The 144,179-nt window shown below is 40.1% G+C and overlaps 1 long non-coding RNA gene across 3 annotated transcripts; it reads left to right on the top strand.

Moving 5' to 3' along the window:
- Nucleotides 1-51,856: 51,856 nt before the first annotated feature.
- LOC136875831 (uncharacterized) lies at nucleotides 51,857-114,695 on the top strand. Of its 3 annotated transcripts, none has more exons than XR_010860524.2 (5): nucleotides 51,857-51,938; nucleotides 52,084-52,221; nucleotides 104,619-104,716; nucleotides 105,831-106,034; nucleotides 113,935-114,695. It is a non-coding gene; the product is annotated as an uncharacterized lncRNA (long non-coding RNA). The 3 variants fall into 3 exon arrangements; XR_010860525.2 differs by lacking the exon at nucleotides 104,619-104,716 and adding an exon at nucleotides 88,679-88,735; XR_010860523.2 differs by lacking the exon at nucleotides 104,619-104,716.
- Nucleotides 114,696-144,179: the final 29,484 nt, after the last annotated feature.

The raw sequence follows: 144,179 nt of genomic DNA, 5'->3' as shown, positions 1-144,179 counted from the left end.
CCTATGTGCGCGAACTTAAAGCACAAAGAATAGCCAAGTTCAAAGCGTGTACACATCACCTATCGATTTTGCATGCACCGTCTTTCGTATTAAACTTTTTCCACTAGAGCGTGCGTCAACCTTATAACTATGCCGCTAACTTAGTATAACATATACGCATGAACTTAAAGCATAAAGAATAGCGATGTATAAAATTCTTGTGAACATAGCAGCAGCAGTAAGAATAGCAATGTTTTAAAAGCGTGTACGCATTGCCTATCGATTATACATGCATCAACTAGAGTACTAAACTTCTCCCGCTAGAGTGTGCTGCTATCTTAGCGTAACCTATGTGCATGGATTTAAAGCACGAAGAATAGTTAAGTTTCAAAGCGTGTACACAACACCTATCGATTTTGCATGCATCAGCTATTATACCAAACACATTCCGCTAGAATGTACAACGTTCACATGTGTTTGCACTGCTACTTTAGCATGACCTATGCGCACGAACTTAAAGCATAAAGAATAACGATGTCTAAAAATCTTGCGAACATAGTAGCAGTAAGAATAGTAAGGTTTAAAAGCGTGCACATATCACCTTTTGATAATGCATACATCAACTATCGTACTAAACAACTTCTACGCGAGCGTTCGACCATCGCTTGTACGTGTGCTGCTATCTTAACATAGCCTATGTGCATGAACTTAAAGCATAAAGAATAGTTATGTGTAAAAAATCTTGTGAACATAGCAGAGTGTTAACTACGTAGGTGTAGACATTGAACTTTACATGCTGAGGCTGCATACTACGTGAGCATGACGTCACGACTACGTGCTCTTGTTTGGTAAACATAGCCACGTGCTTTTTTGACAGCTGTCTTCTTGACGAACCCTAACCTCACTTTGAAGGACAATAGAGCGTCGCTAACCTCACTGCTGCCATCTTTACGGCGGTAAACCTCAAGGCTGCCACCTTATGCATGTTATAGCGCGGAATTTAAAATCCAACAACAGAACATTGTTAACCTCACTCTTGCCATCTTTACGGCGGTAAACCTCAAGGCTACCACCTTATGCATGTTGTAGCGCGGAATTTAAAATCCAACAACAGAACATTGCTAAACTCTCTGCTATCATCTTGAAAAGTTCAGTGTTCCAAACACTAGTTCGAAAAACGTAACTCATCGCACCTCGGGGATTTTATTACGTAAGACGTAACCCCTAGGTTCCATTCCTTGTTCTGAACATGAAACCATTTACAAATAAAGATTAATTTTCTACAAAGTACAAGCGTTCTTGCTGATAGCGATCGACGAGGTTGTTGCACCTTTAGCCCTTTAGCCCTTTAGCCCATTAGCCCTTTAGCCCATTAGCCCTTTAGCCCATTAGCCCTTTAGCCCATTAGCCCTTTAGCCCATTAGCCCTTTAGCCAAGGAATGTGCGGTAAGGAGGAGGAAGAGTCCTTTCATCCTTTTTGCTCTTCTGACAAGATGTAACCCCTGGGTTCCATACCCTATCACGATTTTTTTTCAGCTATGTTTATGCGATAACTTGTTCGACTGATTTTTACACACAAGACGAATGATGGAAGGTAAATAATTTGAAGTTATACTTTGGCTATATCGTTTACCGAGCGAGTTAGCTGCGCAGTATGGGTACAGTGTGTTTTTGATGTTTACACTATGCAAATCATTGAAGTTGTAGTTTTGCAATATTGCTTACTGAGCGAGTTAGCTACGCGATATGTGCACAGTGTGTTTCCATAGTTTTTGATTTTACACTAAGCAAATCATCAAAATTGTACTTTTGCTCTGAACACATCAAACAATGTTCTAATCATATGTTGAGGTTAACAACATCGATTACAGTGTTCGATTCTAGTCTTGTTATGTTTCATTCTGATCTTCTTAGAACAAGGGTACCCCCTAACATGTTCTAAACACATGTTGTATTGAGTACAGTGTTCGATTCTAGTCTTGATCACTTATTTCGTGTTCTGAACACATCGATCAATGTTCTGATCACATGTTGTATGGAGTACAGTGTTCGATTCTAGTCATGATCACTTATTTTGTGTTCTGAACACATCAATCAATGTTCTGATCACATGTTGAAGTTAACAACATCGATTACAGTGTTCTATTCTAGTCTTGTTATGTTTCAATCTGATCTTCTTAGAACAAGCGTATCCCCTGACATATTCTAAACACATGATGTATTGAGTACATTGTTCGATTGTAGTCTTGATCACTTATTTTGTTTTCTGAACGCATCAATCAATGTTCTGATCACATGTCGTATCGAGTACAGCGTTTGATTCTACTCTTCTTATGTTTCGAAAGTCTAAACATGCACAATAATGTTATCGCTGCACACGCTTGCCTTCGCGATGCAGGTTTAAACTTGTTCGATATAAAGCTATGCCTTGACATAAGAGGCGGAGGAAGAGGTAGAGAAGGAGGTAGAGGAGGGGGAGGAGGAGGAGGAGGAGGAGGAGGAGGAGAATGTTAAGGCCTTAATAGCCTATGTATAGTCGCCATTGTTTTTAAAGATGATAGCTGTCAAAAGAATTTTTCAAATTATCCACCACCACATTTCAGCTAAAGAGGGCGGCAGGGTGCTCTGCTGATTAAGCACATAGAATTTCAAATTGCCCTCCACCACATGCATAACGGCAGCTGTTATCTTGCGCAGTAGCCTCTAAGCTAGCTTTCTTCATAAGAGTAGCCGCCATCTTGTGCGAGCACCCCTAGGCCGTCTCATAAGGAGCTATGTATAGTCACCATTTTGTGTCTGCCATCTTGCGTAAGCATCCCTAGGACATCTCAAGGCATCTTGTTTCTCATAAGAGCAGCCACCATCTTGTAGAAATAGATAGCTGCGAATGCCAAAGGACTTAAGTAGGAATCGAACCGTTGATCTCATCATTAGACTATGTTTTTTCTTGTTCCTGATACTACGAACCTACGTATTAGGCGGAAAAATTTTGTCCGTTTTGCTCTACGATGCATCGTTTTCGAGATATTTAACATTTTGCATTTAAGCCTCCAAATTTAATGAATCTAACCGGCACGGTACGTTATACTCTCTACCATAGCTAGACCTGATCATGTTACGAAGACTCGCTTCAATACAAGCTAAAACAGAGCAAATGCCAAAGGGCCTAAGTAGGAACCGAACCGTTGATCCCATCATTAGACTATGTTTTACTTGTTCCCCATACTGCGAACCGAGGTATTGGGTAGAAAAATTTTGTCCGTTTTGTTCTACGATGCATCATTTTCGAGATATTTAACATTATGCATTTAAGCCCCAAATTTAATGAATCGAACTAGCACGACACGTTAGCCTCTAAGCTAAGAGCAGCAGCCATCTTGCGTAAGCACCCTTAAGGAGTCATGTATAGCCGCCATCTTATGCAATTAGCGTCGAGAGAGGGCTGCTGTAGAATTTTTCTTTTTAAATTATCCGCCACCACTTTTCAAAGGTATCTAGCTAAAGATGGCAGCACTGCGGATGACAGGTGACGAATTTACATCTACTACGATAAAGAGGGCAGCACGGTGCTCTCTGTATTAAAGATGGCGGATGACAGCTGTCAAAAAAGCACATGACTATGTTTACCAAACAAGAGCACGTGGAATTTGCCGCCATCACATTTCAAACTAAAGAGGGCAGCACTATGCTCTGTTGATTAAAGATGGCGGATGGTAGCTGTCGAAAAAGCACGTGAGTTTGTTTCCAAACAAGAGCACGTGGAATTTTTCAATTTGCCGCCACCACATTTCAAAGGTATCTAGCTAAAGATGGCAGCACGGTGCTCTCTTGATTAAAGATGGCGGATGATAGCTAACAGAACTTTTCAAATTGCCCGCTACTACGTGCTTAAGGTAGTAGCCATAAAGAGGGCAGCACGGTGTTCTGTGGATTAAAGATGGCGGATGACAGGTGATGAAATTGCCCGCATGATAGTAGCACAGTGCTCTGTTGATTAAAGATGGCGGATGACAGCTGCACGTGGCTTTGTTTCCAAACAAGAGCACGTGGAATTTACCACCACCACATTTCAAACTAAAGAGGGCAGCACTGTGCTCTATAGATTAAAGATGGCAGATGACAGCTGTCAAAAAAGCACGTGAGTTTGTTTTCAAACAAGAGCACGTGGAATTTTTCAATTTGCCGCCACCACATAGAGGGCAGCACTGTTCTCTCTGGATTAAAGATGGCTGCTTGTCGAAAAGCATTTTTCAAATTATCCGCCACCACATTTCAAAGGTAAGTAGCTAAAGAGGGCAGCACTGTGCTCTATAGATTAAAGATGGCGGATGACAGCTATCAAAAAAGCACGTAGCTGTCAAAAAGCACGTGGATTTGTTTATCTCGAGCTAGTGAGGTTAAGTTGGTAGCACTAAGGTTTAGGCCCGTCAAGATGGCAGCACTGCCGATGACAGGTGACGAAAGAGGGCAGCACGGTGCTCTGTAGTTTAAAGATGGCGGATGACAGCTGTCAAAAAAGCACGTGGCTGTCAAAAAGCACGTGGCTTTGTTTATCTCGCGCTAGTGAGGTTAAGTTGGTACTACTGAGGTTTAGGCCCGTCAAGATGGCAGTACTGGGGTTAGCGATGCGTTGTTGTCTGTCAAAAGCACGTGGCTTTGTTTACAAATCTGTCGAAAAGCATGTGGCTGTCAAAAAAACACGTGGCTTTGTTTACCTCATGCTAGTTAGGTTAAGTTGGTACCACTAAGGTTTAGGCCCGTCAAGATGGTAGTACTGAGGTTTGCGATGCGTTGTTGTTGATGAGAGCTGTCAAAAAGCACGTGGCTTTGTTTACAAATCTGTCAAAAAGCACGTGGCTGTCAAAAAAAACACGTGGCTTTGTTTACCTCATGCTAGTTAGGTTAAGTTGGTACCACTAAGGTTTAGGCCCGTCAAGATGGTAGTACTGAGGTTTGCGATGCGTTGTTGTTGATGAGAGCTGTCAAAAAGCACGTGGCTTTGTTTACAAATCTGTCAAAAAGCACGTGGCTGTCAAAAAGCACGTGGCTTTGTTTACCTCGCGCTAGTTAGGTTAAGTTGGCACTACTGAGGTTTAGGCCCGTCAAGATGGCAGTACTGAGGTTAGCGATGCGTTGTTGTTGATGACAGCTGTCAAAAAGCACGTGGCTTTGTTTACAAATTCAAATTTCCCGCGGGAGGTGGAGGAGACCTCTGGGAGGCCTCTGGCTGAGGTGGAGGTGGAGGTGGCCACTGGGAGCCTGAGGTGGAGGTGGCGGCTGAATCCCTGTATTATACTACTAGAGTGGTTTCCAATTTCATCCCCAGTGAAAGCATGGTGGCTTTATAATAATCTGCTAATACATTATGACTGTTTCCTTCCTGCTAGTTAACTGCAAATACCAAACCACTTCAGCAGAAGTCATCAGACTGATGGCCATAATTGTAACATAATATTCATAATTTCATATTTTACAGCTGTGTTTATTGTAGGGACATGAGCAGTCCCTGTTGGCTCAGTTTTGACATAAGTTTTTTACCCACCTTTGCAGCTGCCATTCAAATCTTGATCCAGTAACATTCAAGATTTTCAATGAAACTGTAGCTTGATGAGATTTAGAGTCTTGTGTTCTTACAACTGACACATCTCGGTATAAATATTACCCAACCCAGGATCTTCAAACTTTTTTGCGGCAAGGGATGTGATAGGTGATCTTAACTAATTCTGGGTCGCTGAACACGAATCACGTCACGTTTTCTCGCAATAGGTATATCAAAATAAGAGATAGACCTGAATATTGCATATAAAAAGTACTTAAAAGTTGATAATTTTGGAAATAATTATAATTTTTTTATTATTATAAATATTTTGAAATAGTTGAATATTGTCTTGAATTATTATATACAACGAATAATTACAGAGTATAAAATTACAATGAAATATTTAGCATTTATTGTAATATAATACTGATTTACACGAAAACACATAAACAAACAACTCTGAGGCAATGAAAGCAATTTATTTTGACAAATAAACGTGATTTACAAGCAAACAATGTAACTTTTATTCAGTATCTTTATGAATTTATAAATGTGAACAAAATAAACTTTAACAGTCCTAGATGTCCCCTTGGAATGAACGCTTGACTGCCCAGCGTCTGACCGCATTAAGTTTGTCTTCTCTTTTCAAACACGAACAGTAGTAGGCCATCATTGGTTCATCCCACCTCCCCTGGTATCTTCTCTCTGTCTCTCTGATGTCCTGGTGGAACCTCTCTCCCATCTCTTCAATAACAGCCCTAAGATTTTCCGGAAAGTGGTCGAGGTGAGAATGAAGGAAGTGAAGTGTCAGACCCATTCTGCACCCCAACTCTTTCATATCATCCAACATAGTTTTCACTATTGTTTCGTATTGTTCATCCTTTACATTTCCTAGGAACTTCGTTATGACGTCTCTTATTGAATTCCATGTAGCAGTTTCCACAGCATTCATCGTCTGTTCAAAGTTTCTGTCTTTCAGAAGCTTTCTAATTTGTGGTCCATTAAAAGTGCCTTCCTTGATTTTTGCATCATATAAATGTGGAAATTTGCTTGCAATGTACCTGAAACAGGGGCTACTTTTGTCCAAGGCCTCAGCTAACTTCTTCATGATTCCCAGTTTGATGTGTAGCGGTGGCAGAACTTTTTTTGTGTGTCAACTAAGGCAGCATTTGTAACATTTTTCACACCAGGTGTCAAAACTTGTCTCTTGGGCCAGGAAGGTGTAGACCACTGTATGTCCCTAGCTCTGCTCTTCCTTTCACATAAATAACAAGCGAATTCAGTGTAGCCTGCTTGTTGTCCTAATAGAATACCACACACCTTCAAGTCACTACGCACTTCCCTCCGGTGCTCATGATATTTGATTTTATCTAAAACAGTTTGCATTTTGATATAATTTTCTTTTAATGAAACGGAATGTGCCACAGTAATCGAAGCTAGAATGTTTCAGTTATGAAGTAGCCTGCAAGCAAACCACGGCCACTCTAACAACAGCCGATTCGCTGTTATCCCAAAGCAGCACTGTACCGCAATGACATATTTTCAGACGGTAAATGGCAAATAACACGAAAACTAGATGTGATACAATAGAACCAATGACAGTTCTGAAATCAGGAGACCTTATTTAGTTAAAATCGCGTATCAGATGCTTTGCCTTAAAAACCATGCTGGGTAGTGTTATTAATAAAGAGATGCAGTTTTATTTGGTATACCTATCTAGTACTTCAACAAGATATTGCTAGTTTTACATAGAGAATGTCACAGAGACAGTCAATGTCCAAGCAAAAAGTACTTTTCAGAAAGAGGAAGAAGATATTTGCTTGCTTCATATACAGATATTCATATTGCAAAATATTCCAAGACAGGTGTTAGTTGGCCCGTGAAATTATTTCAAAGTAAAATGTGAATTACAACAGTGGTAAAATGACTGGAATCTACTTAACGAAGGTTATCAATTTTAATCCTGATTCTGACACTGTGAAACAGTTGACAACCTACCCACACGCACAGGCTCATCAGTATTTTAATGGCCTAAACCAAATGGGTGTGGTGATGAATCATGGATACAAGGTGCAGGAGAAATGAACAGTACACAATTGTCTTCATTATGAAATCACTAACGTTTCTAACATATTTTTAGAAAGGCAGTAACAATACAAAATTGCTTATTAGATGAAGAAAAAATCATAATATACTCATCAAAAATGTTAAGGATATTTGCAGTTTAGCTACCAATGAAACATTTATGCTGTATTTATGGTTAGATTCTAAAATGCACTGTGAAGAAGATTCAGTAAAAATTGTGACTGGCAATGGATTTAAATATTTATAAAGTACATTGTCCATCTTCACGACTAAATAGTTAGCATGGTCCAAAGGGTCCGGGTTTGATTCCCAGATTGGCCGGAGTGTTAACCCTTATTCGGGGATGGGTATGTGTGTGCCGTCTCCAGCAAAAAGGCCCCATTCCCGCAGACACGTGAATTGCCTAGCAGGCAACAAGTTAAAAGACCTGCATCAGGCCTCTTCGGAGGCCACAAACATAGTTATTATTACGTACATTGTTTAAACCAATTCATGGCAGCCCTTCCTGTTTTAATTTTTACACTGGATCCTAAGTTATTGAGTATTTTTTCATTGTACTTATTATTCTAAGTTTCACATGAAAAAATATTACAACGGCTCTACTTGAAAGCAACAGAAACTGGTATACACTGAACATTTTTTGACTGGGGTGTATTTTTACACGGACATTAACAATATATATATAATACTCAGAATTGTAAACAAATCCAGTAATTACACTAGAACTGAAGTAGCGTACAAGAGAACTTGTCAGTGTGACTCGCTTCTATAACCTGAAATACCTCATCCTACACTGTCTACGGCAGATCGTATCACACTGGATAAGCTGACGATAACATTGTTGACATGAATCGAACTGGTGGTTCCAAGTTGTGGGAAAAGTTCCAAGACCCCCATTCAGTAACAGATGGGCATTGTGCAGGCCATTCACGCAAAACACCACCACCTCAAGAGCAATATGTATTAATTTAAGCATGGAAACACCCTATACACACAGTTGGTACCCTGTGGCACGAGCTTTGAGACAATAGAAGAGTTATTGTAAGTACCCAAACTGTGCACAAGAGACTCCATGGTGGGGAACTAATCAAGATAACCTCCCAGGACTCCTCCACATCGTGGATTGCATTCAATGGGCTAGAGCACATTAGATTTGGGCACGAGATCAATGATCCAGAACATGGTTGACTGATGAAGTGAGAATTGCTTTACACCCTTATGATACCAATCAATCACTAAAGATCTGCATTTAGGGCAGTCGCCCAGGTGGCAGATTCCCTATCTGTTGTTTTCCTTGCCTTTTCTTAAATGATTGCAAAGAAATTGGAAATTCATTAATCGTCTCCCTTGGAGATAGTGATAAACCATGGGCACTTAGCCATTTCTGTACTTCAAGCATTACTTTAGTAATAGTATTACGGGCACTATGAATATCTCTCTCTGTTATGTAAATGACCACATCATCCGCATAGAGTAAGATACGGGCATATTGTAGTACAAGTTGTTCTACGTTTGAGAGATACAAGGCAAATAAAATGCTACTAAAAATATCGCCCTGTGGAATTCCATCCGTAGCCTGACGTGAAATAGGTGGAGAATCAGGGTGTTTTATTATAAGCGTTCTATATGTAAGGAGGTTTCGGAGTAATGTGATGAACGAAGTAGGAATGCGTTTGGATGATAATGAGGCCCATAACATATGTAATGGGACAGAATCAAACGCCCCCCCGTCTATCCACAAAGATTGCAATTGTGTGGTATTTCCGAAACTCCATGTACTGTATGAAAGATACAATTCATATAATAAAGAGATTAAAAAATCCTGCTCTAATAAGCGTATTCCAACATGTATCGACATTTAAAACCAATATCATAATGTGACCGTTCATCACATCATCAAGACTATATTATGGCATTCTATCGCTCATATATGCCGTTCTCCGCGCTTTCATACGTTAGTTAGCGCCCAAGTTAGCGCACGTTTATCCTCCCCGGGATACGAGTCGCGCGCCGTTCATTCCATGGGTCAAGCTCTCATTATGTGTAATTGCTACACCGAGACATATTTTCGCCTCCGGGCAGAAGCGATCTCACTCAGGTGCGACAGAGAAAGAAACACTCCAACAGTAAGTAGGTCACAGACGCCGTGCCCAACGTTGGCAAATATCACTTTTTCGCTCCTTTTCCCGCGGAAACACCACTACCAGTGACCTGTCTTCAATTGCTTTCAGGAGAGAAATTAACAAAACTTGCATACTACAAGGCAGATTTTCATGACTCAAGGTTCATTAAAAGCGCGAATTTTATAGTAAATTTTGACACCAAGAAGTCCTTTACATGATTCTAATGGGATAATCTACGCAGTTTACGGACATCCTACAGGTGTTCACCATCTGGAGAAAGCTGTCAGGGAGACCGAAGCCACAGAACCGCCAAATCACAAGCCTCTCCCTCACTGGAATATCAAAGGACGCTTTCAAGATTAAAGCAAAACGCGTGAAGCGATCAAAATGATAAGTGATCAGTGGAAACTCGGGTATATGAGCTTTAATTTGTTGCATTGATCGATGCTGGTAATTACGTGCGACCGGAGCGATTTCTGCAGGTAGGAGGAGTCTCACCCTCTCTCCCGAGTCTGACACGTTTTCATGATAAAAGGGGGTGCGAACTGAGGCAAGCATCTTGTTCTATTCTGCCAGTGCATGGTGAGGTGGTACATAATGTGAGTGACTCTTCAGTATTCTTTGCTTCAGTGCTACAAAGTGTGACCAGTCAATAATCGTTTGAATAGTATTTATATAGCTGAAGTTCTATCAGTGATATGATTATGTAACAGTGGAGTGAAGGTTTACTGATACTAACAGAGCGCGGTATTTAACCCTAACCATGACGGTCATATGATATGCGGAGTGCGTAAGTGTACAAATATATGAGTAAAGAGAACGTAAAATCAAACGCTAGAAGGCTGTGAAATCGTGTAAGTAAATTCACGAGTGTATTAACTGCCGAGGAAATAACATGGGAGATCAAATAACCGTATAATGATGATCAGTTGTAGGAGAAAGTGCGGCTCAGTGGCGACGCGTAAACTCAGGGCGATATCGGTTAAAAATCCCAGACGCAGTAGCTAATCTGTACTCCCATATAAACTAGTGCTGAAAGGTCAAACCACGTTCGTGAAGGTAGCTTTGGGACTTCTAATAAGAGTGAAAGTGCGAACGTGATAATTAGGGCCTAAACTGCCGACAGTGGAATAGACAGCCAATAGGCAAAGCAACGGGTTACAAACATTACCGGTGCTTGGTTGGAGGACTCGAGTCTATGAGTCTCTCTGATCGTAGAAATTATAATGTATTGCCAATTATCACAATTGTAATTAAGTCGGATTCCCTCATTGTGTTGTGTGCCAGTGACATCAGTCTCCGAGGAAGAAGAGAATCGACGGGAGGCCCGTACTTAATCAAGAAGCCGTGGACCTCAAGAACTTTCTACAGTGTACGGGGAGCCAAGACATCATGCCATCGACCCAGCGGCAGCCGAACACAGGACTCCGGGTTGCTGATGCAGTCGTAATGGGCAACTAAACGACTAGATGTGCCTTCTTGGGTGAGCTGTGGGTGATCCAGGCAGATGAGTATAGTGAAAATATTTGAAAGTCTAATTCCAGTAAAAATGTAAATATTTAATGCATGCAAATTCTTTAGAATTGTAGGGTAGGATTTCGTTGTTCTCAAAGAGATGGTAATAGTTATTGATGGAGCTAGTACTTATGTTTCTTCACGGTCGGCGACCGTATTTCTTTGTTAAATATGGGAATTCATGCATGATAATTTAAGACCCTAGATTTGATGTACCATGGAGCACTGTGGGAATTAAAAGGATTTTTTAATATTCTTGAAAAATCACTCCATGTATCATCGATAATAAATACGAGTAATAAAAGTCATCTAGAAATTTCAAGGTTTTCTGTAGTAGATGCTTCACGTAATGTGTTAGGTCATCCCCTTGTGTAAATTAAGTCTGGTGAAGAAGAGACCTCGATGTGACAAGCGAAGTGTGATAGTGTGTGAATTTATTTAGAACGCGAGTGTTAGCATACTTTGTTCCGAATGCTAGGGCCTTTCTTTCTTCCATAATATGCGTGTATTGGTTATGCCGAGAAGTGGAACCGAGCTACTCTAGCTGATAAGGAATAGATCGAATGCGGTGTTGCTGATATATAAGCCTCTCCTCCACATGAGTAAATGGTATGCGAGAGATTGTTTGTCCCGCGCCAATGGTATAAACTAGGCTAGATACAAGCCGATGTGTTTAATTGATGCGTGTGGCATCCAAGCAATAATGATATTTTAAAGCGAAATGCCGAGGTGGCTAGATAACGGGACCGAGTTCCCTTGTGTTGAAAGTGAAAGCGCAGGGTGAGGACAGTGTAAACAGCTGGCCGGTGAGATTTAATGTCCGGCCAGGTAAGGAGGGATGTGAAATACTATCGCCGCTGTGAGAGGAACTTAATGTTAGAGGGCTCGTTCTCCTTCTCTCCGGCATCGATATTACATGCAACCAGTCAGAAATAAACACCGTTGGTTAGACCTACTACTCCAATAAATGAGAGAATTCCCCCATTTCTTTATGTTAATTAAAGCTACTAGGGGTTTCAGAAGCGTAAATCACACTTCACAATTGTCACGGGACATGAGTTCATGTCTCATCAGCACCAGAGGCAATTATGCTGCCGCCACCAGCTACGGGCGGACGCCCCCGTCTATGGTTTATATTGTGAATATCGAGTGTATTTATTGTCTTCTATCCACAGGAGTGATATGTATTTGAATACTGTGTTGTTTTCTGTTTCACTAAATATGATTCGTTTAGGGACCATCGTTGTACAAATGTCCAATTCGTGTATATATTTAAGTGACATCCCATTGGAACATACGATGTGTATTATTTGCTTATTTTATGAGATAGCGAGATAGGTATTTTTCTTTCTAATAAGTGAGACGACTTTCAGATATTTTAAACAAGCTCATATATCAAAATACGTCTCACCTGTTTCATTCGATAGCTAATGTTAATTCTCGCCGATATTTTAATAGTGTAAATAAGGCGAGTAATACAAGATACGCCGTCATCCAATTATTTCTGTGTACAACGGTACTAGTGCATAATGTGTTTTGAATATCTTCAGAGTGAATTGCAATTCTAGAGAAAGGGCTAGAGAGGACAGTCACACACTCAAGAAAATTTACAGTGTCTAATTTGTAGGTTTAATATGAAGGCATATCCATATATAAATTATCCATGTGTTTTCTGAGGCATTAAAAATTTTAAGGAAAAAACATAATTCATTCTTCTCATTGCATGGTTTGATAGTATTCCTCTCATTATTAAGTTTCCCCTACTGTAAATTATTAAATTATTAAATTACTGCCCAGTAAGGACAGACTGCGAGCCGTATGTCTCTACCGACACAGCTAGTGCCTTGTAACGCTAGTAAGGGGGTCTTCGGCGCCGCGCCCGGTCGAAGGCCTCATCCAAGGCGTTCCATTTTAACGTCATGTTGCGGGACTATTATGATCAATTGATGTTCTGATACCACGAAAGGTTACATCAAGTGTGGCGCGCGACACGTGGTGCAGTGTTATTTATGGGCAGATTTACACCTAGGTTGCGATATCGCACGTGTTGTATTTTTGTTTGTGGCAAATCCTGTAAACGCCCTTATGGCGATATAAAATATGACGCAGCCAAATATTAGGCACAAGTTCGAACACCGCTACTATTGAAGGAGAACCTAGTAAAGTAGTATTGCCAAACTGGCACGGTCAGAACTGAACGAATGGAACACTGAATTTATTCCGTATATTCGATTTGTTAGAACAGAGGAATACATGCTATTTAAATGAGTGATAAGGTAAATTAAATTTAAATAATAACTATAGGGAGAAGAATGAAAAATAGTGCATCCAGGTTAAATGGAAATATGCCCGGGAATCACTCAGATTATAGCAGACCCTATAATATTATGGTGTTATGAATCTTCAGGGGAACAGTGAAATGATTTTCCCAACAGTGAGGATAAAATGATTAGACGGAATTCTTCAAATTCCACTGGTCATGGGTCTAGGCTGAAGGTACTGCATGTGCAGCAGGCCTTGGCAGTTTAGGGGTACGTCCCACGTAAAGTGATTGGATATCGCGAATGAAAGGGGATGTCTCATCCCACGACTCTTGTTTTCCAAATGACCAGTGCGATGTTGTCAGTTTGAGACGGGGAGTTGTCTCCAAACGCATCTTGTCTATCTTGAAGCTGAGAGCATTCAATGTTTATCGATCGTACCATGTTTCAGGTACAGGTAAATTCTCGAGCCCCTGTAGTCGCGAATCTTATTATTATTATTTCATGAAGGGCTAAAATAGATTGTATTCGTTACATATCGGAATGATATTCATGAATTACGTATAGTATACTGAGAAAGCACAGTAATTATTAGGAGGTGTTACGCTGCTGTTGTGAAGTCTGCCTTTTTTCGTTAGGGAATGAATCGAATGAACCAAGGTTTCACGAAGCAGCTCAAATTCTCAAGAATACAGTTTAACATGGATTTGGAGGCAGTGAAGGCAATGTTCTCCCAATTATTGGCCGAACAGAACGAGAAATTTGAGCAGGCAAACACACGGCTTAGTGAACGTTTTGATAAACTGGAACAGATAAACACGGAAAACCAGGAAAGTTTCAGTAAGATGAACACGGAAAACCGGGAACGTTTCAGTAAGATGAACGCGGAAAACCAGGAACAATTCAGCAAAATAAATGCAATTTTAGATCAGCACACTAGTAAAATGGGACAGATTAATGCACGATTAGAGGGGTATGAAGCATCATGGAGAGCCCAGGCCGCGGAACTTAAGGTCCTTTTTACCTCTAGTATTAGCGATGTCACACACCGTATAGTACCTCTCACATTAAAATTGGATCTGACAAACGTCCGTTTAGACGAAAGAACAAGCGAAGCTAATAATAAATTAATCGCTCAGCAGACTAAGGTGGAAGAGTTAGAGGTTAAATTAAATACTGAAGTGGAGAAAATGATTCATCTACGAACTAAGTTCGAAGACTTATCTCTGAGGTCCCAAGAGATCGAAGAAAATTTGACACAGGTGGCGGACCAAACGGAAACTAAATGCAAGGAATACATCGACCAACAAATGGGTCAGGCAAGGGTCTAACATAACACTTCCGCCGAGGGAAAACAACGGGAAACTAAAGGCAAAGTAAAAGACCTGAGAGAGAAGGTAGAGAATTTCGAGCTGAAGGCTCAAAAGGCAGCCATTAAAATTGATGTGCACGAAAAGTTATTATGGAGCTACAGGACGAGGTCGAAAACTTAAAGGCACAAGAGTCTCGAAGAAACGACGGCCTCAAGTCAGTCTTGAAGAAGCCGGAAAAAGGTAGCCAGGAAATATTAGGGAATCATGTAGAGTCGGACCTGATGGGAGAGTCACCCCATATTAACGAGACACATCCAACTCGCCTTCCGCTAGGCCAGACTCCCATGCCGCAGGACCTTGGTTCGATCCCATTATATAACTTCCTACGATTAAATCACGATGAACCGAAGAAGTTTGGGTCAAACGTGCACATGACCCCAAGGGCTTTCTAAGTGAGATGGACCAGTACTTCACAGATCACCACATCCCAGTCGACAAGCGCTTGCGTGTAGTCGAGCGAGATCTCGCGGACCAACCGCTCATAAGGTTCAAGGCTTTGATAGTTATGATCAGTTCAGACGCCGGTTCCTTGAGAAATATTGGGGAATCGATGCGCAGCAGGGATTGCGCTTAGAATTATACTCAAGGCGGTATTCCGCAACAGGCCAGATGCGTTTCTATGTATATTTTGTAAATCAGTTATTACGAATGGAGGAACTCGATAGTCCGCCGTCCGAATTAGAACACATCTCGGCCATAGGAAAACAACTGCCGCCTGAGGTTCAGAAGATATTAATTTCCGCAAACGTTCCAACGGCCATAGAAGCGGAACACATCCCACGGCAGCTCGATCAAGCAACTAACGGGGGACACGTTAGGCAGAGGCACCATGAAACGGTCATACTATAAATGCGAAGCCAGAAGGAGTATCTTTGAAGCGAAGAACCCAGGGCACGGGCCAGAAGAATCTAGAGAGATGTACTCATCACCGAGGACGGAGGACCGGGACCTTTCCAGATGGAACAGGCCGCGAGAACGATATCACGAAGCTTGGAATTCTAGAAATTACTAATACAGGAGACGACCAGAGAGAAAAAATAGCCCTCGGTATGGTTATACTGAGCGTTTCCGAAGGCCCTATAATAGGTGGAAAGGTGATGGCGGACGGTCTTGGGTAAGACCCCGCGGAAATGAAAGCCAGATTCGAGAACGACAAGCTGAATCCAGGAGATACGTAGAACAACTGCGCAACCAACCAATTGGAAATGACAAGTGGCAGGAACCTATCCAAGAGATGGCCTCTTCAGAAGAAATGAGAGGGGCGGAAAGTCTCGAACTCAGGCCCATCGAGAGCAAAACCGCGAAAATAGGCTCAACCCTCAACGCAGCCGTATATTCTACAGGGGTTGAGCGATAAAAAAACATAATTAAGAAACGAGGAGATAGTTTTTTCCCAGACTAGCGATCATCGAAACGAACTAGAATGGACCATAATCACAATAGATACTTGGGTAGTCCAGCCGGAAGACCTGTTAGAAGATCCTAATCCGAGCTGTAAAAGGATGATACGAGAATTACTTGTAATTTATATCCGAGTTCACGGGATACGCGTACGCTGTTTAGTTGACACTGGAGCCAGCGTAAGTGTAGTCTCGAAGGTTTTCTTGAGAGAAGTCCAGTCAAAATTTAATGTTCCAACTCTCCCTGTATCAAGGGTAAATGTGCGGGGAATTACTCCCGACCTCACCACAATATGCGACACACAAGTATTTCTAGACCTAGAGATAGGTAATGGCATTCTCGCGCATCCATTCCTGGTTATGGATAAAATGGAGTACAATATCATCCTAGAAGCCGATCTTCTGCGAGAGTACAAAGCGGTTATCCATATGGACCAGAACCATGTAAAATTCTTCGTAAATATGAATTAGGAAAATATACGGTTGAACGAGATGCCATAAGTCATGGAAGAGGAGAAAATCTGGACAGCTCACGCATTTCGGAACGAAGAAGATGACCAGGATAAGTCCCCGAATTGGGACCAGGAGAAAACTGAAGAAGAAAGAGAAAAGTTCGAAGCGATGATTGCTAGTTTGGAGAAAGATGAGGAAGAAGGAGAACCCAAGTTCGGGGACGTATTACAAGTTAAACTAAGTGAGGCTAAAATTAATGACGAGAAAAAATTGAAATTTTAAGGAAATTCTAGAAGCACACCGGAATGTTTTCGGGTCGCACCCAGGGAAAATATTAAACTTCAAATACAATATGGTGGTCACCAGCTGGGAACCGGTTAAGAAAAACACATATCCAATACCGGAGAAATATCACGCGAAGGTGCGCACGATCATCAAAGAAATGGAAGACGACGGCATTATTTCAAAGGAACCCACACCTTTCCTAAACCCCTTGGTTATTGTGGCAAAACCAAATGGCTCCCTGAGGGTGTGCCTCGATGCGAGGTCCATAAATGAGAGCCTAGTCCCCGAGTACAATGGAGCCCCGAATATCAAAGACCTATTAATGAGGTTTCAGCACATGCAATTCTTCTCTAGCGTACATCATACCATCATGTGGAACTGTCTAGCGTATCTAAGGTCTTAACGGGATTTTTATTTGACCAACAGACGTATGATTACAAGGGGCTTCCGTTCAGGGTCAAAAATGCTGGATCGGCTTTGATTAGAGCGCTGGACCGAAACCTGAGCGAAAAGGTGAAGGAGATCACTGTCCAATATGTGGATGACATATTGATAGCGACGGAAACAATGGAAGAGCATTTTGAACACCTGCGACTTGTGTTAGAGGACTTGGGCCGGAATAATTTCAAAATTAATCTTGAAAAGTCGCATTTCTGCCAACGTAGCATTCTGTTTTTGGGCCATTTTATTGACGCAGAAGTCATTTCACATAACCCAGTCAAAATTAAAGCCATTCAAAATTTCCCAAAGCCTACCGGAGTGAAATATGTTAGGCAATTCCTTGGTTTATGTGGCTTCTTTTCGGACCATTGTCCGTCTTACACTACCACGGTTGCTCCATTACAAAAGCTTCTAAAGAAAAACAACCGGTGGAAGTGGGACGCCGCCTGTGAAGAAGCGTTTAATAGGACTAAAGAATAATGAGTAATAGCGTCAAGTTGGGATATCCAGATTATACTCAACGTTTTATAATTCAGACAGACGCTTCAGTGATTGGAGTTCGCGCAATACTGTACCAAGAGAGGAAGGATGCCGAACCTCGCATAAATTACCAAGCCTTCATGAGTAGTAGTATATGCGCGTATTCAGGACAATCTGGAATTCCGTCGAATGCCGATTCACAAATACATAATTTTTTCCTATTGTCCTAACTGGGTCCTGACGAAAAAACTGTTTAAATACCTATAATTTAACCTAAGTTTGGTCCTCGGAAAATATAAAATACCCATAATTTTTTTCCTATTTGTCCTAACACATAATTTTTTTACTATTGATTCAGAGGCATGCCGATTTACAACGTTTTCCTATTGTCCTCAATAAGCCCACGAAAAAACACTATTTTTATTATTTTTTCTTTTTGTCCCAAACGCGCCCCAACGAAAAAAATTGTGTAAATACCTAAAATGGTGAAAAAACTGTTTAAATACCTATAACTTGTCCTAAGTGAGTCCTCGGAAAAAATATAAAATAACAATCATTTAAGACTATTATTATTATCCCGATTTGTCTTGAGGGACAAATATATTAACATTATTATTATTTTCGTATTTGTTATTAAACCCCCACAAATGAAAATATAAAAATATAAAAGAAAGACTTTGAATTAATTATTCTCCTTCTCGCGTTTTCTCAGAAACTTAACTAAGGATGAAAAACATACAGCAATCAACTCTATATGCTTTCTAGTTTTTTATTCGTTTATATAGCTTAAAATTTTTCTGTAATTAGTCTATGCTGAGCATCGAAGATTAGATTCTTCTTTCCATACATGATTACATACATCGATGTATTACCAGGAACAGGTGCATTAAATGCTGCACACAACTTCATGCTTGTTTTTGTAGCAGTTATAACATTTCTACGTTTACTCATATTAATAATATAAACAGGATATAATTTAATATACTGACGAGGACTAATACCAACATCTGTGCTTAACTGAGTTATTCTCTTGAAATCTGTAAATGCGTCGTAAGCTTTTAAGAATTTTCCTGGAGGGTCAAGATTCCAAGATTCTTCTGGAAATATTTCATCTCGAGTATTTTTACGTATATGTTCTGAAGCTGTACGTGGTCAAAGAGAGACGAATCTAGCAACTGATTTCCTTTTCTGTTTGTCTGGAATACTACAAAAATAAACAAATGTTGATCAAACTCCATAGACTGATAGTAATTGATAATATCTATCTCAAAGTTCCTTTTACCAACAGTATCTGAAAATTCATGTGCTTGTAGGTCAAAAAATGAGATGAGACTTTTTGGATTTTTATATATTTGTTCTCTGCACTCAACTTCATAATGTGGTTCGTACTTGACAACGGGAGTGCGTATCTCTAAATGTTTAATAGTTACTTTTCCTTCCTCAGGCCGAGTTCCAGCGATATCACCTCCTGTTTCATCTTTACTGAACCATCTATATAGCACATCTCCTGCGTTTGGGCTCCAAGTGAAACTAATTGTATAATTACCTTCCCACTCAATATCTTGATAATCTTTGAGAATCCACCTAACTTTTCTAACGGATACAGTACTTCGACTGATTTTGATTGCAACTTTCCATTGTTGACAATGTTAGATTCAAGTCTAACTTCCTCACTTAAAGACGAAATGAGTTGATGCAATACAGAGGCAACGATACCTGGATTCTCTGTTCTAGAAACAACATTGTAACCTTTCTTAACAGTTACTGCAGAGAACAAGAATGCTGGATAATTATCTATGAGTCTCACGTCCGAATTTCCTTCGTAATGTGTATAGTCTGTGCCATTAGCATGAGTAACATTTAAATTCATGAATAGTTGGAATTTATCTTTTATTCATACATCACCAACTTTGACTTCTATTTCAGTGTCTTTGTTTGGAACCATGACATTTTTTAGTTCTTTCATTCACTGGGAATGAATACCACTGATAGCTTTCGATTTTCTCTATTTATATAAAAGAAAATATCGTGTCTTCGCTTTATCGTCTAAGGCTATTTACGATATCTAAAATTTCACTCGGATTACTATGTCCTTCCGAAAACAGTTTCAAAACAAATAGACACAAGTGACCATAGATATATTCGTCATAGTTTTGTATTCTTTCAGCATTAAAGAATAAATTTTCGGGTTTAAGATAATCAACCAATTCTTTCGGAACATTACCACCGTAGGAATCGAATACAAATTTTTCATCACCTTTCTTGTAGTAGCAAATCCAGTGCGTACCAACATGATCAGAAGTATCTAGATTTACAATCCCTGATTCAATTTTTTATTAGGGTTAGTTGGTAGTTCATCAATCATAAATACACCTCTAAAATTTTAATCTTTAATTTTTTAACTAATTTCTCTATGTCAAAATTAGTCAGTGCCTGTGGGTATTGTTTAATCAATGAATTTAATATACCATCGTCTATTTCTCTAAAAAAATCCCTCGACCAGATTTCTTCTTTAGTGTCTCAATATTTTTTTCTTAACCATACTTGACTAAAAGTGATCCGAGAATTGTTGGTAAACCAGAACCTTTTTTCTCTACAGCTAGATTATGTCTCTTTTATTCTTCTAGTTCAGCGTCATTCTTTTGTTTATTGTGTACAGAACTTGTTATTGCTGCCGCACCTCCAGCTAATGCACCAAGAGCACCCAGAGCAGCAAATATAAGTGGTAAAATTCCTCCTTCATGTTTTGATAGACCTGAACCCTCTTTCTGTTTTATTAAATGTTCGTATATTTTTTCAGTACAGGTATAGTAAATGTTAAGAGTAAATTACCACCTTTCTTTATTTGATTTTGTTTTCTCGTCTTCTGTGTGGCACTCAAATAATCATCGATGCTATTGAGTTCTTTTACCTTGTCTTTTGGAAATTTGATAGAAACAGATTTGGGTTTGCGTTTACCATTTGGACAAGTTGTATAGTTAATACTAATTGGACTCATTTATATAGATAAAAATATATTACAATCCTAATCCGTTCTCATCAACTTCTATACCCATACCTAATTTTCTTTTAGAGTATATTATTCCTCTAACAGCTGCAGCAGCCAATCTTTCTTTAATATCAGCATCTTTACTATACATTCTCTCTTTTGCTACTTGTTGTAATTCTTTATCACCTACATGTCTATGTTCTAAATCTTTATAATCTCTGTATGCTATATCGTGAGATTTACAAGCTTCATCGAGAGGGTTTATTCCTTTATCACCTCTTGCTAATCGTTCTTCTAACTTCGTGATAGGGCCGCAATAATTAAATCCAGGTATATGCATTTCTGGAAGAGGTAAATTATTTAAAGCCAAGTTACTATTCCTTTTCCATGTTTTTCAGATTTCCAAAAAGTATGAGGAAGATTACTCAAGAATCGAATAAGATAAGGAATACCTTTAAGATGATTCACAATGAAGCCATTAAACTTACTCGTTAACATTTGTGTGATTCCAACCTTCTCATTTAAAAAATGATTAACACCAGCATTCTCTTCACCGTGAATGACAGCAAGTCTATCAATGAAATCTCGAACATCATTCATCCAAACATATTCTACAGGCTTTTCTGTGTATTTTTTCACAAACCCTGTACCAGTTTTTACAGGGGACATTGCAGATTTTGGAGGAGTAGTTAAAGATGCTGATCTTGATAATTTTCCTATTCCTCTCTTTACCTTAATGTCTTTCCATAGATCACTAAAAATATCTGTCCATTTTTCTCCTCTTGATGATCGTACTTTTCCTGTATCTGGATTATAGTCCTCGAAATTCAAATTCGTGCGTTCAGCTATCTCTTTGTAGTTATTTAAATCGTCTTCCGTATACTCTTTGTTGGATATCTCCTTCCTTGTTAGAAGTGTTAGAAGACCTTTTGTCCCTGTATATTTTTTACCTGTTTTCTGAACGATAAAATCATCGTGATCGAATGTAACTTTCGAATCACCTATATATCTCTCTTTTCCTTCAGGTCTAAATCCAAATATAAAATCGTCAGAATTGTCAATTGCTTCTAGTAATTCAGGCCCTACGTTTATGAGGCTAGGACTATCTTTTAACATACGTTTTCTAGCAATTCTATTCTTTTCTTTCTCTTCAACTTGCTGCAAGAGTGGTTCTAAATTTCTCCTTGCTGGAGAAGAGATTGATTCATCGTCACTTAGGAATAACTTTCTCTCAAATGATGTTTCTTCAGGTGTTGGTGGTATCGGAAATAAATCACTAAAGTCATCGTGTTTGTATGGTACTAATCTTTTTTCAACCTCTCTGTTTTCTTCTATAGCTTTTACAACACTATCTTCTAATGCCTCTAATTTATTAGTAACCATACTAATGCCATCTATAACAGGTTGGTCTTCTATCTTGTACTTTTCATATTCTGTAATTGGTTGTCTCTTCCAAGCTTTGAAAGTTTCTTTCAATTCTTCTGTTTTTCTAATATTTAATTTTGCTTGTTTGACAGCTTCAGATTCCTCCGAGTCCTTCGAAGTCTCTCGTTCTCTCTGATTGGTTGTCTTCTTTTTCTTTGGCTTAGCCGTCATAGACTCGTAATATGCTAACATTTAAATAACAAAAAAACAGTGTGTCTGTCTGTTGTGTCTGTTTACAAGAATGTTTGAATTTTATTTCTGTACTTTCCGTCATGTATCTTACGTGTCAAATCTATAGTTAAAATCCGAAAGTATCTTGATTCCAACAATGACCACACATGTTTTTAAATTTATCGAATTTCATATCTCCGCCTACTTTTTCGTGGTAAATGTGATTTAAGTTAGTGTCATCTTGTCTGAATATATTTAAAAAGTTCAAGTTATCTCTAACCAACTGTTTAGGAATTCTAGAGTAAGTTTGACCTAAATAAAAACAATCATATTCTTGTGTCTTCCTCTCGTAAAGTTTTCCCTAACAATATCTTGATTTTCTAGAATAAAGTCGTCAAATAGAACTATAGAACAATCTTCACACTCGTCTAAAGGTATAGCATCTTCATTATTGTCTATAAACGTAGCTATCGAAAGACCATTTTTATCTTCAATTTTCTTACATCTGCTGATGAGATCCTGATACTTTGATTGATCTAAGCTCTTTGAATAAACGTACAAGTGGTTGATTTTCTTCCAATTAAGGAATCCTGGAGCTAAGATGTAATTATCTATCATAAGTGTAGTTTTTCCAGATCCACTCGAACCAACGATAGCACAACGAATAGAATTCGGTAAAAGCTCTCCGTGTTTAGTTTTTATCTCCTTTTCTGGTAATCGTATTTTTGGATCCCAATCAATCTTCATTTATTTAGCTATAATAAATGAGTAGATTATTAAAGTTGAGCGGAGAGTCATCTACCCTAGAAAAGAGACTAACAGTATATTTGAATAGCGAGTTTAGAAAAGTTAGGCTCGCTGGATTTTATTCTAGATTTTGACACCAAATGTAACTTCAAAAAACAATAAACTACATTATAAAAAGTTGTTCCTGGTTCATCGGATGATGGAACACATGTAATATCTATGATGATTATTCCTCCAGGACAAAATACATTAGAGAGTTCAGAAAAAAGTATTCAGAGACAACCTCCTTTCAAAGCTACCAATATAAGTATTGAAGCAAATAAACAGTTAAATAGAGTTGAAATTAAAAGTGATTTTAAATTGTACTTTGATAAAGAACAGAGCATCGGTTCAGTGCTGGGATTTAATGATCAAATCGTATATCCAAAAACAAAAATCTCTTGCGCTTGACTCACCAAAAATAATACCCTTCGAAATGATCAAAGTTCACTTTAATTTAGCCGATGGAATGTTTGAAAAAGATGGACATCACTATCACCGAGAAACAAACGTAATTGCTTGTTATATGCCAGATGTTGAATTTGGAGGAGCAATAATCTACGAACCACAATACCCTCTAATTGTTCCGATTTATGACAGAATTCAAAATATACACTGACTGACAGAGCAAATGCAACACCAAGAAGGAGTGGTCAGAACTTTATGCAAATTGCAGGGCAGACTGACGTCACTGAGGTATGCTCATGATGTGAAATGCGCCGCTGTGCTGCGCACGTAGCGAACGATAAATGGGACAGGGCGTTGGCGAATGGCCCACTTCGTACCGTGATTTGTCAGCCGACAGTCATTGTAGAACGTGTTGTCGTGTGCCACAGGACACGTGTATAGCTAAGAATGCCAGGCCGCCGTCAACGGAGGCATTTCCAGCAGACAGACGACTTTACGAGGGGTATGGTGATCGATCTGAGAAGGGCAGGTTGGTCGCTTCGTCAAATCGCAGCCGATACCCATAGGGATGTGTCCACGGTGCAGCGCCTGTGGCGAAGATGGTTGGCGCAGGGACATGTGGCACGTGCGAGGGGTCCAGGCGCAGCCCGAGTGACGTCAGCACGCGAGGATCGGCGCATCCGCCGCCAAGCGGTGGCAGCCCCGCACGCCACGTCAAACGCCATTCCTCAGCATGTGCAAGACACCCTGGCTGTTCCAATATCGACCAGAACAATTTCCCGTCGATTGGTTGAAGGAGGCCTGCACTCCCGGCGTCCGCTCAGAAGACTACCATTGACTCCACAGCATAGACGTGCACGCCTGGCATGGTGCCGTTCTAGATATATAAATGATATGAGTAAAGGAGTGGAATCAGAGGTAAGGCTTTTTGCGGATGATGTTATTCTCTATAGAGTGATAAATAAGTTACAAGATTGTGAGCAACTGCAACGTGACCTCGAAAATGTTGTGAGATGGACAGCAGACAATGGTATGTTGATAAACGGGGCTAAAAGTCAGGTTGTGAGTTTCACAAATAGGAAAAGTCCTCTCAGTTTTAATTACTGCATTGATGGGGTGAAAGTTCCTTTTGGGGATCATTCTAAGTATCTAGGTGTTAATATAAGGAAAGATCTTCACTGGGGTAATCACATAAATGGGATTGTAAATAAAGGGTACAGATATCTGCACATGGTTATGAGGGTATTTAGGGGTTGTAGTAAGGATGTAAGGGAGAGAGATTATTTGTCTCTGGTAAGAGCCCAACTAGAGTATGGTTCCAGTGTATGGGACCCTCACCAGGATTACCTGATTCAAGAACTGGAAAAAATCCAAAGAAAAGCAGCTCGATTTGTTCTGGGTGATTTCCGACAAAAGAGTAGCGTTACAAAAATGTTGCAATGTTTGGGTTGGGAAGAAATGAGAGAAAGAAGAAGAGCTGCTCGACTAAGTGGTATGTTCCGAGCTGTCAGCGGAGAGATGGCGTGGAATGACATTAGTAGACGAATAAGTTTGAATGGCGTTTATAAAAGTAGGAAAGATCACAATATGAAGATAAAGTTGGAATTCAAGAGGACAAACTGGGGCAAATATTCATTTATAGGAAGGGGAGTTAGGGATTGGAATAACTTACCAAGGGAGATGTTCAATAAATTTCCAATTTCTTTGAAATCATTTCGGAAAGGGCTAGGAAAGCAACAGATAGGGAATCTGCCACCTGGGCGACTGCCCTAAATGCAGATCAGTATTGATTGATTGATTGATTGATAGAGCGACTTGGATGAGGGAATGGCGGAACGTCGTGTTCTCCGATGAGTCACGCTTCTGTTCTGTCAGTGATAGTCACCGCAGACGAGTGTGGCGTGGGCGTGGAGAAAGGTCAAATCCGGCAGTAACTGTGGAGCGCCCTACCGCTAGACAACGCGGCATCATGGTTTGGGGCGCTATTGCGTATGATTCCACGTCACCTCTAGTGCGTATTCAAGGCACGTTAAATGCCCACCGCTACGTGCAGCATGTGCTGCGGCCGGTGGCACTCCCGTACCTTCAGGGGCTGCCCAATGCTCTATTTCAGCAGGATAATGCCCGCCCACACACTGCTCGCATCTCCCAACAGGCTCTACGAGGTGTACAGATGCTTCCGTGGCCAGCGTACTCTCCGGATCACTCACCAATCGAACACGTGTGGGATCTCATTGGACGCCGTTTGCAAACTCTGCCCCAGCCTCGTACGGACAACCAACTGTGGCAAATGGTTGACAGAGAATGGAGAACCATCCCTCAGGACACCATCCGCACTCTTATTGACTCTGTACCTCGACGTGTTTCTGCGTCCATCGCCGCTCGCGGTGGTCCTACATCCTACTGAGCCGATGCCGTGCGCATTGTGTAACCTGCATATCGGTTTGAAATAAACATCAATTATTCGTCCGTGCCGTCTCTGTTTTTTCCCCAACATTCATCCCTTTCGAACCACTCCTTCTTGGTGTTGCATTTGCTCTGTCAGTCAGTGTACATCTCGAGATTACAGATGAAAATGATGACTTGATTAACTTTAATGGTGCTACGACTACCATAATATCAGAGTTACAATAAGGTTGAGAATTTTTTACACTATAAATGAAACATATTTGGTGCCTGAAGTGCAAGAAAGAAACAAACACAGTTGATTCTCAACGAGTGAAAACAGTAAATGGAAGAGAGAGAATATCAGATATATGTTCGGTATGTGGTGCAAAGAAAAGTCGGTGAGGGAATACGAGAAGACATTGTCGATGAAGTACACAAACCAGCTAGAAGAAATTATCCTACTAGAAAAACTATCACATACGGTATCGATGATCTATGGCAAGCTGATCTTGTAGAAATGGATTCTGGTAACTTGAAAGGAATTTCAAAAATCAATAAAAGTAATAAATATTTACTGACGGTCATCGATGTGTTTTCTAAGTTCGCATGGGCTATACCACTTAAAGATAAATCAGGTAAATGTGTTAGAGATGCACTAGACCATATATTTCAAACATCAAATAGATCTCCAAAAAATATACAGACGGATAAAGGTAAAGAGTTTTACAACAAGGATGTACAAGATATAATGAAGAAATTCAACATCAACCACTACTCTACATTTTCAATTTTCAAAGCAGCTGTTGTTGAGAGATTCAATAGAACACTGAAAGAAAAAATGTGGAAGCAGTTTCCACTACAAGGAAATTATAAATGGGTAGACATTCTTCCAAAATTAGTACATGACTATAATAACACATTTCATCGCCCTATTAAAATGAAACCAGTAGATGTTAGTTCAAAGAACCGAGAAGATGTATATAATAATTTATTTGATTCTGAGCCTACTATACACGGAAAACCGAAATTTAAAATAGGTGATTACGTACGTGTAAGCAAAATAAAAGGGCTATTTGAAAAAGGATATACTGGTAACTAGTCCACAGAAATATTTAAAATTGACAAAGTTTTTGCATCGAATCCTATCTACTATTTTCTTAAAGGCTATAAAGGAGAAGAGATTAAGTGCACATTTTACGAACAAGAACTGCAGAAAACAAAACATCCTGATCACTACTTGGTTGAAAAGGTTCTAAGCAAAAAAAGTGATCGAGTCTATGTCAAGTGGCTCGGCTTCGATAACTCACACAACAGTTGGGTACCGAAAGATAGTGTTATAGGTCCATACATTTTGGATATAATAAATGGATATATTCGGAAATAAAATTAAAGAACACGATAGTATTACAATAAGGGAAAAATTGGAGAGTGTTTATGAAAAGATAGATATGGATGATAAAATTAAAGATTTTTATCTAAAAAGAAATTTGACAATGAATCCAAAAAATATTGAATTAATAAATAATACAAATGATAAAATTAAAGATTTTTACCTAAAAAGAAATTTGACGATGAATCCAAAAATATATTGGAATTAATAAACAATACTAATGATAAAAGTAAAGATTTGTTACCAAAAGAAAATTTTGAGAAAGAATCCAAAAAATATTGGGATTAATAAATAATACTAATGATAATGTAGACAGTAAAATTAAAGATTTTTACCTAAAAAAGAAATTAGACGATGAATCCAAAAATATATTGGAATTAATAAATAATACTAATGATAAAATTAAAGATTTGTTACCAAAAGAAAATTTTGAGAAAGAATCCAAAAAATATTGGGATTAATAAACAATACTAATGATAATGTTTACAAAAACAGATGTAGATAACAAAATTAAAGATTTGTTACATAAAAAGAAATTTGATGACGAATCCAAAAACATATCGAAATTAATAAACAGTATTGATAATAAAACTAAAGAACTTATATCTAAAGACAAATTTGATGAAGAATTCAAAAGTAAAATCTGGTATGGTAAGGATTATTTCGGTTTCAGGAAAAAAAATATTAAGAAATATTGGTGATGGTGTTGAAGATGGTGACGCAATTAATTTGAAACAATTTAATACAGCATTAGAAAAAGTCACCAGTTCAAAAGATATACCTAAAGATGAGTTTAAAAATTATTATACAAAAGAAGAAATTGAAACAGTATTTCGAGACTATTCTACAAAATCAGAAATTGCTCCCTTAACAAACGATATAGAAAATCTGGAACGGAAGGTAAATAAAATAAACAAGAAAGTTTTGATAAAATTGAAATAGAAAAGAAATTTTCAACTGAATTCGATACTGAAATAAGCTACGTATTTTGCTATGAGCTGTATATTAGAAAAATAGTTGTTTCAATATTTGATATCGAAATACCCGTTCCAGAGATACATTCTGGAAGTGATATCAATAAAGTTTTTTCTCTGTATATCCAAAATAATCCGATGGAAGAAACTATCACTCATTTAAATTTAAGTAAACCATTTAAGGTTAATATTTAAACAAAATAACATTTAAAATTAATGAAGGTCTTTAGATCTTACCAGCTCAAGTGAAAATAATTATGTTCGGTGAAATAACACTTGATGAGGATTCTATCGAAACCGAAATTGATCCTGATGAAGGTATTGCTTAATAAATTAATAATTATTAATATTTAAGTGAGACCGTCTTTTTAATATTTTGTATTTTTTCATTACTGATCATGGACTAGATTAAAAGTATTACCTTCAGTGTAAATAAAATAGAATAAAAAGAAAATAAAATAAAAAATAAAATAAAAAACAGTGTTTTAAATTACTTTTTCTGAAGTAAGTTTTTCAATGTCGTCAAATAAATCTTGTAATGTTTTTTTCATTTTTAACTTGAAAATGATTGTACTTACAATCAATATATTCCAAGGAATCTCTCATTCTCTCAAATAAATTAAAGGCATTGGGATCATATTTCATTTCACCAACTATTTCCATATTTGGATATTTTGCTTTAAGACGATCAATACTTTCCTTGTAATTACTTCTTATTGTTCTTATGAAATAATATTCTGTAACAGGATTAATACTATTCTTTCTAACGATTGTAGAAGTGTGATGTTTACTACTTTTCTGGTTTTTGGAGCTACATCTTCTTTTATAGTTTCAGGTTTGGTTTCTAATTTTTCGTTTTCTATTTTTAATTGATCCATATTCTTTTCTATTTCATTTATTTTATTTTCTAATTCTTTGTTCTTGTTTTCATATTTATTTTTATATTCTGATGTATAACAAGCCTTAATAATTTTATTACATTTATCATAAAAGTCAATAGATATCCATGTTGCAAGATGTAATATTAAATCATCTGAAACGTATTGTCCTGTAATGATTTTACTGATTTTTTCATTATTTCCCTCACGAATTTCATAAATAATTTTGCCGGCCATATCTGGACTGCAAATTTTTTATCATAATATTGAATTATTTCCTTAGCACATTCTAATCTCTTCTTCCATTTTTTGAATTCTTTTCCTCCATCTTTACATAACTTAGTAGCGTTAAAATATCCAGTGTTTTTATCTATAATTAATTTAAAATCTCCAAACAATCCATAATAATAATTATCTTTAATCTGTTCATAACAAACATCTGTAAGTGACGCCATCGTTTTATTTTAAAAAATTAATTATTCAGGAGATTTTATTTTAAAGATTTTTACTGATGTTTTTTCCTATAATAAATGGAAACTGTTTCTATGGTTATTTGTCCCTTGTGTAAACAAGAAAAAGAAATGCATAAAGAGATCAAAATAACTAAACAGAAAAATTTACTATCGAAGAGTGGGTGCTTTGAATGTATAAAGAAGAAACAAAAATATTATAGAGAGGAACATTCTGAAGGAACTCGAACGTAACTGGAAGCAAAAAAACAATTACCTGTCCAGTATGTAATGAAGACATTAAAAATGGTAGCAGATATAATCACAAATGTGGTCAACCAACAAAAGAAGAAAGGTGTTTAAACTGTACCAGCGAGCATAGGTGTAGAGATTGTGCAAAGGCTTATTATGATAAATGTCGCCCGAAATTAACAGAGAAAGTTGAATGCATTTATGGTAAGATTCTCTCCAGATGTAGTATGAGAAGCCATCTAAAACTACCTTATCATGAGAAAATTACCGCTTAAATTATGCTGAATGTTCTTTTATTTTTCATTTTTATTTTTTTATTTTTTATTAAGAATGTTTTTCCTATATAAATAGAAAGGGTGTAGTCTCTTTCATAAGAAAGGGCGTAGTCTCTTTCACAAGAAAATATTATTCATAATTTTTTCCTATATAAATGGACAACTTGAGAAATCTGTCAGTGAGAGATTTAAGAGAACTAGCTAGAACAAGAGGTCTTAGAAATTATTCTCAATTAAGAAAAGCTGATCTAATTCAAAGACTTCAAAATCCCCCAGATCCGCCACCAAATGATAATAATAACTTGAACAGTTTAAATGTAACAGAGTTGAGAGCATTAGCAAGAGAAAATCGTATTAGGAATTATTCTACATTAAGAAAGGCTGATCTGATTCAAAAACTTCAAAATTCTATACAAGGAGAAGACTCTGTAAGCAATCCATTCCTCGAGTTTAGTAATGATATCTTTGAAAAACCAAGACCTCCAAGACAAAAGCGTGTTCCAAATATAAATTACTTTTATCGGTTCGATGATGATTTATTTAGTAACAGTAGAGAGAGGCCACAAAAATTAAAAGATATATTTCCCTTCAGCAATAAACTGTTTAGGAAACCAAGAGATGTTAACGTCATTGAAGACACACTAACCAGAATGCTAGAGTTGGTTGCAAAGAGGACTAAACTACAGAGAGACGATATGGTGTGTATTGTGGCTAATAATCTGTCTTTTAATAATCCCATCCCTACAGGCCTTTACAAATTTCATAGCTACACGGAATCAGTTCACTAATTTTCCGAAAGAATATCACAGATTTTAACTTCAAACGAAACTCTAGACTTTGCTGAAACTGGTTTTAGCATTCGAGTTATTTCCATGCCTCGAGGTGCTCACCGTGGAAAGAAATTTATAAATTTAAGTCAAGATGTGAGAACAAAAAATGTTTAACTCAGATCAACAATACTGATAATTTATGTTGCCCGAGAGCTGTTATTGTGGCTTTAACCTATCACACAAAAATAATTCTTGACCGTGAATTAAGTGATAATGAAGTAGCATACATTAGAAAAGGAAGAAAACTACAAGATCAACTTGCTGCAGAATTGTGTAACAGATTGGGTGAATTTAATGAAGAAGGGTTTACGTTGGCTGATATAAAAAATACAGAAGAGTTATTAAATATTCAAATCAACGTTGTATGTGCCGAAAATTTTAACTCGATTATTTACAGCGGTAGGGATAGTGAGACAAAAATATATCTTTATAAAAATAAAAATCACTTCGATGTAATCAACAGTATGCAGGCTTTCTTGGGTTCTTCTTACTTCTGTCACAAATGTGAAAAGCCATACAATAATAAAAATAAACATACGTGTAAAGGAGAAGAGGTAAAAACCAAATGTATATTGTGTTCTGGAGATGAACATGAAACGGAAGAGGATAAAATATATTGTCGCCAATGTAATAGATATTGTTACAATCAAGAGTGTTTAGATAACCATCAAAAAGTTTGTGACACGGTTTTGAAATGTACAGGATGTAATAAAATTATCTTCAGAAATCAAGAACATAAGTGTGGTTTCGAATGGTGTAGAAACTGTAAAGAAGAGGTAGAGATTAAAACTCACAAATGTTACATGCAGAGAAGAAAACAACGGGGTGGAATATGCACGAGATTAATTGAGAAAGGTAGAAAACCTTTGATGGCAAGAGGATGTCCTAATTGCAGTAAAGACTTTAACGAATGCTTTCGATAAGACAAAAATTTTAGAGCGTGTTCCATATTATTATTTCGAGTGCTCAGAATGTGATAATATCTCTGAATTCAAGTGTTGTAAGGACAAGAAAGGCAGATATTTAAAACCTAAGAACGATTGTGACTGTACCGAAAAGTATATGTGGTTTGATTACGAGGCTCAGCAAGAAACAGGCATTCATATACCTAATTTAATAATAGTTCACAATTTCAGTGGTGATACAGTTTACCGATTCAAAACAAATGAAGAATTCTGTAAGTGGTTGATTTCTAAAAAACATAAGGGTTATACATTTATAGCTCATTATGCTAAGGCCTACGATTCACAGTTTATTTTGAAATATTGCGTTGGAAATACAATCACACCTTACACTGTTTACACTGGAACGAAACTTATGCTTCTTGAAATTGAGAGTATCAGACTAAAAATTATTGACAGTAGTAATTTAGTACAAGGTGCTCTGAGTGCTTTTCCAAAAACATTTGGCTTGAAAGAACTGAAAAAAGGATACTTCCCTCACTTGTTTAATACTCAAGGAAATGAAAATTATATAGGTTCTATTCCAGATACAAAATATTACTGCATCGATACAATGAAGCCAAAAGACAGAGAAATGTTTATGAAATGGCATAAGGAAAGAGTTGAAGAGAATTACGTATTCAACATGAAAAAAGAAATTAACGAATATTGTAATACAGATGTTGATATTCTGCGAAGAGGCTGTCTAGAATTACGGAAACAATTTTTAGAAATTGTAAATATTGATCCTTTTTGTTACCTCACCATAGCTGGAGTTTGTATGGCTATATATCGTTCAAAATATCTACAAGAAAATACAATCGCTGTACTGGATAAAGAACAAAATGAAAGATACAGTAAAGAATCTATTTCGTGGTTATCAAGTCATTACAAGAAAAATATTCAGTATGCCTTGAATGGTGGAGAAGTTAGAATTGCGGGCGCTAAAGTCGATGGTTTTGACAGAGAAAATAATACCGTTTATCAGTTCCACGGATGCTTCTGGCACGGATGTCGAAGATGTTTTAAATCTGAAAGTATTAACAACAAAAATCAGCAAACTATGAGTGATTTGTATCAAAAAACATTAGAGCGAAGTAAAAAAATACGAGATGCTGGATACAACCTAATTGAGATTTGGGAATGCGAATGGAAAAATTCTCAAACGTATAAAATGATGAAAAAGAACAAAAACTGCCTGAAATTATTGAACCTCTTAATCCAAGAGATGCTTTCTTTGGAGGAAGAACGAATGCCACAAAACTAAGAGTTACAGTTGATGGAGTTCATGAAAAAATAGAATACATAGATGTTTGCAGTCTTTATCCAACTGTTCAGTATTATGATTACTATCCTGTCGGACACCCAATAAAATATATAAACCGGATTACTATGATCATACTTGGTACGGATTAATAAAATGCAGAGTTACAGCACCAAGAAAATTATATCGCCCTGTTCTTCCTGCAAAAATAAAAATTGACAAGAATGAAAAATTATTATTTCCTCTATGTTACAAGTGTGTAGAGGAACAAATACAAAGTTGTAACCATTCCGAAATAGAAAGAAGTTTTATAGGCACATGGACAACAGATGAAGTCAACAAGGCTATAGAAAAGGGATATAAAATGCTAAACATATATGAAGTCTGGCATTTTAAAAACAAGAGCAACACATTTTTTAGAGGGAATGTGAAAGATTTTATGAAAATCAAACTGGAAACAAGTTCTTGGAAAGATGATTTCGAAAGCAAGGAACACTATATACAGGCTGTTAAGGAAAAATTAGATATTAATCTAGATTTAGACAATATTGGAGAAAATCCAGGAAAACGTAATGTTTCAAAAACATGCTTAAATTCTTTATGGGGTAAGTTTGGTCAGAGACAAAATATGAGTAAAACTGAATACGTAACTACGCTAGATAGATTCTATGAAATTCTTCTAGACGACAGGTTAGAGAAAATAGATGTGAATTTTCTCAATGACGATATGGTTCAAATGAAGTACAACTTTAAAGATTATTATATAGAAAATAATACAGCAACGAACGTCTTTATTGCTGCTTTTACTACTTCAAACGCAAGACTACGCCCATATCACATGCTTGAAAAATTGGGGGATTCTGTGATATATTTCGATACGGATTCAATAGTGTATAAAAATAATGGTTTAAATACTGTAGAAACCGGTTGTATGTTAGGTGAATGGACAAATGAACTGGAAAAAGGTATTTGCGGCGTTGAGTGGGCTTCAACAGGCCGTAAGACTTATTATTTAAAAAAGAATGATAGTTCCGCTATTACGAAAATAAAGGGCTTCACTCTAAATTGGAGAAATGTACAACGTCTGAATGGTGAAGCTATGGTAAAAATTATTGAAAGCGAAGTAAGGGAAAATATGCCATTACACTACAATCAAATATCCAGAGACGCTAAAAATTTAGTAAATAAGGACGTAACCAAACAATTTTTATTTGCGTACGATAAAAGAGTAGTTCTTCCTAATTATGATACCGTTCCATATGGTTATTAACACATAGAATAGCATAGACTAGATGTACTCTTATAAATATATATAGGCAAAACATACACACAGACTTACGAGCAGTTATGCTACGCCAGAGGTCTTTCATTCACACAGACTTAGAGGCTGTTAAGCCATGCCAGAGTTCTTTATATTCAGGCTTGCGAGTGTTTACCACTACGTCAGAGGCCGCATACACACAGACTTAGAGGCTGTCAAGCCATGCCAGAGGTCTTAACATATACATCTCTTATTTACCAGCGCTGTTAGATATTGCAAAAATCCGAACTTCGGAGATACCCTGGGGGTATTTTCGAAGCCAGCGCTGGTTTTCTATTTTTCCTCGATCTAACCCCCAGATTTTTTTATTCGCTCCTTCTCCTTCTACTATCCCTTTACTTCCTGGAGCGGCCAACTCCTCCGAAGTCATCTCTCAGCATTGTAAACGCTGGAGAGTCTTCACTCTCACCTCTTCTCACCTCTCCTCAGAATTCTTGAAAGGAATGAATAGAGATTCGAATAGAGAGTCGAGGCGCCTTCGACCGAAAGAGAACAAATCCTAGACATTTACCTAACACCTAACCACCTGAGCTATCGTGGCAGACAAAGATTCTCGTTCTGGTAGGGATATATATATGAACTTAATGTTGAATAAATCTTAAAAATTCTTTCCAATCGTTGTACTCGAACCGTAGTTTTTGCAATTACCAGTTGCACATGTTACTCACTGCGCCACGATGACTTGTTGAGTGAAGGCCAGATTAACTGGGTATATGATGTAATATTAATACCAGTATATTTCTGAAAGATCAATCTGTACTCTTAAGAGTGCGCTTTGATAGCCTTTGTCTAAGTATGTATCATCGGTAGCTACTAGAGAGCATTACTAAAAGCATCTAGTAGTATCTAGTATTATCTACAAGAGGGAAGCACATGCGGAAAAACAAGATTACACACCGCTGTGCGGTTACGTCACCGGAACCGAGTAGATGACATTGAAGAATTATTAATACCGCGAGCAGTAATTACATTGAGGAAATGACCTTGTTAGCTTCAACAAGATAGAACGTTACTCCGGGAAGGTCGTTTCAACAGAGAACGAGTATGAATGAGTACTGTTAATTAGGAAACATAATAATAATAATAATAATAATAATAATAATAATAATAATAATAATGTTAATATATTTGTCTTTCAAGACAAATCGGGATAATAATAATAATCTTAAATGATTGTTATTTTATATGTTTTTCGAGGGGCACACTTAGGACAAACTATAGGTATTTAAACAGTTTTTTCACCATTTTAGGTATTTAAACAAATTTTCGTTGGGGCGCGTTTGGGACAAAAAGAAAGATAATAAAAATAGTGTTTTTTCGTGGGCTTATTGAGGACAATAGGAAAAAAATTATGTGTTGTAAATCGGCATGCCTGTGAATCAATAGGAAAAAATTATGTGTTAGGACAAATAGGAAAAAATTATGGGTATTTTATATTTTTCCGAGGACCAAACTTGGGTTAAATTATAGGTATTTAAACAGTTTTCTTTCGTCAGGACCCAGTTAGGACAATAGGAAAAAAATGATGTGTTTGTGAATCGGCATTCGACGGAATTCCAGATTGTCCTGAATACGCCCATATGAGTCGTAAGTTGCGCGAACATGAACGGAACTATACTATCACGGAGCTGGAAATGCTTGCCATTGTCACCGCCCTAAATCACTGGCGTAAATATATTTATGGATTCCCCATATTGCTAAGAACAGATCACCGAGCTCTCACATTCATATTAAAACCCACCACGTCATCTGAAAAAGTAAATCGTTGGACATTGTTTGTACAGCAGTTCGACCTAGAGGTGGAACATTGCGCCGGAAAGGAGAATATTATCGCCGACGCGCTCAGTAGAAATCCGGATCCCGAAAGTGAAGTTCTACACTACGTACAGCTGACTGAAGAAGACCGAGAGATTCTCGATAGGTTGAGGCAGATTCCCGAAGAACAAGAGAACTGGCCAGAGTCACGCCGTATAATTCAATATCTAAGAAAGCAACTACAACCTGGAACACCTGAATATGTAGATGCTGAGAGGCGCGCTCAAAATTATAACCATATTAATGGAATCCTGTACAAATATGTGGACGAGGCGCACACTCGGCTTCGAGTTGTTATTCCACCTGCTTTACAAGTTGATCTCATTTGTCTGACACACCATTCCATAGGACACGTAGGAGTAGATAAGGTCATGGCTACTCTTAAAGAAACTTTCACCTGGCCGCGCATGAGAAGGATGACACGCACGGTACTAATGACATGCGATACCTGTCAACGCATAAAGCCGAACGCATATATATTAAAGCAACCGACGAAGCCGCTGATCCCAGAAAAACCACGCGAGTTATACTCTATGGATTTTTATGGTCCCCTCCCCTAGGCGACCAGGGGGCTACAGTTCATCTTGGTATGCATGCACGTATTCACGAAGTACGTCATGTTGTGCCCAGTACAGAAGGCTAACACATGTACCGTTATTAACCAGATCAAAAATAAGATTATACCTAAAATGGGTAAACCAGATAAACTACTCACTGACCACGGGTCACAATTCACCTCTGCCGCTTTTCGAAGAGATATGGAGCAAGTGGAAATACAGCATTTGATGAGTTCTATACGACATCCGGAATCAAACCCTTCCGAGAGAATCATGCGCGAAACTGGCAAGTTTTGTAGGATCTATTGCCCGAGGCAGCACTGGCGATGGGTTGATGTAATTCCAATCATTATGGAGTGCATCAATTCCACAGTACACAAATCAACCCAGCAGATACCTAGCGTGGTACACGTTAATGAACATCCCGAAAGGACGTGGAAAGATGTCGTGCTATGTCCTGAAGACCCCAGACCTTCTGTGGAATTAAGAGTGAGAGACACTCTGGAGAATTTAAAGAGACAAGCTGACAAACGATTACGACGACTCAGGCGTAAGCGGTTTCACCGACCACTACGTGTAGGCGAATACGTATTAATCAAGCGCGCCGCAACTTCCGACCCTCCCAGGAAGTTCTATCACAAGTTCGCTGAGCTTTACATTGGACCATACAGGATTGTCCAAAATCCTGATAACAACTCATACAAAGTTCAGTCTATGGATGGTACCGTTGAAGCCATCTATCACGCCGCTAATTTGAAGTTATATCATATGCCAGGACAGTTGCCAGCCGAGGATCCAAGCAATCAAGAGGACAGAGAACTGCCTGAGGAACGAGATGATGAAGAAATGCCCGATGATGAAGAAGAAGACGACGACGGATCCAACGCCGTAGGACAGCCTGAACGAGAAGAAGAAGAGGAAGAAGAAGACGAGATGAACTGCCTGATAGTTGACGAAGACCGCCGCAATGCGGATGACAGCGACAAAGAATCAAACCAAGAGGATTACCGTGAATGCACGGAGAGAACAAACATGATGACTCAGGAATACCTGCGTATACTCATGTCCAGATATGAGTTGAAGCGCGAAAATAACAGTCTACGTAACTGTCAAGGGTGACACGGCAGAAACCATGAACTGGAAAGAAAAATCCCTACTCGTGATTTTTCTTTGTCAAAGCGGGGAGAGGATGTGACCGTTCATCACATCATCAAGACTATATTATGGCATTCTATCGCTCAAATATGCCGTTCTCCGCGCTTTCATACGTTAGTTAGCGCCCAAGTTAGCGCACGTTTATCCTCCCCGGGATACGAGTCGCGCGCCGTTCATTCCATGGGTCAAGCTCTCATTATGTGTAATTGCTACACCGAGACATATTTTCGCCTCCGGGCAGAAGCGATCTCACTCAGGCGCGACAGAGAAAGAAACACTCCAACAGTAAGTAGGTCACAGACGCCGTGCCCAACGTTGGCAAATATCACTTTTTCGCTCCTTTTCCCGCGGAAACACCACTACCAGTGACCTGTCTTCAATTGCTTTCAGGAGAGAAATTAACAAAACTTGCATACTACAAGGCAGATTTTCATGACTCAAGGTTCATTAAAAGCGCGAATTTTATAGTAAATTTTGACACCAAGAAGTCCTTTACATGATTCTAATGGGATAATCTACGCAGTTTACGGACATCCTACAGGTGTTCACCATCTGGAGAAAGCTGTCAGGGAGACCGAAGCCACAGAACCGCCAAATCACAAGCCTCTCCCTCACTGGAATATCAAAGGACGCTTTCAAGATTAAAGCAAAACGCGTGAAGCGATCAAAATGATAAGCGATCAGTGGAAACTCGGGTATATGAGCTTTAATTTGTTGCATTGATCGATGCTGGTAATTACGTGCGACCGGAGCGATTTCTGCAGGTAGGAGGAGTCTCACCCTCTCTCCCGAGTCTGACACGTTTTCATGATAAAAGGGGGTGCGAACTGAGGCAAGCATCTTGTTCTATTCTGCCAGTGCATGGTGAGGTGGTACATAATGTGAGTGACTCTTCAGTATTCTTTGCTTCAGTGCTACAAAGTGTGACCAGTCAATAATCGTTTGAATAGTATTTATATAGCTGAAGTTCTATCAGTGATATGATTATGTAACAGTGGAGTGAAGGTTTACTGATACTAACAGAGCGCGGTATTTAACCCTAACCATGACGGTCATATGATATGCGGAGTGCGTAAGTGTACAAATATATGAGTAAAGAGAACGCAAATCAAACGCTAGAAGGCTGTGAAATCGTGTAAGTAAATTCACGAGTGTATTAACTGCCGAGGAAATAACATGGGAGATCAAATAACCGTATAATGATGAATGATCAGTTGTAGGAGAAAGTGCGGCTCAGTGGCGACGCGTAAACTCAGGGCGATATCGGTTAAAAATCCCAGACGCAGTAGCTAATCTGTACTCCCATATAAACTAGTGCTGAAAGGTCAAACCACGTTCGTGAAGGTAGCTTTGGGACTTCTAATAAGAGTGAACGTGCGAACGTGATAATTAGGGCCTAAACTGCCGACAGTGGAATAGACAGCCAATAGGCAAAGCAACGGGTTACAAACATTACCGGTGCTTGGTTGGAGGACTCGAGTCTACGAGTCTCTCTGATCGTAGAAATTATAATGTGTTGCCAATTATCACAATTGTAATTAAGTCGGATTCCCTCATTGTGTTGTGTGCCAGTGACATCAGTCTCCGAGGAAGAAGAGAATCGACGGGAGGCCCGTACTTAATCAAGAAGCCGTGGACCTCAAGAACTTTCTACAGTGTACGGGGAGCCAAGACATCATGCCATCGACCCAGCGGCAGCCGAACACAGGACTCCAGGTTGCTGATGCCCGTCTTAGGTCTGGGGGTTGTACATGGTACACAGATGGCTCGCGGATGGAGACGGACACAGGCGCCGGGGTCTGGGGGCCTAAGACAAGACTCTCCCTACCTATGGGTAAATACGCTTTTGTTTTCCAGGCCGAAGTATACGCAATACGGGCCTGTGCTGTATATATATGGACCATGCCTGGACACAGAAGATGCATCACTATTTGCAGCGATAGCCAGGCAGCGTTAAAAGCACTATGTGCAGTTAAAACAACATCAAAAATGGTATGGGAATGCCAAAGGATGCTAGATCAGCTGTGTGAACTTAGCTCGGTTACCCTATTATGGGTCCCTGGGCACACAGGTATCAGTGGAAATGAAGAAGCTGACAAACTAGCGAAACAAGGCTCAAAAGGTCCTTTCATAGGACCAGAGCCTTTCCTGGGAGTGTCACTCCGAAGCGTGAAACTGGTAATATCCCAGTGGACAAACCAGTCTCCCTTATACATTTGAAAGAGATTAACTATAGCAAGGCAGGCACGTGAACTTATCAAATGGCCTAGCCAAAGTTATAAAACGGTCCTGATAAATTTGAATAGGACCAGAATGCGAATGGTAGCTGGACTATTGACAGGCCATAATACCTTACAGAGACACCTACACATCACGAAAATCAGTCAGGATCCGATGTATAGAAGATATGGTAGGGAGGAGGAGACCTCCGCGTATGTGTTATGTCAGTGCGAGCCCTTGCAAGCACTAGATATAGATACCTTGGCTCACTTTTCGTGAGCCTGGAAGACATCAGGAATGCCAACATCCGGACACTGGTATCCTTTATAGGAGCACTGGGGCTGGACTAGGGAAGCCCGTTTAAGGGACACGAAGGGTCTTCACAGACCTACGTGTGGAGCCCTGCGAATGCAGGGTTCACCCATTGTTTATCTATCTATCTATCTATCTATCTATCTATCTATCTATCTATCTATCTATCTATCACCCCTCCAATTACATTTACGACTCCAGTAACTGATCTAATTCCTATACTAAAGAACCATCAAAAATCAACATGGCAACAGTTCTGGAATGAAACTGCAAGAATAAAAGGGAAATTCCATCACAGAATTCAACCCTCTCTGCCAATCCAACACGGGTGTCAACGAACAACATACACACGGCGTCATATAATAAATATTATTAGGCTACGGTTCAACCATGCGCTTACGCCCATGTATAAGTATCGTTTCAGCATTGTCATCCTACCGATTTGTCAGTGTGGTGCTAATGAGGCGGATGCAAATCACCTCATTCTACAGTATCCGTTATATATTCAGGCTCGAACACGGTTACTTACAAGTCTAATACGTTTACGACTACCGCTTCCGACAAGTGTTGATTGTCTTGTTTACAACCCGACACCGGAGGTAATATACATAGTAAACAGATTTTTAGATATTACGAAAATCATACTATAAGAACTTACATCCGGTTAACGTTCTCATAAATAGTTGTGTCATTTAAAAAGTCATACTTCACACTGCCTAGTTATGATTTGATACGGTTTTGTTTAATACACAACTCCAACAGGTACTGAGACCCTTGTTCGCACTGCTACTGTCATTTGTCGACTCTATCACAAGTGTCATAGTGCGTTATTCTCTTGTTCACAGTCTAGCTCGAGCGGTCGAGGAGAGAGGTCGTGTAAAGTAGTGCGTGCTGTGAATATGGTTGGCATCGAGCAATACCGGGCCGCTATTGGCAAATGGCAGGCGAAACGGAAGAAGGAGAACAAGAATGGATTGGTGATAAGTAAAGACGGATTAAAAATGAGTGAAACGGTGCTGGTAGTGGCAGTGGTAGCGGTGCTACTGGTTATTGGGGGGTGGAATTAAACCCAGGCCCAAATACCAGTGGAAAATATAACACAGAGGATTTGGCCGCACTCAGGGTGGTTGTGAGTGAAGTCATGCAGGAGAAATGCCAGTGGGAGAAAGTGCAGGAAATAAAGGACATGATGGAGGAGCAGAGAAAGGAGATAGGCAACATGAAGAAATGGCTGGAAACGAGGACGGAGGAATCAAGCAGAAGAGTTGATAATAATGAGAAAGAAATCGAGTTATTGAGAGGGGAAGTGAAATATTTGAAAGAGGAGATGATGAGGATGAAGAAAGAAGGGGTGGAGTACAAGCAGGAGAGATGGAAGAAAGCCATATTTATATATGGAGTTGAGGAAGATGTGAGGGAGGACAAGTTGGAACTGATAGGCAAGGTGATCGAAGTTATACGTGATACAATGAGGATAAATTTTAGTAGTGTTGACATAGACGATGTAGAGAGAATTGGTAAAACTAAAGGTCGGAGGTCAATTAGGGTAACATTTTTATCTACCCTAATGGCAGAAATCGTGGTAGGTAACAGTAAGAATTTACAGGGACAGAAAATAAGGGTGAAAAGAGACATGGGAAGAGAAGGAAGTGAAAATATGAGGATCTTGAATAGGCACCTATGGAGAGCGAGGAACCAGGGACTAAAGGCCCGAATAAGAGGTCTGAGGTTGGAGGTGACAAACGGGCGAGGGGTTAGAGTACATTCAGTGACGAAGCTAAAGGAGAGGGACGAAAACGAGAGGGTTGAGGGTGGTGAGATGACAAGGCAAGATGGGAAGAAGAAAGAAGACAAGAAGAGGAGGAGAGACGTGGCAGGAGAGGAGAGCATCTCAGAAGAGAATGGGCAGTGCAGCCGGGAGACAGAAGATCAAGATAGTGAAGTGGACGGTGAGAGTGAGCAGCAAGAAACTGGGAGAGTAGAGTGTAGTGTTGCAGTGAGCAAGAAAGGACAAGGGAATGTGGATTCAGAAGTCCAAAATAGTGAGGGGGTGAGTGGGGGTGAGCAGCAAGAATCGGTGAGAGCAGGGTGCAGTGGTGTAGTGAACAAGAAAGGACAAGAGGAAACAGATCGACAGGAAGGTAAAAAAATTATGAGTAAAGTCAGAAGTAGGAGCTTAAAAGACATATGGGGAAAAGTACGTAAAGGGATGGAAGATACAGAGGACATGGAACGGTATAGGTTGGTTAAAGGAGGAGGAATGGAGATGAGGGATGAGAGGTCGATAACTACTAGAAGTAAGAATAGAGGGGGAGACCTAGAAGGGAGGGAGGGAAAGTTATAACTATATTGGAAAATAGGATATGTGAATATTGAGGGACTAAGGAACAAATTAGGAAACAAGAAAGTTCGGGAAGTAATTGAAAGTTTTGATGTTGTGGGACTCTTGGAGACGTGGCTGGAAACAGGGAGGGAGATTTCATGGAAGGGGTTTGTGATAAAATATAAATATAGAAGAAAAGAGAGGAATAAGGGACGAGCACCAGGAGGGATGATAGTTCTAATTAGGGAAGAAATTAGTGAAAGAGTAGAGGATATAGAGACCGATATGATGGAAACCATATGGTTGTGATTGAATATGGGAGGGGGTGAGGGAAGGAGGAAGAAAATAAATCTAGCTTTTGTTTACTGCCACCCTAGTAATTCAGCATATGCAAATAAATATTTTTTGAAGAGTTATTGGTAGATATTGGTAGGATAAGGGGAATGTTTCCAGGTGAAGAGGATATGTTGTTATTCGGGGATTGGAACGCGAGAATAGGGGAACAGAGCCCAGTTTATAGTAGGGAGGATGGAATGTGTTTGTTGGAAAGTAGAAGGAGTGAGGACAAAATTACAAATGGTTATGGAGAGAAGCTCCTAGAGATGTGTGCTGTGGGAAATTTGTATATTCTGAATGGGTGGATAGAGGGTGACAGGACGGGGAAATTGACATATGTTACTGAGAAGGGTGGTAGTGTGATAGATATGGTTTTAAGTTCGGAAGGGATGATTGGGGAAGTTGTAAGAATGGAAATAAGAGACTGGATTAAATCACACCATTTCCCGGTGAGGGTTATGCTGAAAAGGGGGGAAGAGAAGTGTACAATGAAGGAAGATGAGACAAATGATAAACGAGGGAGTGGTTATAATAAGTATAAATGGACAGAGAAGGTGGGCCGGGATTGGAATAGGGTAGTAAAAGAGAAGAGGTGGAGTTGGTGTTGTATTGCTGAAATGTGGTGACGGAAAATATTGAGGGCTTGGTATTTATGATTATGTGTTATGATTAATTTATCAAGTGTTATATCGTTGGAATGTGGTGTGGGAGAAGTGGTGATATAATTAGAGGTGGTATATGATGTGGAGTTGGTGTTGTATTGCTGAAATGTGGTGTTGGAAGTATTGAAGGCTTAGTATTTATGATTAGGTGATGTATGGTTTGGTATTGAGATGGTTTATTTACGGCTGAATTCGTGGTAGTTGGGAGGTGGTATTATTGTATTGGTGTCTGGTATGAGTATTGAATTTTTGGAGCTGGAGAGAGGTGATTATATTATCATTTTGTAAATTTTGGTTTGTTTGTATGGAGAGGATGAAGAAATATGATGTTGGAGAGGTGTTGGTATACGCGTGATTGGTATTTGTTATTCATTGCCGAAATTTTTGGAGATGGAGAGGTAATTTTATTATGGAGTGTTATGGCGGAATGAAATGAAATGAAGCAATGTTAACGCGGATTGGTAAAAGCTGTGGTATGATGGATTGGAATGCAATGACGGAATATTGTTGTTATTATTTAGCCTTTTACTATAGGAGGTGGAATCTGAAAGGTTGAATGCAATGTTAGTGTTATGGCTGGTTTGGTATGCAATCGTGTAATGTTGCTGTTGTAGCTTATTTTGGAGTAGGTCATGGAACAATGGAGGTGATGAAAATGCTGAAGCAAGAAGGTTGCGTGATGAGTGGGTACGTGTGAGTGATAACAAGCAGAAAGTTGCAACACCAGCAGTAGAATGTAAACATAGAACAGGCTGAGGAGGTAAGATAGTGTGGGACCAGCAATAAGAAATGGGATAGTTGTTATCCTTAGTCTTATCTTTCCTTTTATTTTTATTCGTGAGTTGTTGCAAACTGGTGTTGATGGAGCTGGTTCTGGTATAGAACCGGGGCGTTAGGTCTTTTTGTTTTATTGTTCATTTCATTTTATTTTGTATGTGGTGGAGAGTGGTGGCTTAGGTTGGACTACGTTTATTAATTTTATTATTTATTTATTTATTTATTATTATCGTGAACATGTATTCGGGGCTGAACGCCTGTTATGTTCATTAATAAATACTAATACTATTGTGATATTACTTCACACTGATGGAAGGGAGGCAACTGTTCTTCCCTCTCCTAGTTGAGTTTGTAACTGTCGTGAGTAGAACGATTCACATTTGAAGGGTAAGCACCCCCTCCCCTAGTCAGAACAAAGGTTCCTATGTGTCCATGCGTGTTGCGTGAGAGTTTCTCTCATCGCGCGACCAATGACGTTGGTGTTATGTTGAAGTGGGGCGGGAAACTTACTCCTGTTTTACGCGTTAGTTATGAGCACTTCTTGTTTCTGAAAATGTTATTGTATTCAGAAACCTTGCTGTGTACTAGATACAATGCGTGTGTGAGATTTTATTTTTTACAACTTCAGGACGGAAGTTATTTTATGTACATTGCATATGTTGTTTTAAGTAGTAATTTGTGTCTTTAATAAACAGCTAATCATTTCATTTTTATGTAAAATAAGTCCAGCTCCATGGCTAAATGGTTAGCGTGCTGGCCTTTGGTCACAGGGGTCCCGGGTTCGATTCCCGGGAGGGTAGGGAATTTTAACCTTAATTAGTTAATTTTGATAGCGCGGGGCTGGATGTATGTGTCGTCTTCACCATCATTTCATCCTCATCACGACGCGCAGGTCGCCTACGGGTGTCAAATCGAAAGACCTGCATCTGGCGAGCCGAACATGTCCTCGGACACTCCCGGCGCTAAAAGCCATACGCCATTTCGTTTCATTTATCCAAAATATATAAGGTAGAACTTGCGTAACATTTCAATAGTAAATTTCAGCCTTACGCCCCACAAAATTGTGAAAAATGTCATATTTATTTTAATGTGAGAGAAAGTCTCACGCGCGACCACTCGCGGGTTAAAGTACTTTCTGAATAGTGCATTACTTGCACATCCTAAGGTACGATCCCTACATGGTAATAACCAAGAAGTTTACAGTTTTACCAGCTTTAAAATCTGTGAGATGAAGTGTTTATTAGTCATCATAAATAAGTGGTTCTGAGTGTTGTGAAGTGACTCATTCATACTGTATTGGAACTGGGTGTTAGTTAAATCGTTGCCTACGCTATAATAGAAGGCCTGGACAAGCCGACACATTTCTGGGCGAACGAAGTAGTTCAGGCAATGGCCGCTTGGATCGCGTTTATGTTATGTTGTTCTCATGTTCTGTCTATATCCTTATATTGAAGATTCATACAATAACGCGAAATAATACATTATTATTATCATTGTGTCCGGTGTGAATGAGATATAAATATATAAAACAACTTAGAACACACTACACTTCATAGAGTTCTTTCATTTTGCACTTGTTTATCACAAAGGAGTAAAGAATAGGGAAATAGGCCTAATTAGAAGTACTGACCCGATTTTTCGCTATTTCTATAATTTCAACACTTTTCTGCTCAGAGCCTTGCTCTTGAATTTGTTTAATAAATCATAGTCATTAGTCACTTTATTTGCATTATTAACAAGAACAGGCCGAAAAATCTTGTAAGTATAACGTATGTGATGTGTGCTTGATCACAGTCGTGGCACTGAAAAGTCTCCTTAAACGTTGGAGCGGTGAGGAATTGCAGCTTTCGGACAAGTTTACATTTTCCGAGATATCCTAACGCCCGCGTTGTAAATATTAATACTTTTTACGAGGAAGAATTTGCATCGGCACTTTGTCGGGGAGGCAGAATTCCCCTCACAATACGTACACCGTAAACTACATATTATGGAGTTCAGCCGAAATAGATACTTTTCTGCTGCCCTGTCCAGAAATAAAAGCCTGCATTTCTCCCGTAAACTCGGATCTTTAAGAAAAAGATGAAAATTTATAATTGTGTATATTTCTTCGCTGTGTCAGATGTGCAGTTAGGCACGGAACAATAAACCATCTTAATAATGTTAATAAAAATAATGTTATTGGCTTTTCGTTCCACTAACTACTTTTTCGGATTTCGGAAACGCCGAGGTGCCGGAATGTTGTCCCGCAGGAGTTCTTTTACGTGCCAATAAATCTACCGACACGAGGCTGACGTATTTGAGCACCTTCAAAACCACCGGACTGAGCCAGGATCGAACCTGCCACGTTGGGGTCGGAAGGCCAGCGCCTCAACCGTCTGAGCCACTCAGCCCGGCAATAAACCATCTTAACGTACAGAATGGAAAGAGAAACGTGACGGTAATTGGCCCCAGGGGCTCTGAAATTTTGAGCATGGGTTGGCAACCACGGGGCCCTTAGCTGACTCCTGGCATTTCTTTCACTTACTTTGCCAGGCTCCTCATTTTCATCTATCCTATCCGACTTTCCTTGGTCAACTCTAGTTCTTTGCCGACCCCGACGCTATTAGGTTTCCGAGGGCTAGGGAGTCTTTTATTTTCACGCCCTTCCTGGCCCTTGTCTTCCTTTGGCTGATACTTTCATTGTTCGAAGTGTCAATCAATCAAATCAATCAATCAATACTGATCTGCATTTAGAGCAGTCGCCCAGGTGGCAGATTCCCAATCTTTTGTTTTCCTAGCCTTTTCCTAAATGATTTCAAAGAAATTGGAAATTTATAGAACGTCTCCCTTGGTAAATTATTCCAATCCCATAAATGAATATTTGCCCCAGTTTGTCCTCTTGAATTCCAACTTTATCTTCATATTGTGATCTTTCCTACTTTTATAAACGCCACTCAAACTTATTCGTCTACTAATGTCATTCCACGCCATCTCTCCGCTGACAGCTCGGAACATACCACTTAGTCGAGCAGCTCTTCTTCTTTCTCTCAATTCTTCCGAACTCAAACTTCGCAACATTTTTGTAACGCTACTCTTTTGTCTGAAATCACCCAGAACAAATCGAGCTGCTTTTCTTTGGATATTTTCCAATTCTTGAATCAGGTAATCCTGGTGAGGGTCCCATACACTGTAACCATAGTCTAGTTTGGGTCTTACCAGAGACTTATATGCCCTCTCCTTTACATCCTTACTACAACCCCTAAACACCCTCATAACCATGTGCAGAGATCTGTACCCTTTATTTACAATCACATTTATGTGATTACCCCAATGAAGATCTTCCCTTCCAGTTTTTCTCTCTGATTAGTGTTATATAGAGGATGGTTGCCTAGTTGTACTTCCTCTTAAAACAATAATCACCACCACCACCTTGACGGTAATTTGGAAGCACATAACTAAACAAATGTTAAATGCATCTCAGCAATCATCCATATATTGCAAATCGTGAGACCAAATAAATTTAAAAAAAACGACAAAACTCTTCATATTTCATGTTAGATAAGGCCTTACCTTATAAAATAAAGTTTAATATATAATTTCTTCTCATAAAACATGTTGCAGTAACACACGTCATCATAGAATTCGCGCCAAACAACAGAACATAAACGCGAACCTAGCGGTGGAAAAGAGAAAACTATTACCCCGCTTTTAATGCAAGAAATTGGCTTTCTGTCCAGGGGCCTATTCCACAAAAGTATGGTACATTACATTACAAGTAAATTCTCTACTAACTAGTACAAATACCAGAGTTTCTGTTCCACAAAGGAATTTTCTACAGTTGTACTTTACTACTCCATACTTACAAATTACCAGTGAATTTTTATGGGTGTGTTCCACGAAGGTACTAGTATTAATACTTGTAACTTACTAGTGAATTGAGAAGTATTCTCTACCAGTGAAAGGACAATCATATATAAATGTACTAGTGTTATTTGAATATGCTTATTTCAGATATATTTTGATAAATATGTGGTCTGGCAGCAGTGATAGTAATGAAAATTAAAACTACCGTCTGTACAAGGAAAAAATAAACTTCCAGTTTAACTCTGTAATTGAATACAATGAACGTTTTAGGTTAAGAACAATACAAGTGGAAGAACTATTTATAGATATTGGGCATAGGTTAAAACATCCTATGAAGAGAAATAAATCTCTCTCTGCTAAACAACAATTACTAACATTACATTGGCTAGGAAATTGTGGTCAGTACCATGGTATTGCATGGGATGGCAAAATCTTCGGTCTGTGGTAGCTGCAATAAATTATATAAAATTTCCTCAAATTGTTCGTTGGCTTGCAAATAAGGAACAAACATGTTCCGAGAAGGACATTCCTGGAATCATTAATGAGCAGAATACATCTTACATACGTCCAACTTTTCTCCTCAAAAGTTACATGAGCTTTTCCCAAGTCAAATATTTCCAACCAACCATTTATTTTGTCTTGTGTTTTCAGACTCTCGCAGAATGAACTGAAACGGATATCTTTCCTTCTTTCCATTTCCTTCAAAATGGATAACTTCCTTTCTCTTGACATCATTTTATCAATTCATGCATAGTTTGCAATTTAGTAACAATTAAGTTTGGAGGCGGAATGTCGTTATTAGCATCTGATTCCTAATAACAGACCAAGGTACCGGTACCGTACGTCAGACTATCGTGGAACATATGCGAGGATCGCGGAAGAACAGAATGAGTGATAATAAAGGACTAATTTCCTGTCATAAACTGAAAAATAACATCGTAGCATTAAGAAATTCACGGGAATATTAGTTCTTTGAATCTTTGCTGCATAAGTTACCTTAAAATACGATATTACGATAAATGAGGCAAGCATAACCTAATTCAACGAATGGAATACGAAGATAAACAGCTGATTCATGCTATGACGTAGTATGTTTATTGATATGTCGTCACTTGTAAAACTTGTACGGTAACAATTCATTGGTAATATACAAGAGACTTTCGATCTTTTGTGGAACAGAAATGTACAACTCCATACATTACAAGAACCCACACTAGTAACTTGTAATGTACAAGACCATACTTTTGTGGAATAGGCCTCAGGCCTTCTAGTATCTAGTAGGCTTTGGTTAAATACCGAGCCCAATCAAATATCAAGCAGTAGAAGAACAACGAAGATTAGTAAAAAATGATGCAGAGGAATACAAAAAATTACAACGCCACATAAGGAAAGAAATGCGTGCCTCGAAAGAGAACTGAATGTAAGAACAATGAGTGGAAATGGAAATCTTTCAGTCTAAACATGAACTGTTAAAGGAAATAGCTGGCCTGTACAGAAAACGTAACCTTTCTGTACTGGTTGATGCTACAAACAGGCCTATTATGAATGAAGAAGAAGTTTTAAATACTTGAGAAAATTATCTGATAGAACTTTTCTGTGATCAGAGAGGTGAGGAAACTAGCCAACGAGCTAATTGTGAAGGCCCTGACATTCTTAAATCAGAAGTGCTCTATGCTGTGAAAGTTTCTAAAAGCAAGAAATCACCAGGACCAGATAACATCCCTGTAGAACTTCTTAAAATGATTGACGAAGACAATATCCAATTCTTGGTAAAGTTGTTCAATACTATATATAATACTGGAGACATCCCATCTGACTGGCTGGTATCTACATTCATCACGCTGCCAAAGAAGCAGAAGGCATGTAAGTGTAATGATTGTAGGCTAATAAGCCTCATGAGCCACACACTTAAAGTATTCCTTCGTGTAACACATAACAGAATCAAGACTAAGTGTGAACAAGACCTCGACGAAACACAGTTTGGGTTCAGAAATTCGTTTGGTACAAGGGAAGCATTGTTTGCGCTGAATATCCTAATTCAGAACAGTCTAGATCAACAGCAAGAACTGTTTGCTTGTTTAATTATTTTTGAAAAGGCATTTGACAGAGTACAACGTCCAAAACTTGTAGAACTCCTAAAGATATAGGAGTTGACAGCAAAGATATCCGCATTATTGAAAACCTTTACTGGAGACAAAAGGCCGTTGTCCGAATCGGAAATCAAACTACGAACGAGATAGCCATCCAAAGAGGAATTAGCAAGGTTGTGTTTCGTCTCCATTGTTATTCAACCTTTACTCGGATAAAATTTTCAAAACAGCTTTAGAAAATCAACAATATGGAATAAAAGTAAATGGTGGCATAATTAACAACATAAGATATGCGGATGATACAGTCATCCTGTGTGACAATTTTGAAGGTCTCCAACTCCTGCTCAATAATATTAGTGCAGTAAGTGAGGACATGGGACTAAAAATGAATGTAAACAAGACCAAGTTCATGATCTTCAGCAGACGTGCCAATGCTGAGGCAATCTTACAACTAAACAACCGGCAGATTGAGAGAGTAACCACTTTTAAATATCAGGGTGCCATTGTCACTGAACAACTTGATCCCGAGAAAGAAGTGAAACAGAGGATAGCAATAGCACGAAAAATATTTACAAAAATGAAATATTTCTTTTGCAATGACTACTTAAATTTAAAACTTAGACAGATGATGGTTAAGTGCTATATATGGTCAGCCTTGCTATATGGTGTGGAAACATGGACTCTCAAGAATATATCAGTGAAACGCTTGGAAGCCTTTGAAATGTGGATCCACCGTAGGATGCTCAGGATTTCGTGGTTTGCACGACTAACGAACCAAGAAGTGCTGAGAAGGGTAAGAGCAAGTCGGGAACTCGTTCAAACAATAAAACTCCGGAAGATCTCTTACCTTGGCCACATCCTTAGAAATGACCGTTACCTCATCTTACAGCGGATTGTACAAGGCAAAATACAGGGTCGAAGAGGTGTCGGGAAGAGGCGAACATCATGGCTTGGAAACATCAAAGAATGGACTAGAATTCACAGTGTTGAAAGACTTTTCCACCAAGCAAGAGATCGTACTGCATTCGCCACAGTGATCGCCAACGTCAGGAGGACCTGATACGGTACTATGAAGTAGAAGAAGAAGAAGAGACAGCGGTGGGTGCCTGGGTAAATTGCCGTGTGCAGCGCCCAATAACGCACGAGAGAAGAAGAACAACAACAAAAATGCTTGTAAATAGAAATGTTTATATTTTGTTCAAGTAGGCCTATTGTATTACGTGACTTGACACAATTGATAAACAGTGTTATCGGTATTTTAAACAAAGGAGAGAGAATTTCTTTGTGTGGTAATCAGTGGTAACATTGTATGTTGCAGGTTTTCCAGGTTATTGGTTGATAGATTGATAATAATGTGAAGATGAGTATTACAACTTATCTTTTCAATGAGAATAGTTGACTACATAAAATTAACTATTTGGAAGACAATATTGTATGAGGCAGCGAACTCCTTTTGGTAAGCAACTATAAGTTATATAATACAATGTATATTAAGGGTTATGGTGAGTAGACCTCGGTATTTCGATTTCTTTTAATAAACAAAGCTATTTTGTTCCTCATGAAAGCAAAGTTATATGTGCGCATTATATGTACACATGTGATGAAAATTTGGCGTTTCTGCGGCGCCTAAAAGAAATGCCTAAATTGATGTTTCAGCCTTTTTGAGATATTGTGCTTCTAAAGGTACGTACTTTTTTTTTTTAAATACGAAATGAATTCTTTCAACAATAGTGCGTTAAATGTTTATTTTCAGTCATTGAAATCGATAAGTATTCTTGTTTAAGTCATTAGTGCCTGCTGTGAACCATTCTGACAGTAACATTCTGGAAGTCGCTAAGTAATTTGAACAACAACCACTCGCAGTGCACAATATAGAATTTGGTAACTTTAAAGTGAAGCTCTTTGTGGAAGTGTGGAAAATGAAGTCTTGCCCTCATTCTAGTAAAGATTTCAGAGTGATTGTGTATCAAGAGCTGAAAACCAAACCCCATGGCACTACAGCCCTTGAAGGGCCTTGGCCTACCAAGCGACCGCTGCTCAGCCCGAATACCTGTAGATTGCGAGGTGTCGTGTGGTCAGCACGACGGAACCTCTCGGCCGTTATTCTTGGCTTTCTAGACCGGGGCCGCTATCTCACCGTCAGATAGCTCCTCAATTCTAATCACGTAGGCTGAGTAGACCTCGAACCAGCCCTCAGATCCAGGCAAAAGTCCCTGGACTGGCCGGGAATCAAACCCGGGGCCTCTGGGTAAGAGGCAGGCACGCTACCCCTACACCACGGGGCCGGCGTATCAAGAGCTAGGGTGGCAATAATATCATGCTCCAAACCCTCTTTAATTCAGGAGTGTGTGCAGGTGTTCCCTGATTAAATCTTGTGACATCTGCAGCGTAAAATGTGATAGTGAGACAGTAACATTAATATATAGATTTATTAAACACACTGTGTACTTTTAACAAAGACTGGTGATAAGGTCCCTTGAAAGTTATCATCGTTTGCATAGAAATTCAGGGAATGTATCCTCTCCTTACAATCAATCAGGTGGTACTGAGGGCAATACAAGCCGCAGAGCGTACAGGAACACTGGGTTGAAGCATGATGGTAACCTCGTTGATGACAAATTCTGTGGTGAAAACCATGCGCTGCAGTCCGCGTAAAGACATGTCGGAGTTCAAAGTTGGACTCTTTCCATACATCTGTGTTCATTGCAGGAGTTTCATAGAAGTCTGGATCTATTGCTGCAAGCTTTTGCTGTCTTTGTTCGATGTGGGCCTCATATGCTGGGGGTGGATTCTAGATTATTACTTATCATTATCTCCCTTATGAAAAAGTCCGTGTCTACCAGTTTGTACACTAACCGTGTCCGAACTGTTCTGTGTAGCCGTAATGCTCTTTTCAAGTGGGTGGCTTTCACAGCTTCCAGTCTCCCCAGGTTGGCCATAGTGAGGTGCGTCCATATTTTGCTGATGGCATAGCAGGCTATTGGAGCTATCTTAATGTTAAAGAGAATGAGGGCGGTTCGTACTGATAGTTTCTCAATGTTCTTTATTTCAAATATGGATTTGATCGCTGCAGTGCATCGTTCCTCTATGTGTTTAGTAAACGTCTTCCCAGTTACTTGCAAGGTTAAGCCTAAATAACGATACGAATTTACCAGCTCTAGTTTGTTATTGTCACACTCAAAGACATCTTCTGTTGAGATATTTCCTCCTCGCCTAAATTTCATAACTTTTGTTTTGCTGGTATTTATCTCTAGATCATTTCTCAGAGACCATTCGTTTAGTTTATTGAGTCCTTGCTGCAGGGTATCTGAATTCTGTAATAATTGTGTACAACAAAGCTTTTACCCTGTCAGTGGTCACTATAGCGATATTTCAAGTAGTAGAAAGGAAAGGTTGTTCCTTTATGCAAGCTTTATCTGTCCCTGTAATAATTAAGAGGGGAATTCCTCAACGCAGTATTATTGGACCTTTATGTTTTCTTATATACATTAATGGTATGTTACATTACAAGTTATAAATCTCATTATAAAACCGTATTGGATTTCAGAATAAGAAATTATTATATTAATAAATTCATTTTTCATAAGGGAGATAATGATAAGTAATAATTAATTAATTTAATTAAATGGTTTTATCCTAAATATAAAGGACATTGTGTATTGGAAAGGTGGTTTTATTAATATAATAATTTCTTATTCAATGATATGTGTAAAGAAGTGGAATCAGAGATAAGGCTTTTCGCAGATGATGTTGTTCTGTATAGAGTAATAAATCAGTTACAAGATTGTGAGCAACTGCAAAATGACCTCGATAATGTTGTGAGATGGACGGTGGACAATGGTATGATGATAAACGGGGATAAAAGTCAGGTTGTGAGTTTCACAAATAGGAAAAGTCCTCTCAGTTTTAATTACTGCATTGATGGGGTGAAAGTTCCCTTTGGGGATCATTGTAAATACCTAGGTATTAATATAAGGAAAGATCTTCATTGGGGTAATCACATAAATATGATTGTAAATAAAGGGTACAGATCTCTGCACATGGTTATGAGGGTGTTTAGGGGTTGTAGTAAGGATGTAAAGGAGAGGGCATATAAGTCTCTAGTTAGACCCCAACTAGAATATGGTTCCAGTGTATGGGACCCTTACCAGGATTACTTGATTCAAGAACTGGAAAAAAATCCAAAGAAAAGCAGCTCGATTTGTTCTGGGCGATTTCCGACAAAAGAGTAGCGTTACAAAAATGTTGCAAAGTTTGGGCTGGGAAGACTTGGGAGAAAGGAGACGAGCTGCTCGACTAAGTGGTATGTTCTGAGCTGTCAGTGGAGAGGTGGCGTGGGAGGACATCAGTAGACGAAGGAGTTTGAGTGGTGTCTTTAAAAGTAGGAAAGATCACAATATGAAGATAAAGTTGGAATTCAAGAGGACAAATTGGGGCAAATATTCGTTTATAGGAAGGGGAGTTAGGGATATTAACTTACCAAGGGAGATGTTCAATAAATTTCCAATTTCTTTGCAGTCATTTAAGAAAAGGCTAGGAAAACAAAAGATAGGGAATCTACCACCTGGGCGACTGCCCTAAATGCAGATCAGTAGTGATTTAGTGATTGAGCCATGGACCCAGTATCCCGCCCTTAGAAGTATTCTACTGTGTATATGGGCCAGCTCTTCGACAGAACTCGTATCATGTCCAGGCACAATGCTGCCACATTTGGTTAAAATAAGAGAAGAGCAGATTTGAAAGTTGTCGTTGGTATAAACCTAGTGTACTCGCTCCAGCGTATAACCCACAACTTTGCGAAGAAATATATATTACAGACTATGGATCTCATGTTAAATCTGTATTGCTCGTTGAACTTTTTACAACATTGTACAGAACTATTTTAATCCTCCTCGTCGGTACTGTATATTTCTTACGTCCAATTACTTCACACATAAATAGATATGTTTTGACACGGCATTTCGCCACGAATATGAATTATACCATAAAATCCTTATAGAAGAGAGATGTGGGTGGCGCTTCCGCAAGCGGGCCGGCATTGGTAATCATTAGTAAAGATTGAGAAGGAACGTTTTACAATATCTGGAGTACCAGAGAGGAGAGATCCTTCCTCCACGCTTGCTATAATCCCACCATCCTGCCCCAAAAAGTATTCTTTCTTATATAGGAAAATTGAAAGCAAAACAGCTTGAAAGAAGAAATTGCCACCATTTTCTTTACTCCCATTGGCCAGCTCCGATCAGCTGTGAAGAAGTCTATGCAACTTTTTTCTTGCTAGAGGTCGTATGCACGCCACACCAACCCGTGCAAAATAAAAACACTCGCTCGTCAAGAAAAAAAATGTAATTTAGTAGATGTAACCTATCTTCATAAATATAGGCCAAGCTCTGTCATGAGAACAGTGGCCCCCGGCACTCCCCTCGAGAGGCTCTTAGCTATCGCCACGGTGCATACTGCCCGCACGGCTAGAAAAAGTTAATTTAGGCCTAGTGGTTGTAACATATCGTCACATTTTCTCAACAGTTGGTGACAGCATCACCCGCCGCCAGGCGTCCGTGCGTATAGCGAAAGGATTGTGAGGCGCGCCATGCCCGGCCCGATTGTGGAAGTTTGATATAGATATAGGGAATCAGAAATATTTGTTCCGAATGAGTGAGATGTGATCATTACCGATGCCAGGGAGCCACCCAGGCTGCCCACTTTTATAACCTAATGAAAGATTTTACGTGCCATTGACCATTAGCTGGTCAGCTAAGAGCACAACCATTGGCTGACATGACGTCATTCCCAGAATTCCTAACTCTCTGCTTCCGTTACCAACCCATGCAAAATGATATCATGTCAATCAATCAGTCAATATTGATCTGCATTTAGGTCAGTCATCCAGGTGGCAGATTCCCTGTCTGTTGTTTTCCTAGCCTTTTCTTTAATGTTTTCAAAGAAATTGGAAATTTATTGAACATCTCCCGTGGTAAGTTATTCCAATCTCTAACTCCCCTTCCTATAAATGAATATTTGCCCCAATTTGTCCTCTTGAATTCCAACTTTATCTTCATATTGTGATCTTTCCTACTTTTAAAGATGCCACTCAAACTTATTCATCTACTAATGTTATTCCATGCCGTCTCTTCGCTGACAGCTCGGAACATACCACTTATTGCAGGTTATAAATTTCATCTTCTTTGTCCGTATTGAAGATCTACCGAGCTGCTCGTCTTCTTTCTCCTAAGTCTTCCCAGCCCAAACTTTGCAACATTTTTGTAATGCTACTCTTTTGTCGGAAATCACACAGAACAAATCAAGCAGCTTTTCTTTGTATTTTTTTCCAGTTCTTGAATCAAGTAATCCTGGTGAGGGTCCCATACACTGGAACCATACTCTAGTTGAGGTCTTACTAGAGACTTATATGCCCTCTCCTTTACATCCTTACTACAACCCCTAAACACCCTCATAACCATGTGCAGAGATCTGTACCCTTTATTTACAATCCCATTTATGTGATTACCCCAATGAAGATCTTTCCTTATATTAACACTTAGATACTTACAATGATCCCCAAAAGGAACTTTCAGCCCATCAGCGCAGTAATTAAAACTGAGAGGACTTTCCCTATTTGTGAAACTCACAATCTGACTTTTAACCCCGTTTATCATCATACCATTGTCCACCGTCCATCTCACAACACTATCGAGGTCACCCTGCAGCCGTTCACAATCTTGTAACATTTATTACTCTGTACAGAATAACATCATCTGCAAACAGCCTTACCTCTGATTCCACTTCTTTACACATATCATTGATATATATAAGAAAACATAAAGGTCCAGTAATACTGTGTTGAGGAATTCCCCTCTTAATTATTACAGGGTCAGATAAAGCTTCGCCTACTCTAATTCTCTGAGATCTATTTTCTAGAAATATAGGCACCCATTCAGTCAGTCTTTTGTCTTACAGTTACTGTCACTGGTGTATCACAGTGTTACATTTGCAGGTAAAAGTAAAGCAGGTAAGTAGAATTGAGGCAAGTTTGGATAATGCATTTAACAACGTACTCAGCATTTTATTTCCTCCATTTCATACGTACAGAATTCAAGTAGGATGTATAAGAAGCAAGAACTCCTCGAAAAAGGTAAGCAACGTTACCTCTTTTTTTTTTTTTTTTTTGCTAGGGGCTTTATGTCGCACCGACACAGATAGGTCTTATGGCGACGATGGGAAAGGAAAGGCCTAGGAGTTGGAAGGAAGCGGCCGTGGCCTTAATTAAGGTACAGCCCCAGCATTTGCCTGGTGTGAAAATGGGAAACCACGGAAAACCATTTTCAGGGCTGCCGATAGTGGGATTCGAACCTACTATCTCCCGGATGCAAGCTCACAGCCGCGCGCCTCTACACGCACGGCCAACTCGCCCGGTCCGTTACCTCTTCTACACAGATCAGTTTAGTTGAAGCGGAAGGAACCTTGTCTTGTCACGACTTTGTGTATTCTTATTGACTTACGTACGTATAATATATTTGCTTTCGTGTATTATTACAGCGTGCTTTCACTTCACACTGACAAGTAATAGCGCGCAGTTTCCGGCACTTCTGCAGTTGTTGAGAGCTGAGCTCCGAGATAGTAGGGTGCGTACTGTACGTCGTATTGTATAGTGCTGTAATGTACGTTGTGAACGTGTATATCTGCACAATACTTACATTAAGTGCAGAAAATCGTGCGCTAGGACAAGACAAAAGTTTCGAGCGAAATTTCCAGGGAGACCCATTCCTGTCAATCAGACAATAAAACAACTGGCCAAGAGATTCAGACCTACAGGTTCAGTTTATGTTATTTTTTTCTTCTTTTTTTTTATTCTGCCCGAAGGCAGGTCCGAACCTCCGCAGAGGTGCTCCTGAGCCGGAGTTTACGTGCGGTAGGGTGGCCAGTTCCTTTCCGCTCCTCCATTCCCTTACCCCCCACCAACAGCGCGTGGCAACCCAACCAACTCCTGACCACGCCCAATGTTGCTTAACTTCGGAGATCTCACGGGATCCGGTGTTTCAACACGGCTACGGCCATTGGCACAGGTTCAGTAAACAATAAAAATAGACGTAAAGGTTGTTATCTCCTTACTGAAGCGTGTTTGGTACGGGGACCATAAGTAAAAATCTATGGCCCCCTCGTAGCCCAGATTTAACGGCATGTGATTTTTATTTGTGGGGAATGTTAAAAAAGTAGTTTATGGGAACAACTCTCGCACACTAGATGAACTTAAAGGCAATGTAAGAACTGCAGTTGCATCCATCAGTGCTGAAGAACTTGGTAGAGTAACTTCATTAGGAGATGCCGATTATTTTGGCAGCGCATGGGGAACATTTTCAGCATAAACTGTAAAAATGGTGAGAGAAATGCATGCTAATGTATGGTAATGATGTTACAAACAGTCGTGTGTGAATATTCTTACTTGTAGAATTGATTAACAGTCTTTGGGAGGGATATTGTTTGGCAAGGTAGAACTGACTGTTCCAGCATCTCCTGCCTGACAGGATAGAATTCAACGATTATGCACCAGCCTGAACTTGGATTTACACCACCGCTTTACGCGACAGAAAACATACGATCATTTTTCAAATGTTACAGCATTTTAATCACAATTCTCAGCTTACCTAAATTATTCTCAATCTCTAGCTATTGTTTCTAACAATTGGACATTGTTTTTGTATCAAGTTCAGGTACAGAATTCTTGGGATTAATATACCCAAAGAAGATTACAATCTTTATCACGACTGTTACCAGCCCAAGTCATGGTCTTCTTTTAGTTTTCATTTACATTTTAAAAAAATGTATTTCCCATGAGTTCAGACACTATTTATACTCATAGTTTGTAATAGGCATTTTTCCACATTATAATTGTAGCATGTTAACTTAAGATGTTGAAAAGTGCAACATATTTTCAGTGTATTCCTTGCATGATTGGTTAATGATTCTGACTTTTAACCTTAAGATTACCTAGAGGCTGATGATGCCCTTAACAAGGGGCAAAACATGTTCCTGAGAAGTGTGTACATAGTGTTATGTAAATTTCACCCACATAGTACGTGGCTTGTATTGAATAGGTGGTACAATAGAACAAATTATTTTGTGATAATTTGCTTATAGTCAGCTTCGATACAGACCAACCATAAGAATTGTCTCTTCCAATCCATCCTCTGTCTCGAGAACTCCCTTCAAGAGACTTTTTTCTATGACATTGGCACCCACTGTCCACACAGTGTGAAAAAAAATACCTACAAGAACATGTAAAGAGGAGCATTATGTTAAAATCTACCTTACTACTTTGGAGGGTACAGTTCTGCAGCTGTTCACAAGAAATGGTGGACTCCTGGTGTAAAGCAAAAGCACTCCTGAAGAGGAATTCCACAAGATAGCCTAGGAAATATCCCCTTTCCCTCCAAGTGCCGGAACGGGATAGCTCCCGAGCTTCAGATTCTCGTAATCTGGTTGTGCACAGACCCCATCATGTCCACTCCTCCAGGAATCAAGGAATTGAAGGGAATGATTTACATGCATGTGAACAAATCCCTTGTCCTGTAGCAATCTGGGCAGTACCCAGTCACAGTTAACATTTCAAACAATGTTTTACTGTCAATATTATTTACTTCAATCAGTTTCAATTCTTTCTTAATGCTTGTGGGATTTTTGAACAAAAAAAAAATCTTTTATTCGGATTCCACATAAAACCATACAGTGATGTTATCATTCTCTGTGTTGTATCATGAATTACGGTGAATTTTAATTGGTAAGAACAAGTGTCCGGCCCCGCAGTGTAGGGGTAACATGCCTGCCTCTTACCCGGAGGCTCCGGGTTTGACTCTCGGCCAGGTCAGGTATTTTTACGTGCATCTGAGGGCTGGTTCAAGGTCCACTCAGCCTACGTGATTACAATTGAGGTGCTATCTGATAGTGAGATGGCGGCCCCGGTGTAGAAAGCCAAGAATAACGGCCGAGAGGATCTGTCATGGTGACCACACGACACCTCGTAATCTGTAGGCCTTCGGGCTGAGCGGCGGTCGCTTGTTAGGCCATGGCCCTTCGGGGCGTTTGCACCATGGGATTTGGTTTTTGGTTTGGTTTAGATAATAAGTGTAAGAGCTGAGTGTTGGTATATATTTATATATACAGATCAAAAATTAGATGGATGGCTTTTCCGGCGTTTGCTCTATTAACCAGCGTTTCGTCTTAGGTCTGACACTAGACTCTTCAGAGTGGGATGTGTCAGACCCTACCCACTGACGCTGGGGTGTATGCAGGTGAACTTATCAGAAGCTTATTTATGAAGCACAGTCTGATAACTGCATACGGGAGATAAAACTCCACAATGGAATTAATGCCCGCCTAGCAATTCCAAATGGAAATTCTAAGTTCCCATGGGGGGAACTTAGAATTTCCATTTATATATACAGTATGTATATATACGTGAATTTTTTTTAAAATGTTTTTTTTAAATGTTTTTTTTTTTTTGCTAGTTGCTTTACGTCGCACCGATACAGATAGGTCTTATGGCGACGATGGAACAGGGAAGGGCTGGGAGTGAGAAGGAAGCGGCCATGGCCTTAATTTAAGGTACAGCCCCAGCATTTGCCTGGTGTGAAAATGGGAAACCACGGAAAACCATCTTCAGGGCTGCCGACAGTGGGGTTCGAACCTGCTGTCTCCCGAATACTGGATACTGGCCGCACTTAAGCGACTGCAGCTATCGAGCTCGGTTACGTGAATTTTTAAAAGACCAAATGACCTAATATTATTTTATTTTTATTCTTGCGAATATCTAATTTAGGGCTAATTGCAATTTTTATTTCCATTTGTGCTTTGTAATTACCTATTGTAATTGGGATCTGTCTGAACGTAGTTTAAGCATTATTGTGGTGTAGTATTGTAACTTAGTAGAAATTAGAGTAAATATTCCAATATTTTGAGTAGTTTAGCAAATGTGAAACTTTAATGATAATTTTCTTTTCTGTTTGTGCTTGGTAATAACCTGTTGTAATTAGAATACATCTGAATGTAGCTTAAAATTATTGTAGCATATTATAATATCTTATTAGAAAATAGTGTGTGTATTCTGTACCGGGCGGTACACTTCCACACCGCTAATTTAAAATGTGCGCCAATTGAAACTCCTCTGCTGGAGGAAGTCTGAACTTTATTGACGGTATTAATTTTCAAATTTCTCAGAAGATGTCACTACGTGGAAAATTTGGAGTTTTTGAACTGTGCCATTTTCGACGTATTTTTGTTTTGCTTGTAGTAAGAAGTGTGAACTTTCTCTTCTAGAGGACACTACTGAAGATCAACAATAGTGCACCCTAGTGTGGAGTGAAAGAACTGTTTTTTTTGGAGAAATTGTTATTTCAAAAGTTTGTTTCTTGTTAAATTTCTTTCTGTTATTGTTTAAGTTGGCTGTATACCCCTCTCCCCTTGTTTTGTATTTAGCCAATCCCGAATTTCTTTAATTAATTTCTGACCAATCCGATGTATCTTCCCCCAACTTGAATATGTTGCTGTATCCTACCCAATAAAGTTTTTGTGGGAGGGTGTTCTCATTCCCCTAACGCCTCGAACTTTCCGCGAGAGGATATAAACTGCTGATTTTAGGGTCTCCGGGCCACTTCTGTTCCATCTTTCAGTGTGTATAGTACATAGCAGGGGGCGGGAAGCGCCTCTTTCTCCGGCAGCGGTCAACAACCAGGTAATGGCCGATTAATAACTTCTTTCTTTGCTAGCTCAGCAGTTTAACTCTCGGGGCGGGTCCGAAGTTTTTCCATTATGTAACCTTCCTTAAAATGTAAAGAAACTTGTATCTATTCTATCTTTTAAACTACATATTGGGATAGAGAGTGCTTAACCCTCTCGATCTCCCACTCATATTGTTTTGAGGTGAACTTATTTTTTTCTCTACCTATTCTTCTTTAACGTAATGTAAATTGTTTCCTTCTTAAGTCACCTCTGTAGTATGGGATTAGCCCTTGTATTAGTGGCCTAGAGCCAGATTAGGTTTTAAAAAACAAATGCATTAGGAGTGCAGATCGCCTCCTCTCTAATTGTTATTTTAGAGGTCATGTAATTAACCTTCTTCTCATTTTATAGACCTCAGTAGGTTGGGTATTTTACCCCTGTGTATATGTCCTTGGAGGACAGCTTGAAGGTGGAATTAGGTGTGGCCTTTGACAGGCCTGAATTTTGAGAGCAAGTTGCTATTTTCCCGAAAATTTTGTTTTCTGCGCGCCTAAAGGAGGCCTTTCTGTGTATTTTGGAGCAAGTGCTCCTAGGCATGAATGGGGTTTTCTGCCTCTCTGTTGAAACTTGTGTTTTGGGGTAAAACTGGGCTAATTGCTCAAGAAGTGTGAGGCTGGGGCTCGAAGCCCAAATCCTGCAAAATTTGTAATTGTATTTTTATTGCCTTGCTACTCTGTACCTGCCATGATTGTTATTTCGTTATTTGGAAAAGAAAATATAACCTTGTTAATTTTACATGCACTATAATTTCGTAGCTTGAGACCCGTTCACACCCGCACCTTCTTTCACGCATAACTACCACAAAAACACGGTAACAAGTGGTAGCAGAGCGTGGTTGAATGGGTCTCAATTTAGCCCCTTTTGACGGCTAAACTTTGCTTTGATTCAAACTCTAACAATTTTCTCAGTTGCTGGAATCTTCTGATTTTTTCAAAATTGTTCTGTCATCATGCCCGGCCCTCGCGATGTTCTCCATCTTAACTATTTGCGCAAGGAGGAGTTGATCTATGAATTGACTATTAGAAATGTGCAATCTGGAGGCACGGTTGCGGTAGACACAAACAAGCTTAGAGAGTCCCTTGATTTGCCCATTTCCATCCCCACCTTGGGAGAGAAAGAAATTGACGACTCTCTTTCCACGATCGTCGAGAATATTACTGGGCTAGCGTCTGTAGTTAGTTTTTTTTATGAAAATGATCCTTCTCCTAATCAAATTAAGCGTGTGCAAGCCAGGCTATATCATTTTTCAAATAGAGTTAACGATCTGTTGTCTCTAAAGCTGAATGACGTTCAGAAGAAGGAAGCTAGTACGCTGCTTGAAAATATTTCTGAATTATCTAGCAAGGTCACTCAATTGTTAACTGGGGAGGTTCCTCCCAAAACTGATCAACCCGTCACGATGAATGTAGGTAGCGAGGAAGAGCCTCCTAAGGGAGAAGTAAATAGGAAAACCATCGCTGCTCAAACAACCTCTGCCCCATTGGACGAGTCTGAACGCCGTGCATCGTTGAATAATATACGTTCGGAATTAACTTCCTTGCCATTGAAACCTTTACCTACTATGTCACCAGGGTTCAGCAGCTTGCCTCATCCATTGGCAATGTTGCTCAGAGGTATATCGAAGTTTTCCGTTAATACCACCAGTGAAGTAATTTCATTTTTAAGATTTCTAGTTGAATTTCAGGATCGTGCCCTTGTGTTTTTTCTTTCCCCATGTCAAATTTTGCAAATCATCTATCCTTATGCTATTGGTATTCTCTCTGACAAAATAGTAAGAGCCATAGCCGAACAGTCATCTATTGAAGATTTTCATGCACACTTGCTTGCAAATTTTATTCCCGCCCGCGCAAGGTCATCTCTGATTCAGAAGTACTATTATCGAGTACAGAGATTGGATGAAAATCTGGCTGATTTCATACAAGACATTAAATTCTATACTAGGGTGTTTGCTCTTCATTTTCCTGAAGACCAGATTGTACAGGCTATTGTGGAAGGTATCTCACCATCCTATAGGTCATATTTGTGTTTCGCGGCGTGCCCGCAAACTTTCTCTGAACTTGAAGCGTTGGCCGTCTCAGCGGAAGGAGTGAGATACGCCGATTCCTTGCGTGTCGCGAAAGAACCCCCGCCTTCTTTTAGTAATACTCGGCCTCCACCTCGCCGATCAGTCACACCTCGTAAATGTTATGCTTGCGGGTCGCCCGACCATCTTCACAATAAGTGTCCACTGATCAAGTCTAGTAGGGCAAATAATGGAGCTGGTTCAGCACAAGGCTGTTTTAAATGTGGGGCTTTCTCACATATCGCCAAGAATTGCCCAAACTCAAATAGCACCCCCTCCTGCTCAACTTCTGGTGCAAATTCCACCAGTGCCAATAATAAAATGTGACTAGCGGCTTCGGCTGAGTCGACTAATTCTGCTTCCCAAGGCTCAGCCCCTGGCAAAAAGGTCGTGAATTCAGGGAACGTTCAATTTGCAAATCCATCTTTCGAATGCCCCAAAGAATGTCTTAGGATTGCGGCGGATACCCCCGCACCTGTTCCTTTTCTTAAGATTGAGTTAAATAACGAGCCTATAACCACTCTATTAGATTCAGGCAGTGTTTGTTCAATTATTTCGGACCAATGGTATTCAAAATTGAAGTCTGTTTGTAAATTACCTGACTATGGCTCATCTACTGTTCAATATGTTTCGGCTAATTCATCTCCATTAGAAATTCTAGGTTCTGTACAGGTCAAAATTCGTATTTTTAAATTTACATGGAAAATCAAACTGTTTGTGGCTAAGCACTTGTCTTGCCCCATCATACTGGGAGCGGACTTCATTTCTCACACTGGTCTTGTGCTCGATCTCCAGAGTAGGTCGTGCACATTCAAATTTGCGTCCAATTGTAAAATTCCCTTGTTAAAGTGTAATTCTGTATCATGCTCATCTATTTCGCCTACCCAGGATGAGATGTTGTTAGACCTTAGACATCTACCTGAGGAGCAGGCTGATAGTATTCGTAAGTTGTGTCAGTCGTTTCCAGAGGTGTTCTCTGATACTCTTGGTGTTACTGACCTTATTGAATACAAAATTGAGGTCACGGATTCGATTCCTGTTCATTTTCCACCTTATAGGCTATCTCCACCTAAAATGAAGGCTCTGAAAGAAATCATCGATCAGATGTTGAAGGATGGTATTATTAGGCCCTCTAAGTCGGCGTATTCGTCGCCTATTTTTCTAGTCCTGAGACCCCAGGGGGGCTTCAGGCCTGTCATTGATTATAGGGCTCTCAATCGGAAGGTGGTGTTGCAATCAGTGCCCCTTCCTGACCTTCATTCTTGTTTTTCATGGTTTCGTAAGGCCAAGTTCTTTACTATCTTGGACTTGAATCAGGCCTATAATCAAATTCCCCTTGCCGAAGAGTCTAAACATCTTACAGCGTTTGCCACGGACTGGAATTTATACGAATACAACCGCGTGCCTTTCGGGCTCCCCACGGGAGCAGCTGTACTCACTAGGCTGCTAGATAGGGTCTTCTCCGACATCAAATTTGAGTACTTGTACCACTACTTGGATGATGTCGTCGTATTTTCAGAGACTTTTGAAGAACATCTAGATCATCTGCGAGAAGTTCTCGATCGCCTTCTTAAGGCTGGGTTAACTGTCAAGTTGTCCAAGGTTGCCTTTGCTAAGCCCTCTATGTCATTCCTAGGGCATATTGTGTCACCTGATGGTGTAGCAGTCGATCATTCTAGAACACAGGCCATCCGTGATTTTAAACCTCCCAAGGACATTAAAGGTATCGCCAGGTTCATTGGTATGGTGAATTTCTTCAGGAAGTTTATTCCTAACTTCGCTAATAGAGCGGCGCCCTTGAACCTTCTTCGTAGGAAAGGCATCAAATTCGAGTGGGGACCTTCTCAACAAGCCGCTTTTGAAGATCTTAAATTAGCTCTATGTAATGCCCCTGTACTTGCTATGCCTGATTTCTCGAAGAAATTCATCGATCGTCCAAACCGACGCGTCGTCGTCAGCAGTAGCTGCAGTTCTTCTTCAAGAGACTGAACTAGGGAGGCGACCCATCGCCTATGCATCGAGGACTCTATCGGCTCAAGAAGCCAAGTATTCTATCTATGAGCTCGAAGGGTTGGCAGTCTTATTTGCCTTAGAGAAGTTCCGTCTCTATCTGGAACATGTCAAATTCGACCTGGAGACAGATAATCAAGCCTTAAGCTGGGTCTTAGGTAGGCCGCGTCGTACTGGTCGTATAGCCCGTTGGGCCATCCGTATTTCTGCCTTCCAATTCGATGTCCGGCATATCAGAGGTACTGAAAATGTTGTCGCTGATGGACTCAGCCGTATGTTTTCCAACGACGTTGAGACCCACGAACCGGCCGACAGTTCATCACCTCCCGAGTCCATACTATCTGGTGTTAATGCCATCTTAACTGATGCTCCCATGCTCTTTAGGGATATCGAGAAATACCAACGTGAAGATCCGACGCTGGCTCCAATAATGGAAACCCTTTCTTCTGGGGAACATGTTGTCCCTTACGTTCTGAGGAATGGTGTTTTATGTTGCCCATCGAGGCATGATAAGATGATGAAAGTTGTCGTTCCAGCTGTTCTTGTACCTATGATCTTCAAGTATTATCATGAGACCCCATTAGGAAGGCATCTCGGTATCTTTAAAACTCGTGAGAAGATTCGTGAAATGTTCATCTGGAAAGGTATGGACGGTGAAATCCGTGAACTAGTAAAAGCTTGTAAATCTTGTTTGCTCAGTAAACCCACCATGTCCACCAAGGTAGGCCTTTTCGCATCAAGCGTCGCGCCCCATGGAACGCCTGTATATTGATTATGTAGGACCCTTCCCCCAGTCAAAGGGAAATGCCAACAAGTTCATCTTTGTATGCGTAGATGGCTTTACTAGATTTTACTGGTTATTCCCGACTAAGCTGGCTACCGCTCAGTTCACCATTACTTGCCTAAATTCTATTTTTGCTTCTTTTGGTCCGTGCCAATATATTGTATCTGATAATGCTAAGGCTTTTACATCTAATTTATTTCGTAAATTCTGCTTTGACTTGTCCATCTCTCATGTAACTACTTCTGCTGATTACCCTCAACCATCTCTGGCTGAACGGGTTAACCGTAATCTCAGGTCCGCGCTTATTGCCTATCACCATGAAGATCATTCCAGGTGGGACACGTCCCTGCATTGGTTAGCTTTTGCTTTGAATTCGGCGGTTCATGAATCACATACATTTACTCCAGCTTCTTTGATGTTCAAGTTCGTTACCAACACGCCGCTCTCTAACCTCTGGTCTCTGAGTGACATTCTACCCGAGACAATAGATCCGGATAACATTAAAGATCTTTGGAAGAAGGCTAAAGCCAATCTTAAAGTCTCTCATGAAAAGGTTAGGGAAAGGTATGATCGTGGACGGAGACCCACCAATTTGAAGGTAGGCGACCAAGTGATGGTCAAGAATTTTGTTCCCGCGGGCAAGCTTGCCCCCAGATTTCATGGGCCGTGTGTCATTCTCGATTTTCTGACGCCGGTTACGTTATTATTAAGTAATCCAGCTACCGAGAGGATATTTAGGGTTCACCTGTCACAGGTGAAACCGGTGTAATTTCTGGGTTAACTTGCTTCATATAATCGTGAAAGGAATATGAAGGTTATATATTTTTTTTTTTTGAGTTTTCACTTTTAAGGCATTCTGCCCCTTCTATAATATTTAGTTTCATATGTAAGTTTTTTGTAAACCCCTCCCGCACGGTTAAACTGCCATCCTGTCCTTGCCACGGCCATTACCACGCTCCCGCCTCCTGCTCCACTCTACACAGTGGCTTAATTAAGGCCATGGATTTCTGCACGCAGCTGGCCGCTCAACCTCTCTACAAGCCTGAGCCCTCAAAAAATGATGATGGTCCAACAAAATTCTGCCGCCTAGCTTTAATGTTTCAGTGCCCCCGCAGCCGTGCGGCGCCGTGCTGCGACTGGGTCAGAGGAAGGGCCCCCTCTTCCCCAGCGAGGACCACATGTGCACGGCGAGCCGGAGCTCTCCTCCCGGCCAAGGCTGATGTGCGGCGCACGACCTGCTACTTGCCCGCAGCCTGTATATGTTCACCGCGGGCGCGGCGTGTTTCAACACCACTGCTGCCCTCATACTGCGGGCGAGCGGTATCTCAGGGTACTTGAGGGGTCCGAGCGGCCTCCTCTGGACGCAAGCTGCAACGGCCGGTCTGGCCATCCAACTTAATCAACATCAACTATATGGACATTCCAGATCAACTTTACTACCTTTTCTTGGGTATTCTACTGCAATATTTGGTGGACTTAGAAAATTTTCCTCAACTTTAAAAACTAAATTTTATATTCTGAATTCAACTTCTACAAACATAAAAACTTTACTTCTCCAGTTACAACAAAAATTTTGAAACTGAATCAAACCATATTAAGAAAATCTTATAAATACTTCTGCAATTAGTCTCCATATCAACATCAAAACTTGGACCTTTCCAAACAATTGCATGTGTCACCCCTGGAGGAACTTTTGGGGGGGAGGTCTGTACCGGGCGGTACACCTCCACACCGCTAATTTAAAATGTGCGCCAATTGAAACTCCTCTGCTGGAGGAAGTCTGAACTTTATTGACGGTATTAATTTTCAAATTTCTCAGAAGATGTCACTACGTGGAAAATTTGGAGTTTTTGAACTGTGTCATTTTCGACGTATTTTGTTTTGCTTGTAGTAAGAAGTGTGAACTTTCTCTTCTAGAGGACACTACTGAAGATCAACAATAGTGCACCCTAGTGCGGAGTGAAAGAACTGTTTTTTTGGAGAAATTGTTATTTCAAAAGTTTGTTTCTTGTTAAATTTCTTTCTGTTATTGTTTAAGTTGGCTGTATACCCCTCTCTTTCCCCTTGTTTTGTATTTACCCAATCCCGAATTTCTTTTATTAATTGCTGACCAATCCGAGGTATCTTCCCCCAACTTGAATATGTTGCTGTATCCTACCCAATAAAGACTTTGTGGGAGGGTGTTTTCATTCCCCTAACGCCTCGAACCTTCCGCGAGAGGATATAAACTGCTGACTTTAGGGTCTCCGGGCCACTTCTGTTCCATCTTTCAGTGTGTATAGTACATAGCAGGGGGCGGGAAGCGCCTCTTTCTCCGGCTGCGGTCAACAACCAGGTAATGGCCAATTAATAACTTATTTCTTTGCTAGCTCAGCAGTTTAACTCTCGGGGCGGGTCCGAAGTTTTTCCGTTATGTAACCTTCCTTAAAAATGTAAAGAATCTGGTATCTATTTTATCTTTTAAACTACGTATTGGGATAGAGAGTGCTTAACCCTCTCGATCTCCCACTCATATTGTTTTGAGGTGAACTTTTTTCTCAACCTATTCTTCTTTAACATTATGTAAATTTGTTTCTTTTCTAAAGTCACCTCCGTAGTATGGGATTAGCCCTTGCATCAGTGGCCTAAGAGCCAAATTAGGTTTTAAAAACAAAGTGTATTAGGAGTGCCGATCGCCTCCTCTCAAATTGTTATTTTGGGAGGTCATGTAATCAACCTTCTTTTCATTTAATAGACCTCAGTAGGTTGGGTATTTTACCCCTGTGTCTATGTCCAGTGAGGACAACTCGAAGGTGGAGTTTGGTGTGGCCTTTGAGAGGCTTAAAGTTGAGAGCGAGTGGCTCTTTTTGAAAATTGAGTGTTGTATGCCTCGTGGAGGCTTTTAAGTGTAATTTGGAGCAAGGGCTCCTAGGCATGAATGGGGTTTTCTGCCCCTCTGTTGAAACTTGTGTTTGGGGTAAAACTGAGCTGATTGCCCAAGCATTGTGAAGTCAGGGCGCGAAGCCCAAATCCTGCAAAAATTGTAATTGTATTTTTATTGCCTTGCTACTCTGTACCTGCCATGATTGTTATTTCGTTATTTGGAAAAGAAAATATAACCTTGTTAATTTTATATGCACTATAATTTCGTAGCTTGAGACCCGTTCACACCCGCACCTTCTTTCACGCATAACTACCACAAAAACACGGTATTACTGTGAAATATTTGTGTAGTATAGTACCGTATCTGTGGTAACTCTCTTACTAGAATTATGTTGTAGTAATTAGCGTAGACAAATCTGCAGTTAAGAATTGTGTAATTCTTGTGTATTATTCTCTGTTTCCAGTAATTAACAGCAATTTTCATCCTGTTAGGGTGTTGTAGGCATAAAAAATCGTACAATTAAATAGTATTGTAGTGTAGTAGTAGCCTATATTAATTAACTTATTGTTGTGTGATCTTTGTAAACTATCCTAGACAATATTTCTTTCCTTTGATTTTTTTATTTTGCACAGATTAAGTTATCTTATTTTTCCTTTTCTTTCATTGTTCAGTAAAGAATGGCTAAGGAGTGCAGATGTAGGAACTGTGAGAGTGGCTAGGCATTGAGGAGTATGAGGGAAGAGTTGGAGAGCTTGAGGGAGATAATTAGAATTCTCTCAGAGGACTGGAAGGAAAGTAGGCCTCCCTCAAACAGTGTACAGGATACAGTAGGTGTAAAAGAGGTAGGGGAAGGAAAGGCTGGAGTTGTAGAAGACAGGTGGTCTAATGTTTTAAGGGGAAGGAGATTGCAGGCTAAGGGCTCCTTTCAGGATCAGAATTCAGGACAGGTGTCGGTGAGAAATCGGTACGAGTCACTGCAGGTAGAACAACCGAGGGAGGATGAGGAACAGGGAACTGTTGCTGAGAAGTGTGGAAATAGGAGAAAGGGAAGAGGTAGGAAAGGGAAATGTGGAGTAGTGAATAGGAAAAGACAGGTGGAACAGGGTCATGGGATGGAGAAAAGGGAGGAGGAAGTAGCTTCTGCAGCTGTCAGGAAAGATAGGACTGACCAGGTGCGGAGGTGATTCAAATGAGGTGGGTAGGGTTGAAGCTCTGGTCATGGGGGATTCCATCGTTCGACATGTCGAGAAAGTGTGTGGAGAAAAGGGTACCAAGGTAGAGTGTTACCCAGGAATTAGGTTAAGGCAGATGTTGAGTGTTTCACGTTGGTACTAACAACGTACGACAAGCAGGTATAAGTACAAAGATAGTTGGGGATGTGTGGGACCTGGTACATGCAGCACGGTTGAAGCTTACGGAAGCGGAGATTGTTATCAGTGGAATACTGTGTAGGAGGGATACTGACTGGAAAGTGATTGTGGATTTAAATGAGACTATGGAGTGGGTATGTGAGAAAGTGAGAGTGAGATTTCTAGATCCTAATGGCTGGGTAGGAGATAGGGATCTGCGCTCAGATGGCCTTCACTTAAACCGCAGTGATACATATAAATTAGGTAATTTGTTTAGAAGGGTTATAGGGAGGTACTTTGAGGGAAACAGGGTGGCCTAGGGAGTGGTGTTAAAGTAACAGGAAACTGGAAATCAAGTAGAGGTGACATAAAACTGTTAGTGCTCAACTGTAGAAGTATTGTAAAGAAAGGAATAAAATTAAATAATTTAATAGACGTATACTTACCAGATATTGTAATAGGAGTTGAATCATGGCTGACAAATGATATAATGGATGCAGAAATTCTCTCACAGAATTGGAGGGTGTATCTTAGAGATAGGATAGGAATGGTAGGAGGGGGAGTATTCATTCTGGTGAAAGAAGAATTTGTAAGCTACGAAAAAGTTAAAGATGACAAGCACGAAATTCTAGGGGTAAGGCTTATCTCTAAAGGAAAGAGGCAACTTGATGTCTTTGGAGTGTACAGACCAGGAAAGGGTAGCGCAGATGCTGATTCAGAATTATTTGATAAGATAATCAGCTATGTGGGAAACGATAAGGAAAGGAACGTGATTGTTGTAGGTGATCTCAATTTACCAAATGTCAATTGAGAAGGAAATGCGAACAACAGGAAGCATGACCAACAAATGGCAAGTAAGTTAATATAGGAAGGGCAGCTGGTTCAGAAAGTGATGGAGCCAACTAGAGGGAAGAATATTCAGGATGTGGTGCTGATAAAACCAGATGAGCTCTGTAGAGAAACCAAAGTAATAGATGGTATTAGTGATCACGAAGCTGTTTTTTGTTAGTTAAAAATAACTGTGAAAGAACGGAAGATATAAAAATAAGGACTAATAGTCAGTACCATATAGCTGATAAAACTGGCATGAGAGAGTTTTTAATAAGTAACGATGATCGGTGGAAAACGGTAAATTAAAATGTAAACAGACTCTGGGATGGGTTTAAAGCAATTGTTGAAGAATGTGAAAATAGGTTTGTATCTTTAAAGGTGGTAAGGAATGGTAAAGATCTGCTGTATTATAACAGAGAAGTAAAGAGACTAAGAAGGAGGTGCAGGTTGCAAAGAAATAGATTTATGAAGGGCTTTGGAGGTAAGGAGAAATTGAAGGAACTTACTAGTAAATTGAATCTATCAAAGAAGGCAGCTAAGGATAACATGACGGGAAGCATAACTGGTGGCCGTACAAATTTTAGTGAAAATTGGAAGAGTATGTATAGGTACTTTAAGGCAGAAACAGGTTCCAAGAAGGATATTCCAGGAATCATTAATGAACAAGGGGAGTGTGTATGCGCGGATCTTCAAAAGGCAGAAGTATTCAGTCAGCAGTATGTAAAGATTGTTGGTTACAAGGATAATGTCCAGATAGAGGAGGTGACTAATACTAAAGAAGTATTAAAGTTTACCTATGACCGCAATGACATTTACAGTAAGGTACAAAGTTGAAAACTAGAAAAGCAGCTGGAATTGATAAGATTTCTGGGGATATGTTAAAGACAGTGGGTTGGGATATAGCACCATATTTGAAGTACTTATTTGATTATTGTTTGGTCGAGGGAACTATACCAAATGAGTTGCTGTAGTAGTCCCTGTATATAAAGTAAAGGGTGATAAACATAAAGCTGAAAATTACAGGTCAGTCAGTTTGACATGCATTGCATGTAAGCTTTGGGAAAGCGTTCTTTCTGATTATTTAAGACATGTTTCCGAAATGAATAACTGGCAGTTTGGGTTTAGGAAAGGTTATTCCACTGAAGCTCAACTTGTAGGATTCCTGCAAGATATAGCAGATATCCTGGATTCAGGGGGTCAATTGGACTGTATTGTGTGTAAGGCATTTAATAGGGTAGATCATGGAAAACTACTGGCAAAATGCTATTGGACTTGACAAAAGATTGACTGAATGGGCAGCTCTGTTTCTAGAAAATAGAACTCGGAGAATTAGAGTAGGTGAAGCTTTATCTGTCCCTGTAATAATTAAGAGGGGAATTCCTCAAGGCAGTATTATTGGACCTTTATATTATTTTTTTTAATTTATCAATGATATGCTTAAAGAAGTGGAATCAGAGGTAGGGCTTTTTGCAGATGATGTTATTCTCTACAGAGTAATAAATATATTACAAGATTGTGAGCAACTGCAAAATGACCTCGATAACGTTGTGAGATGGACCGTAGGCAATGGTATGTTGATAAACAGGGATAAAAGTCAGGTTGTGAGTTTCACAAATAGGAAAAGTCCTCCCAGTTTTAATTACTGTGTTGATGGGGTGAGAGTTCCCTTTGGGAATCATTGTAAATACCTAGGTATTAATATAAGGAAAGATCTTCATTGAGGTAATCACATAAATATTATTGCTAATAAAGGGTACAGATCTCTGCACATGGTTATGAGTGTGTTTAGGGGTTGTAGTAAGGATGTAAAAGAGAGGGCATATAAGTCTCTGGAAAGACCCCAACTAGGGTATGGTTCCAGTGTATGTGACCCTCACCAGGATTACTTGATTCAAGAACTGGAAAAAAATCCAAAGAATAGCCGCTCGATTTGTTCTAGGTGATTTCCAACAAAAGAGTAGCGTTACAAAAATGTTGGAAAGTTTGGACTGTTAAGACTTGGGAGAAAGGAGACGAGCTGCTCGACTAAGTGGTATGTTATACTGTAGATGCCCAATAACAGTCCATTTATATTGGTATTATACTATAATTGGTATGTTCCGAGCTGTCAGTGGAGAGATGGCGTGGGAGGACATCAGTAGACGAATAAGTTTGAGTGGTGTCTTTAAAATTAGGAAAGATCACAATATGAAGATAAAGTTGGAATTCAAGAGGACAAATTGGGGCAAATATTCATTTATAGGAAGGGGAGTTACGGATTGGAATAACTTAGCAAGGGAGGTGTTCAATAAATTTCCAATTTCTTTGCAATTATTTAAGAAAAGGCTAGGAAAACAGCAGATAGGGAATCTGCCCTAAATTCAGATCAGTAGTGATTGATTGATTGATTGATTGATTGATTGATTGATTGATTGATTGATTGATTGATTGATTGATTGATTGATTGATTACTACAGTATAGCTATGACTCATAATGGAAATGTCTGGTAGATGTCAGTTTTGCAGAAAATTCCACAAAACGGTTGTGCCTCTATTAACCGTACAAGAGAAATGCAGCACGCAGGACGTGACCATACCGTTGGAGACGTTTTCCCCGTGCCTTCTCAGTGATGGGTGCAATGCCATTTACTGGCAGACATGATGCAGGGTTGTGATTCCTGTCGACCAGCGGAGTTCCGTGGTGTGTAATTGGCGCTCTGTAGCTTTGTCAGCTGGTCGTATAAAGCAACAGGACGTACTATCATGCGGTATATTTTGGATTTCAGATGTAGTGCCATCCTTCAGTCGCTGAGTATGCCTATGATTTCCCTACATCTCATCCATGCTGCTTTTATCCTTGTTCGCACTTCATCACGTATGGGCATTGAGCGAAACCCTGGAGTCTTTGCGAGGGGTGGTTTCAGTTGGGATGGCATAATTGACCACTGATCTGCATTTAAGGCAGTTGTCCGGGTGGCAATCAAGGGAGACAGTTGTTTGGAGTTATTAACAGGCCTTTCCGGCTTGAAAGATAAGATGTGGACCCCATCCGCTAAGCTTGCACCGTTCGGAGATGGCTGGATCAGCAGACAGGGACTTGTGGAATGACTGGCTCAGTCCCCTGATTTAAGCCCAGATTTCTGTTGAAGGGAGTATCTGAAAGACAATGATCAACAGTATTGCAGAACTTTGTACTGCAATAATAGAGGTGTTCAACAACAGTCCTGCGGATATGCAACAGAGTGCATAGACATCAGCACACTCATGGTAGACCATGAAATTGTGCACTAACACACTTTGTATAGTTACATGGACTAAATTCTGTATTTGTGCAAAATCACTTTAAAAAATCATATACCTAACTCTGTATATCACGATTAAACCTTGAATTGTGGGCTAAACACAGCCAGTTATGTTTAAGTACAACTCAAAGAATTCCACGAATTTCAACCAGTAGTAGCTCGCAGCTGAGATAGTTGCAATGTTTTAATGCTCCATTCAAACATGTAAGTCAGCGACAAACCACGTAAGTCAGAGTTCTTCACAGCAAGCCTTGAAATCTGAATTTTATTCCGCAATTTCCACTAAATGGAATTTTTTTCTGTGTTTTCATCACCAGTAGAGTACCCTTATTCTTGGACCTCCTGTCATCAACTGTGTGATAGCCACATTCATTTGAACCGTACTAGAACTTGTTCCTCTGACGGCCAAGTGCACCAACGTGTGTACGTAAACATGGACCGGTTAGACGCAAGTGTGGAGCACCAGTCTTAATCATGTTTAGCTGGCAGTAGAATTAAACAAACCACACCTCTCAGGAAGGAGAAGAAGAAAGAGGAATATTAATTTATTCTTTGCTGGAAGCTGGAAGTACTTATTAGAAACATGGATGAACAAAAGAGGAAAAGGTCGTCCAATTTTTTGGATTCTGAAACTGATATTGTGGCTGACAGACACAAAGATGTCATAGAAAATAAAAAGACAGATGGAGTTACAGTAAAGCAGAAGAATTCAATTCTGTTGCAGGTAAGCAATTATGAAGGATATTCATTTGGACTGGAAAGACAGAAAAGCAATACTAAACCTCTGCATCAACCAAAGAATAAACATCGAAAGTAATGAAAAAGTATGCAAGGTGAGGATCAGGAAAGGAGTAAGACAGGGGTGTCCCTTATCACCATTTCTATTTAATCTGTACATTGAAGAAGCCATGAAAATTTTTAAATAAAAAACACCAGGCATTACAATAAATGGAACAACTGTACACTGTATTAGATTTGCCAGCAATATTGCTCATCTGACTGACGATGAGAAGAACATGCAGATCATGCTCAACAAATTAACATCCATCTCTAAAGATTTCCAACTTAACATTAATGTAATTAAAACTAATGTTATGGTTGTAAGCAAATCTAAAATGAAGCCAGAGGCACATCTCAGAATTGGAAATATTTTAATAAAACAGGTGCACAAGTTCTGCTACTTAGGATCAGTTATTACCGATGACAACAGATGCACTGTGGAAATAAAAAGGATTTCCCTGTGTAAGAAAGCCTTTGAGGAGGAGAAGCAGCTCTTAACTAATAAATCCTTAAATACTGAACAAAAGAAATTATTGATCAAAACGTTCATTTGGAGTGTGCTGCTATATGGCTGTGAAGGATGGACTCTCTTGAAGGAGGACGTGAAACGACTAGAGGCAGTGGAAATGTAGCTATGGAGGAAGATGACAAGAACTAGCTGGATTGAGAAGAAAACTAATGAAGCAGTGCTTAGAGAAATAAACACCCAGAGACATTTAATAAGAACGATAAAAAGGAGAAAAGCGTCAGTTTTTTGTCACATTCTCCGGCATAATGACTTCATAAAGAACTTGTTCGAAGGCAAGGTGATGGGAAAGAAAGGCAGAGGGAAACCACGGAAGAAGATCATTGAAGAGGTAGTTGAGATGATGGGCCAAGGTTATGGAGAGATGAAAAGGATCACAGAGAGAAGAGATCAATGGTTGCAGCGACAAGGCAAAGCCTTTAGATGATGATGAATATTATGATTCTATTTAGCTGTGATTTTGTGCTTTAAAGCCTTTAAAATTCAGATTATTTTCAAAAACAATACTACAAAACTATAATTAAAAGTAGATGCTCTTTAGTTTCATAAATAATGAAAGCAAAATCACTCCAGCATGTTAGAGTTCTGTTCTTTTTTGAGGTGCCTTTTGCAAGAAATTTGAAGACCTGTTATGAGAACTTGAAAAGGAAAACAAGAAAAATATGTGCAGACAATAAAGTGATGATGAACGCAACTGGTGGTGGTAACTTTAAGCCACAATACAACCGACTATCACACCACTTATGTACGCTCATGACTCAGGACATGTGAATGAAGGTAAGTGTATGGACACAGAGTACACTAATGCATTTAACAGTTAACCTCCAACTAAACATATTAATTACACATTTTCTTCTTTTTTCAGTTTCAGTCCTTCCGTTTGATGACTTGGAACTGGAAGAAAGATGTACCAAAACTGAAGCACACGAAACAGGAACACTGCCAGCTGCAGTAGCACCATCTGCTGACATGTACTCGAAGTCAAGGTCAAGCGGAAGCACTGAATCCCTTACTCAAACCTCCCATAAATTCATTGACTCGACCGCCTTCACAACCTTCAACATCAGCTGATACTGTAATATCAAATAGAGCTAAATCTCGTCGGCGTAGACTGTCAAGACTCAGAGATTCCTGTGAGAGAAGAATTTCTGTGTTGGATTATCAGTTAGAAGTAATGAGAAAGAAATGGAAATAAAAGAGTTAAAACTAAACATTATCAAAGAAAAACTAAAATACTGGCAAAATATGAACAAAAGCGAAAATAGGCCAAACTAAGTGGGTTTTGTAAAGCAGTGAGTGTTATTATTAGCATAGCCTACATTTATTTTCATTTTCTATAAAAGTCAAGTTCATTTGTGCTAGAAGATTAGGATGATGAGGATTGTGACTGATCGATAGAATACTAATTTGCTAAAGGGTATTGTTTTTCTAAAAGTTAATAAATTTCACTCACCTGAAATGACCATTTATTAAAGCCTGGCGCACTGCTCTACCAGCATTGTCATCATTTCTGTACATTTGGTGTACTGGATATAATTGTTCGCCATCTTCGATATCAGGACCTCGAGCTTGCTGGAGCTCTTCGATAATGTGCTGAACCATTAAATCATCCGGAGAGTTTTCTTCTCTTGTTGAAATTGCAATATTGTTCAATACTGCTGTAGCAACAATTATATTTAGAGCTTTATGGACTTCACACCTCAAAACAACAGAAAGAGCAGGAAACCTCCCCTTCCATACTGTCTTTCTACGGTATTTCTGGTCTTAATATGTGCCCTATTGTACATATGCTCTTCTCTGATTTGCGGGTTCAGTAGAGGTGTTAAGAGAAATGACTTGCACGGATACCCACTATCTCCCAATAAATAACCATCTTGTATTTCACCTCTCTCAAATTGTGCCCTCTTACTGCAGATGATATAGATGTTGATTCCCATAGGGAATGTGAAATATTTGTCCCGAATGAGTAAATTTATAATAGCAATATTAATAATTTCACGTGGCTATTTCTAGCCGAGTGCAGCCCTTGTAAGGCAGACCCTCCGATGAGGGTGGGCGGCATCTGCCATCTGTAGGTAACTGCGTGTTATTGTGGTGGAGGATAGTGTTATGTGTGGTGTGTGAATTGCAGGGATGTTGGGGACAGCACGAACACCCAGTCCCCGGGCCATTGGATTAACCAATTAAGGTTAAAATGCCCGACCCGGCCGGGAATCGGAGTCGGACAGAACCAATATAAATGGTCTGTTATTGGACATTATAAAGTTTCCAGCTAACTCATTCCTGGTTGCCAGCGCTTCGCCCCCGTGTGCTAGGTTGGGCTCATCAGTTGGTACCTAGCACACCTACCAAGACGCTGGCTAGTGCATACCGTGAAGGCCACTGCGCAGGCTACTCGGAGCCACTGGCAGTGCCAGTGCACTTGCGACTTTGTCTCATTACCAAAAATTGATGCCTGCTTGGCCGTCAGATGATATAGTTGTTGATTTCCATAGGGAATCTGGAATATTTGTCCCGAATTAGTAAATTTATAATACCAATATAAATGGTCCGTTATTGGGCATTATAAACTTTCCAGCTAACTCATTCCTGGTTATTAAATGTTAAACATTAATTTATTGTGCCGCCTATTCAATACTGGTTATGTCTTTATGACTATTACAATGTCATTACATTAAGTTTGAGTATGGTACATGTTTTGCTTGGCATTGCAGACATCATCAGCCATTAATTCTATCTCCAAGTCAGAGGTCTGAGTGGATGCTATTTTAGGATTAATCATAGTCAGTATTATTTATATAACAGTGGAATGGAGTGATCAAGCCGTCCATGCTTTTAAGTTCTAATGTGACATTCTACTCTTGTTCACATTTAATGGCAATAATTGACTGTCAACTTTCGTAATGTCGGTAATGAGAACGGCTTGATCCAAGTGGGATTAAAACATCTGTACATTTTTACTACTTATTGGAGATTAACTTGTGCTAGAACTATTCTTAAAACAATTTTTTACACAATTTACATAATATAGACAAACTTTTGGTACATTTTGGAACTGAACTGGTCGAACTTGTCTTGAAGTTTCAATGGGAATGTCTTACTCATATCCTGTCAAATGGAGAAAATCTGATACTGGGATGGCATTGTAGTCTATTGAAGTCATAGCATTTAAATATTCTTTTTTATATTAGCAGAAAATTGGAGCATTTTCAGCTTATATGGTTTTTTGGGGAGGTCTAAATATTCTATAGATCAACATCACTTCTTAGAAGAATGAGCATCAAGATTTAGGTGCCTTATAGTGGAATGGCAAGAATGCTATGATCAAGATTTGTTAGATAACGGATTAATACATGACCGTATAAACTTGCTGTACGTTGTTTTGTTGTGGAGCTTTTTTGAGGTTGAAGAGCAGTTCACTGGATTCTGGATGTAGTGCGTGGCTGGTGGGTGTGTTGAAGTCTGTGGAATAAAATAAAAAAGTGTGCGAGTGCTATATTAACTCATTGCAGACCGTGGACGGCGTAAGACGTTTAATGTTCCGCGTGAAGCAGTGCTGTTTATATTTGTCATCTATGCATTCTTACACCTTAGTCAGCGTTACTGGTTGTAGTAGGAAGTTGGTTGACCTTGTTGAGATAACCCTCGCGTTGAGTGGGCTCATGTTTATCTCAGCAGTTTTAGCTGGAAAATCTCAGAACTTCCTCGCGCGTCAAGTCGGTACTTGAGATTCCAATGCAGTGCGTGTCGTTCTTACCGAGTGTAGTATAATGGCTTACAAACAAAGTTTCTTACGGAGGATTAATTATTAGATATTGTTTACAATGATTATTCTGGTGATGAACTTATTCCTGAAATAGACTCAGATAGTGAAAGTGAGAGTGACGAGGAAATTCTGATTCCCGAATCCGATAGGCCTATAGAGGAAAGTGAATTGCCTGATACATATCATCCTAGATACTGTCCACCTGTTCCACCCTTTACAGAGAATTCAGGTATAAACGTTCAAATAGAAAATAAGCAGGATATTTTGAGTTACGTGAGTATTTTCATGAATGACGAATTTTATCAGTATGTGTGTGAGCAGACCAATCTATACGCGAGTCAAGTGATAAGTGCGGTGCCCCGGCCTTTCACAAAGAATTCAATCATGCAATCGTGGAAACCGATTAGTCCAAAATCCTGATATAAAAAATGTACTGGACCGAAGACCCTGTTTTTCATACTCCAATATTTTCTAAAACAATGTTCCGAATACGCTTCCTTCATATTCTTTCATTTCTTCACTTCGGTGACAGTAATCATTATGCCGAAAATACAGGTAGGCTGTGTAAAATTAGACGTATTTTGAAACCTGTGACACCAGATATCACACCCTAAATATTTACTAGAGGTAAGCACAAAGTATCATTTTTCTAACATTTATAGTTTAGTATTAAGTGATGCACGTCAAGAGAGCCGGGCATTCAAGTATCCCACTCAGAAACTTACCCTTTAAACGTTGTGTTGCTTGTGTGAGCTGGTCTGAACAGTGGTAGGGGTGTGTCATTGTTGGCAGGGAGTGAGTTGGGGATTTATAGTTGTAGCGCTTCGCCACCGTGTGCTAGGTTGGGCTATCAGTTGGTACCTAGCACACCCACCAAGACGCATGGCTAGTGCACACAGCGGAGGCCACCGGCAGTACCAATGCACTTGAGACTTTGTCTCATTACCAAAAATTGATGCCTGCTTGGCCGTCAGATGATATAGTTGTTGATTCCCATAGGGAATTTGGAATATTTGTCCCGAATGAGTAAATTTATAATACCAAATACCCCATCGACCGGCGAGGATAGGAAATGTGCTGGCTGCTGAAGCCTGTCGCACGCACATTCACCCAGTATTGGAAGCAAATAAGTCAATCAGTATTATTATTGAATTCCTAATGTTCCGTAAATATTCTTCCAATAGCAGCGTATAAGAAGCGGTAGGCCTAGGGGCTGGATATTAAGGAGCCATGAATAAAATATGCTCAAAGTTTTATTTTACAAATAAATAAATTGCCTTCCTCCGTTTTCACAGAATTGCATCATACAGATTTTCTACACTGCACTGAATTTCCATTTAGTTCTTTGTTCAACTGTCTAATTTAACATCTTTAAACCACTCACATTTAAGTAATGCTAAAACACGATAATATATAAAAACCACCTTAAAACAACGAGGGAACCAGCCCTCATGAACAGGTACCAATAAACGAGGAAAAGGTTTCTTTCTGCGAACAATTAGGGCATACTCTGGTTATCTGACCACATTACAACAGAACTTACAAGGCGCTCCAAACTAAACGGAGAACACTAAACAAATTGCATACCAAAGTGGAGCCAGGGTTTCCACTGAACTAGTTAATAGCCTCCGTTTTTGAACTTCAGTTATCCAAGGTATAAATTTACAGTAAATAACATTCTACACTAAAAGGAACTTTCAAAGTTACATGACCGAGCAGAGGGTTACTCCTCTACACACGGAGGTTACAGATTGCCCATAGCACAGTCACTTCCCTGAAGGGGAAAACCTTAAAAACACCAGTTGTTTCTAAACACCAATGAGTTTACCCGCTTAGAGCACTGAAAGAGTAGGTAAAACGTCACCAGTTTACAATAGATACATGTTAATAAAGGCGTTTTCTAATACCTCAGGCCTATCCAATACGTAAACATTACAAGGAAGGAAACGAAGTCCCACTCTCTTACCTTCACGCTACGTGACCGGGGACGAAAGGCCAGAGAAAAGAGCCCGTCAAGGGAGCTCACAGCTCAAGTGCCAGCAAGCAATTGCACGAAGCCGAGGCAACACTCCAAGTCGCCGCCAAGGTCAAGTCTGACCCAACTCCTCAAGGGGCGAGGAGAGAGGGGAAGAGCCGTAAGGCACAGAGAGGGGGACCTCGATCCAAGGGCGGCGCTTCCGAGCGAGAACTTTCTCGATTACTCTGAAGCCATGCGGGGGGGGGGAACATGGGCTAAATTTATTATTTAAAAGGTAACCGCATAGCTGAATAACAAATACATTTAAAATACATACAACAAGTACACAATACACAAGGCAGCTTGCAAGCATTATAAGGCACATAAGAACAACCAAACGATGGGAGGGGAGAGTAAAAGTTTTTCATGGCACACCTAATATATTTTTGTCCAATAACGTACGAATTTCCATTGCATTGCTATCATTTTTTATTGAAATCATGTGCGTAAATGCAATATAACACCTTTGCAAATTATATTAAGGCAGGAAATACATTACAAAAATTATGTAGAAGAATATCACACTTTTTTTTCCATGTAAATTATGCCTTGCTGCTCGTTTCTCTTCCTTATCGTATTCTTCGTCCAAGAACCACAACAGCTGGTTGTCAAACCTTCAGCAATCTTGAACAGTCTTTGACAAGATTTGATACTTTTCTTGTGAAGTATTGAACTGAAAGAAAAATGTGATGGTGTACAACAGGCATTTTTAGTCGTGTGTTTCTGAAGGCTAGATTTAAATTGGACACGATCTCATCCATATTGATTTCTCACTACGTCCACTACCCGCACTAAGGAGCTATCTCACGCTGCCGATTATTAATCTCTGTTGGCTGGTGAAAAGGAATATTGAAGTTTGAAATGAGAGAGAACATGCCTTCATAATACTTCTTCTTCTTCTTCTTCTTCTTCTTCTTCTTCTTCTTCTTCTTCTTCTTCTTCTTCTTCTTCTTCTTCTTCTTCTTCTTCTTCTTTATGAATGTTAGTGTGTATGAGTGCAAGTGTGATTTAGAACTATTGTTAGGTGATGTAGATAGGCTAGATAATATTAATCATTAAAAATAACAATTATAATCTGTTATAATATTACTCTTATAAATTTAGGTAGTTCCTAGGGACTGTTAATGTTATGTGACTATATACTGTATGTAGTAATTAAGTGTAAGAGAGGGCCGTGAGCCTTAACTTCGCCACATACAAAGGCATAAAATAAATAAATAATGTGACAGCTTTTGTTAGCTCAGTCAAAATAAAGGCTGAAATAAACAAATGATTTCAGTAATAGCTATGTAATTGGCCTTACGTACCCCTAACTACTTTTATAGGTTTTCAGAGACTCTGAGGTGGCAAAATTTATTCCCGCAGGAGTTCTTTTACGTATCATTAAATATATAGACATGAGGCTGAACTTCAAATACCACCGGACTGAGCCATGATCAAACCTACCAGGTTGGGTTCAGAAGACCAGTGGCTCAACCGTCTGAGTCACTCAGCCCGGCAGTACTGGGTTCAGCGAATAAATTAAATTGTGATACATCTCAAGTTTATTACAACATCAGGTTGAATTTCATAAATTTTCAGCAAAATTATTATTATTTTGCCGGTACATACACCATGATACATGCATGGTGAAGGGTTTTTTTTTTTTTTTTTTTGGCGTTTCTTCCGAAATTTAGGGATATGACTTAACACTGGTAGGCACTGCATTGTAGTGTTCATCTGGGTTTGTGTGGGCACTATTCAGCCAAACAGCAGTCGAGTACACCAACCCTAAAGCTGAACATCTCAGAGTTGCAGCTGTAGATCCCCAAGTTGTTCCACACAGCTTACGAATTATATTGTTGCGAGTTCTTACTTTGGCAGAGACGTTCGAGAGATCCAGTGTGACTCCTCAATGTCTGGCTGTCCATGTACTCATTTAACTCCCTGTTTATTGTTTGGTTGGAGTCCCCAGTGTCTTCAGTCAGGATCTCTTCTGTTTTGTCTCTGAAAGCAAGCACCCAGTCATCTGCGTATAAGTGTCTTCAGCATGTCTGTAAGAAGTAAAACTCTTTCAAGAATAAAATTACTGTGTTCAATACAATTATATTTTGTAGTGATTAAATCCTACATGAGTTATAAACAGTAGTTAGGAACATGTTTTGCCCTAAATGGGGCCTAATACTAATCTTAAGGTCAAGTCTTAAATCTATTCAACATTGGAACTAAATACTAAATACAATGGTCTAATGCTAAAAATATTTTTACAAAATTTGACCTTTACATAGTTTACACTATGTACATTAATTAAAAGCCAGAATTTGTGAACAAGAAAGCAACTAAATTATTCTATTTTGCAATGACTAGATAACGTCCAAAATGTAATATGGATTTCTCCTACTGTATGGAAGAAAGTTTATGTAAATGTGTTCATGTTGACTTTCGAGACTGTGTCATAGGCTGCTGTCAATTTTATGAATGCCACTGTAATATATAAACTAAACAGCAAAGGGGTGAGAACTGTCACCTATGGCAGACCGTTGTTCAGCGATCTTTGGCTCCTTACAGCTGTCCAATTATACACACAAAATTTTTTTTGATTCAACATGTTGTTCAGGAGTCGTGCAGTTATCCTACATGGAACCACTTCCAGGAACTGTAGAGTAATCCATCTTTCCAGACTGTGTCATAGGCTGCTGTCAAGTCTATGAATGCCACTGAAGTCTTGAGGTTTCTTTGGAAGCCTGCTTCTATGTAGGTTGTAAGAGACATAACTTGATCTGTCGTACTTCTCTGTGATCCAAAGCCCGCCTGTTCCACTGGAATTTTCTTGAGTGTCTCCGGACCAATTCTGTTGAGCAGAAGTCTTTCTAGTAGTTCATATGCAGCGCTGAGCAGGGCTATAGGGCAATAGCTCTCCGGTTTTTCACTTGGTTTACCTTCCTTAAGCAAGGCAGTAATCTTTGTCTGTCTGAATAGTTTTGGTGTCTTGCCTCTTTGAAGGATATCAGTGTAGAATTTAGCCAGCCAGGCACGAGCCTTTTCTCCACAGCGAGCGAAGAACTCTGGGTGTATACCATCCTCACCAAGGGCTTTACCTGATTTAGTGTCACTGATAGCTGTTTATTTCTTCCACGCTTAATGGTTTGGAGTGTGCCTCTGGGGAACTACTTTTTAGGAGTTTCAGTTCTTTCTTTAAGTTCTTAGTAAGTTTCGTTTTTCTTTTTCTTTTGGAAGTCATGACCAGATGAGAGGCGATCTTGTTTGGATGGATTTCTGACCTCATCCGTCCAGTTGCTTTTCCATCTCCAAGCTTCTTTAGGAGGGGTCATGCTTGTCGACTCGATCTAGTGAAGTCTAGAGAGCTAACTTTATCTTGCCATTTTTGCCTCCTGGCTGCATCTAGGTTGTGTACATTAGAAGCTGGTGTTCAATTTCATGGTCACTGCTCTCAATAAATTGTTGGTAAAGGTTTTCGTTTTCCTCGTTCCATCCAGGGATGTATTACCTGCGAAACCTTCTAGGGATATGTTTCTTTGCTGCTGACACCAGAGCTCCTACGAATCTTTCATAAGCGTCATGTGTAGGTGGTATCCGACCTATGCATTTATCAAGTTCTTCTGCAAAGCCAGGCCAATCAGCCTTATTGAAATTCCAGTGTGGTCGAGGGCTAGATGTGATCAGAGGGATTTGGATGCCAATTTTGTATAATACAGACCTTTGCAGGCTACGAGGGAAGTCGTTAAGTACTTTTCGAGCAGTTGGTAGAGGTTTGTTTCCTTTGTCTCTGGACACAAAGCACAGATCAGGACAATACCCCGTTTCCAGGCTGCTGATTTGAACGTGTCGCGGTCTTTGGCATCAAAGATGTGAAAGAGGTTGTTTCTATCCATCCATTCCAGTACTGCTTCCCCATTATCGTCATTAGTTCTGTATTTCCAGTCCTGGTTGTGACTGTGAAATCACCAATGTAGACTGCTGGATGTGGTCGAATGTGTACAACACGGTTGGGCCACTTAGAATTCGAAGGTTTGTAGATGATTGAGAATTCTATGTCACCTGTTCTGATGACAACAGAGTGGATGTCCTCCTCCTCGGTGGTGGTAGATAGAAGAAAGGCATTATCTACAGTGTTTCGCACGTGTATAGCATTACCGTAGGCATGATGATAGGTTGCTCCCAGAAGATCATAACCTGACTGCCAGGTGTACTTCATGAGAAAGTAGCAGTTTGGACGAGGCTTCACTAATACCTTCAATGTTTAGTTGACATACACAAAGGACAGGTCCCAGGTTCCTAGTGGTTGTTTGGCCGTTTAGAAGGGCCTTTGGAAAATTAATTCGTGTTCACCATGATTCTGTGCTGTATCTAGACCAGCAGGTAAAACTTTACGTCTGATCGCCTGTTGCTCCCTTAGCACACCACCCAGCGGCCAACTGTAGGGTACTTTCAGGTTAGACCTACAGACGTGAGCAACGTTGGACCCCCACCGACACACTAATCATCTTTCTTGTAGTCGGGAGGAAGAATGGAAAGAATAAGCATGTGTAATAACATCTCACTGTCTTGAATTATGGGAGTGACGTTTCATTGGGCAAATCTTCAGCGAATTGCAGAGTCCATTCGTGCCACTGCCGGCCATGATTAATAAGGAGAGAAAATAACATTTTTGAATGTTCCAGAGGTAGCCATACAGTAATTTTAAATAGTATCACTGTAAAGCATAGATTGTGCTGATGTCACTCTTGTAATACATGGAATACAAATTATAGAAATAGAATATTGTACAGGAGAAGTAAATGGTCCAGGGTGAACAATTACGTTTTGTTCAGAGAAAACGAAGCATGTTAATTCTAAAACTGGACACTGTAATGTGTAGATTGCACTGATGTCAAGAGGCTTAAAGCCGCTCTCGTGGGGGCTTACGCTCCCAGACCCCCTTTCCTTGATCACAGTCCAATGGGTTTGCCACTAGCCAGAACTAACCTATCCAGACCCATGGTTTTTTCACTAGCTGGACCTAAGATATCCATAGCAATGGTTTTTTCACAAGCCAGGCCTAAGATATCCATAGCAATGGTTTTGTCACTAGCTGGGCGATAAGTATAACATACGTTACGTAGCAAGAAGGGAGATTTATACCAATATTTGGCATACCTCATTGAAGAGCACCTAAAGAATAATTGCTTTCACTGGTGCTATTTTTTAGTGAAATAAATCGTTCATTCCTTCAATTCTGGGGTATGAAAACACATGATCTCCATCGATAAGCACAAACGCAAACAGTTTGTCTGTGGTCATGGTCGTTAAGGCGTTAAATTTATGGTGTTATGGTGTCTTTTTCGGTTCAAATTCCATTTGTTGAAGAAATGTTTATCATCTGAATGTTAGCCAGAAAGGTAAGGGAGGTGGTGGTATTCAATTTCTAAACAGTGTGCCAAAAGCCTGGATTAAATTCCAAACCTGTCCGCAGTGCTCATATGGAGCGAGGACATCTGCTGCAATAAAATCAATACACCAACAACTAAGTATCATTCATTTGGTGTCCCTTTCAACCACGCGCCAATAACAAAACATCAGCAGACTCAAATCAGACGAGGAATGGTTCCAGCAGACAGTCTTTTAAGAATGTCATGATTTCTCCGAAAATACAACGAAGGAGATAAACATCGCTAATTTCAAATAGGACAGCACTAAGTCCATCACAGATATATTACATGTTATATAGTGGTGACATTTTATTGGTGTAATTTTAATGAACAAATTAATTATAAGAAGGTTCAGTGTAAACACTCAACCTTGAGATGCTGAAAGTAACGAGCAAACACGTTATGTCCTTCTAGAGACAATAAACATTGTTATGTAACTATCTCTCTCACCTTTCTGACATTCACAGCAATATTGAGGAAACAAGTAGGATTCAGCAGCTGGTGATGACTGCCGCCACGATGAGGTTAGTACACAGCTTTCCACATATGTATATTGAGAAAATGATAACGTTTGACTGTAAATGTAACAAAGGTTTTTCAGTCTGTCAAACACACAGCAAATATAATGTAAATTATAACACTACAAACATACCTGTAAAAAACACACTAACATAAGCTACAAAGAATTTGAAAAATCACACTAACATACAAAGAATTGTAAAAAACACATTAACATACAAAGAATTTGAAAAAACACACTAACATACAAAGAATTTGAAAAAAAACACACTAACATACAAAGAATTGTAAAAAACACATTAACATACAAAGAATTTGAAAAAAAACACACTAACATACAAAGAATTTGAAAAAACACTAACATACAAAGAATTGTAAAAAACACATTAACATACAAAGAGTTTGAAAAACACACTAACATACAAAGAATTGTAAAAAAGACATTAACATACAAAGAATTTGAAAAAACACACTAAGATACAAAGAATTTGAAAAAAAACACACTAACATACAAAGAATTTGAAAAAAAACACACTAACATACAATTAATTGTAAAAAACACATTAACATACAAAGAATTGTAAAAAACAACACTAACATACAAAGAATTGTAAAAAACACATTAACATACAAAGAATTGTAAAAAACACATTAACATACAAAGAATTTGAAAAAACATACTAACATACACTAACATACATTACTGGTATGTTTGTAGTGTTATAATTTACATTATATTTGCTGTGTGTTTGACAGACTGAAAAACCTTTGTTACATTCAACTATGTCAACACTGAAAAACATGGCTTCATTCTTAACAAAAAAAAAAAAAAAAAGAAACCTTTGACTGTTACAAGGTATGTATTACGAGAACTGTTTAGTGAATTACATGAATAATTTTCTTCTATTCTGGAGCATGAAAGCAGAGTATCTCTATTTATAAGCAGGCCATGAGCGTAAAAGCATGAAGTTATTGTCTCAGACCGACCTTCGACGGTTCGAGTCCTGTTCATCGAGAACATTTTTACCGTCAGAATATTGGCTGTCAGGGTAGGGGAGGTGGTCGTATACAATTCCCAATCACTAGATTGCGTGCCTAAAGCCTGCATTAAATTCCAAACCTTGTATGTAGTGCTCATACGGAGTGAGAGCATACGACTCTGTCGTTGGTGATTCGTCCATCGGATGGAGACATAACTCTTGGTGCTCTTTGACAAGAGTAGGCTCTGTGCCCGCACCAGGCTTTGCGCTCTCCATTCCTACTATCATAAATCATGTCATTCGTTTCAATTCTTGATCATCAAAAGCTGTGTGAATTTCTTGTGTTAAATCAATTTGTTTTTAAAAGCAGCGCAGTAAAACTTCACAAGGAAGACGAAAGGAATGAACGAAGGCAAAATTGAAAATATGCAGTTACAGATACAAAAAAATTAAGCTAAAACAAGATGAATTGAGCAAAGTTAAGTTACAGGGCTCTACATGTGACACAAGAATATCGGAAGACGTGGAGTAAATGAGGGACGGGGCAGCGCGGCTCCCCTTCGCGCTCTTTCAGCATTACACCAACTACTAGAAATGTGATCTTGCTTGGTGCAGGCTTCAGTATCCAGTCCAGATTTAAATATACCGTATTCTACTTTATTGCCCTAATGAAGAATTAAACTTAGTGAATGGCTGCTAAAACTCGAAAACCAACAACTCTCTCAAATGGCAGTAATGAGATATTGTATGAGAACTGCTTGGTTCTTAAGTCACAGTTCAAGTGAGCAAGCTGCAGTTGCCACCACTTCCTGTGACCCCATTCCTCGCGCTTAAGACTCTTTCCTGCGGATTGCAACTTTCAAACAGACTTCCTCTGTCATCTATCTACTAAACATATAACTTTTCGGAACCAGTGAATTCCCTATGCTTCCTAGATACAACTGGCATGCACGGAATCCTAAAATAAAATGTTAATTTATACGTTTTCTTAGATAGAACACACAGCTGACTGAATGTAAACATATGGCTGCTCATAACCAGTTAAGTGCGGAGGATATTTGTTACAAATTAGATCAATATGTTGATAAATGCAATGGTAGTGAGTTTGAAGCTGTAGGTATGATGATAAAAGTGGTGTGGGAAGCAGTTGGGACAGGATATGAATCTGAGGGAAATCGAAATATGGCACAGGACAGGAAATGTTCATTCAGGTACCATTTCCTTTTAAAATATTAGGCCTACTTGTACAAAACATAATTATCGGTTTTAATCCTCCAGTTAATTCTGTTTCGGACTATGATCCTCTACATAATTACATAATATTCCAACTAATGTCATTTTATCCTCCAATCCCATTCAGTGAAAAATTGTTTATAATTTGTATGAGAGGAAGTACGATTTGCTATCTAAATATCTTTATCTGACTGATCCCGAAAATAATAAATTGGGAGATTCAGGGTGAATTCCTGCATTCTCTGCATTACCAGAAAAATAAGAGCCCCATGAGGTCCAGCAAGTCAGACTGACTTCAAGAACAAGCAATTTAACATTATGCACCATATATAGGATGGTTCTTGATGTGCCATTATGAATGCGGGGGGGGGGGGTCCTGCGTGTAATTAGTTGATCTCATTGTATCATTTTAGAATAACTATTGTGCATTTTCAATTGTTGCAAAATTTGAAAGCGATATCTTAAGTGGTTTTTACAGAATAAGGTATTTACTGAAGGTATTCCACAACTATACCTGACAAGCAAATTATTACTCTAGGTTTTGCCAAACAGTGAGTCAAAGATAGTCCATGGGAAAGGGTTAAGACCAAATCCTGCCATTGCCATAGTAATCCTTTCTTCACCTTTACCTCTCAAAGCATGAACTTCATTAAGTTAACCAGGGTCTCCCAAGAATGCTGGCAACACATCTTCTGGCATGCACGACTCTACATTTGTCTGTTGTCACGCCTAATGTTTCTCAAGTGTGACTCAAGCTGATCATACAAGGACTGCAAAGACTGTTGTGTATTGTGTTTTCGCTACTAGCTTCAGTAGTTCTCGAATACAGACTTCAAGCAGGTCTTCTCTTCCAAAACCTTTCCATAATTATCCCTAGTGGGAGGAAAACTCTCAGCTAGTGCATGAGCACAGTGGCCTGTAGTAAGTACTGAAAGTTATGTCACTGTCCTCGTGAATTTTACTGAACTGGCTCCACATTACGTTACATGTTCTACGTAGACTGCACAGTAACCATGGTGTGTAAGCAGAGTCTCATCATTCTTGTTCCGAGGTATATCTGTGGAACAGCAGATGTGAAAGAAGGTGCGGGTTGGAATGGGTCTAACTACAAGTCCGAAAGATGAATTTAAAATTTAAATAAAGGTTATATTTTCAACAGATAACAAGATTTAACAATTTTTCACTAGGTGAAATAACAATGAATATTCAGGTACAATAATAATTTTACAAGTGAAAACACAAGTTAAGGTGTCTTTAAAAATCCTGGGCTTCGAGTCCCAATTTCATAATCCTTGAGCTCTCAGCTCACAACCACAAATTACCAAAGGGCAGAAAACCCCTAATTACATGGAGCACTTGCTCCCACCTCGTAATGTCAAGCCTCCTAGAGGCACCTTTCAAAATACCAGAAAGAGCTGACCCGCTCTCAAACGTCTAAGCCTATTAATGGCAATACCAGACTATTACACTTAACTGCCTTCAAGGCACAACTTAAACAGGGTATCTCGTACCCAATCTACTGGGCCTTCGCAGGAAGTAAAACAAAAACGGGTTAAGTTAATGGCCCACAATACAAGATGAATGGAGGCGAGTACTTGCACTCCTACATGAAAGCTCGTTAGAACCTAAGTGGCGCTAGGCCGATTCAACAGGGGCTATTCCCACACTAGGGAGGTGACTTGTATAAGAAAATTTTAATACATTAGGAAGAAAATCGCTTATGAAAACGTAGTCACCTCAAATCAAAATGAAGGGGAGCTCGAGAGGGTATCTATCCCCGATTTACACTTAAAGTAACATGAAAATTTTACATTGAAATGGTATAGGTTACAACAAAACGGTTTCGGACTTTCCCCGAGGATTAAACTGCTGAGCTAGCAAGAAAATAAAGATGTTAAACGGCCATTACCTTTTTGAAGGGCTGCTGACTGTGAAAGAGGCGCTTCCCGCCTCCCGCTATTCTTCCATACACTAAGCTAGATGTTGTACGAGTGGCCAAGAGACCAGAAAATCAGCAGCTTTTATACCCTCATGGAAGATTCGAGACCTTTCATGAATAATTAAGACACACCCACATGCGTTTATTGGTCAGCTAAAAATTACAAGTAAAAAATGAAGAAGAAACCTGTGATTGGAGGGAAATTAATTACAGAACTTACTGATTGGGTAAATTCAAAACGGGCGGAAAGAAAGGATTAATATTGCCAACCCACCAGTGAAAGAATGAAATTTAGTAAAGACAACAACTTATGAATACAAAATATCTTAAAGGAAAGTTCCTTCACTTCGCACCAGGGTGCACGATCATAGTTTCCGGTAGAGATATCTGTGAGAGAATGTCACACTTCTTGATAATTAGTAAACAAAAACAATTCGAAATGAACACAGTGACATCTTCAGATAAACGGTTGAATTATTTCAGTTTTAAAGTTCAGAGTTTCAGCTGTAGAGGAGTACTTTAAGGCGGAAAATTCAAATGTGCGGCGTATAGGTGTACCAACCGGTACAATTCTCATTAGAACCGTGAATACCTGCAGTAGGCACAAGCAGGTCACACTTCCTGTGTTCTGCATGTGGATTTGCTCTGGAATGAATAGAATGCCTTCAGTTCTCTGTTAAAGTTTACTTGGCAAATGTTAACTAACAATTGCAGGCCTAAGAGTTGGTCCCTTACCTAACTCTCAGTTTCTTTTTTTGGGGTTAGTCTCTCATACTCTCTTTTCTACCTTCTTGCCGTAGGCAGGTGCAGAATTTCAAAAATATGGGATTGCTTACTTATCCGGCCTTGGCCTCTTCTGCGATAGTCCGCCATCTACTTCGATCCTGAGCGGCTGCTCTCCATGGGCGGATGTTCATTGCCCTCAGGTCGGCTTCATCTTCATCACTCCATCTATTATGGGGCCTTCCTTGTCACCGTCTTTTATCTATTCAGGATTTAACTACTTTTCTTTGCATTCGATCTTCCTCCATTCTTTCCACATGGCCAAGCCATCGCAGTCTCTGTGCCTTAATAAATCTAACTATATTCTCCTGGTCTATTATGCTCTGTATGTCAGCATTCGTCCTTATCCTCCAACCATTCTGGTCTTGAATCGGGCCATATATTCGTCTAATAATCTTACTTTAAAATATTCTTAATTTATTTGCATCATCAACTAAAAGGTTCCAGGCTTCTCAGCCATATGTTACTATAGGTCTAACAAAGGTCTTATATATTTTTAATTTTGTAGGTTTGGACAATAGACAAGATTTAAATAATGTAAGCTTTGCATAATAGGCCCTATTTCCAGCTATTATTCTACAATGTATCTCCTCACTTATTCTATTATTGTTTGTCAACATGGTTCCCAAATACTCAAAACTTCTCAAAACTATGCCCATTTATTGTCAGATTACCTTGACTTCTTCTGCCCTCTATAACAGTCACATGCATATACTAGGATTTACTGTCATTCACCTCCAATCCCATCTGTTTTCCTGCTTCCTCCATTTCAAGAAACATTTCCTTCAAATATCTTTCATTCCTGGCCATTAACACTACATCATTTGCATACGCACGAATTTGTTTAGATTTATATACAATATTTCCGGTATCCATAATTTTTTCAAGGACTTGGTTAATTGCCAGATTAAACAAAGTAGCTGAGAGTGCAGCACCTTGTCTGACTCCTGTATTAAGAGCAAACTCATTTCCAATTCCTCCATCCACTTCTCCTAAAGTGATTCTGAAAATCCTTATCAGTTTCTGTGGTATTCTTATTGTCTCCATATATTCATATAGCTTATCCTTGTATATACTGTTAAATGCTTGTCTAAAGTCTAGAAACAATATATGTAGATCTATATTACGCTATATTTTTCCATCGTTCGACGTACCAAAAATATGGGATTGGAGTAGAAGAACTATGTGAGGTGGTGTTCTCCTAATAAAATTAAACTACAGTATGTGGTTTGTCATTATATTTAAGTTGATCAATATCTAACTTCTTCTGAAGTTTCTTATGACAAGAATATCCATGTAATTGTGTGTTCTTCATGATACTCTAAAGAAACTGACCTTGAGTTACATTTTCAGGACAATGGTGTAAAACATAGTTTTTCTGTAATGTATTTTTTTGTGGCTTTATAGTCCAGCTCCATGGCTAAATGGTTAGCGTGCTGGCCTTTGGTCACAGGGGTCCTGGGTTCAATTCCCGGCAGGGTCAAGAATTTTAACCATCATTGGTTAATTTCTCCGGCACAGGGGCTGGGTGTATGTGTTGTCTTCATCATCATTTCATCCTCATCATGATGCACAGGTCGCCTATGGGAGTCAAATAGAAAGACCTGCACCTGGTGAGCCGAACATGTCCTCGGACACTCCCGGCACTAAAAGCCATGCGCCATTTCATTTTTTTTGTGGCTTTATATTATTTTTTCCTTTTCTTTAAGGATTTTTGTTGGAATGGTTGGCTGCTGATTTGTGAACAGCAAGGTAAGTGAAATTTTAAAACTGGTTAGAATGGTCATTTGTTGCCAATGTGGGAATCAAGACACAGTCGAACTGAAGTATTTTTCAAAGTTTACGTGTGCAAAAAAGACTTTCAAAACGGGGGGTGTTATGCTTCTCTTCAACACTCAATCTACGCTTAACATACAAAATTAGCCTCTGATGTTCTGAGCTACAAGCAGATAGTTTTAGCCGCAGCAAAACCCAGTGATTATTGTGATAGAAACCTAAGTGAAGATACTAGGTCAAGCCATACTTCTTCTATATCTGTTATTAAACTCTATAAATAGTTCGAAGAATGTGGCAACAGTATCTGAACTAATGAACTCTGTGTGTTGCAACTTTTCCGCATCCTCTTGCAGATGAGTTGTTCGAAGCGATTTTACTTTAAGCGCTAAGAAGACGAGAAATTTTATAACTGATGCACTGAGGTCATATTTTTAACGGATGATTTGGAAACCTCCTTGTATTCAGTCTGTTATGAAGAATCAACAAATGTTGAAGACAAAAAGAGCTTCAGATGTTGGTTGGTAATTCAAATCTTCCTATTCATAAACTTGTGATGATATTTGGTCCATGTGGTTGGGTGTCACAGTAAACCGAATATTTCTCAGGAATAAACAATTCTATGAATATTAATGCAAGAAAGAGTCTGGATGATGATCGTACTCCAGATGCTAAGAATTTAGAGCTTTTTTTCTTTTCAAATTTTACTCCTAGTTCATCCCAGATTTAATGTCAATTGTGTGTTTGTACTAATGTAATTCAGAATATTGTGTATTATAGTATTGAATATGCCTTTGCTGGCGAGATGTAGTGTTTACATTGCACTATGTCTTCTGGTATGGGCTATATCAAATTTGTTACTTTGACCTGTCTCAGTCTCATCCTTGGCTTTGACAATATGAAAGTGACTGAGGTATGAGCGATGCTAGTAAAACCATTCCTTATGCAGCCAGTCCCTGTTATGAATGCTGTGAAAATATCGCTCATAGGGTCAGTTGGTGCATGCATTTCAGTGGGCTTGGCAGACTGATATCTAATAGCAACAGTTGGCTCGGTGAGGAAAGCAACGGGAAACTACCTCACTCCTCATTTCCCTAGTACGCCTCTTCAGTGACGCCTAGGCTATTTATGACAGCTGTTGGCGGAGCTGCAGAGGATCAAATCAGCCTTCGGGCTGAATACCCAACATACATAGTATTGAAAGGTGGACCATTATGACATAAATTTAATAATTATTATTGTAATTACAATACAATACGGATCAGAACCATGAAGTTTATATCCTATGATAATGTAAAACTTGAAGAAAGATATTAATATTATACTTATGTTCCTCGAATATAATTGTTTCATTTAATAAAAACTGTAGTTTGATCTTAGTATTTATTTAATAAATCATATTCAAACCATGTCCAGAAACAAATTAAACTTAGCCTAAAACATCAAATGAAATAGCTACTATTCTTTATCATTTAGTAATTCACATGTGTGTACTAGTACAGACACATTCATTTTTTTCAATCTCCACTGGCCTTTATATATATTATTTACAACAATTTTTGATAAGGTCCAAAAAGATATGAACAACAAACATTTGAGCATATTGATCATCTGGCAACTGTCTCGTTTTAGTATTTTTTTCCTTTTTTTGTGAGTTGGTCTTTAATTGTAATTTCCATTTCAGTTGTGCTTAGTAATAATCTGTTGTATTATAATTAGGATTCGACTGAACGTAGTTTAAAATCATTGTAGTGTATTATAGTAGGTTTCTTATTATAAATTAGTGAGTTTATTCTATTTCTATGAAATATTTGTGTAGTATCTGTGGTATCTGTATTAACTCTCTTACTAGTATTCTGTTGCAGTAATTAGGGTAGACTTAACTGCGGTTTAGAATTGTGTTGACTTAATTCTTGTGTATTACTTTCAGTTTTCAGTAATTAACAGCAATTTTCATTCTGTTAGGGTGTTGTAGAAAAAAAAATTGTGCAACTAAATACCGGTAGTATTGTAGTGTAGTAGTAGCTTATATTAATTATCTTGTTGTTGTGTGATCTTTGTGAACTATCCTAGACAATATTTCTTTCCTTTCATTTTTATTTTGCACAGAATAAGTTACTTTATTTTTCCTTTTCTTCCCATTATTCCGTAAATAATGGCTAAACAGTGCAACTGTAGGAACTGTGGGTATGGCCAGGCATTAAGGAGTATGAGGGAGGAGTTGGAGAGTTTGAGGGAGATAATTAGGATTCTCTCAGAGGACAGGAAGGAAAGGAGGCCCCCGCCCCCCCTCAAATAGTGTATAGTATACAGTAGGTGTAAAGGAGGGATGGGAAGGAAATTGGGGAATTGCAGAAGACAGGTGGTCTAATGTTTTAAGGGGAAAGAGATTGGAGGCTAAGGGCTCTGTTCAGGATCAGAATTCAGGACAGGTGTCTGTTAGAAATCGGTACGAGTCACTGCAGTTAGAACAACCGAGGGAGGATGAGGAACAGGGAACTGTTGCGGAGATGTCTGGAAGTAGGAGGAAGGGAAAAGGTAGGAAAGGGAAATGTAGTGTAGTGGAAACGAAAAGACAGGTGGAACAGGGTCATGGGATGGAGAAATGGGAGGAGGAAGTAGCTTCTGCATCAATGAGAGAAGATAGGGCTGATCAGGAGGGGAGGGGATCAAATGAGGTGGGTAGGGTTGAGGCTCTTGTCATGGGGAATTCCATCGTTAGACATGTGGGGAAAGTGTGTGGAGAAAAGGGAACCAGGGTAGACTGTTATCCAGGAAATGGGTTGAGGCAGATGTTGAGGAAAGTAGAAGAGAGGGAGGAGGGGAAGGAGAAGGTGGTAGTGTTTCACGTTTGTACCAACAATGTAAGACAAGCAGGTGTAAGTACAAACATAGTTGGAGATGTGTGGGATCTGGTGAATGCAGCACAGATGAAGTTTAAGGAAGCCGAGATTGTTATCAGTGGAATACTGTGCAGGAGGGATACTGACCGGAAGGTGATTGGGGTTTAAATGAGACTATGCAGTGGGTATGTGGGAAACTGGGACCGAGATGTCTAGATCCTAATGGGTGCATAGGAGTCAGGGATCTGCGCTCAGATGGCCTTCACTTAAACCGCAGTGGTACATGTAAGTTAGGTAACTTGTTTAGAAGGGTTATAGGCAGGTACATTCAGGGAAACAGGGTGGCCTAGGTAGCGGTGTTAAGCAAACAGGTAACTGGAAATCAAGTAGGGATGACATAAAAATGTTAGTGCTCAACTGTAGAAGCATTGTAAACAAAGGAATTGACTTAAGTAATTCAGTGAATATTTACTTACCAGATATTGTAAAAGGAGTTGAATCATGGCTGAGAAATGATATAATGGATGCAGAAATTCTCTCACGGAACTGGCGTGTGTATCGTAGAGATAGGATAGGAATGGTAGGAGGGGGAGTATTCATTCTGGTGAAAGAAGAATTTGTAAGCTACGAAAAAGTTAAGGATGAAAAACATGAAATTCAGGGTGTAAGGCTCATCTCTAAAGATAATAGGCAACTTGATGTCTTTGGAGTGTACAGACTGGGAAGGGTAGCGCAGACACTGATTCAGAATTATTTGATAAGATAATCAGCTATGTTGGAAATGATATAGAAAGGAATGTGATAGTAGCGGGTGATCTCAATTTTAAAAATGTCAATTGGGAAGGTAATGCGAACGTCAGGAAGCATGACCAACAAATGGCAAATAAGTTAAATAGGAAGGGCAGCTGATTCAGAAAGTGATGGAACCAACTAGAGGGAAGAATCTTTTGGATGTGGTGCTGAAAAAAAAAACCCAGATGAGCTCTATAGAGAAACAGAAGTAATAGATGGTATTAGTGATCACCAAGCTGTTTTAATCATACTCAAAAATAAATGTGGAAGAAAGGAAGAGATTAAAATTAGGATTGTTAGGCGCTACCATATGGCTGATAAAACAGGCATGAGAGAATTTTTAAAAAGTAACTATGATCGCTGGAAAATGGTAAATAAATATGTAAACAGACTCTGGGATGGATTTAAAGTAATTGTTGAGGAATGTGAAAATAGGTTTGTACCTTTAAAGGTGGTAAGGAATGGTAAAGATCCGCTATATTATAACTAGGGCCCGGATTTTTAGGTTTTAACCTGTTTTTCCCCTTGCTATTTAAGTCACAAATTTTGATATATTCGTTTGTTTCACACTTCCTGGGGCAGAATATGTGAATTTTATTGCACCTAAAAAACCTAAATGAGGGGTTGACACCTAAGATAACCTAAATAGCTTTTTTACCTTCTTCATTATTTCCCCCATTGAAATGCATTGTAAAATTATTTCCACCGCGATTGCAAGCAATAGGATGGAGATAGTTCAGGTTCATATCATTAAATGCAGCACGTCCCATGCTTCCCACTACACATGTACATCTGGTGGCTCCTTGATGCACCTATAGGTCAGGAGGAACGTAAACAGTTTCGCCTCCAGTCGTCCACAGAGAATACAACCGGCAGAGTGTGTGGTGAATGGTTCCTGCAGTATTTTCTAACCGTAATTGTTGTATAGCGAAACAATGCCTAAATCGCAATTACTGAAAAAATGGATTACTTCAGATGGACACTTCACTATGGATGGTTGAGTAGCCTTCTGTCAGGCATGTTCCAAAGAAGTAAGTTTCCCGTAACTGACCTAAAAATTGCATTGCAATACCCTACTTCACAGGTTTAATGTGAGCAGAAATCCCATCTTGAGCAGCATAAATCTGCACTGCTCACATGGCTAGCGTGGCGAGGAGAAATAAGTCCGTCAACAAGTAAGCAAACGACCGGCCGAGTTGGCCATGTGGTTAGGGGCGCGCGGCTGTGAGCCTGCATCTGGGAGATAGTGGGTTCGAATCCCATTGTCGCCAGCCCTGAAGATGGTTTTCCATTTTCACACCAGGCAAATGCTGGGGCTGCACCTTAATTAAGGCCACAGACGCTTTCTTCCAACTCCTAGGCCTTTCCCATCCCATCGTCGCCATAAGATCTGTCTGTGTCGGTGTGACGTAAAGCCACTAGCAAAAAAAAAAAAAAATTAAGCAAAGGTTTATTTCTTCCACAGTTGGCAGGCCTGAAGACAACTTTAACTTTCACCTTTGTCAGATGTTGGTGTCTGCAAACGTTCCAGGGAGCGTGCTAAGTAACCTGACCATGAAAACATTCTTGGGAGACATCAGTGGCCGCATTATACCTAATGAATCCACTTTAAGGAAGATATAGGCAATCACTATAATTGGTGTTCTGTCGATGAAACATATGACAGTAAGTTGCGGTCGCTTCATTGTGAATGTTGAGTTTTAACTTTGGAGTGGAGGAGATCAGTGATATGAACAGCGTGGTTTCTTCAGTCAAGAAAGTTTTCTTAAAAGCCTCAACACGTATACAGTTGTTCACTTTCTCCACCTGTCCCGATACTTACCCGTTGGGGAACGTGGCTGTCTGCTGCTATTTACTTTGCTGAGCACCTAGAAGGAATTAAAAATGTCGTCAATTACTTGGATGAAACAGAAGCTTCCTGAATCGCCAAGGCCAAGAAATCGCTTGAGTGCCCGACCCTCGTCACTTCCCTTGCATATATTAAGACATTTTTGTTTTGTACCAGAAGATATTCTCCTGTTGGAAAGTGCAACCTTGCCACTCAAAGATTTCCTGGCTATCATTGGCAATGTTTCCAGAAGAGAAATACTTGGGCCATTGGAAGTGACATGTTCTTCAAAGCTGCAGAATATTCTTCAACGCAATCCTGGTTTTGAAGATATGAAAGTCATCAATTCAGTATTACAGGGTGAAAAGTATTAAGGAAAATTACCCCTACAACCTGCTGCAGTAGCTTCTATGTACTACGCTCCAATGACGTCATGTTCCACTGAAGGAACTTTTTCGTCATACAAGAATGTGACGGCAGGAAATCATTTACACCAGACAATTTGGGTATATACGTTGTCATTTACTGTAATGCCAAAAAATTACTTACAAAGGAACAGTAAAGTGTTTTCTCTGTGTTTTTATGAACCGAATATGATAAAGTCAACTTTTTTGAAATGAGTACATAAATAAATTTTACAGAACTACAAAAACAGAAAATTATTGCTGCTTGTATTGATCCTGGAGGCAAAATCTGAAATAAGCTATTTTAAGAATACAAGAAACCTAAAGTGAAGGTTTATGCCCTAATTATAACAGAGAAGTAAAGAGACTAAGAAGGAGGTGCAGGTTGGAACGAGATAGAGTTAGAAATGGTTATGGAAGTAAGGAGAAACTGAAGGAACTTACTAGGAAATTGAATTTAGCAAAGAAGTCAGCTATGGATAACATGATGGCAAGCATAATTGGTGGTCATACAAATTTCAGTGAAGAAGGGTATGTATAGGTACTTTAAGGCAGAAACAGGTTCAAAGGACATTCCAGGAATCGTTAATGAATAAGGGGAGTGTGTATCGGAGGATCTTCAAAAGACAGAAGTATTCAGTCAGCAGTATGTAAAGATTGTTGGTTACAAGGATAATGTCCAGATAGAGGAGGAGACTAGTACTAAAGATATGATAACAATGACATTTACAGGGGTATAGTGCGCATTTGTATCCTGAAATATCACTATAAAATTTGTCACAAATGGAACATAATAATTGCTTTTACACGTATCAAGTGAAAAACCTGCGGCAAATTAAGAAATATTTGATTTTTGGAGAATATTATATTTACCACATTTGGTGTTACGCTCACAGTGACACACGTACGTCTTTTGTTTTACACTTCCAACAATTTCGTGTGTGATGTCTGTGTTCACTGAAGTTCTTTGCTTTCGTTTCGTTGCTTCAGTTGTCAATGACATCATTTCCTGAATTGTATCGCGATATGCAATATTTAATAGGTGACAATGGTATGGCCAGTGTACATAAGAATAATTCTGTGGACTAGTGATTTATTGGTCCAGGGATCATGCTATTTTTCTGTTGACCTCCATTTTGCTGTTTGAACTGGCCGCTCTAGTCATATGGACAAAGATAATGAGAATCCACAGACATAGCACCCATTCCACGGTGCTAGCCGTGCACCTGAAGAAAGTAACAAAAGACGGCACCAGCAGCTGAGTACGACATAAACCAGTCCTGTCTACAAGCCTTAAGTATGTTTTCATATTTCTCAAATAACGACGGTATTTCTTAATTTGCCGCAGATTTTTCACTTGATATGTGCAAAAGCAATTATTATGTTCCATTTGTGACAAATTTTATAGTGATATTTCAGGGATACGAATGCGCATCGTACCCCATTTACAGTAAGATACAAAAGTTGAAAACCAGAAAAGCAGCTGGAATTGATAAGATTTCTGGGGATGTACTAAAGGCAATGGGTTGGGAAATAGTACCATATCTGAAGTACTTATTCCATTATGGTTTGGTTCAAGGAGCTATACCAAATGAATGGAGAGTTGTGATAGTAGCCCCTGTGTATAAAGGAAAGGGTGATAAACATAAAGCTGAAAATTACAGGTCAGTCAGTTTGACATGTGAGACGTTATTAAAGAACTTGGTTTTCTTTGGCAAATAATTTGAGATTCGTGTCACATGAATTGAAACGAGTGTGCATCCCTGCGCTCTCTGTTGGAGTGCCTCGTTAATAAAGGACCGCCCAGTTGGTGGCGCTCCTAGCGGCTGCCAGAAAACTGCGACAATGAAGTAAATTATTGAGACGGACAAGTGAAAAGTGCCGTTATTATTCGATGCTTTGATAGAGTCAGCATCTGATGGAATGTTGTGTTTCTCGCTAAAAAGGATGGCAAGAAGAAATAAATATGATCCTGGTTAAGGATCACCCTTTTTGGAATCGGCGCCAGCCGCCCAAGTTATTTTTCTTCAGTATTTAAAGTGGAGTAAGTTTTTTTCTTCTATGCCAATTTAGGCCTAGTAGTGTTTTAATTTACATTATTCTGCTGTGTTTATTCCGGAACCTCCAAGTAAATGTACTGCTATGTAAGGCTAAATTTCGTGTCAATTTTATCGCACTGTAAAATATATCTGATATTAAGTTGACTCAATTCAAAATTCACTAAAATCTATGTTTTCTTCTGCTACATCATTATTAGTAAAGTTTAAATGCTGTATCCTTGTTTAATCTTGGTAAAGTTTTTTTTTTGTTTTTTTTTTTTGAGGCCTATTAACGTCCTTGTATAAGTGTGGTTAGGCCTAAAATGGATGGTATTGTACAGCTTATTTCTTCTTATGTAACTGTAACCTCAAAATTATTATGGTACCTTGTCTTCTTAGGCTTGTTTTTCGGTACGTTACATTTGGTCTTGGCTATTGTTCTGGTTGTTGCCAGCTTCCTACGTTTATTTAATCATGAATTTTTTTTTACACCTTCCCTTGTTTTTAAAAAAAACAATGAGTGACTTCAGTTCAGATGTTTTCCAGATAACTTTTCTTGTGAATCCTAAGCTTGACTCCATGGAGAATCCTAACTGATCTTGCAATTATTTGTTTCATACTTAAATTTTTTTTTTCACCTGTAACCTTAAACCTTAAATGTTGTGGAATTGTTTCCTTATTCTGTGAATACATTACTGGTCTCACTGAAAATAAATAATTTTGGAGTTTCAGATATAATGTTCCTTTTAAGAATAACCTATTCCTTCTAGAGATAATTTAAATAATGTTTTTTTGATTGAGGTACCTCACTTAGGTTTTAATGTTGATTATCAGCAAACTTCATATCCCTAGTTGTCCGACTCGTTGGCTGAACGGTCAGCGTACTGGCCTTCGGTTCAGAGGGTCCCGGGTTCGATTCCCGGCCGGGTCGGGGATTTTAACCTTAACTGGTTTATTCCAATGGCCCAGGGGCTGGGTGTATGTGTTGTCTTAATCATCATTTCATCCTCATCACGACGCGCAGGTCGCCTACAGGCGTCAAATAGAAAGACCTGCACCTGGCGAGCCGAACCCGTCCTGGGATATCCCGGCACTAAAAGCCATACGACATTTCATTTCATCCCTAGTTGGTCATTAAGCTCACTATTTTTTTTTTAATTGTCAACAAAACCTTAGCATTTAAAGCTGTTCATCTAACTATATGTGTGATTCTTGTTAAATTCAAATAGATTATTAAAATTATTAATTTTAACTGGTGTTGCTCATTTCATGAGACATGGGTAAGAGAGCTGAAACTTCAGTACTAGTCCAGGCCTGTAAATATCCACTATTGGAGTTGGCTTCATCCTTCCACAATAAATTATTGTCCTTGGTGAGTATATTTGTTCTGTAACACATGCATTGCATGTAAGCTTTGGGAAAACATTCTTTCTGATTATATTAGACTGGATTGCGAAATTAATAACTGTTTCAACAGAAGGCAGTTTGGGTTTAGGAAAAGTTACTCCACTGAAGCTCAGCTTGTAGGATTTCAGCAACATATAGCAGTTATCCTGGATTCAGAAGGCCAAATGGACTGCATTGCGATTTGATAGGGTAGATCATCAACAAATTAGATCATGGAAGACTACAGGCAAAAATGAGTGCTATTGTACTAGGAAAAAGAGTAACTGAATGCAGTGGCGGTTCATGCATGAAGGGCTTTTGGGCGCCGCCCCGCCGCCTTTACTAAAACACGTAACATAATTTCACTCCATAGCTGATTATATAAAGAGATGGACAAATGTAGCAAAGTCTAACTTAGGGTAGTGTGTTATTCAGTTATTCAATGTTATCTTTATTGTTTTGTCTGTAAACGTTTCACTTTTTTTTTTTTCAAAGACATGGCAAAGGCTGTCTGACCGTGGCATCCGTTCAGCAAGCACGATGTTTTCTCTTTGGTCCAACACGATGTTTTCTCTTTAGACATTAGGCGGTCGGGTGCTGGCAAGAGAGCCCCCAGCAAGTTCCCAGAGTTTAACAAGAGCGAGGAGTGCGGGAGGAGCCTTGGAAGACGATTTGGGCTTGTCAGGGGAAGGAAGAGTGCAGGCGGGGTCCGGCAGAGCCCGTAGCAACGTCACCAACCACTTTACAATGTACCTAGGCCTTTTCTCACACGTCTTACGTTAACAGTTGTTAGAGGTTAAATTCAAAACTGTTTACAAAACAATGGATTCCATTAGACTGACTATTTAAACAATTCAGTTCTAAAAATAAGCTAAAATAAAGATTTAAAGTCTAATCATTAGGTGACGGCACTATTTGTACGTTGGTCACATTGCTTTGAGATTTGAGGAAGCCGAAAGGAACTCGGGCTTGCATTGTTTATTTGTTCTTGTGCTTGTCATTGTTGTTTGTGGTCGGAGAAACAGTTGAGTGCCATAGAAGCCGTGATTGCAGTAGCTTTTAGCCGGCTAATGTTTGTACAATTCCGATGACAATTTCAGAAAATGAAAGGTGCTTCTCTACGCTGAAAAGGATTAAGTCGTTCACTAGGAATACCATGGAGGAAGACCGACTTAACGCGCTTGCTATGTGCTCCATCGAGAAACAGCTGTTGGCAGTTCCTAACTCCAACGAACGTGTCATCAACCACTTCCCAGAGCAGAAGGAGAGGAGAATGTATTTTGTATACAAGCAAGTCAGCTAAGGTATCGTTACCTACTTTCTTGTATTATTTTCATGTGTATCTTCATCCCGTCATTATCATCATCATCAAAGTACAAACTTTATACTTATAATAACAATTGACTGGCATTTCGTAATCTACTAGAATTGTTTTTCGGATTCAGTTGTTGAGTTTTCTTGTCAGTGGTGTGGGCTCTGCTGTCTTCACACTTCACTTCACTACATGTGTTGTAATATATTAGCCTATGCTTTTTGAACCTCAGCCTGAAAAGTATATCGAGTCATGAATTTAGTGGTTTTGTGAACATAAGGTATATGTTTATTGTCGATGTTTTAAGGGTATGTAGATTGTAATGCTTCCGGATTTGCGATGCTTTAAGTTTCTACTTTTTTACACTTTGCGATATTATCTGATTTTCGCTACATGATCGTTCTGCCTCGGAAGAAGATACCTACAGTATTTAGCCAGTGTCATCGGATTATTATTATTATCATCATTATTATATTTCATCTAATTATCGTGGTGCTGGCCAGTAAAAACTGGGCCATTGGAGTGGGGTGGGGGGAGAGGAGTTGACGGCACAGCCCTGCCAGAGTAAAATGTCACGAACCACCACTGACTGAATGAGTGGCTATATTTCTAGAAAATAGAACTCAAAGAATTAGAGTAGGCGAAGCTTTATCTGTCCCTGTAATAATTAAGAGGGGAATTCCTCAAGGCAGTATTATCGGACCTTTATGTTTTCTTATATATATAAATGATATGAGTAAACAAGTGCAATCAGAGATAAGGCTGTTTGCAGATGATGATATCTTATACAGAGTAATAAATAAGTTACAAGATTGTGAGCGGCTGCAGGGTGACCTCGATAGTGTTGTCAGATGGACGGTGGGCAATGGTATGATGATAAATGGGGTTAAAAGTCAGATTGTGAGTTTCACAAATAGGAAAAGTCCTCTCAGTTTTAATTATTGCGTTGATGGGGGTGAAAGTTCCTTTTGGGGATCATTGTAAGTACCTAGGTGTTAATATAAGAAAAGACCTTCATTGGGGTAATCACATAAATGGGATTGTAAATAAAGGGTACAGATCTCTGCTCATGGTTATGAGGGTGTTTAGGGGTTGTAGTAAGGATGTAAAGGAGAGGGCATATAAGTCTCTGGTAAGACCCGAACTAGGGTACGTTTCCAGTGTATGAAACCTCACCAGGATTACTTAATTCAAGAACTGGAAAAAATCCAAAGAAAAGCCGCTCAATTTGTTCCGGGTGATTTCTCACAAAAGAGTAGTGTTACCAAAATGTTGCAAAGTTTGAGCTGGGAAGACTTGTACTGAAAAGGTGGCAATTGGCAAAACTAAAGGAATTGTATCACAAGTAGATCTTCAATACGGACAAAGAAAATGAAGTTTATAACCTGCAATAAGTGGTATGTTCCGAGCTGTCAGTGGAGAGATGGCGTGGGAGGACATCAGTAGACGAATACGTTTGAGTGGTGCCTTTAAAAGTAGGAAAGATCACAATATGAAGATAAAGTTGGAATTCAAGAGGACAAATTGGGGCGAATAACCTTACTCCTTGTGGGTGGGGTTAACTTCCAATAAGTAACCAGGGGAACCTGACCCCTACAGAGCGCGTCCCCAGGTGGCGGATAGGGGGCCCCTACAGTATGTAGGGCTGGTTGAAATAACCAATACAACCCGCGGACCAACAGGTAGCCCAATTCCTGGGGGTTTTAAAATACTGGGACACCCTCTCTCCAGGGGTCATAAATATGGAGGGCCCTTGCCCTGGGTTAAGGGTGAAGACCTCAACAGCATCTACGGCGGAGAAGATGGACTTCGGTACGGCGGAGATGGCGGAAGAGGCAACCCATCCTTCTGGGGTGTACAGATGGAACCTACTGCCTTGTAGGACGAGGAAGGCATCCTCAAAGGCTAAGGGAGTAAACCCTGAAAGAAAATCCTCTTATGCGTTAGGCCTAGCAAGTCAGCAGGAGAGTATTGAGTACAGTTGCTTTCAATAAGAAAAAGAGCCTCTTAAAGAATATTATAGACCGGACTGACACGTCCTCTCAGACAATTGTAAAGTATGATGACCGTAAGGCTGATGATATACAATGTTCTGAAAAGAAACCCCAAATAAAAAAGAGACCCAAATACCGAATTGGAACTATGAACATTCTATCATTAACTGTAAAGTTAGAAGAACTCCTAGACATGATGGATAGAAGAAAAATATCAATATTGGGATTAAGTGAGACCAAATGGAAAGGGATTGGAAGTAAGACACTTCGTGGAGGTTATAAATTATACTGGAGTGGACAGGGGAAGGTAGCGAAAAATGGTGTTGGATTCTTAATTAACGAAAGGACTGATGCTACAGCTGAAGTTATCTGCAAAAGTGATAGAATCATTAAAATGTCCATGAAACTGGAGAACACTAAGTACACCATCATACAAGTGTATGCCCCACAGACAGGCTGCAGTGAGTAAGACAAAGAGAAATTTCGGCAAGACCTGGAAGACACAGTTAATGAGGAAAATGTTGTTATTATTATTGGAGATCTAAATGCGATAGTTGGGGTAGACAGACTTGGGTACGAGAACATCGTTGGTCCACATGGATTTGGACAAAGGAACCCAGAAGGAGAACAACTATTAGATCTGTGCAGAAGAAATGATCTTATAATCAAAAATACATTCTTCAAAAAAAGAGACAGTCACAGAATAACAAGGTACAGTTGGGATGGCCAGTATAGAACATTGATTGACTACGTAATCACAAATAAAGATGGTGGCAGGTACATCACAGATGTAAAGGTCATCCCTAGTGAAAGCATGGACAGTGACCACAGATTGTTGGTAGTAGACTTCAAACATAAGACAAATGAAACGCAGAAACTTATTACGAAAAAAACAAGGATTAAAACCTGGAAGTTGCAAGAAGTCCAAATAAAGGAAGAATACAAACTAAGGATTCAACAGAGTTTGCCGAAGTGTGAAGTAACCAGAGTTAATGAAGAATGGAACGCCTTCAAAGGCACCTTTCTGGGAGAAGCTAAAAACCTATGTGGAGTTACAAGTTCTATCAAAAGAAAAAAGGAGACACCATGGTGGAATGATAGAGTGAAAACAGCGGTGAAAGAAAGAAACCAAATAAAGAAGGCACTGGACAAGGAGAAACAAAAACAGGGACAAGAACGAAATGAACAAGAAATACAAAGACTCCAAGGAGTATACAGGAACAAGAAACTTGCTGTAAATAACATTGTAAGGGAAGAAAAAGAGAAGAAATGGAATGAGTTTGCAGACAAACTGGAAGAGGACAGTAGAGGAAATATGAAATTGCTATACAGAGTAGTGAAAAACAAGCGAAGGGATCAAGAGACCATAAAAGCAATAGAACGTGATGATGGAACTCTGGCACAAGAAGAGGGAGAAATTAAACAAGAACTCAAGATCTACTTCGAAAAGCTGCTGAATGGAGATACAGAAAACATAACAACGGATAGAGGAGAGCCAAGTCGAGGAACCACAACTGAACCACCAATTACATGGCTTGAGGTTGAAAATGCGCTCAAGAGCATGAAGAAAGGAAAGGCAGTGGGCGTAGATGAACTAAGTGCAGATATGCTGAAAGCAGCGGGAGTTCCAGGAATCCAATGGCTCTATAGACTGCTCAACAAGATATGGGAGGAAAATACTATTCCTGAGGACTGGAAGATGGGCATCATTGTACCTCTGTTCAAGAAAGGAAGCCGACGAAAATGTACTAATTACCGTGGTATCACACTACTGTCTCATGTCCTGAAAATATTGGAAAAAATAATAGAGACCAGAATCAGAGATATTGTTGAACCAATTTTGGAAGAAGAGCAGTATGGTTTCAGACCAGGAAGGTCAACTACAGACCTTATATTTGCAATTAGGATGTTAATGGAAAAATACTGGGAGAAGAACAAGCCTTTATTCCTAATATTTTTGGACATTGAGAAAGCACACGACAGTGTACCAAGGGAAAGAATTTGGCAATGCATGAAAGAACTTCAAGTGCGAGACAGCCTCATAGACAAAGTTGTATAGTTGTATAGTGGGAACAGAAGCTGTATTCAAGTAGGATGTGGTTTGTCGGACTGGTTTGAAACAAAGAGAGGAGTGCAGCAGGGCAGCTCATTTTCACTACTTCTATTTATTATTGTAATGGATGTAGTAATGAAATCTATTAAAAGGAAAGAACATGGAGATATCAAAGCCTTCACATTTGCAGATGATGTTGCGATCTGGAGTGACTCAGAAGATGAATTGGGAGAGAGAATACAAAGCTGGAATGAGGAGTTTAAGAAATATGGTTTAAACATCAGCAAGACCAAGACGGTGGTGATGAAAGTGTATGGGGAAGGAGCAGAACCAATAGTCATGTTAAATGAAGCTCAACTGGAGAGCGTTCCAGTTTTCAAATACTTGGGTAGCGTTATATCAAATGACAACCTAGCAAAACATGAGGTGAACAATCGAATCAATAAGGCAACACAATTCTACCACCAGGTAAGACACCTGCTGTGGGATGAGCAAATATCCATGAAAACAAAAATGACATTGTACAAGTCCTATTATACACCAATTCTTACATACAGTCTCGAAACCACAACACTGACCAATAGAGATAATTCCAAACTTCAGGCAGCTGAAATGAAATTCCTACGCACTATGATCCAGAAAACCAGGAAAGACAAGATTAGGAATGAGAAAATTAGAGAAGAAGTAGGAATAGACAGTTCTCTCCTAAATAAGATTCAGATATCAAGACTGAAGTGGTTTGGTCACATGAAGAGGATGCCAGTAAACAGAACTGCAAGGAAGGAATTTGACAGAAAGGTAGAAGGAAGACGACCCGTGGGAAGGCCACGAAGGAAATGGATAGATTTAGTTAAGAGCGATGTAATGCTGAGAGGTCATGATTGGGACAAGTTGGTGGAGGAAGAATGGTAGGACAGGATGAGATGGAGGAGGCTCATATACCACACCCGGGAAACTGGAGATGGTTTAGGATGATAATGATGATGATGATGATGATGATGATGATGATGATGATGATGATTCATTTATAGGAAGGGGTGTTAAGGATTGGAATAACTTACCAAGGGAGATGTTCAATAATTTTCCAATTTCTTTGCGATCGTTTAAGAAAAAGCTAGGAAAACAACAGATAGGGAATTTGCCACCTGGGCGACCGCCCTAAATGCAGATCAGTAGTGATTGATTGACTTGTCACACCTTACAACCAAGTCCATTACTTCCTTGATAGGTGGTAACTGCTCATCATCATAAGGAAGGTATGCAGATCCAAGGATAATTCTCGTTGACCCTTCCTGTGATGATGTCTGGACTGTCACTCTCGTAAGGTCCCTGGAACAGAAATCCACCAACGGCAGTAACTTTATTCCTTTTTTGGCAAGTATACAGTTTCTGGGAGTCTGGTTGGTCTGACTGTATGTCAGTCTCTCATCACCACACCAGTGCTGTCGAGGCAGCCTTACCATTTATCTGGACCACTCTCATTCACACTTTTGGGTCTGGATTTACCCTTTAGTGATTTAAAGGTTATTTGATTTAGGCCGCAGAAGACCTTAAATTGTATTGCTTCTAGCTTGTCTTATAAGAGTCGGGGTGCACCTTTCTCGGTCACCTTCCGGCTCATAAGTTGCCAGTCACATACCTGAAGCCCTTGGTTCCTTTTGTGATGGTTTCTACATCGTTTGTAACTGGGACCCTTGGTCTCCTTGGAGATCTTTGGATTCTACAACTTGCAACTTCATTCCCTCCCAAGGGCTGCCAAGTCTGTCTATAGCTCTGGATAGGCAGTGTTTCTCACAGATCATCCAGAGGATACCCTGACACCTGTTCAGGGTTATCATCCAGCAATTCTAGAATTTTTCCTTTCACCAGGTCTGCTTGTTCCTGGTTAAGTTTTTGGTTTCTAGCCACTACGGCTACCTTGATTCCTTTTACAGCGTCCCTGTAGCTCGAAGGTTGTGTTGATTTGCTTCTTCGATGCTTTGGTACTCGCTGTTTAGGAGTGCTTGATTCTGAGCAAGGTCATTTGGAAGTTGAGGTCTTTTCGCTCTTGGGCGGTTTGTTTTCTATCCAGGTCTCTTCCCTCATCTTCCTCTCCCTCGTTAGTTTCTTCCTTTGTGCTCCAGAGAGTTTTTTAGGTTATATCCCAGTTTCTGATGTTCCTGGTTCTCCTTTCCTGGAGTTATTTCAGTCATCTCCATTTTAGAGTCTTCTGATGATGACAAGTCTGTGGATAAATCCACTCCTTGTATTGTTGAGTTTGAGCTTTCGCTCAAGGTTTGTTCTAGGGTCTCCGTTTTGGTCCCACGAGTACCGGACAAATAAATGGTCCACTCAGGCAGATCTCTGTTTATCCGAGTAAGATTACTTACTCAGGGAGGTCACCCAGTTTCCCTGAGGCTTCGTTACTGAGACATCACCCACGTGCCATGCACCCCTTCGGCACGGATTAAGGTAAGCCACACTTAACACCTTAGAGTTGGAGAGGTGGTCCGCGATCCCCTATTCAATATATTCAGAGAATCACCTGTCCGGCTCGTCAGTGGTCAACTGATGGTACCGGGCAGGTGCCGGCTATCCGCCACCCGCCGACGCGTCATGATACCTGCTCAAGGTCCAGCGTTAGGGTTTGCGGGATGTTACTCCTCGCCAGGGACCCCCCCGCTGTGGACATCCCGTGCATAGTGCAAGACCAGTCTACCTAGGAGTTTCATCCGTTGCCAGATTTGCGCATGCGTGATCCGTTTTCGACGTATTCTCTCTCCACAGTTTTCGTCATACATTGTTCTTTTTAGGGACCTTTGAGCAGCAAGACAACTTCACTGCGAGGTAAGACACTGAATTTTCTGTTTATTATTACATCAAGAAAATTATGAGTGATTCTGCTTTTGGAATAAATACCACTACCGTACTGCAGTGAGTTCAGTGAAAGACTGAACTTGTAATTGTCATTTATTCTTGCATCATATTTATGAGTAACATGAAAGAACTTGTAGTAATAATCTTTTATCGCATCGTGATGCTTATGTTAAAATTTTATTTATATTTTGTTAAGATAGCCAACGATGCAGTTTCTTGAAAATCGCGAAGCCCACACAATAAAAGGCGCACTTAGACAGAAGACATACATCCTCAGCAGTTTTGCAATGATAAAGATATTGTGTCGTAAAATTCTCGCCAAGATTTCCTCCTAAGTGTGTAGCCAGCTTGTGCGAATGACCTGCACTAAGCCACGTAGTTTCCGAACTGTAAAACCAGTGGTGTATATTATATGTTATTCACAGCAGCTCTCCCCTCTCAGTGTAAGAGAGGGCCAACAACCTTAACTTTGCCACTTATAAAGGCATAAATGGTCACCTGACTTGTAGACAAGCTATAATGTCCACAAAAATATGTTGCATGAGGATTCAGAGCAATAAACCCGAGGTTATTCTTGTCCAGGAAACTGCAATATTTATGTTGTGATCAATATTGTTAGCTATTCATTGCACTGAAACTTCTCAAGTGGGCCAATTGCCTCACGATACATTGCGTTATGTTATGACATTTAATTTATGGTGTAGAAGGTTGTCTCATATATGTAGTCTTTTGCTTTTCTTGCCTTTGAGTGTATATTTAAGAAGCTTTCTTGCAAACACTACTTAAGTCATTTTTAATACTTTCCTGTTTTTGTGTTAAAAATTCAAATGTAAATTGGGCACGAATTTAATTTTTTTGCACGACTTTATACTGGAGCACAAACACGTGAACACAGAAAGAAAGCTGCTCATTCGTTCTGGCTGGTTGTCACACTGGATGTTTGCAGTGTCTCGTAACAGTTCAGTTGGTGATTTTTCTTCTTCTTTCAGATGGAGCTACATCTCGGGGGACCTTGGAGTGTTGAAGGTTTGGCTCCCAAAGAGAAGAAAATGCTCTTCACCAGGCTGTGAAGTGGTGTAAGATTGTTTTACATTGAAAGCAAAGAAAGGCCAAGGAATCAACGTATGGAAGTGATAATGTTACGTGATGTGATCTGTACTAGTCAAAATTGTCATGTGGAGTGTCTCTTTGAAATCAAGGACATTATGAGTTAAGGTACTAATGTTTACAGTTACAGTATGACTTGTCTGGCATATTTCCTCTCACTAGACTATCGTCCTCAAGATATTGTTCACAATCATTACAAATTCACCAATATGGCTTTTATTGCAATATCTTGTACGGTTATGAGATGTGTTAGAGGTGCTAAATGCCATGCAGGCCATGTTTGTGTCATTCTGCTCTTGTCTTTCTTTATCTGTTTTTGATCACTTGAGGGGCTACAAACTCAATTTGTGTGTTTCTTTATATTTAAGGTTCAGTGTACTTGCAGGGGTTGTTGATAGTTTACATGGAAGGTACAAGCCTGGAACTTGAAGATCATTTCAAGTATTTAGAGTATGTATGTAACACTTGGATCGTGTGTCACAAGTCTTGCTTATATTATTACTGACAGTATGAGCTTCCCGGAGGTGTGTCGTTTGTAAGCTGTAACGGCTAAAGATGCCGAGTAAAGTTACAAATCTGCTTTTGAGCAAATTGTGTCTAATAAAAGGCATTAGCTACTACTCTTTCAACCATTAGGAGCTAAAGTGGTATTTTTTAACTTTTGAGATTTTATTTAATTTTTGCTTTGATTGCACTGGCACTCCCCCCCCCAACACATTGAGCTTTGGTAATGCAAGCATGGAAAAGGGCTAGGATTGGGAAGGTAGAGGTTGTGCTCCTAATTAAGGCGTATAAAGACAGAAACCACAGACAGTGGAGTTCAAACAGGTAGTCTCGTTGTTTTATATCAGTCACTACATCTACATAAGTATTGCCTGGTCTGAACTGTCTATGGTTGTCTCCACTTTCAAAAATGTAATTATTAAGATTTAGACTAAACTTAGATGTAGTTGGTATAAGTGAAGTACGTTGGCAGAAAGGGCAGGATTTTTGGTCAGGCGACTACAGAATTACCAACACAAAATCAAACAGGGGAAATGCTCGAGTTGGTTTAATAATGAATAAGAAAATAGAGCAACGGGTAAGCTACTATGATCAGCATAGTGAAAGGATTATTGTTGTCAATTCAGACACCAAGCCAACGCCCACCACAATAGTGCCCACTAGTTCAGCGGATGAAGAGAAAATCCAAAGAATATACAAAGAGATACAATATGTGAAAGGTGACGAGAGACTGAATGCAGTGGTAGGAACGTAATACAGTAGGAGAACTTAGATAGGGACAAAGGAACTAAAGAGGAAGCCAGCTGGTTAAATTCTGCACTGATCATAATTTAGTCCTTGCTAACACTTGGTTCAAACACCACAAACAACAGCTGTATACGTGGATGAGACACAGGAAGGTATCAAATAGACTACGTTATGATTAGCCAGATATTCATAAACCAGTGTTGAAATGCAAGACTTTCCCAAAACCAGACATGAACTCTGACTATAACCTGTTGGCCATGAAATGTCATCTGAAATTGAAGAAATTAAAGAAAGGAAGGAATGCAAGCAGATGGGATCTAGACAAGTTGAAAGAAAAGAGTGTGCAAGGAACATGTTGCACAAGGACTAAATGAAAAGACTGCAGGAGACACAGTAGAGGAACAATGGGCAGTCCTGAAGAATGATGTCAGTAGGGCTGCTAAAGTAATGTTAGGAAGAATGGACTCAGTGGATAACTCAAGACATACTAACCCTGATTGTTGAACGACAAAAGTACAAGAATACAAAAAATGAAGGGGGTAGAAAAGAATACAGGCAGTTAAAGAATGAAGTGGGTAGGAAGGGCAGGAGAGCTAAGGAAGGATGGCTGAAGAAAAAGTGCAAGGATGTTGAAGGCTGTAAAGTCCTAGGAAAGGTAGATGTTGCATACAGAAAAAACCAAGGCAGCCTTTGCAGAAAGACTCACTAGGTGTATGAATATTAAGAACTCAGATGGTAAAGAAGAAAAGAAATTCTGCACTGATCATAATTTAGTCCTTGCTAACACTTGGTTCAAACACCACAAACAACAGCTGTATACGTGGATGAGACACAGGAAGGTATCAAATAGACTACGTTATGATTAGCCAGATATTCATAAACCAGTGTTGAAATGCAAGACTTTCCCAAAACCAGACATGAACTCTGACTATGAAGAGAAAATCCAAAGAATATACAAAGAGATACAATATGTGAAAGGTGACGAGAGACTGAATGCAGTGGTAGGAACGTAATACAGTAGGAGAACTTAGATAGGGACAAAGGTGAAAGGTGGGTTGTATGCAACAGTTGTATCAAGTAGGCAGGGGCCCCCCGTCGAGGCAGTATTGCCTCCGGCATGCTAAGAAAGAGATAGCAGGGAAGAGTGGAAAGTGATACAAGGAGTATCTGCCTGTTAGACACGTTACCAGATGAGTTTGTATTGGTAGGATGGTGTTAAGGTGTGGTATTGAAGGGTCAGGGAAAAACCACATAGGCAGGAAAGAGAAAGGACCTACATGTAAAACCTCACATCTTTCGATAGCACATGATGCAAGGATGTGGGCTGGAAAAGTCCAGAGGTTGTGTTGTGTTATGCAATCATAACCATTTTCCTAGCTTTTGTCAATTATTATGGAGAATCGGACCTTCTTGTCAATGCCTGGTGCGGCTCGGGTCCGCTGGCGTCTGGGCTTTGGGCCACAGGTTACCGTATTTCCCGGCATAATGGTCGCACTTTTTATACCAAAATTTTCGAAAAAATAGTAGGGTGCGACTATTATACGAAGAATTTTTGGTACCAGTATTTGTATTACTCAAAAAATTATTTATAACTAAATTGTATTTGATTCAAATTTAAGATGCACGTAATACTCGCATTTATACATCACAATAATTAAAATAGTCTAAAACAAAATTCATAATTATTTGCAACAATTCGGCAAACGTTTTTCCAACCTGAAAATAAAAATGAACGCATTAAGTTAATCGTCATTAATTTGACTATTAAAGTTAAAATATTACACTTGCAAAAAATTATCGCTTTGTTGTGAAATACAGACTTACCGGCACACAATTTATTATAAATCTTATGTGTCACTATCGCAGGTTTCAATATCTGATGCGCTGTCCTCGCCGCTGTTAATATCGGTATCAGATTCTTCGTCTCTCTGCCACACTGCGTCATCTTTGGATCCGTCTAGTGCATTCGAAATCCCAGTCCTTTTGAAGCTCTTGGAGACTAGTTGAGGTGGTATAAGATCCCAACTCTTCATCACCCACGAGCATAACAAGTCCAAGGGTGGACGCCTGATACTTCCAGTGGGCGTCAATTGCTGATCGCCGCTCATCATCCACTCGTAAAATCAACGTAAGTGGTGTTTAAAGGGTTTATTAATACATACGTCTAGTGGCTGCAAAGCAGATGTTAGGCCACCAGGAATGATTATCTGTCATGTCTAATTTTTACTGAGAAGTTGCTTCACTTCATTCACGAGGTGACCTCGGAAACTATCTAAAACAAGCAGAGCTGGTTGTTTTAGTACTGCACTGGGTCTTCTGTCCCACACAGTTTTAACCCAGTCCAGCATGAATTTCACGTCCATCCAACCCTTAGGTTGCACTCGTACATGAATTCCACGGAGAAACTCTATATTCTTAGGCATTGTTTTCCTCTTGAAAATGATCAAAGGCGGTAACTTTCTTCCGTCAGCTATAATGGCTAGCATTGCTGTGCATCGCAACTTCTCACTACCGCTGGTTTTCATTAATACACTCCATGATCCTTTTAGCGCAATAGTGCTGTTGCGAGGGATATCAAAAGAAATTGGAGTCTGTTCGGCATTACTGATGTGAGAAAGCAAGTACGAAGTTTCCTTGCGCAAACGTATGACAAATCGGTGAAAATTTACAATTTTGTCCGTGTAATCAGCAGGCAACTTTTGGCTTAGTGTTGTTCTCCTTCGCACTGACAGATTGTGTCGTCATAATCCACCCACGACTAGCCTTAAACTGAGTTATGTTGTGTTTGCGCGCTCCCTCTTGTCCCTTAATTTGTAACATTTCATATGATACACTGCAGCCATTTCATTGACGTACATAAACACTTCTTCGTCAATTATAAGAAACTTCCGTGTTTTAGGACCTCTAAACGCGCGTCTAGAAGGGTTTGTACTTTTTAGCTTGTTTTTTTAATTTCCGCCAGTCACGCACCAACTTTTCACTCACTGAAAATTTTCTTTCTGCAGCTCTGTTCCCGTGCTGTTCAGCGAAGGCAATTACGCTTAGCTTGAAACCCGCAGAATAGTTTCTATATTTACCCATAATCGCTTATAAATGCTTCACACGTTAATGTTTTGCGATATAAATGACTTTCCATAATTGTTCACTATTAAAACAAACAAGAAGAAATCTCTCTCGGTAAATGAAAAATTTAAACACTACAACTCCGTTATTAAGCCCGAAGCAACCTATGCTAGTGAAACCTTATTCAATTTGAATACGAAATCAACTACAGATAAATTACAGAAAATAGATAGACGAATCATTAGAACAATTCTAAACAAAAAACACCAAGTAGATGGACAAATTATTTCTACAAACACCCCAAACATAAATTAAAAACTTAAATTCTCATGGACACAAGTCTACAGTAATCACGTCAGTCACAAACAAATAAATGCATCTGTGATCTGTCCATTCCAGAGCAGCCAATACTGTTAGGCAGCAAGGAAGCATGCAGCAATTTGTTATCAGTTGAGCTTGTTGGTTGCGACACACTAGTGCGCTTGCGCAAAGCTCGCAAACCGGAGCACGGGCCTCTTCATACATCTCTCTAGCTAGCGCGGTGTAGATCTACTGTAGTTGACCGTGTTCCGAGACGTCAACATTCATTTTTTCAATTTCTTTTAAACATACGGTAATTAGGTTAATATTTCTTCCCAGTTATTGATGATTTTACATTACATTACTGACGAGTTTATAAAATAAAATAAAACTTTAATACCATTGGATAGTAATTATCTTGACTGCTTGGGTAAAAGTTTTCATCCCATGCCTGGACACATGACGTAGTAGTAAGATAAGAGTCTAGCGATGACAACTGAGACATCGTAAATAATTCAGCTGACCGTGAGCTGAATAATTCTGTAGAAATGTGCGTTATCGTCTTGGAATTCACTTCGTGCGCAATAACGCAGGAGACGGCTCCATGGTGTAGGGGTAGTGTGCTTGCCTCTTACACGGAGGCCCCGGGTTCAATTCACGGCTAGATCAGGGAATTTTACCTGTATCTGAGGGCTGGTTCGAGATTCACTCAACCTACGTGATTGCAATTGAGGAGCTATATGACTGTGAGATGGCGGCCCCAGTCTAGAGAGCCAAGAATAACGGGCGTGAGGATTCATCGTGCTGAGCACATGATACCTCGTAATCTGCAGGCCTTCGGGCTGAGCAGCGGTCGCTTGCTAGGCCAAGCTCCTTCGCGACTGTTGCGCCGGGTGGTTGTAATAATGCACAATTCTATCAGACCTCTTGTCTACTTGAAGACAGGTGTGTGTTGGTACCGGTATTTTCTGGCAACATTGCCGACAAGCGATAACTAACAGCCTTACGTATTTCAAACGAGAACTCATAAAATGTAGGTGGTGAATAAATTGTACACTGTCTCGCAACCACGTTGTCAAACTGCCGATAGCCTACCGGTAAGCCATGCGTCGTACATATACCGGTATTATTTATTTATATGTTGTGCAACATTTCGCAAATGTGACTGCGTTGCCAAATTGTCCATAAACCATACACGTATTTAAATTGCGCATTCATGTGCAACTTACATTGCAGTTCCATTTATCTTTTAACCAGATTGGTGAACAAAATTTGGACGTGCGACAATTATACGATTAAGGGCCGGTTCTACCACCTACTGGTAAAGTAGCGCGTAATTTGCCCTCCGCGTAAAAGGATGTTTCCATCCGACCACTCCCAGGTAGCGCTATCGGCAGCATAAATCGTCGTTACCCGGCGCGTAATTTCTCGGCCACTTCGAGGGCCCGATAAGACTTTACCTGCCGGGCAAGTTCTGAGAGCTGAACATTATTAGCTGTATTTCTGGTGATATGCAACTCAAATTAGCTTAGTATACTGAAAAAAGCAGTACACTGTAACAGTGATCGATATTGTATTGCAGGATTTTTGAACATTAATGCTTCCCTTTAGTTGCAACGGTCATACCAGCCTCTCGCATTGGTAGCGCAGGGAACACATTTTACACGTCAAGCTTTCGTAAAGAAACTCTAAAAGGATGTAAAATCAAAATCTATTTGGAAATCATTTAAAAAGGGCTTTAATTTTCTACTTTTTCAGTTTTCGGACACGAGCTATATATTACTGTATGTATCCTACCTAACCCAAGCGTTTTCGTAGTGTAATGGTTAACATGTTCGCTTCGTAATACGAAGTGTGCAGGTTCGAGTCTTTATTGTGACGAATCTTTTTTATTTCCATTATTAGCGTTGTGTTAATCTGTATGCCTCTTTTCATACGTTCTTATCACAATATTATGTCTACTAGGAAAATTGCTTTATATGTATGCTACCTATAGCAAGTGATGTTATGATTAATAGCACATAGGACTGTCGCCCAGGTAGCAGATTCCCTATTAGTTGTTTACATAGGCTTGTAAATTATTTCGAAGAAATTGGAAACTATTCCATTCCCGAATTCCTCTTCCTATGAATGGATATTTATCCCGATTAGTTCTTTACATTTACAGTACCTTCCAACTTTATCTTCATAAAGTTAAAAATTAAAATGAAATGCTTTATCAATAAATGGAAGCATCTGGAACTAAACGAGGTCACAGAACTAGTTGCAAATAGAGCATCGCGGAGATACTTAATCAATTCACAGAAGCCTGCAGGTAGAATGCTCAAAGGCAATAAGTCCGTAAAGAAGATGTGTGTATATATGTATATGGAAGCGCGTAAAAGAGAGTTAAGAAGAACGGCAGGGAACGAAAATACACTTTAAAATGTAAATTAGAAATACGATGAAAACCTGCGTACCTTCTATTACGGAGTCTACTACGAAAATACTTTTCAAAAACGCTGCCTTGCATGACAGGTTATAACTGGCGTAAGAAAATGTAATCTCGAGATTTTAATCCCAATTAGGTATTGATATTGAAGATCATAGATTAAAATCACGAAAGCTTGACATGAATCGTTGTCCATAACTCTTAAGACTCCCCTTATTAGGCTTTTTGGTGATAATCAGCAGACGCAAGCACAGGGAAATAAGACAATCGAAATGGGTTTCATGCATCTGACGATAGACAGCACCACAATCGAAAGCGAGAAATCGCTGAAAATCAGTCTAGCCAACTTCGTATATCGGTGTCTAGCTCCGCGTAGCTACCTAGCGCTTGCGCGGAGGTGGTTGGACGCAAGCCAAAGTACCAGCCGATTTACACCTCCAGGTAGTTTACCTCCCGGGCAGCTGCCAGCCACTTTACCAGCAGATGGTAGAACCGGCCCTAAATGTTTAAAGTCTGATTTTTGGATTGAAAATAAAGGATGTGACAATTACGCGGTGGCAACGATTATGCTGGGAAATACGGTAGTCCCTAGGTCCAGCAGCCTGCGGTCCCTGGTGCCAAGTCTCCTTTAAGGAGAAGGGGTGTATAGCCAAGCCTTACTTGGGGTAAGGGGCTTCTTCTTCTCGCCTGATGACGTCCCTTCTTTGCAGTGTTGGTGGCAAACACTTGTCTCTGCAACTACATACATACATACATACATACATACATACATACATACATACATACATACATACATACATACATACATACATACATACATACATACATACATACATACATACACACACACACACACACACATACATACATCATTATCATATATACATTTAAAATTTTTTCTTGGTAGAGTGCAGGCTGCTCTTCCGCTCTCATGTCCTGTAGATCAAGTAAACAATTAAATTGTTAAATGTTAGCTGCTGGAGTGGGTTTTCTGTCCACTCCCTTGTCACTGGCGGGAGGCGGGGGTGGTTTGGGTCGTCTCTTATTATGGCTGTGTTGCCTTCGTCATGGTGTGTTTCTTCTCCCAATACTCCCTCACTAGATTTCCTGTAATGGCTAGATCTGTAACATAACATAATCCAGGACCAGGGTGAAGGTAAACATACATATATATACAGGTGTTTGCAGTGTGGTGTGTGTGCTTATTATTAAGTGAAGCAGTGTAGTTAGTTGGTGTCAGCTTAGGAGTGGGCGGTGTGCGTTGGACCCCCGGTATACTCACCCTGTGGCTGAACAGAATGTGCTTCGGCGTGGAGTATTTGGTGTATAGATTGACGTTGTAGTGTCCTATTCCACTGACTGGTGGGTTGATCTTATTGCCCCATGACTTCGTGTACATTCGGAGTGTTTGTTTTTGTATGTGTTGCCTTATCGAGCTGACTTTTGCAATTCCGCGTAAGTGGCGTATTGGTGTGTCATACAGGAGTCTAGCCGCTGCTCGAATGCTTTTGTTTTGTATTAGTTCCAGCTTATCCAAGTTCGTCATAGCAGTGTAGCCCCAGGCAGGGGCTGCGTATGTTATTATTGGCCTAATCAGGGCCTTGTACATGTTGATTGCTACTCTCTTGTTAATACTGGATCTTTTATTCAGTACTAGCTGATGTACCCGTGCTTCGCTACGGAATTCTACACTGTATACAGAATTCTAGGCTAGGTAGTGCACACGTTGTGAGAAAGATTGTATTAAATTGCATAGCTCTTAACGTTACCCTAGAAACGCGACGGGGAAGTCACCAAACGTCTTTTCTCATATGAAGACTGTGTTAGGGAATTTTCATTGTAATGATAGGCCCGCTTGCCTGCCATCAGTCACCACCAGGTTGGGGAGTTTTCATTATAATGGCAGACACTCACTCTCCACCAGCCATTTTACATCCTCAGAAAGACTGTCTTAGTGGTTTTTCCAACTGAAATGAACATAGGTCATTGCAATGACGTCAGTAGGAATGGCGCGATTAAAATCAATACTTTCATATGAAATACTCCATCAAATAAAAGACCACACACTTTCTCATTTTTAACGAACAGTACTATGCTGGAATTCCAGAGCTGGAATGACCAAGTCGCAGACAGTTCTGATCCGTGAACACTCCTTTTTCTGCGGTGCGAGGTGGAGTGGGAGGGAAGGCGAATAGTGGAGAGTCCCAGGGCAAAAACTATGCCCTTTTACTAATCTGTTTCCGAGGAGTACCCGATGAGTCGGAAAATCTCAATTCACTACAATGGCAACGGAAAAACCTATCTGATTTGGAGGCAATTTTTTCCTCCAAGCCAGAGGAGAAGCCCCCTCTTCACTGCTAATTTGGAATTAAATGAATGTAGAATTTAATAAAAGTGAAGAGGAAGAAGCTTTTCTTAAGAAACGGCTCTTTTCAGGTTTGATTTTTGAGTTATTTAGTGAATTGTGGTGCTATAATTTGAAACAGGCTTAAATAGTAATTTTAGACCAGGTCATACTACTATTACTACTAATACTACTACTACTACTACTGCTAAGTGAGCCTCTGCCGTAAGTGTGCATACGGCTCATTCAAAACAGCGCGTCAGAGTAGGGATCGAATAACTGGAATACTATGATGAACCATTGTGTTACATACCTGCAGTATCAGAAAATGTATGAGCCAGAGGAAAATGAAAATGAAAACCGGCAATCTGTTTTCCAGTCATTGGTCGGGTCAGGGATGTAATAAATGAAGCATATATATAGACTGTTAGTACGATGGGGTCGCCACTCCCAGTGATACATTAATGACTGATAGATGCTATGAAATGGTATTGGAGAGTGTTGCTAGAATGAAAGATGACAGGGAAAACCGGAGTACCCGGAGAAAAACATGTCCCGCCTCCGCTTTGTCCAGCACAAATCTCACATGGAGTGGCCGGGATTTGAACCACGGTTACCAGCGGTGAGAGGCCGACGCGCTGCCGTCTGAGCCACGGAGGCTACATGAACCAGAGGAATGGCATGCTAAAGAAGAAAGTTTTCCAACTCCCCAGCTATTTCCCGCCAATGTTCAGTCGGGCTGTTATACTCGGTACGCAGTAGTAATCTCATCTATCGGAGTTGAGCGGGACCATAAGAAATGAAGAACATCACAACAAACAATGGTCAATGTAAAGTTATTGTTGATCAGTGTTATGCGCTTTCGATATTGTAGGCCTTCTGAAATACCACTCTTATCATAGTCGCTACAGTAAAACTGAATGAAACATAAATGATCGGAAATTGTATTGTCTATAACTTTTGTTATGTAGTACTTTTCGATAGCACCAATAACATAGGTACTGGTATTTAAAAATTAAATTTTAGGCGCCTTCCCCTAAACTACCATTTCATCTCGGGCGAATAAAATTATTTACAGGCTAGACTGTAGTTTCTTATTCCTCGACTCTATATAGTGGTTTTCATTAAATTCTCTTAACCCATTTTCTCGTGGCTAGGCTTTGATATGGACTTAGCAACAAAACTACAAATTCATTAATATCTGTGTTATCAGAGCCGGTACGGTAAAAATGTATAAGACATAATTGATTGGAAATTTAATTCTATATAACTTTAGTTATATAGTATTTATCGATAGGACCGCTAATAATATAAATATTCGAGAATTAAATTTAAGGCCTTCCCCTAAACTACCATTTCACTCAGCGTGAATAAAATTATTTATAGTCTAGATTGTAGCGGCTCATCCCCCGACTTTACATACCGATTTTCATTAAATTCTCTTCAGCCGTTTTCTCGTGATGCGTGTACATACATACATACATACAGACAGACAGAAATTACAGAAAAGTAAAAAGTACATTTTCTTGTTACTATGGACATGACCGATACAGAAATACCATTCTTTTCAAATTCTGAGCAATGTACAGACAAAAACTCTTATTTTATATATATAGATGGGATAGAGCTGTAACAGTCGTGCGTGTGTTTTCCGCTGGATGTCTTTAATGTGATGTAGCGTGGTTAGTTTTCTATCTAGGACTACTCCTAGATATTTGACCTTGTCGTGCCATGCTATATCTTGATTAAACAGTTTGAGCGGTTTGATACTGGCTGGCCTATGTGTGCATCTGTTCTTCCTAGTGAACAACACAGCTTGGCATTTGTCAACGTTGACCTTGATACGCCATTCGGTTAGCTAGGGCTCAAGGGTTCGTAGTGCTACTTGTAGTCTCTTTCGGGTGCATGCTAGCTGAAGGTGTTGTACTGTGATAGCAGTGTCATCCGCGTAGAGGTGTGTGGTAGCGAGTTCCGCTGTCGGCATGTCATTCGTAAAGAGGATGAAAAGGATTGGGCCTATTAATGACCCCTGGGCTACGCCTAATCGGTCGCGTGCTTGACAGTGTGTTGTGAATATCTACTAGGAACTCTCAACCTTCCAGGTATGATTTAATTAATCTTATGTACCCTGGGTAGAATTGGAGGTCTATTAATTTCGCTAATAGGCCTTTGTGCCCGACTTTATCGAATGCCTTCAGGATATCAAAGAATACCGTGCCTGTGTCTCTCCTCTTGTTTAGTCTAATAGTCGCTTGTTCTATGACCCGGGTAAGCAGTTGCGGGGCGGAGTGGCTGTTCCTAAAACCGAATTGTTCATTTTGAATGATTCCTTTTTCCGTGTAAGAGAAGGCCCAATGGCCTTAACTACGCCAATAAAGACATTTATCTATCTATCTATTAGCCTTTTCAGCAGTATTTTCTTGAATACTTTGCTGAGGGCGTACAGGAGGCTGATGGTCCTGTAGTTGGTTTGCCAAATACAAGTATTCTCACCTTTTTTCACTGTTCCGGGTAATACTGCAATTGGAACATTGCATTGTATATTTTAGTGAGTCGTGCGAGGGCTTTCAGAGTTAGCTTCTTGAGTGTTATGTTCTAAATATCATCTGGGCCGGGTGCCTTCTTTGGGTTGAGGTGATCTACTATCCACTTAATTTCGTGGATATTAGTTGTCTTAACCTCGGGCTTAGGTACGTTTGCTAGGAATTCCGCTACTTTGGCCTCCGTTTGTCTAGTGAAGGCGGGATCAGACGGTTCATCATTGGGCGTAATGGCCGCTTCCAGTGAGTCAGCTATCATCTCGGCTTTATCTTGGTTTTCATATACTAGTCCGTTAGGTCCCTTAATTGTTGGGATCACGTGTGGTTCTCGCGTGAAATATCTCGGTAAGTTCCACACCGGTCTGGTATTTGTGTCAAACGTACTCAGTTTGTTAAACCAGATCCGCGACCTGTATTCCATTAGTTCGGATTTGATTTCTGTTCTGAGTTCATTTTTACGTATCTGGTCTTCATGAGAGATGGACAGATCAAAACAGAATTTACAGAAGAGATTGGAGGTGAAAGCTTTAGCATTGTCAGAAACAATATATTGACACGGACCAAAAGAAGCAAAGATCGAATTTAAACAAGAAATGGTGGACTGAGCGGTAGCCAGCCTAGTCGGAAATAGCCAGGAAAATCTTGTAAAACCATCTACGCACACAAGGATGAATTTATTGGCATTCCCCTTTGATTGGGGGAAGGGTCCTACGTAGTCGATATAGAGGCGTTCCATGGGGCGCGACGCTTGATGAGAAGACAATAGCCCTTGCTTAGTGGACATGGTAGGTTTATTAAGCCAACAAGATTTGCAAGCCTTTACCAATTCTCAAATTTCACCATCCATACCTTTCCAAATGAACATTTCTTGGATCTTTTCCCGGGTTTTGAAGATGCCTAAATGTCCCCCTAATGGAGTCTCAAGGTAGTATTTGAAGATCATGGGTACAAGAACAGCTGGAACCACAACTTTCATCTTCTGATCATGCCTCGACGGGTAACATAAAATCCCATTCCTCAATACATAAGGGACGACATGTTCCCCAGAAGAAAGGGTTTCCATACTAGGGGCCAGCGTCGGATCTTCACGTTGATATTTTTCAATATCCGTAAACAACATGGGAGCATCAGTTAGAATGGAATTTACACCAGGAGGTATGGACTCGGGAAGTGAAGAACTATCTTCCTTTTCGAAGGTCTCTACATCAGTAGAAAACATATGGCTTAGTCCATCCGCCAAAACATTTTCAGATCCCCTTATATGCCTAACATCAAACTGGAAGGCAGAAATCCTGATGGCCCAGCGGGCTATGCGACCAGTATGACGCGGCCTAGCTAAGACCCAACTTAAGGTTTCGTTATCCATTTCCAAGTCGAACTTGACGTGTTCCAGATAGAGGCGGAACTTCTCTAGCGCAAATAAGACAGCCAAACCCTCAAGTTCATAGATGGAATACTTGGCTTCTTGAGCCGATAATGTCCTAGATGCATAGGCGATGGGTCGCCTCCCTAGTCCAGTCTCTTGAAGAAGGACTGCAGCCAACGCCGCTGATGACGCGTCGGTTTGGACGATGAATTTCTTCGAGAAATCAGGCATAGCGAGGACGGGCGTTACAAAGCGCTAATTTGAGGTCTTCAAAAGTGGCTTGTTGAGAAGGCCCCCACTCAAATTTGACACCTTTCCTACGAAGCAAGTTCAAGGGCGCCGCTCTGTTAGCGAAGTTAGGAATAAATTTCCTGAAGAAATTCACCATGCCAATGAATCTGGCAATACCTTTGATGTCCTTGGGAGGTTTGAAATCACGGATGGCCTGTGTTCTAGAATGAACCACTGCGACACCATCGGGCGGTACAATATGCAATAGAAATGACATGGAAGGCTTAGCAAAAGCAACCTTGGACAACTTCACGGTTAACCCTGCCTTACGAAGGCGATTAAGGACCTCTTTCAGATGATTGGGATGTTCTTTAAAGGTCTCAGAAAATACGACGACATCGTCAAGATAATGTTATAAGTACTCAAATTTGATGTCGTAGAAGACCCTATCTAGCAGTCTCGTAAGCACAGCTGCTCCCGTGGGGAGCCCGAAAGGCACACGGTTGTACTCATACAAGTTCCAATCTGTGGCAAAAGCAGTAAGATGTTTGGATTCTTCAGCTAGAGGGATTTGGTTATACGCCTGATTAAGGTCTAAGATGGTGAAGAACTTAGCTTTTCGAAACCATGAAAAACAAGAGTGAAGGTCGGGAAGGGGCACAGATTGTAACACCACCTTCCGATTTAAAGCCCTGTAGTCAATCACAAGCCTGAAGCCACCTTGGGGTTTCGGGACTAAGAAAGGCGATGAATATGCCGACTTAGAGGGCCGAATTATACCATCTTTCAGCATCTGATCTATGATCTCCTTCAGAGCCTTCATTTTAGGTGGAGATAACCTATAAGTTGGAAATCTAACTGGAATCAAATCCGTAACTTCAATCTTGTATTCGATAAGGTCAGTAACACCAAGAGTATCGGAGAAAATATCTGGAAACGACTGACACAACTTACGAATACTATCGGCCTGCTCCTCAGGAAGATGTCTTAAGGTCTAACAACATCTCATCCTGGGTAGGCGAAACAGATGAACATAACACAAAATTACATTTTAACAAGGGGATTTTGAAATTACTAGCAAATTTGAAAGTGCATGACTTGCTCTGAATGTCGAGCACAAGACCGGTGTGAGACATGAAGTCCACTCCTAATATAATGGGGCCACAAACAGTTTTACCTTCCAAGTGAATTTCGAAATGCGAATTTTGGCATATAGGAAACCTAAAATTTCTAAAGGAGAGGAGTTTGCCGAAACGCATTGAACCGAAGACGAACAGTAATCAGAAAATTTACAAACAGAGTTTAATTTAGAGTACCATTCAGCCGAAATAATGGAACAAACACTGCCTGAGTCTAATAGAGCGGTGACGGGTTCATCCTTCAATTCAATTTTCAGAAAAGGTATAAGTGCGGGGGTCTCCACCGCAATCCTAAGACATTCTTTAGGGCATTCCACTGCCAGTTTAGAAGAACTTCTATACTGTTCCAAGTTTTCGGAGGCTTTAACCGGGGCTGAGTCTTGTGTGCCCTACAGGGCCCTGTGGTTCTGGCCAGGCGAATACCGGTCTCGAACCCAGAGCACAGTAGTGAAAAAACTCCCACAATCGTGAGCTTGTGCACATAGTCTTACCTGAACACATATCCTCGCACAGCAACTCAGTCACGCACATCTCAGGGATACAATGAAAACAAAGGGGGAAATTACGATAAACAACAGGATATGTGACATATCAGGTAAGAATAATCTAAAATTAAAAAATGAACAAAATACGAGAAACCAAGCTGCATTCATAAAATAACGTGATGAATTTATTACAAAAATTTAAATCCAAAATCATATATACAAAGAGTTTGAATATCTGAAATATTCCATTCTGATATCGCGGAGGCCCTCCTCGTCACAAAACCATCGGTCTGCCGGGCTGGAACATGGGTGGAATAACAGAATAAGTCGAAATAGGAAGATAAGAGAACTATCTGGGCAAAAGGAAAAATCAAAAAGCAATCTCCCGTGCGTAAAAAGGTTGCGTCACATGACCTCGAACCCATGCGCTACCGTAATCAAAGCTTTACAGTACAAGACTGGGACCGGATGAAAGCTCACAGTCCAACATAACTAAGGTACACACACCCATCAATAAACCCATAAATATCCCCGCTCCAACAATACGTGGCGAAATAAACATGTGGCGAGATTTAAGTAGACAAGAAAATATAAACCAAACAAACGAACTGCAGTCCTAACAGGCAGCTATCTTCAAGGTCACAAGCCGAGGGCGACTCCCCCCTAAGCACTTGAAAACAAAACAAACACGCAGACAGAGACACTATCTTCCCGTCAATGACGTCACACACGACTGCCCTGCCTTGCACAAATCACATGGCTGAGCATTTTACCCCGCCACCCTACACTACGCACAGCTGTTCGACTACAGGGACTTCTTTCCCCCTTACATAAACACACATCTAACCTCTTAGTGCTGAAATTATCTCATCATAACATATCTGCCTTCATAGGGCTTGGACATACATATTACTCTCACATACTCCGCCTCCATAGGGCTTTTCATCATGACACCTGGGTTCAATCCCCTGGCACTACCAAAATTATTCATCCTATTGTAACATATCGCCATATGCCACATATTATCATGAGTAACACACAGGGTTCATAAAAAAATGGATTATTGCATGTAGGAGGAAAATGGCTGTTAGGAAGCTACACTGCGCCTAGTTAGAGTGAAGTCGGTACCAAGCCATGGATAGACGGACATTTTTCGACGTGTAGGCGCGGAGGTTCTGTCCGCTGGTTAACATTTTCAACCAACCACGTGCTGGAGTGGGGAGAACCGAGCTTCCGGAGCTGGCAAACTGCAAGCGAAATGGAGACAACTTGACCCAACCTGGTATAAAATTTCATTGGAATCTGTCAGATAATATCCGTCACGGAGCCATATTCCACAGTTTATTCGTATGGAGAAAATGAAACATGAATTGTCATATGCCTGTGAATAATAACATTGTATAATTATGCCCGTTTCATGTATATTACATTCAAACCGATAGCCTGGTTTGAACCTGTTTTGGTTGTGGGACCGGAAGGCGAGGATTTACGAGGCGAAGTTCTTTGGCAGGACGGAGGAAGGAAGAGGGTTGAAAAAGAACTTGGAAAGGGGAAGCCGCGCCATGTTAGAAGCTCTGTTTGTTTTAATTATGGTGTTTTAATTCATGTAAAAACAATGATCTGATCAGTTACCTCTGCCTAAAACATTCGTAATTGAGTAGATACCAAGGTGCGGGCTGGTGATAAACGCTCTGAGTTGCTAATCTTTGACTGTGAGTGATCCATTCGATATTTGCGATTAATCTCACACATGTGCATTACTGTATTAGCAATAAACGTTCCGGGTCGCGCGTGCGGTTCGCGGGTATGGCGAGTGCGTTTCGTAATTAATTTTGCCGCTGTGAAAGACTGATATCTGCCTGGGCTTTGTGCCCTTAATTTAATGGTGCATAATTTGAACTATAAATTTTCGCGCAGGTTGTAGCTAATCGCAGCCTATCATTAAGGGCGGAATCTATGTGCACGAGCACTACTAAGCGGTGAAGAAGACGAGTTCCAGTACGACCACATTGCAGGGGGTTCCGGCACCTTCAGGACAATCAAGGCCGCCATTGGATTCCAAAGGATGATGCTTCAAATCCAGGAGACCGCTGCTATGTCAGGCTAAGGCCTGGATGACAATAGCTGTCATGTGAGCGCCGCTGGTGGTACCTGTCGTCAAAGCTAAGTTTTCTAATGTCCTTTAGCATGCTTTAGTCATCGAAGATACACTAGGCAGATTAGACTTTTCATGTAAATAATTTTTAATTCATTTTTGAATGTCAGCCCGTGGAGGCTTTTGTTTACTTAAATTTTTATTAACGTAAATATGTTCAGAGCTAAGTGCATGATATAGCTTGGGACGTTTGCATTTAAGTTAGATAGATGGGTTTAAAGGGATGAGATAGCGTAGATATAGGTGTGTTGTAGTTTTGTTTTACATTTGTGTTTGTCTTTCTATTGTGGGCTTCACGTTATTTCATTTGTGGTAGAGAATTGATATCTAGAGTCCTCACACGGCCATGAAGCTATTTGCCTCTAATGTCGCGCGGGTACGAGCTTAGGTTTACAGAATTAGAACAGGGGTTTTTCCTTGGTTTTATTATCGGTGCATGCGGTATGTTTTTTTCAGACGCTCCCAATGTGATGCGCAGCAGAGTTGTGACCAACGTTGATTGAAATAAGATCTTTTAATATGCAGGGAAAGCAGATTCTTGGGACCATTTAGGGTCGAACCTACGGTATATGTGGGATGAGGCTAGAGATGCCCATGTAATTATAAATGAATGGCCTAAACTAGTAGAGATAACCTAGGGAATGTAACGGAGTGGCCAGAGGTGCCTTTTGGAGTTGGTTACGTTAAGAGTCGAACCCTAGATACGTTGAGTCAGAGGCCAGTGGAGCCCGTGTGGGCTCGTGAAGCCAAATATGTTTGTGATAGGCAGGAAGCCGTATCTATTTGCGGGAATCGAATCAGTATGTGCGAAATACCCAGGTCTTATTGGTGCCACTTGAAAGCGAGAGCTGGGCTTTATAATTCTGAATGAGTTTCGTCTCGAGTGTGCAGAGATTTCTGCCTGCCAGGGCTAAGTTTTGCTTGTGCTAGCGAGCGTTAGATAAAGAGAGGTCCAGCTGAGGCCTGGTCGCCCTGTCAAGGACGATGCTATGTGCGATACCTCTAGTTCCAAGAATCATGCAGCCCCTTGCTAGCCAGCATCGGTAGTTTTTGTCTGTGACAGCTGTGTGTATGAAACCTGCCCACGAAGAAACTGAGAGTGGAATTCGGAAGTATTTGTGCCGGGCTCGGCGCAACATGACAACGCCCACCTATCGGAATTTTTATCCCGATAGATTTACCATGCAGTGCATACTTTTATTGGTGTTATTCACAGGTATCTGGAGTGTGTGATTTTATATTTCTGTTTGTCCTTTGTTTTATACCATGTGTCGAAGTGTTGTATATATAACCAACGTTGATTAAAAAAAATTTTATTTAGCTCGTAAGCTAAATTTCTGGTCGACCGTCTTTTTGAACCGGTCTAATTTGCATATGGCTCGGGACCATATTTAGAATCTGTGGTTTTGGATTGGGGTGTAATGCGATGCCTGAACCAGACATGTTTGTTTTTTTTTTTTTTATCCGAATGGGTCTGTTTCGGAGTGTGTATATATCGCGTTTAATTTGCCTATGAGTGTATTATTTGATAATATGGCATCATTGAGACAGTTTATATATTGCAGCCCTCGAGCACGGGCTTAGAAAACTTGCCCACGGCGACAAACCATTTGAATGTAATATCATCCAATTATTCAGTTCTCTTTTTTTTTTTTTAATTACATTTGTTTGATCATTATCGGGCGATACCCGAGTTTTATGTTACTTGTGTTAATATTTTGATGTATGGTCGCTCGTGGCGCGACATATTTTTTTTGTTTGATCCTTTAGAGGTCGTCATTTAAATTTTCTTTTTAAACTCTAGTTTGAGTTTAGTGTGATTGACATTTATGTTTTTAGCCAAATAAATCCATCTCATCCCTTTTATGTTGCATTCTTATTCACTAAATAATGTAATCGAAACTCCTGTCCATATACTTTTCCAGTATAGTTATGTTTTGGATTTTTTTTTCTTGTAGCCTATTTTACCGAACGCACCATGCGCATCTTACCGCTGAGTTTAGCCCCATTTTCAGACAGGATTCGGTTCAATATCAACAGCACTCATTCATATACCTCTCATATACTCTGCCTCCCTAGGGCTTTTCATCGTGACACCTGGGTTCAATTCCCTGGCACTACCAAAATTATTCATCATCTCAACAGCACTCAGTCATATAACGTTCATGCGTGCGATCAGCTCTCTCTACCGTGCATAAGAAGCACTAGCACCATGTCTAACACCTCCAGCCATGCCAACCTGTGCAAGTCAAGGAATCTGTCTCCAGTATGAAAAACTTACGTACAATAACCAAAGAAATAAAAATCCTCTGCTTCTGAAATCCCATGTCTGGCAAAAAGACCTGGCTAACGTGACCAATGCATAAAAGATGCCGCGAACAGAAACAAACATAATACAAGGTGAAATATAAAAATATACAACCATATCTACCGTCCAGAGTTCGAAGTCTGTGCATACCTATCCTATACAAACCATTATTTACATAACTGTCGTGGCTGACGCCACCTTGAATTTTAATTTTAACCTAGCCCATGCTAATAATTAATTGGATCTGTCTGACCTGGGAGTACCGATGACATTGTGAGGCGGCTCTCTATGGAACCCAGGAGCTTAGCGCATGGTGACAGATGACATTGCCATCTGCAAAGTTATGTAGATCGCTGGATCCATGCTGGCTGGTGAATGATTCTTCGACAGCTTCCGTGAAGGTAGTCCAGTGTCTCTTCTGGTATTGTGGTGAGCTTCGCCTTCTTGGAGTCCCCGCGTCGATGCTCGGTTGTCTCGACAGCTGCTCCGTTGCTACAGCTTGCTGTTCTTCTCTCTCGTTCTCTGCGATTTTTCTCACGTTGTATACGTGAAGGGAAACTGTAAAAGAGACATAAGTTACCAAGAGTTCTGCTACACAGTCAGTCTCCACTCGCGCCCCTTTCACACGTTTTAAAGCTCCTTTTAGAACGACGTCAAGTACACCCATCATTCACATTTTCACATATTGGGCCTAGATTCAGTCTTTCTATCACAGAAATCTTTTTCCAAACGGCCAGAAATCATCTGAGCTATAAAAAGATTACGAACCTCGTTTCTAATACTTGGCCCTAAAAGCTGTTCGAATTACCAGTGAATATTGTGGAGTTATTGGCAGTAAATTTCCATGACAGGCAAACAAACACATGTAGTCTGAAAGATTCAACTTGATTATGCTGATTATTTACTTACTTCTATTCCCTGGTAGGTTGTGCTGGATGTTAACAGCTCGCCGCTTAGATCTGATTCACGATGTCCTCCTGGAGTAGTATCACACCGTCGCAGTCGCGAGACAGTCAAAGAGTGCGGTCTCGAGTGCTCTACCGCTACATATTTATAACACGTCTCGCGTGCCCAAGCTAAGGATTTCCCGCGATATACTCCCTCCGGTGGTCTCCTTGCAAGAAGCGCGCTAAGTACTTATCTCGCATATGCACTTTTAGTTATGCCCAAGTCACATATCAAAATTTTGCTCATTTTATGGAGGTTGCAATTTTCTTCTTAGATTAAATGCATTTCTTCTGTGCTTTAAGATATAAATTAATTTCCTTTTCGCTCCATATCTTTGTTGACACGCCACCTTTTGTAAAGGGTTTAGTGTCCTGCGTCTAAATTAACGCGCTTGGCTTGGGGTCATAAATTTGTCTTATGAGATTCCAGAGATTTCCTAATTATTTAGCTGTTCCATTCCCACGAGCACTGCACCACTCAACTTCTCCCCGGCAATAAATTAAAATACAAGGATCTCTAAGGTTCTTCAGGGTGGTCTTGATTGTCCGTGATACCACAGGCTAAAATCGTGCCTCTATAACAATGACCGATAGGGTTCACTTGGACAGATAAATTTGCCGATCAGCCGATGCCACTAGTCACTTTTGATTTTTGGTGTTGATGGAGGTTGCACCAGAAGTTGAGCAGGAAGGGCTGCTATTAGTATTAGGACAATTCTTGGCAATGTGATTAAATGAGCCGCACTTGAAACATCCTTGTGATGACCCTGCTCCATTCTTTGTCCCGTTAGATTTAACCAAAGGACACTTGTTCCGGAGATGATCTGCAGACCCACAAGCATAACATTTGCTGGTTGCGATGGTTCGGCGAGGTGGAGGCTGAAAATTACTTGACGACAGAGGGGGCTTCTTCGCGACGCGTAAGGTGTCGGCATATCTAACTCCTTCGGCTGAGACAGCCATAGCCTCTAACTCAGTAAAGGTTTGAGAACACGACACAAAACACAAGTATGACCTGTATGATGGAGAAATGCCTTCCACAATTGCCTGTACAATTTGATCTTCAGGGAAATGAAGAGCAAATACCCTGGTGTAGAATTTAATGTCTTGGATGAAGTCGGCAAGATTTTCATCCAGTCGCTGCACTCGGTAATAGTACTTTTGTATTAGAGAGGACCTTGCCCTAGCTGGAATGAAATTCGCCAGAAGGTGTGCATGAAAATCTTCAATAGTTGATTGTTCAGTGATTGCTCTTACTATTTTGTCTGAGAGGACACCAATGGAATAAGGGTAAATAATCTGAAGGATTTGATACGGGGAAAGCGAAAACACAAGAGCGTGATCCTGAAACTCGACCAAAAATCTTAGAAATGAAATTACATCACTAGTAGAGTTAACGGAAAACTTGAAAATACCCCTAAGCAACATCGCTAGAGGATGAGGCAAACTACTGAACCCAGGTGCATAGTAGGTAATGGCCTAGGGAGCGGAGAGGCTGTTTCAGAGGGTGCATTATTCAAAACAAATGGAGGAATGGATGTACGACGACCGGACTCAGATTCTGATGGGGCAGATGTTTGTTGAACTCCTACGGATTTTCTACTTTCTTCCCCCTTGGAAGAATCCTCCTCATTAGCCATGTTTGCAACCATGGCTTGATCGGTCTTGGGAGGAACTGTCCCAGTTAACAACTGACTAACTTTACTGGACATTTTAGAAAGGTGTTCTATCAGATTACTAGCCTCCTTACCCTGAAGTTCATTTAACTTAAGAGACAATAGATCGCTCACCCTATTATAAAAATGGTATAGTCTAGCCTGTACTCTTTTAAGTTGATTTGGGGATGGATCACCTACTTCAAAAAAACTAACTACAGATGCTAGCTCAGTAGTATTGTCAGTGATCGTAGAGAGAGCCTCATTGATATCTTTCTCTCCCAAGGTTGGGATACTAATCGGCAAACCAAGGGAATCCTTAAGTTTGGTGGTATCGGCCGCAACTGTGCCTCCAGATTGAACATTTCTAATAGTTAATTCATAAATAAATTCCTCCTTGCGCAAATAGCCGGGATAGAGGACTTCGCGAGGGCCGGGCATGATGACAGAAGGTTGACAAATTTAGAAAAATAAGAAGGAAAATTCCAGCAACTGAGAAAATTGTTAGAGTTCAAATTAAATGCAATGTTTAGCCGTCAAAAGGGGCTTAAATGAGACCCATTCAACCATGCTCTGCTACCACTTGTTACGGGGCTACCCGTGGAATGCGGAGGTGAAAGACGGTGCGGGCTGGAATGGGTCTATCCACAAAGCCGAGATATGAATTAAAATTTCATTAAAGGTTATATTTTCGAAAATAGCAAAACTTAACAATTTTCACGTAGAATTTAAAAATTTAACAAATAACAAGTCACCAAATAACCGACACTCAGGTCCAAGACCAGGCAAAGCCAAGATTTAGAGACAATTTAACAAGTTGGGCTTCAAGCCCCAAGTTTTACAATTCCTGAGCTATCAGCTCGCAACCACATATTACCAAAGGGCAGAAATCCCCTAATTACATGGAGCACTTGCTCCCACCTAGCAATGTCAAGCCTCCTAGAGGCACATTTCCAATACATAAAAGAGCTGACCTGCTCTCAGTTTTCCAAGCCTATTAGAGGCATACCATACTTTCCAATCACTTGCCATCAAGGCACAAATTACACCACTGAAATGGGGGTATCTTGTACCCAATCTACTGGGCTTTAGAAGAAAAAGAACAGTTTAAGTTAATGGCCCACAATACCAAAGGAATGGAGGTGAGTACTTGCACTCCTAAATACACATTTTAAAACCTAAAAGGCATTAGGCCGATGAAACAGGGGCTATTCCCAAGCTATGGAGGTGACTCGTGTACAGAATAAATTTAACACATTAAGGAAGAGTAGTAAAACGGTTACGAAAACGTAGTCACTTCAAATCAAAATGAAGGGGAGCTCGAGAGGGTAAAGCACTCTCTATCCCCGATTTACAGTTAGAGATATATGAAGTTTTTACAGAATTTTACATGTTTAAGAGATAGGTTACATGGTAAATGTTTCGGACCTTCCCCACGGGTTAAACTGCTGAGCTAGCAAGAAATAAAGATGTTAAGCGGCCATTACCTTACTGAAGAACTGCTGCCTGAAGAAAGAGGCGCTTCCCGCCTCCTGCTACACGTCCATACACTAAGTTAAATGTTGATAATGTGGCCGAGAGACAAGAAAATCAGCCGTTTTATACCCTCGGGGAAGATTCGAGACCTTTCATGAATAATTAAGACACACCCACAGGCTTTTATTGGCTACAGTATACAGTTACACACAAAATCGAAGAAGAAAGACATGATTGGTCAAAAATTAATTACAGAAATAATTGATTGGCTAACTTCAAAACTGGCGTAAAGAAAAGATTTATATTGCCAACCCACAAATGAAAGAACGAAATTTAGTAATGAAAAACTTATGAATACAAAATTTCTTCAAAAAAGTTCCTTCATTTCACACCAGGGTGCATGATCATAGTTTTTTTAGTAGAGACATTCATGAGACAATGTCCAAACTTCTTGATAAATAGTAAACAAAAACTCATCGAAATTCACACAGTGACATCTTCAGAGCAAAAGTTTAAGTAGATCCAGTTTTTAAAGTTCAAAGGAGGATTTATTGGCGCAAGATTTGAAACTGCGGCGTAGGGGTGTACCGCCCGGTACAATTATTATTATCCTCGTTTGGTTATTCAGCCATCTAGGGTTAGGAGTTTGGAGATCGCGTTCGCCAAGTCCCCTAGCCATGGGAGTGGTAGGGTCGCGGCCAGCATTTCGGCTATCATAACTCCAGAGGTTATGGTCACGGTTAAGTTCAAGTTCCGGAAGATGTTTTTCAGAATTTCGTCTATCTTTTCCTTGAACACCCTTCCTGCCATGTTCCTCTCTGGCTGTTGCACCTGTGTTAGTGTTTCAGGTGTAGGTGGTGAGATGGGTGAGACTGTTGTTGTGTTGGGGGGGGGGGCCACGGATGCTGGTTTATTGGCGGCAGGTTGCCTGCAGGGGGTGGAGCTGGCCCTGGGGCAGCGTGCGTGGGCTTAACTGCCTTGTAGCTTTTGGGGGTAGGGGCTTCTTTTTTCTGTTGTTCATGGAGGTCTTTTTCCGTGGACGGTGGTGGGGGGTGCTTGGGCTGAGGGCCCGGGTTGTGTGGGGGTTGCAAGTTAATTTTGCCTCCACCTGATGGGTCTAGTTTGCCTGATTGGCCTTGTTTTCAGCCCTTTGTGCCTGAAGAGCCTGCAGGACCTGAAGGGTTCTTTTTGCCTGAGGGGCCTGTTTTCTGCTTGTGTAAAGGGCCTGATTGGGCTTTAGGGTCACCACGCTTGTTACCCTTTGCCTTGATAGGCGGCTTCGTAGTCCCTGCAGCTGGGACATTCTCTAAAGTTAGCCGCGTGTTTCCCCCCACAGTTAGTGCACTTAGAGTACGCGGGGTCGCTCTCGTGGAGGCATTTGTGAGACAAGTGGGAGGCGGCACATCTGCGGCATCTGGGCTCCAGTCGGCACGCCGCCCCTGGATGGCAATGCCTCTGACACACTCCACATTGGGGGCCAGAGGCTGGGGCTGCGGTATGGCTCGACTCTCACCAGCATATTCGCGAGCATCCGCATTCTCCTCAGGTTGTCTGCTCCAGGGGCGTCCCCCACGGCAACTAGGAAGAGACAGCTTTTGGCTGGCCTGTTTCCTGTGCGCATCCGATGCACTGTAAGAGCGTTGATACCCTGGGCTTGCATGGCTAGCCCGATATCTCCCGGCTCATATGTGTTGTTGGGTGTTCTCACTACAAATCGCTTTACTGTGGCATTTACAAATTTGATATTCAGCCCATTCAGCACTTGTATGGCGATTTCATAGCTTTCATAGCTGGAATTATGTAGCCGGACCGCTTCATGCGCGTTTATTCTCGGCTTGGAGAAATAATAATTTCTCTACTGGAGAGTCGGCTTTCTGAGAAGCCCCAGTTCTATCTGATGTTGTTGGTGTAAACCGTAAGGGGTGAGGGGTTCGACCCCTTACGGGTGACTGGTTTAGTTGATTGTGTTGGTTGAAGTAGTTTCTGTTGTGTCTGGCTCGTGTTTCTGTTTAGTGATGTTGGTGGTGGCATAATCGTGTTGACTGTAGTGTCCATGGAGCTTTCAGCGAGGGTTCTCGGGTTTCGACCCCCGCCTTCCTGAGCCTTGCAGTTCAGAGGCTTGGGGTCCTTCCTTTTCTCCTTCTCCCCCTCTTTGCCTCCCTGAAACCGTCTTCCTGGTTTCCCGGCTGGGTGGCTGGGTCCGAGGTTTCGGTCGTCCTATGCTCGCACAGCTCCTCTCCCTCTGAGCCTTCAGAGTTGGCATTCTGGGATCTACTTAATTCGTCGATCACTAGTTTCGCCTCATCCGAGTCCGATTCGCCGGCTTGCTTGGGGGGGGGTAAGACTTTATTTGGCGCCATCCTCCGAGTCCATTTCTTCTCTCTCCTCCTTCCCATGTGCGCCGTTGCCTCCTCGCTCAGGTTGGTGGAAGTGGGTCCCGCTTTCCCAGCGTCCGGCTGGCTGTCCACTGGGTGAGGTTTAAGAGGGTTATTTGTTTTGAGGGGAGCGCTTGCCTTCAGTTTATGGTGCTCTTCAGTCGCTGGCTCAGCGGAGCCATGCGACTGTTCCTTCCTTTGCTCGGGTTCTGGCACTTCGGTTCCCGTTCGCCCTCATATATTGTCACGCACTCCAGCTCGATCACCAGGCGGCGCCTGCTCTTATTTCGGGGGTGAGCTTTGTGTGTGGCCGGCCGAGTGGGGAACGGCTGCACAGGTATGTGCGATCTGGTCAGTACTGATGGGGTGGTTATCGGAGATGTCATGGTGGTGGTTGTGTTAGTGGTGGTGGTGCACGCATAGTTTTGCATAGCGCCCCCGTCTGGTAAACGTCTCGTTTACTTGCTGCGGGTCAGAGGTGCAGTCTGCTCGCAGCTCCTCCACCGCTTTTCGTTCCCTGCTCTCGGAGCACGCGAGGCGGTGAGTCGCCCCCAGCTCCCGCTCGGTCCGGTCATTGACCAGAACGAGGGCCGGTAGTGAGACGCTATGTGCGCTTGTTGTGTGTGGCCCTATTGACATATGCAATACATTATCAATTAATATATTGCGAATGGGAGTGGTTGGCAGCGGGCAGCGCAGTGATAATGGCAGCTCCTCACTCTCCGTCAGTTCTTGAAGTTAGTCATTGTTTGTCTGTATGGTTCCAGGCTTGCCGACAAATTGTTCTTAATAATACCAGAACATCTATATCAAATTGTTCTTAATAATACCAGAACATCTATATCAAATTGTTCTTTCCAAAGCACAGTATTGCTCTTTCTGGAAATGCGAGCCTGGTCCCGTGTGTGTATGTAGGGACATTCTACATCGAGCTAGTGGGCGCGGGATGATCCGTTGTTAAGCGGGTTCCTGGACCACAGAGTTCCCTAACTAACCCTAGGTACCGAGAAGCGGTAATCGATTGGGGGAGGTAGTGTAGGCTCTCGAAGTCTCAAAGGTCTCAGTGAGAGCAGGACAGCAGAGCGATAGGCACGTATGTCCTCTCGCTAGCGCAGTCAAACTCGTCCTCTAAAGATGTAGACGATATGGTTCTGGAACAAGAAGAGGCTGTTGATGCTGATGAAATGCGAGATCCAATCAGATTTCAACTGAGAGCTTTGAGAGACCTAAACAGGAACAAGGCACCTGCAATCAATGACATTCCTCCTGAATTCCTTACTGCCTTAGGGGAAACTACCATGGCGAGGCAATTCCATTTAGTATGTAAGATGTATGATGCCGGAGAAGTGCCATCCGATTTTCAGCAGAACGTTGTAATACCTATTCCCAAGAAAACCGGTGCTGACAAGTGTGAAAACTATTGCAGCATTAGTTTAGTATCTCACGCCTGCAAAATTTTAACTCGCATTATGTACAAAAGAATGGAAAGACAAAATTGAAACTGAGTTGGATTCAGAAGAAATGTAGGAATACGTGAAGCAATCCTGACTTTACGTCTTATCTTAGAAGATCGAATTAAGAATTAAGAAGGACAAGCCCACATACATGGTGTTCGTAGATCTAGTAAAGCCATTTGATAATGTTGGTTTGAGATTCCAATATTGAGAATGAAGAATTATCTACAATCTGTATAAAAATTGGTTTGCAGCAGTGGCGGCTGGTGGTTTAAAAGTTCAACGGTGCACAATATTTACCAATGATATAATATGATTACAGGCTAATTTTCAAATCCAGATACATCAACAGTACACTTTTATTATTAAAAATGAAACAAAGAATTTACATTTCTATTTTCAGAAATATTACTTAAACTTATTAACATTTTTTTCATTTATAATCTCTTTTAGCATATTGAAATGAAACATTTTAAGGTAGCTTATTTCCGTTATTGAAATAAAATCCTTTTGTAATGTATCTGGTTTCGAATTTGAACATCTACAAATAAATAGAGTCACAACTCACCAACTTATACAGGAATGGCAAACTTATCAATAACTTTTGCATTAAAGTCACTGTTTTTCATTACGAATTCTTGCTCTATTGAAAGCATTGCCAGAGCTGACAACCTGTCTTGCGACATTTTGTTCCTCAGAAATGTTCTTACTGTATTTAGAGTGGAGAAACATCGTTCCGCATTTGCAGTAGACATCAGAATGGTTAACAGCACTTTCAACAATTTAACACTTCCACTAAATCTAGCAAACAAATTATTGTCTGTAATTAAGTCCATTAAACACATATTTCGGAACTCCTCAGTAGTGTAGATTACAGACAGTTCCGTGCAAAGTTTGCTCTCATTAATGAATGGATAGGATTTTACTGCAGCTTTCAGAGATCCTTCTGGGAACTGGCTGTCAAACAAAGTTGCAGCTACAAGGTGTCCCGTGAAGCCAAACCTGTCATTGACATCACACACTTCAAATGCCGGACGACCGGTAGAAGACTAGAAATACACAGTTCATTCGTATTCTGCTGTACCTGTTAATGCTCTTTTAAATGACCCTGTGGTTGCTATACCTCTGACGCCATCCTGTAAACGATTCCATTCTCAGGAGGCAAACACAGAAAATGAGTTATTTTATGTGGCAGTTCCATGCTGAGGAATGACGAGCAGGTTTGATGTTTGAGCCCTTGTATCTCTGTTATGCACATTTGAGAAATAATAAAAATGCGAAGAAAGGTGAGATGGGGAAGATGTAGTAAGGACTCAAGCCATACAACAGGGCCAAATCCACAGGTCAGCTGTGGGAAAAGTGGTGGAAGAAGAAGGGCATGTCCTGTATGCAGCTTGAGAACATTATTTCTGTTACTGCCTCCGCTCTTGGTTGCCTTCCTACCTCAGCTTACATTTCGTTTTACTAATGAAATATTGAAAAAGATAATGAATTGAGCATGAAAACGTATATCACAAGAGGTGTTTCATCTCACCTGTGAATCACTTGAAGATCACAGCAACTTATATAACTCACGTTAATAAATGATTTAATATCTTAAAACAATCAATCTGGGAAGAATATTTGCAAGTTCTTTTCTAAGGCGAAAGAACTTAGAAGTAGTTTTTATTTAACCTTCAAGAAGCACTTGGTTATTCTTTGACCTTGTAAGAACACTCGCACGTAATCCGCTGCATCTTCAGTGATACAACTACCTTTAATATCCAGACAACATCAGTAAAACATTCATGTACCTCTGCCACAACAAGTCCTACTTGCACTCGACATTGCTACAAAGTTGTTTTTTTTTTTTTTTTTTGTTTTTTTTTTTGTTTTTTTTTTTTTTGTGAGAATATTCTTCTACTTACTAAAACTTTCTTTCAGGTAAAGCACACTTGACTCCACTTACAATCTGTAGTATCTTCTTCCATTGCAAATAAATAAATAAATAAATAAATAAATAAAGCACAACAGTCTTAAATGCAATGATATCCTCATTTCTCTTACCTTTTCTTTGTAACAAGTGCAAATCATCAATATTTTACATTACTTCTCATCTTTTGAGGTGGGGCTCCATCTTGTCAGAAGTAAAACATTTCATTGTCATGCAGGTTTTGGATGGCAGGCAAAATCCTTGTCTGAAGCATGACCAGGTACGGTACTCTCAGAGAAGAAGAGACCATTCAAATCAAGCGAAGACAGGATGCACCAAACATTAAACCCCGGCGTCCAATGAACGTGAAGACTTACAAGCGCCAAGTAGACACAATTGTGGCAGTTTGCCGTACCGTTAAGTTTGAATTGGTCCTCGTCAGGCCACACAACTTTCCCAGGAAAATCCTTATCCTCGCGAACCGTGCGATCAAACCAATTGCAGTATTCAATCATTTGATCTGAGTCATCTTCATTCATCTTGTGTAGCAGTCGTGGAACGTACACTTTCCACTTGTATGTTGATTTTTGCGGTGATGGCGTATAAAGTTGCAACAGTGCAGCACAGGACTCTGGGCTTGTAGCTGTTCGTGGTAGGATGGATCTTGCCTTGTGCATGTCGTGCACTGTTCTGCC

Source organism: Anabrus simplex, chromosome 6, assembly GCF_040414725.1.
Source record: "Anabrus simplex isolate iqAnaSimp1 chromosome 6, ASM4041472v1, whole genome shotgun sequence".
Taxonomy (NCBI): Eukaryota; Metazoa; Arthropoda; class Insecta; order Orthoptera; family Tettigoniidae; genus Anabrus; species Anabrus simplex.
Note: the sequence above shows the minus strand (reverse complement) of the source record. Positions and strands in the feature narration are given on the sequence as shown.